This window comes from Thermobia domestica, chromosome 8 (genome assembly GCF_964235325.1).
Source record: "Thermobia domestica chromosome 8, izTheDome1.hap1.1, whole genome shotgun sequence".
Taxonomy (NCBI): domain Eukaryota; kingdom Metazoa; phylum Arthropoda; class Insecta; order Zygentoma; family Lepismatidae; genus Thermobia; species Thermobia domestica.
Window position 1 is genome coordinate 77128252 of NC_137461.1, and position 144179 is coordinate 77272430.

At 36.5% G+C, this 144179-nt stretch overlaps 1 protein-coding gene across 1 annotated transcript; it reads left to right on the forward strand.

Annotated features, from left to right (window-relative positions):
* Nucleotides 1-10871: 10871 nt before the first annotated feature.
* On the forward strand, nt 10872-75167 carry LOC145692181 (methyl farnesoate epoxidase-like; the record flags this gene model as incomplete). The annotated part of the gene is made up of 6 exons (XM_081767478.1): nt 10872-11318; nt 15698-15800; nt 18906-19089; nt 19337-19451; nt 71203-71341; nt 74986-75167. Coding segments are annotated over 6 exons (1170 nt in total), but the record flags the coding sequence as incomplete, so codon positions are not given.
* Nucleotides 75168-144179: the final 69012 nt, after the last annotated feature.

The window sequence follows — 144179 nt, forward strand, 5'->3', positions numbered from 1 at the left end:
TCAATTCTCCCGCCCTTCAAAATCTGATATGGACATTGCCTCCTATGGTGCTCAATATAAATTACATGTATTTTTGCAGTACTGCTTTTCACGTCCATTTAGACAGCTCTACCACCATTCAAGACTCAATCGGAAATGCTCTCAATCGTTTGTACGTCGTTTGTACAGAAATGCGCAGGCGAACTTTTCGTTTGTACACAATTAGGGGCGCCGCCAGAACGAAAACAAGGTGGGGGCGGTCAAAATGGTAGCCACCATAAACATGTCAAATTCAACCACAAAACGTCGCAATCGTTGTACATCGTTTGTACAGAAATGTGCAGGCAAAATTTTCGTTTGTACACAGTTAGGGGCGCCGCCAGAATAAAAAAGGCGGGGCTGTCCAAATGGTAGCCCCCACTATGTAAAATTCAATCATAAATCGTCGCAATCGTTTCTACATCGTTTGTTCAGAAATGTGCAGGCAAAAGTTTCGTTCGTACACATTTAGGGGCGCTGCCAGGGCGAAAAGAATGTGGGGGACTGTCTAAATTGTAGAAACATTAAAAAAAATGTGTCACATACTATGGAGTACTTTTCTAACAAGACTTTGTACACACTATTTTGTCGATTGGTATGTTCACACTATCGTGTGATTCACTACATTGATGGAATTAAATGTTTTTTTTGTTTTTATAGACCTATTTATACTTACAATCATTATTGCTGAGTTAGTTTATTAAACTCGGCTCTTATTATTAAACTTATTCATTATTTCTTACGTGAGCTGAATCCTTATAGGAAAAATGAATTTTTCTTTCTAACTTGCGCAGAAACCGTTATTTTCATCTCGTACAGGAAATTGATAAGTGGAAGATATAACAAATTTACAAAGTAGGCTGTTAAAGGGTAAATAATAACGCAGTATATTCTATTATTTGGACACTTTCATTAAAATTATTTTGCAGAAACTATAGAATGCACGGTGAAGTATTTTAGTGCATTCAGCATTCTGATTTACGAATAGGGTTGCTAACTGGCCGGTATTTGACCGGCCTGGCTGGGAATATTGCTGTGTTTTTGATTAAGGCCGGTGACCGGTACAAACTTCTTATTAGCCCCCTTCTGACCGGTATTTTGGAATCTGCAATCCAGAATATAACATTGAACATCGAAATTTTTCAACAGCGCCTTTACAAACACAAATTTCCGTTGCATTATACATTATCGATATTTGTTTTAAATCTATTCCAGATTTTTTATTTATTTCACATAAGAAATTTGATAACACTTAGATTTTATTGTAAAAGAATTTTATACATTTATTAAGAGGAGCAAATGGCTTTTTAAAGCAATTTCCTTTGTTTGAAATGTAAGTTTATAGAGTAAATTTCATTTTATGAATCAACAATTATTACGTAAAGATTAATATCCAGTATTATTAATCTGTTTCGATAATTTTAAAGAAGTGGCAATTGCTGGTAAATGCAATAACGATTAATACTGTCTTCAATTTCTCATTTATACAGAGCATTTTGAGGGTGTGCCGGTAATTTTCTGTTCCTGAGTTGGCAACATATTTACACGATTTTGTTTCAACTCTGCTACGTAGTGGCTCCGTACTGACACTCCGCATGCAAAAGTGTGTAAGGCTACCATACGTCCCGGTTTCTTAAAATTTGTCCCGGTGTGCAGAAATTTTCCTTCTTCTCCTGTTTTCTCTATTAATTACATATCAAAAGTTCTGAAAAGTCAGTAAAATCGACTTTTACCTTTTGCTTTCGATTCCGACAACACTATATCAACAATTTCATTCTAATCTTTATTATTATTCCAATCGCTGCTACCCCGGTTATAACATGCAATGTTAAAATCCTTCTAACTGGCACTCTTATCACAAAAAGTAAGAATGTATACCCCGAGGTGGCTACAAATTCTTGTGACGTTGCAGACCATTACCAAAAACACATTTTTTTCTGCTTCAGAAAAACAATTATGCAAAATTGCTTTCTTTTAGTTCGCATTTTAGGTTAACAAAAATAAATCAGTCCATTGAAATTTGGAAACAACTTCGAAAATCTGAATTTTTTCTTTATAGACATGTAGAGCATGTGAGGTGGTATGTGTAATAATATTGAAAATATAATTTTTGCGTAAATATTGTATGTTCACTGATTGCGTTTATATTGTATAACAGCTTCTAGCTTCTATAGTAATTTTTAGCACTGTTGATTAAGTATTGACTATATTAATACATTATTTTAAGTTCTGTAATTAGTGCGATGCTGTAGTAAAATTCGAAAGATAAAATTAATACAAAATGCAATATTTACTACTAATTTGTAAGATGTCCCGTTTTTTCCGTTTTCAAAAAATATGGTAGCCTTAAAGTATGCTAAACCATACAAAATAAATTGTACTTTAAATTGTACCCCTCTGATAGTGCTCTCAAATAGGTCGGGTTACGGGTCGGGTCACTCGGGTCGAGTTGTCACATTCTTCACTTATTTTGAAGTACTATAAGGAGCTTTGTTGATAGTTGTGACTAATTGTAGCTGAAATGGTAATAAAATGTTAATTTAACCCTATGTTAACTAATTTGCATGGTAATTGTAATTAATATTACGACTGACGTTTTTCCTTTCTGCGTTTTTGTGTCAAGTTAAATGTCACATTAAGCGAAATTGAACTGATATATCTAGTTTACGTTCCACGTTTTGCACCAACGCTAAGAGAGACAGTGATGATGAGAAATAATTGAAGTGGTTGAATGAAGAAAAGTGGGAGGAAATGGGAGAACACCGAGAAAACCCATGCACACGGTGTTTGTCCACCAGAAAACTTACTTGTTACCAGATGGAATCAATACCCATGGACCTTCGGGTCAAACATCTGCCTTTGAGCTGGAAACATTAATATTATTATTATTATTATTATTATTATTATTATTATTATTATTATTATTATTATTATTATTATTATTATTATTAATTTAAGAGTGACCAATTGTCAAAATCATTCGGTACGATTTTTATTTTCCTTTGTGCTCGCTTCTTATTCTCGTTATTATTAATATGGCTTTTTCGCACTTATTCAAAATACGTTTTAATGTTCTTACTCGAACACTAATAACTCTAGCCACTTACGTAACGGTACCTGCTTTCATTGCTTGTTTTCTAACTATTAGCCTCTCTCTTCAGAAAATAATTTTGAAAAGAAGTTCAGTTTTGGCTGTGATTCTTCTTACCCTACATGTGATGAAAAAGGAAGAAAATCAGTAAACAATACAAATTAAAACAGCCAAAAGCTATACAGAACGCTACACACTCCATGAAAAAACGCTGTTTAGTTCGGACACTTTTGTGACCTTGAAGACCCTCCTATCTTTCTACAAAAAAAAGAAAAGAAAAGAAAAGAAAAAAAAGAAAAAACATCCCTGGAGGGAGGATATATAAGGACCATTTTGTTTTACCAAAGAAATGACAACACTTACTGGATGAGTAAAAAAAAAGTTGACAGATCTGTAGAATACCGTGATTAAATATATTCTGCACCGTCCTAGGTTTATGCACCAAAACCAACGAAGACGGGATGATAATGAATGTAGTAATTGAATGAAGAATGGTACGAAACGGTAGAGCCTCAAGGACACCTATTTACACGGTGCTTGTCCATCACAACTTTGCGTGACCTGGGATTAGAGCACATACCCCATGCACCAGAGGTGAGCTCATAACATTAAACAATCCCTATTTAAAATATACATCGTGTCATATGATGGAATTTTAACTTAATTTAAATTGATATACGATAATCATGCCTTAAAAAGTAATAGGCAGGGCCCGGATCTTGTTGACAAGTTAACTTTTTTCTCTTATATAAAGGACAAGGCAAATAAAAACTTTATTCATCATCTCTAGCCCTGCACGTACACACTGGGGTCTATGGGACCCCAAGGCATATTCATTTTAATACTATAACAATTCTATTTATTTTTGCAGTTTGGGCTACCAATGTAAATTAAGTTTGTAACACTGTCTATGCGGAGTAATAGCAGTCTAGCGAATTTAATGAGACTCATTTGTTGGAATTAGACGTTATTTTCGCTCTTGCGTTGATTGGGGTCTAGCATACCCCAGTGTGTACTTTAAGTGATTTAAAAAAAACATTTTGATAAAATGGATTTGGAATCTATACGACATGCATTATTGGAGAGTGAAGATGATATGGAAGGTATCCTACTTACAACAAAGCATCACAAAGTTTAGTTACATAATTGTCAGAAAGGTGATAACATTTACTGCTGTTGGGGTCCCACAGACCCCAGTATGTATTTTAAAGGAATAATTATTTTATAAATTTGCCTCATTTTTATCAAAATAATACAGTAACTACAAGAATGGCATTAGAGATATTATTTTCAGTAAAATGTTGGAGCATTTTTGATAGATATTGTGTAAAAATATATGAGTTCATTAAATAAAAAGAAACTCCATAATTTAGAGAAATATGATTGGGGTCCTACAAACCCCAGTATTTACTTCGTGAGTAAAAAATAAGTGTGTACGTGCAGGGTTCTAAAAATGTATCTTTTTAGGGTCAACATTTGGTCACTTTTTGCCGTTTTGAACTTTTAAATATTTTTTAAATATTTTAAGGTAACTTCTAGGTCACTTATGGTCTTTTTATTCTTTTTTTTTTCTATATAAAGAAATCTTAAAATGATCACTCTTTACGGATTTGAAAAAAACAAGAAGTTAAATAATTTCTTTTCCTACTTCCTGACTATTGGGGTGGAAAAACTGCATTAATAACAAGCTAATGAACACTAAGCTGTAGCTGGTTGACGAGGGGTTGAATGTGGTAGGTGGTGAAACAGATGGTTTTGGGTTGTTGACCACAAATGATCTAATCAGGTGGATAAATAAAAATAAATTTGAAGGTGTTCAAACATTTTAAAGTTTTTTTTTATCTATTATTCTCGTGTATATAGTCTACACTTGCGAACTTTTATTCTTTAAGTGTACTTCCTAGTTTCAACTGGGGAGTGAATTGACACTTCCTGTACGTACAATACCGTACAATGGACTGATCATTGAACACAACATTTGATCAATGGGCTGCAACTAACTGACACAAAACTTTTGAAAATGAGTGAGAAATGATAATTAAAATCCAATAGATATTCAAAAAAATGTCTATGTTTAACGAAGTAAAATTTTAAAAACGCAAGTTTTAAGATCAATTATTGTGAATTTTAGGGTCATTTTACAGGAATTTTAGTGTCATTCTACAGGTCACCTTTTAGAAAAGTTTAGGTCAACAAGATCCGGGCCCTGGTAATAGGTAACCATATACTCACCTAGTACATTTCAACATTTAGTTAAAGCAAATAAATGGTAAATACTAGGACAAATGAATATAAGTGATCAGATCGTTTTAAGTGAATACGAGAAAAGTAAGCCTGGGGATGGATTCAAAGCCTATTTATAATTTCTCTCCAGTAATGCGAGACATTGCCAAATTCTATTTTACAACTGGGGGCTTCAAGGTCATAGATCATGCTATTCCTTCTGCACTGTAGCAAGTTTTTTGTTACTTTTATTGGCGGTGAATTATATTTGTTTCATGTGCAACCAAACAGGTTGATCAATCGAACGCACATAATTTCCAAACATGTTTGTAATCAGAGTTAATCAGAGTCAATGCTACCTTGCGATATTCTTTCGACCAGCCGTTCTTTCCTTTGTAGGCAATGCTGGATTTGTTTATTTATTTATTCCATTATTTAGTTTCTTAATTATTCCCTCAGTCGACTATATAACTCCAGTTGTAGAAGGCGTATAGTTTAAATTTACGAATAAATATATGAGATATTTGTGTGCAATAGGTTAACCCATTTGGTGTCATAATTTTTCTAATGCATATTTTTGATTGAGTGCTACATAGGTTTTCTCTTACATAGGACACATATACGAAAGAAAAATAAATTTTGATTATATGTACCGCGGTACGCCCGGTACAGCCTGTGCTATATATAGGACATTGGTCTTTTGGGTTGACGATTCTAAAAAATAAACACAATTATATCTAATTTTTACTAAATTTTATTAAACAACGTTTACAAGATTACATACCCGTTCAATGTGTTTTAGCACCTTTACACAGCACTGTTACACTAATGATGATAATTATCAAAGCACAGAAGTGCAAACAAGCCAACCTGGCATTTCTGACGTGATGTTATCGGCTTTTTTGGACATCCTTGACATCTTTGCCTTCCTTTCTCATTTCGTATTAGGGTATGTTTGCTAGCATCTGAACACTTTCTGTACAGTCCCTGTGACCCAGGACGAAGTCTTGTCGATGTAGACTGTGAGAGCAATGCCATTGTAACACTTCTGTGAAATTCTAGAAGATCCAAATTACCTAAGTCCAAGATCTGATAAAATTTTCATCCAGCAAATAAAGCAGTTTCAACAACTAAAGCAGTTTCAACAACATTCGTAAATAAGTGCCAATACCACTTCTTGCCCTTGATCTTGATTGGTATAAGCTCATCAATTTGTCACATAAATCTACGCCATTCTTGAATTTGTTATATGAAGCAATACATGAAAGCAGTTTGATGTTTTCTTTAAGCCCTTTGTTGTTTCTTGTTACTGTTTCCACACAATCAACGGATTCAAAATTCGTTACAACAGTCACAGCCTTCTTATCATTCCATTTAACCATACTGACTTCTGAGTTACGATGAAACCTTGTGTCCACAAATCCTCTTTCCTTTTTTGTTGGTTCTTTTAACGACATCAGACTACATTTTCCGGTTCTATTTTCCCTGACTGTTCCAGTCATGAAAATGTTTCTTTCTCTCAGATTGGAAGAAAGATTGTATGACGAAAAGAAGTTGTCCATATTTACCGAATGACATTCTTAGTTTTTCACAACGGACAGCAAAGTTTCCACAACCAAATCGTATAATCTGGTATCCCCTTGAGATTCAGGTTGGTAGGGAATTATATGGAGTGGTTACCATTTTGCGTGGCTAACATCCATAATTTGTTCCTAAATGTCACCGGTTTACCTTTCATACACATTTTCAAACTATTTCTACCATAATATCATACTATTTTCTCATCTATAGTTAATTCATGGACAACTACCCCAAATTCTTGAATAGCTTCATTTATTAGATTATACAAGGGTCTGACTTTGAAGTAACTGACAGATTTATCTATAACGTTGTTATTGTTGAAGTGAATGAACTTTTTTAATTGTCTGAATTTGTTGCGTGACATAGTTTGCATAATTGCTGGAAAATTGCAGTCAGCTGATATATCTCAATACATCGACTGACTGGAAAAAAAAATGTAATCACTATACAACAAAATTCCTAAAATTTGCCTGATTTCACTTTCACATACGGAAAAGTCTGTATTATGTTGAGCAGCATATCGGTTTGTCTCAGTGACGGTGTGTGCAATAATCTTTCCAATGAGAAGTCCGAATATCTGAATTGGCGTTTGGTTTGTTAATCCTGTTTCAAAATTTCCGTAAATAAAGGGAAAATCCGTTTCAATGTTATGTGTACAGAGAGTTTCGTTGCTATATTACCCGGAAATTGAAATTCCATGAAACCAGTAGGCTAAATGGCCGATGTCCTATATATAGGACACTAACGAAACAAGATATTTTTATCACATTATATTATTTTCTGAGTTTGAACAAGTAATGTATCAAAAAGAATTATATTTTAAGAATATAAAATAAATGCTTACCTTCTAATTCTCGGTCTTTTCCATTTTCTGTTTCGAAGACAAAAGCAACGTTCATCAACAATCAAAATTCCAGATACTTAACGATACCAGATTTCCCTCCAAAATGTACCAATCTTCCGCACGCGACGAACAAAGAAAGCATGTACTAGTCCGAGTATGCGCAGAAACGAACAACATTCGGTTGATTAATCAGTGTTGCAAACCGATGTATTTTGTCACTGTCCTATATATAGGACATTGGCGCCAAATGGGTTAATATAATGGTTGTAATTAAAATGCATTTATTAATTAACTATATATGATTATATGTGATAATATAGAATTAACGTTATAAAATAGAACTATCTAAGATTAGTGGAAAATAGATTAAATAAAAACAAATATTTGATTCACAGTACGATTGAAAAAGAAAAGCACAGTAATTTGAGAAAGGTAAATTTTGATAAACTCTAATATAAGATCGAGTTAGGACATGAATGTTTAGTACAAAACAAAAAAAGAAAGAAAGAAATAAAGAAGAGGAATGTAATAAAGCAAAAAATTGATTTTCAGCTGCATGATATCGATATAAAACAAATTAGATTTTGTGGGATATTAAAAAGAATAAGTGTCACTCAATAAATGTACGCATATCAAAATCTACTGTCAGAATCACTGGGCTCATACAGTACTCTTTTTTGATATATATTTCGCTAACATGTACGAATCGCTGCCACAACCAGTTTGACGCTTTCTTATCATAATAGAACCAGATGAAGAAACGCTCCTGTCTAAACTCTCACAGTCAAAACTGAGCGGAGAATCACTTTGTATGAAAACGGTTCGTGAACGTTTTCTAGAATAACATCGGAAACTCAGCACCGCTCCCAGAACCGGTTCGACTTTTTCCCTAACATCTCAGAACCAGTTCTTCATTTTCTTGTTTTCCCAGAACCGGTCCCAGAATAGCTAAACTCTGCTCTTAACATCTCAGAACCGGCACAGAAACAAGTTCGTCATAAATATAGAATGGTTTCTAAATAACTGTGACAAACCAGAACTAGTTCAGGAACCGGTCCGTAGCGTTTACACAAGAATCGGCTCATTTCTTGTTTCTGAAAAATACTGACAAGTAAACCTTACGTTTGGGTGAATCGAGTTGCTGACTGAGACACATATGAGAAAGTAGTACTAAATGTGGTCAGTATTTCAGTGAAGTTGTAGGTGCGAAGCTCCAGGGGTTTAGGAGATACAGCTACCAGAACATCACATAGAAGTACATAATAGTCTTCATACAGTTGGAGGTAAAAGCCCTGTAAGACCTCTTCTAACGACAAAAGGTGAATAACAAATATATGGGTACATATTAGGACTAGGGGGAAGTCGTATACCTGACGGCGGCCATCTTGAAATCCGCCATTTTGAATTAAGGTTAAGTTTTTAAAATAGGAATAGGGTCATGTGATACATGATTTAAGGCGCAAATTTAATCAGATGAACAATGGTGATGTTAATTTTGATTTACGCGCAAATGATAAAAAGTTACAGGGAAATTAAATATTGTAGCAGAATATGTATTAGTCCTTTACCCCACCTTGTAAATTTTGTGTTAATGATAATAATTAAATAAAAAGCAGGTGGATAAATATTAGGTCTATGGTAAGAGTTGCCTTGATGACGGCCATGTTGAAATCCGCCATTTTGAATCAGACAAAAGTTTTAAACAAAACGCATAACAGTGGCACCTTATTAATAGCAAATTTTACCATAAATCCAACGGTATAACTATTTTTGCTTTATCATTAACCAGCATTTGTTATCGCATAAACAAGTTGCTAATTGAAGGAAAAATTATCAAAGTGGAATTGAGTCATAATTGAACTTGGGTGTTTCTTCCAGAAAAGTCCTCAATTAGTACAATCAATATGTAGTTCAGAAAAGAGTGCATGACTTGCACAAACATTGTAACGCCACCATTGTATTTCTTATTAACTTCTAGCCCGAAGTCATCTATGCATTACTCTATTCCCATTTAATTTTGTGGTGGTTAATGAAAAAGCAAAAATTGTTATACTGTTGGATTTATGGTAAAATTTGCTATTAATAAGATGTCACTGTTACGCGTTTTGTTTAAAACTTTTGTCTGATTCAAAATGGCGGATTTCAACATGGCCGTCATCAAGGCAACTCTTACCATAGACCTAATATTTATCCACCTGCTTTTTATTTAATTATTATCATTAACACAAAATTTACAATGTGGGGTAAAGGACTAGTACATATTCTGCAACAATATTTAATTTTCCTGTAACTTTTTACCAATTGCGCGTAAATCAAAATTAACGTAACCATTGTTCATCTGATTAAATTTGCGCCTTAAATCATGTATCACATGACCCTATTCCTATTTTAAAAACTTAACCTTAATTCAAAATGGTGGATTTCAAGATGGCCGCCGTCAGATATACGACTTCCCCCCTAGTCCTAATATGTACCCATATATTTGTTATTCACCTTTTGTCGTTAGAAGAGGTCTTACAGGGCTTTTACCTCCAACTGTATGAAGACTATTATGTACTTCTATGTGATGTTCTGGTAGCTGTATCTCCTAAACCCCTGGAGCTTCGCACCTACAACTTCACTGAAATACTGACCACATTTAGTACTACTTTCTCATATGTGTCTCAGTCAGCAACTCGATTCACCCAAACGTAAGGTTTACTTGTGAGAGATGTTCACTGATGGAGACTATTATGAAGCAGAACTTTTTGAGTAATAATTATCTTCAGTTTTGGTAAAAACTAAACCAGATATAACATTTGGTATGAGTTTCTTCACTGTTTTTTAATATATTAGGATAAAACGACGGGTATTTTTTGGTGTAGGTAGAACACCACAGTTAAAAATTATTAAGACACGTTATATAACTATTGATTTTTAATTACTACACCGAAGCTAATTATTTTAAATTGAAACATAGATACTGACACTATTAAAGATTTAATAACAATGAAAACTATAATGTGCATAAGTTATATTTACTTCTTTGGCAACAATTTCGTACGTGGATATCAGTAATCGAAACGCCATTAGAAAATTAATTTTATCTCTATTGCAATTCAAAATTGATCTTTCATTGCACAATACTGTGTATTTATTTCAGGTTTGCTGTTTCGAAGTGGACAAATATGGTTGGAACATAGACGATTAAGCTTAAAAATATTACGAACACTAGGATTTGGAAAGGATACAACCGAATCTGTCGTTGCTGACGAAGGATCACGTTTAATAAGAGTGTTACAAGAGAGAAGTTTGGAATATGGATCCAAAGGAGTTGCAATTGATCATATATTCCATGCACCTGTTATCAATTGTTTATGGAAATTTATTGCAGGACATACTTTCAGTTACCGTGATCCAGTGTTACTTGAAATGATACATCTACTCGAAGAATCTGAATCAGTGTCAATGAAATCAGGACTAATACTAAATGCATTTCCATTGCTTCGATATATTCTTCCAGGATATACAAGTTATACCAGCCAAATTCATATCAAGACATTCTTTGGTGACTATATCAAGGTAAAGTTAAATAATTTAAATAGTTTTTGACATAAACAAAAAACGCCTTTCGTTATATCTATAAACTAAATGCAGATTTATTAAATTCTGCAATAAATTATGGACATGCCTTGGATTTAGTTATACAAATCTGCGTAAAAATACCATGTCTAGTAACCATTTCAGAATTCTTATGGATTTATTTGCGATACATTATGTACAGCACAGCAATTGAATGATCCATAATAGCAGTTTCTCTTCAAGAGAGAAGGGAATGTTGAACCACCTCTCTCATACACCACCATACCAGAGAATACATTTCGTGTGGGTGATGTGGTAGATTTTTGGAACCATTGTGCGTATTGATCATAGTCATGACCGTTTAAGGGTGTCATGGCCGATTCATCGAGAAAAAATAAATAATCATATTGGTAATTCGATAGAGTTAATTTTCCTCGTAAATTGTTCTAATGAGAGAATTGCACACGACCCTTGCTACCTGGTATCAACTTGTTCGACATCCACTAATCCAATTTCTTTCACTTCACAGATTTCGTGGAGCTACAGAAGGAGAGACTTATTGTCTTCGCATTTAGCCTGCAACCACGAACATTTTGGCAAGGGTCTACTTCCACGGTATTTCTAAGGAGATGATCAGACCAGTGGTGTCTTGTGACATAAATTGTTGGTAGTTCACAGCCGTTAAAAACTTTCGATTCTAGAATTCTTTCAGTATCCTAAATAAAAAAAATAAAAATCAATGAAACTACACATATATATTTTTTCTCTGTTGAGAGTATAATTAATCACTAAGACTATTCTGAACTACGGCACTCCTTTAAATGCTTTTATACTCTTTAATATGGTAAAAACAACTTTCAGTTTCTGAAGTCATAGGATTACTAAACATGATTTTCATTAATTTTGTTGTATACGATTTTCTTTCTACAGACTACCAATTTCACGACAATATACTAAATGGAATCTCCATTAGATTGCATGCTGTTTTTGAACTGTTAACAGTATACACGAGACATGCAATGTGTTAAAATAGTTCCTGAAGCACATTTAATTACGAACGCTTTGTCCATGTACTTATGTATTGATGTCTCAAGACACGTAATCACGGTTTATTTTGTATTTACATTCTCTGCCTGATATTAAACTATATAAGACGAGATTTACAGTTTAAAAGGGATATTACTGTAATGTGTTTGATGTTCTCCCACCTAGAATTGAACCCTGGGCCAGTCCACCAAAGACATACACTAGCCACTAAACAAATGAGAACAGAACATTTCATGAAATCAACCAAACCTCGGAAAACACCAGAGCTACTGGAGTCTTCGGTCACCTAATGGACGAATACAGCATATTCAAACACCCCCAAAATCTGATGCAATCAATCAAAAGTGAGCGTATGTGAGTTATTTTTCTACAATATTATTATGAGTCTTAATAGCCATCCGAACGAATCGCGATAGAATATTTGACGTACTTTCCAGGAGCGCATCTATAAAATTTTGTCGGATTAGTCCAAAGTTTGCGAGCGGGGTCCAATACTATAAAACACTACATCCTTGTACGATTGATCCAAAGTAATCCTACACACGAGAAACGATATCTAATCGTCAATTTCCGCCATCAAAGAGAAAATATAGAATTAGATTTTTAAAGAAAAGAAATAGTACATATGAAATGTAACATTATAGATCTTTATGCTACATCAGTCATTTCTATACTAAACAATTATAGTTTTATTATGAAAGGGTATAAAGGATAAATGTATTTCGAGCTAAGAAGTTTTAAGGGAAGATCCGAACCAAATAGATTCTCCGTATGAGTACGTCCCTGGTGCTAAAACTAGTAATTTGCAGTATAAAATTAATTATAATGTGTTTCTTCCAGTTCTCATACTTCCTTACTTTTTGAATCAAATGTTCCTAATATATTACACAATTCAGGGACACTGACAATTATCTTCATACAAGACGAGAGAAAAGCAAAACAAATATGTTTTCATTTCATAATCTACGTATCTGCCATTTATTGCTTTAATTAAACTTTGATCTTTTCCCAGCGGGAGCTCATGTGGTTCGGATTCCACGATAATCAGTAGGCCCACGTCTCATGTAGCATCGCTACTGAACGGGAAGCTAAATTAAAATCAACTCAACTCAAATTTTGAACTTTCCACACAGTTTAGTTTTCACCTCTAGCTGATAGTTAACTTTGGTCGGTTATGTTCTAACTTTATTGTAAACTTTCACAATCCGTCAGTGCACGCTCAAGGTAATGATAAGATTTTTCTTACAAGAATGCTTCCGTATCCAACATGCCTTAGATTCACAAGTATTGAGAAAGTATTTTAGAAAACCCTAACACTACAAACCTATCGAAAAGAGTACACGAGAATATACGGAATTTATCTAGTTACTTTTTTATAGTTCAGCATATATTTACTTAACTGAAAGACGGAGGAGTAATGGAGGCATAAGGATGAATATAAGCTATAGTTTTGAAAATGGTGGAGCTCATACCTACTAAAAATTCTAGCAGTATATAGCTGATGGAAATTATGGAAAAGAAATAGTAAATACTATTAAAAATATTTATAAATCAAACAGCATACCACCACACAACACGTTATACTGAGACAATAGTGTTTCTGCTCATAACGTGCAATCTCAGAAGTACGTTCCGCCCCCTCCAAAGAAAGAAAAAAAAAATTCGCGTTCTTAGAAGTGGTACAGCTAAACTTACTTTTCTGCAAATACCAATACTTGTCTTTTTTCTATATTGCCTGTGTTTAAGATGAATGTTGAAATAGAAATGTCAGTTCTGAAATGCAGTACATTTTGATAAGCTATTCTCCTGCCTTGCAAACATTTAGTTTATTTAGGCAAGAAAACTGTTACCCAAAGAAAAATCAGAGACTATACGTAATTAAAAACAAGTTTGAAAATCAATTAAAATTTAATTTTATTCTGCGTTAACATAAGAATCTCCTGGTAGGAGCTCTAAACCTCACATCCCCTCGACACGACCTCGGAAAGCCGTAATTTTGTTCATTTCATTAGTTTATGTTCATTAGAAAAAATTGAGATAAAAATAATGATAGATACCTGATTAAAAGAAAACGTTATATATTACTATATTCTTCTATTTAAATTGTAGAAGTACATTCTTTAATTCTGTTTAAAGCGCCACATTACTGAAAATTAGTCAACAATAGCTGTCAACGCTCCTCGTGCTAATCTTGATTTGAACGTCAGGAGACCGCAGTTCCTCCCTTCAGCTACCTGCCCTTCCCTTCCGTACTACACGTAGAGCAGTCTATCACGCTAGCTGCTTTGTTGTGAACGTGGTGTGATGATGAAATGCATATACGTAAGGAGTAAAGCAGCCTGAGAGTAGAAGCGAAAATATAATATAATAATATTCAAAGTATTGTTAAATATCTTAAGGAGCAACATAAGCGCACGATATTTGGTAGTTCACTTGCTCTTGCGGACTTCACAAGGTGACGCCACTGGATCAGACCATACCGTTGGTCGGTGGACGCTAGGCTTATTTCTTTAATATTCTGTCAGCTGAACAACACTTTTCTAACCAACAGAGTATACTGCGTTCATCCAGAGCTAATGGTCTATTTACTCTGGTGTTACTTTTCGGAGTTGGATGTGGTACAAATCAACTATGACTTCTGATTTCAATCTTGCTCAATAAAGAATATAAGAATCTTGTTTTAAAGTTAATCGTTATACACTATTACTTGTAGCGAATAGCGAGAAACGATTTTCTGCACTCGATTAAATTTCTTAAAGATATACAATATTGCGTTTCCTCTCTAATCTCTGTACAAAAACTAGAAGTGTTTTATATATGGTACTACTTCCAGTTTCAATAACTACTAATAAATATCATATCGTAAAGAACAAAAATCCTTCGGGTGTTGTACACGTAACACTGCCTTTCTTCTTCTTCTTCTTCTTCTTATTATTATTATTATTGGGGGCCGCGGTGGCTCAGTGGTAGAGCGTTCACCTCTGGTGCTTGGAGTCCCGAGTTCGATCCCAGCCCCCGCCAAGTGAACTTTGTGGTGGACAAACACCGTGTGCGTGGGTTTTCTCGGGGTTCTCCCGTTTCCTCCCACTTTCTTCATTCCACCATTTCACTCATTTCTCATTATCACCGTCTCCTTTAGGCTAACCGGCATAACTGTGGGACGTAAAACTCAAAGATTTCATTTCTTCTTCTTCTTCTTCTTCTTCTTCTTCTTCTTATTATTATTATTATTATTATTATTATTATTATTATTATTATTATTATATCAGTATCGAATGTCTACATAACATGTTTTATTGTAACAAAAGCAATGTCTTAAATTTCTATTGCAGAATATGTTTGAAGATCACAAACGAACCTACAACAATGATAACTTGCGAGATATGATGGACTATTTTCTACAAGAAATGGAACAGAAGAATTCAATCCTAACAGGTGTGTCTGCAGTTGTGGTTACCGTTTATATGGGTGATGATAATATCAGATAAAATCAAGAAAATTTTTTTTCTATTAAAACTGGGTTGTTTAGCTTCACAATTACACATAGTAATTAATGCACACTTTCACCATAAATATAGTTTCATGAATATCAAGATAAATTCCAACAATTTGCTGGTCCGCTTAAGCAACAAAAGTCGACATTAAAAAAGAATTGTGCTTAGTTGTGAAGTTCAATCTCCGCAACGGGTATCCTTTTCATTCTCGATGGTGGATTAAGCATTTAATTTTAATAAAGAGAGTGTAATGCTTCTTCATGACTTATATATCTCCCTTCTACTATCAGACAATCTGTTAAGAGAGCAGACATGTAGGTGTTGACCTTATTGCTGGTGTTCCTCAAACTATGTCAAATGACGGTTTTGCTGTATGCATTAGTGTAATGTTACACTGGGTGACTGTGACAATATTAAGGAACAAATGAATTCGCCTGGTAACCTTAAATGTCAACTTAAAACTAGAAATATTTTGTACTTTAAATGTACAGGGGCAATGAAATTGCATGAAATTCAACCAGGCTAGTGCAGAGCCACTACTACGATTAACACAAGGAACTACAAGGTCCAGGAAGATATGTCTCTTTGAGTTTCTGGACGGATAATATTTCTTATTTCTGTGAATAACTTTTCGCAACAGTCTTTAAATGTCTCAGAATACATTGTAGTTCATCAAATTAATATATGCCAACATGTCTCAACAAAAACGATCGATTTCCACATTTTATAATGTGAAGTGAGCTGAACTCGCTCACAAACAGATAAGTAGTTCACTATGTTTGTTTACAATAAAAGTGTTACTTTCAGTTTTCAAAAATTAAAGTAAGGAAGTAGGCATTTATTGAATCTAAGGAAACATTTTATATTATGGCACTGCTAGGGCATATGATATCAGTAATATAACATTTTGTAAAAGATGAAAACAACGCTTTATATATATATATATATATATATATATATATATATATATATATATATATACAGGGTGTCTCAAAAGTCCTCTGACGTAGAGTAACTGATATTATTAGAAAAAATCAAAAGAAATCTTTGCGTTTTACGACCTGCGGATATGCCGGTTAGGCTAAATGACACGGTGTTGATGAGAAATGAATAAAATGGTGGAATGAAGAAAGTAATAGGAAACGGACGATCCCCGAAGAACCCCACGCACGCGGTGTTTGTCCACCAAAAAAATCACTTGGTCCTAGAAAAACACGTTTAAAAGTGCAAGGTATTGAAGTAAAGCAAATTGCTGTAGTCTCTCATAGAATCGCACGACGGACCTTATAAAATAATGCAAAGACTTTAGATTTAAAACATCATATTTATAGAAGATTTCTCCTCTTACATTTTGTAGTAACTCTAATAACACGGGGCTGCGGTGGCTCGGTGGTAGAGCGTTCACTCTGCGAAGTGGGTACCAGAGACCTATGCACCAGGAGTGAACGCTCTGCCACCGAGCCACCGCGGACCCATGTTATTAGAGTTACTACAAAATGTAAGAGGAGAAATCTTCTCCAAATATGATGTTTTAAATCTAAAGTCATTGCATTATTTTATATCGGACGAGTCTTTTGGATTTACACTCAATGTTAAATGTAAATGCAACGTTGTTATTTGCCTGCACCCAACATAAGTAAATCGAGTTACTCTCTTTTACACTAACCCATTTCAAAGATACCCCCATTCAGCATACTCTTACAAACTTTATCCACCTCCCGCTCAATCTTCCCCTCCTCCAAACCCTCCATTAATGGTAATGTTGTATTTTCATTTAACATTGGGAGTATAAAGAGTGCACAATCCAAATAGCTCTTCTGATTTAAAAAAAAAAATCATTCACTTTAGATTGAGAACATCATATTTGGGGACTGTGTCCCCTCTTACATTTTGTTGTAGCTCTGTTAATTACAGTTACTCTATGGTAGGGGAATTTTGAGACACCCTATATATGTAATTCTTACAACTTAATTGGTTAGTACTTCTGCTATTTATTATTAGTCCTAAAACTGTCTGCGGCATTTGTTCACACGTTGAATAATAATAACATAACCCTCGTTGTTCAATAAAATAAGGTGTTTTTACACGGAATCATTTTAACCTTATTGTAGTATATTCCATCCGCTTGATCTATGTTGAAATCTCCTTTTCCATCATCGATTTTGTTCAATAAAATGGCCCAGTCGGTGAAAAATTGTACGACATCTTAACTGTTATTGAAGGAAGCTTTTTTGAACAACTCATCCAGTTCAGCTCTCTGGTCCATCCATATTTTTTATACACAGTTACGTGTAGGTGCATGGCGTTTCGTAATGTTTCGTTATAATAGACCAAAGGCGCAAAGATTAATGAGTGATGCATCTTCCGATTTGACAATAATTTGTCTACATGGGATAGCCTTATTTACGATGATGACACAAAGTCTCTTACCATTCGGTAGGCAGTACCCATATATAAGTTTGGATGTCACCTCCTGTTGCGCGATGTGCTTTGTGTTAGAGCACAGCCTTTGGATTTGTGCGTATTTTTTAGACCTAATTTCTGTCTGATGATCCAGTCAATTTTTCGTGACCTTTAAACATGTGCAGTTATTTCACAATATGGATATGTGTTTCCATTGTTTACATAATTCCGTAATTTTGCAATGACGTCTCTAGAACACTTACGAGGTAACCTATCCAAGTGTAACTCTGACTTCGAGTCGATACTATGGCCGTTGTATATCTTGTCCCAAAAGAACATAACACGAAAAGGGATACAGCCTCAATCACAACCATTGCGAAGATATAAGCGTAAAAACTTAGAAATTGAGCTCCGGTAAAAATTGTTACTGTGCATCGCTGCCAAAAACAGATGCATTTAGTAGTCATGATGATGGAGAATATCCTTAATCTTTCCTAGCTTGTAGATAAAAGTCTGTTTCACGTGAGGAGAACACAATGCTGCTGGCGGTGTCTAAAATAACTTATCACAAGGATTAAACTACCTTTTGTAAGAAGTTTTAGGCTTAATAAACCATAATTTTATATTATATTTCCATTCACAGATTTAACTTCCAATGATATAATAATGGATGTATTGTTTGCCGGCCTGGACACTGCAAGCAATACATTAAGCTTTATAGTATTATACCTGGTGTTGCATCCAGATGTTCAGAAAAAGATCCAAAAGGAAATAGAGGAAGTTATAGGAATGGACAATTCACCATCCTTCGTCAATCATATGAAAAGGCAAGAAACAAATCTTTATTATCAATTGACCATCATTCACCAGTCATATGAAAATACAAGAAATACAAAATGTTACTTTTCTGTAATTATGTAATTCTAACATATGGTTGGCAAGCTATATTTACACTTTCTTTCCCCCAGGTTAGCTATAATTTTGAACATATATTGTAACACAGTCTTTATTTGACTATTGGAAAATACTTCGTTTTAATGTTGAGTAGTATATAATTGTCTCTTTCTTTTTCAGGATGCCTTATACAGTTGCTTTCATATTTGAGGTCCAAAGGATAATGCCCGTTTTACCGTTTGTTCCTAGAATGGCACTTGAGGACTTTCACCTTTCGGATTACAAAATATCTAAGGTGGGAAAGTGAACAGTTATATTTGTTTTGATAAAAGTATATGCACTAACTTGATGTTTAGCCATTTAGAATCTAGATCAATACATTCACAAATATGTGTGGTACACATGACCCAATTAGAAAGAAACTCGCATCTTAGAACGCGTTTGTAGAGTGCATGCTGATTCTAGTTTGGACGAGTTTATAGGTTCCGATATACTAAACACAAGTGGAAGTCTCCAGATGTTAACATCTTTGGGAGAACATGGCCTACCAGTAGGGGGTAACGCACACTTATTTGCTTTCACTGCCTATAAAGATTGGAATTTGCTACTTCAATTTTTTAAGAAGATTCTAAAGTAACCTCACAACACCGAGGAAATGAATGAATCGGAACACTGCCTGATGTGTACTAGAGGTCATTCATCTTCCTTCTTACCAGACTACGTTGATATTACCAAAAGCATTATTCCTGAGCGACTAGGGTGTTGGCAAATCCCAACTTTCTCTATACTATAAAAGATAAGTTGGAACTCCCTTCTGACTATGTGAATAACGTATGCGCCTCTGGTGCGGGACATTCGTGGTCGATTTCTAGTGGGAGGCCATGCGGTTTGGGTCACACATTGAATTATAAGTCTTGATTCCATATTTCCTCACAGTTGAAAGGGACTGTAAACATAAATCGAATGAAAGGTTATATTCTATAGAGGGTATTACGATAATAGAAAGATCATAGGACAGAAGGAAGTATGCAAATTCCTTGTATGTAGATCACAAGCTTTGTCTGCAATTTCAGATACGTCTTTTGTAGAATTATGTGACTTCCTGCGTGATGCATATAATAGAGTGAAAGAAATCAACAGAATTGCCGATCGAATGTTTACTGAGATCCAAAAGTTGACAAGGTTTCCAATGTCTCGTTACTGATAGAACCTCAATCATCAGTGCAAGTAATCATTAAATAATCCACTTGTTTAATATTAGGGCGAACAGGTAAACGATCGTGCGTTCGACTTGTATTGTTATCTATGCCATATGCATGTTCCCACGGGTGTTAGACGAAAAGTGTCGTGAATGAAAGGTGATGACTTTTAGCATTAAAAGCAGGGGTGGATAACTTAACGTAACTGTAACGTAACGAAAATAGCTCTCTGTAACAAAATTGTTGGTTATTTAATGTAGGTAGGTACAAGATGTAACACTAATTTTTGTTACGACGCCGTAACGTTATTCGAGCATGTGACGTTATTATACCGTAACTAATTGAAGGAACAAATCTGTTTCGGATATTCCTTGTCACGCTTGGTGGGAGAAAATCGACAACTGGTACCAACAGAATGAGACTCTTTCCTCTGCGGGTATCTAATGGAACGAATATGAGCAAATCAGAAGCTTTTTTGTTACAAATGTTTTTTGCCACACGAATAACACAGATCAACAGACAGGTTTGGTAAAGGTATTGTGTTCATCAGTTACAGAGCTTATCAGATCTTTGGAGAGTACCTCGGACATGGTATCAATTGTATTGTGCTTCAGAGGGTGACACTGAATTGCGTACTTTAGCTGGTGAAGCAAAACGAAATTTCAGTTTCATATGTTGCTATTGCAAATCTAAAGTAGAGAAAAGGAGAAAGAAAAACTTGATCGATTTCTGAGAATATCATATTAGAAAATCAGTCGAATACAAGAAAAAAGACAGGTGGAACGGTTAGCAGGGTCAGGGGGAAGCACAGAGTGAGAAAAAAGTAGCAAAGGGGAGGGAAAATAGACAATGTCTTTCATTCTTCATCTTGCTTTGTTTTCATAACGCTCTTTGCTGTCCACAACAAGAGTAGGATTACTTGATGTAAGAACTGTTCCATGAATGGTAGGCGAAAGCCTGTGAAAATCATATTATTATTATTATTAAAACAAAGCCCACAAAATAGCTAGAAAATTGCGTGATGCATGTCTACGTCATCGGCTATCAGTCTGCATTATTTTTTGGGATATTTCACCGTTGTTTGCTGATTCTTAATCCAGGCAAATTCCCAATTTGTTCACTACATTGAGTCAAACTATATTATTATTATTATTATTATTATTATTATTATTATTATTATTATTATTATTATTATTATTATTATTATTATTATTATTTCTAGCGAGCGCAGCCTAGTGGTTAGAGTTCTTCCTTCTCAAAAGGAAGATCCTGGGTGCAAAGCTTGCGGCCTGCTACCCTAACCGGTTTTACCGTTTCTTCGCTGTTCCACAAAATGAATGTCGGGATGTTATCTTTAAGCATAAATCCTGCCTAATTTTATCCTTTCCTTTTTCCATTATTTATTTTAAAATATTCTGATGTACATTGGCCTTAGAGGCTGCATTTGAAATATTGTTACATAAATACATGAATATTTAGAGCACGCCAGGCACGAGCCCAGATTTTTTATTGTTTTTGTTTCGAGGGATTCTAAGATTTTTGCAGATCTAATACGTATGTGTAGTATTTAACCTGTGTTATTCAACACCCGAAAAGACAACAAGTAATTGTTAATTAGTGCCTACTATTAAAAATGATAGTGCTAGATGATATTATTTTTTAGGCTGTATCAATTATTTCGATGACAAACGAGGTTATATTAATAAAGTTCACAAATGTCAGTCCAGTTAGGAAGTTGTGGGAAGGAATCGGAAACCGGCCGATCCCCACGTAGTCCTGGTTTCAATTCCCAGTAGGAGCTAAAGTACTTTTCCGGTCTTGACTCAGTATCTTGAGACGATGGAAAAGTTTACGGTAGACTACAGGAGCCCGGTTACGTGCTATGTGCCTTCCATTTACTTACAGAAATAATGCTGTTGTTTGAGGTGGCAATTCATCAAATATAAAAGGGTGAAGGGAGTTGGTAAAAACAATCTCAAGTTGAAAGTTTACACATGTAAGCCTACGTGGAAAACAATATTTCAATATACAGTATGTAAAATATTTATATGAAAAACCTTGGTGTATATTTTCGGGTCGCGGACATAAGCTCACCTATGTTAATGCAAAAGCGGACAAAAGCTTCCCGGACATAAGCTCACCACCAATAATATAATTGTATTATAAGAAAAGTAATACAATAAAGAATGCAATAATGATAACTAATTACTTTTATAGGTTAACTAATTTAATTGCAAAGTAAAATAAACCTGAATAAAATAAATAAGCAACAGAAAAGTCACAAACGAAAATATGACAGAAACGAAAACTAGACTCTGAATATTAAAATATAAACTGAAAACAAATCTGGACAAACAAAAGAATACTACTTCCTTTCAGTGAAGAAAGCGATCCAACTCCCTCCACTGTGCTGATACGTTCGTGAAGGAAATTTTTCAGCACAGAAATATCGGTAAACAAAATTTTGGTGAAAGGATATATCCTTGTTATTTTTTTCACACTGGCTGAAAGTATCTCAGATATATCTCATTTTGCTTTAGAAAAACGTATGCTGGGTATGATGACTCATTACAATGTAGACTTTGACTAGTAGTAGGCCTAAGTCAGTAGAAAATAGCCCGGATATTTAAATCTCGGCTTTGACTACTAGTAGCCCTAGTTCCTCAATAGAAACTAGGCAATATGACTAATGTCATATAGGAGCTATCAGACATCAGAATAAAATATTAAGAATGTTACAGAGTTCAAATCTTCAGGCTGTCATCATACTTGCAGACCAATACTCATCTAACCAATCTCTTTCTTATTTACTAAAAACAAAACAACTTATGAACCAAAAAAGGAAAAAAAGCTTAAAGTTAAAAAATAAGAAAGAGTTTATTTGAGTGTTGGTCTGCAAGCACGAAAGCAGCACAAAGGCCGAACAGGAATGAATCCAGAAGTTAGCCTGGTGGAAAATACCCCAGAAGTTCAGAATTCCCCCCAAATATCATGTACCAATTTTATATTATCTAGGTTTTAGTTATATGTATTTTACACCGTATGAAGCAAAAATGTAAAATGTAAAATTTCTGTGTTACTCTATTTACAGTACAGTAGAATCTTAACAGATAGAGAGCCAATTTTTAGCCGCTATTATTATACTAGGGTATCTCCGAGATTTTACTTTGTGCCCGTTGTTTTTAGAAAAATAAAATTCTATATTATTATCTAAGGTTGCTAAACATATCGATTTATACAGAACACTCACTTCTTGCGATAGTATTCTTGATCTGGGCGAGTTAACATGTTAAATGTGCGGTAAGAAAGATTTGGGATACTTGGTCCAATATTCGATTCGAGACGAAACAGAGACTGGGTTGGTATTGTCTCGAATTATAAATTTATCTCTGTCTCGTCTCGATACATCGAGTCTGTCTTATATCGAGACAGTATCGTTCGCCTCAGTATAGGTGCCATCTTTGCTTTGAAGAAAGGTGTGTCACGACTCATGTTTATTAGAAAGTTTGCCTCCTTTGCTATAATGGTGGGGTGCTGATTGCCAACATCAAGGTGCTGATTGCCCCGATGGCATGCTGAATGCCACGAGCCTGAGAGAAAGTTGCTAGACGTAACATTACTGGAAGCCAAGAAGCATGAAAGAAACGTGATTAACCCTAGGATCGTGTTGTTCAGACTAACTCCTAAAAAAGGTAAAGATGTGTCTGTATGTACACTCATGCCCAAAATTGTTGTCGCATGACTATAAATATGTTGTTCTAGTAATAAAATTTGATAACGAATTCGCCCGGTATTTCTTATAATGTTAGTATGTGTATAATCGGCAAAGACAAGTATGTGGTAAATTTCATGTCAAAAGAGCAGTATATAAGAACAATGAAAAGGAAAGAAAATTCTCTTGTCCATTTAGTTACATTTTATTTTGCTCATTATGATTTTCGTATTTCTAATTCTTTTGCTATGAAATCTACCACAAATATACATTTCGTGATTATAAACATAGTATCAGTATTAAAAGTACTCTGTAAAATCATTATCAAATTGTATTCTTACAAGAAGACAATTATAGATATGCGACAATAATTGTGGATATGAGTGTACTTTCTGTTTTGTTAGGGAGCGGTGCGTACAAAATTGGTACGATTTATGTGTTGTCACTTGAACTCACTATGTCAGCATGAACTCTGTACAGCTGCGCAAATTGTTTCGAACAGCTCTGGAAAGTTCCATCAAAAAAGCACTGCTGGCTGTCCCTCACACAGGAAGTTCAGGAGAAAGCACTCGCCTGCAGAGAAACTAAGCATGCCATTTGAAGCCGTAATTCATGCTGATTACAACAAGCTAATAAAATTCCTGTACGATTGAGAACAGTTCGAGATAATCAACTTGAAAGTTTATATGAGAAAATGAAGAAATGCGCATTTATACGCGTTAAGTACAGCATAGTTAGTAACGAATATTGACATACGAATTGAAAGCTATCGAAAGTAACAGAAAAAAGTGTTTCGCAATTACTAACAGGTTTGTTAAATACAATTAGTCATTACATTGTTCACAATAATCTTTAGTTAGAGATGAAAATTGATCAGTGTTGTTCTATGTTCTGTTTTATGAAGAAATGACGCAGGCAAAAGACTCCCTTGCATTATGAACATTTTATATGTGCAATTGCATTGCATCCGTCAAGGGAACAGTTCGGAGAACCAAAGCAAAAAGCAAATTCGACAAGTGATATAAAAGTTATAGGCCTGTAATTTGTTCGTAACCTGCCTTGTAGAATGAAAACTGAAACAATCCAATGTATCACGTTGATCGGAAGTGAATTGTATGGACACAAACTTTATTTGATTGTTTCGTTGGTACATTATAACGTCCTAATGAAGAAGTTTCATACTATGTACAAATCTCCTGCCATAATCTTTGATTGATCGGAATCAAAACACATCAAGTGGTTGCACAAATCGTTTGCAATTCTTTGGTATCTTCTCAACCATTAACGTCTTTGCCATCCATCATGCAACTTGTAGTGGATAATTTGTCTGTGAATGAACCCCAGTGTCAAGTAATAGCAAGTTCAAACCATGAGGCTTCGCCATGAGAGAGAATACTTAACGCGTTGAAACGCGCATCCACTCATTTTCTCATATGAACTTCCAAGCCGAATATCTCGAACAGTTCTCAACGTACAGGAGTTTTATCACCTGTTGTAATCAGCATGAATTGATCCTTTAAATGACATGCTTATTTCTCTGCAGACGAGTTTTTTCTCCCGACCTTCCCTTGTCAGACCATCATATCCATTAAATAATACAATAAAACAATTAATATAAAAATGAAATGTGCAAATTGTACATACGAATATAACAGAAAAGACAATCCCTTTATAAACATCCAAGTGTATGTTGTTCCACTTAGTGAGCAACTTTGTAACTTATAGAATGCCACATAGATTTGCTGTGATGATTACTAACTTAATCCCTAATTAATCCTTATTAAATTAATTATTTGGTCTAGGAATTAATTCGTGCGGGTGGACAAGAGATGGCGCAACGAACGGAGCGTCCCACAGTTCCATGTATCCACACATGTGTTGCAAACCCCTGTCATCGCGTATCGTTCGTAGTATAGGGCAGTGGATTAAAGCGTCAACAACACCAGTTTGTAGTTAAGTGAACATGGCGCAATTTGTGCCTGATAAAGTGTTTTTGCGGGGTGTCCTGCTGCATTACTTTAACATGCAGAAAAGTGCGACTGAAAGTCATCGTATTTTGGTGGAAGTGTATAGCGGCCATGCTCTAGCTGAGCGAACGTGTCAGAAGTGGTTTGCACGGTTTAGAAGTGGTGATTTCGGCTTGGCAGACCAAGAGCGAGCTGGACAGTCAAAAAAATTTCAAGACGAAGAATTGACAGCATTGCTCGAGCAGGATTCGTGTCAAACGCAGGAACAACTTGCAGCAGTATTAGGCGTTGATCAAACAACAGTCTCCAAACGCTTGAAAGCCATGGGAATGATTCAAAAGATGTCACATTGGGTTCCACATGAATTAAAAGACAGAGACGTTGAAAGACGACAAACCATTTGCGAATTGCTGCTTCAACGACAGAGCAGAAAGGGGTTTCTGCATCGAATTATTACGGGTGATGAGAAGTGGATCCATTACGAGAACCCTAAACGAAAAAAGGAATGGGTGAAACCAGGTGAACCAGGTCCATCACAACCAAAACGAGATATTCACTGTGCAAAGGTTATGCTGTGCATATGGTGGGATATGAAAGGTGTGGTGTACTATGAGCTGCTGCAACCGGGCGAAACTATGAATGGAGAACGTTATCGACGACAATTAATGCGTTTGAAGCAAGCTCTGGCCAGAACACGACCAGAATGGGAGAAGAGACATGATAAACTTATTGTTCAACATGATAACGCTCGCCCACATGTCGCAAAACCGGTCAAAACCTATTTAGAAAATGTCGGATGGGAAGTTTTACCCCACCCGCCGTATTCACCAGACGTTGCTCCTTCGGACTACTACTTGTTCAATTGCATGAACAACGATTTGATTGGACAGCGGTTTACTTCTTCAGAAGATATCGAAACATGGGTCTCTGACTGGATCGCTTCCAAGGATGAGGACTTCTTTCGCCACGGAATCCGTACATTGCCTGACAGATGGGCGAAAGTGGTGGCTAGCGATGGACAATACTTTTCTTAAGGTATTTATGTATTTTGTGTTTGTACTACAGCTTCAATGTGTGCGTACCAACCGCACGAATTAATTCCTAGACCAAATAATAATCATAAATTTAGTATGAGGGATAAATTTCTCTCTTTTCAAATACAGTTTCCCCTAGGCTCGTGGCTGTCAGCACCTTGATATTTGCAATCAGCGCTATTCGTGCAATCAGCACCAATAATTGGCTGTGGCAGTCAGCACCCGTGGCAATCAGCACCTATGCGCTATAATGAACTACATTCCATACTTGTGTATTTTTCTTCCGCAGGCTGTATATAATTGCTGAGTGTATGGCTACCAACAGTATATAGTTATGAAGATGACAGCGCCGTAAGTGGAAAGTTTTCCTGGAAGGGCAAGAACTAATATTTGGGTCCGCAGTATTTAAAATCTCAATAAAGATTTGTATTACTTCTAGAAGCACCAGTTGGTGTTTAGTGGAAGTAGAGTACAAATTACATTTATTTTGTACTTCATTTTAGTATTTTTTAGATAATGTTGGGCTAGCAGCAGTATTTTAAATTATTTTCAATTCTTTTAGAAATGGCATAGTGGGTCCAGATAAAATAATTGAAAATATTCTCTACAAAGGGCTGGAGGGCCTTTAAGCAGAACGAGAATGAATTGAAAAAGGCTTGAGACGGGGAGGGAAATCCTTGCCTGTGAGCAGCACATCTGTTCGCAAAGATCAAATTGGAGCCGACAACCTTCAATGTTACCAAAAATGTTCGTTACTCTTGATCTAAAATTAAAATGAAATTGAAACAATCATCCAACTTCTATTGCTTTTCTGTGTACATATGGACTTTTTAGTTGTTGAGTACCATATTTCATTAGATATTCATGAAGTCAAATTTACATGTTATCTTATGACTATGAGGACTGAAAAACCAGTTGTAACAGGTATAAGATCCCCGATATTTATTAGCCGATGTCAACTCACGTAGCCATAAATCCAGCTTCTTCTGCTTGTTGATTGCTGAAGCCATAAACGAAAGTGTGATGATCTGCATCAAATTCGTGTACATTTTAGGAACATTTTCCCGAAGGTCTGCTTTCACAGTTATCCTAAGGAACTCATTAGAACATGCTGTTGGTCGGTGGACAAAGGGTTTATTTTCCAATGTTTTCAAACGCAGGAAAGTTTACAAACCAATGACGTATGGCACGTTCATTCACCTGTCTTGGACCAAATGCACTGTCTGTATTTCACTGGTGGATATAAAGAATGTTCCAACTTCAGCTCTTGAAGAAAATACCAGTCGCATTTGTGCGTTTTCCATGACGCGCCTTCACGATTCTGTTCAATGACAAGGGACTATAGTGGCTCAGTGATGGAGCATTCATCCCTGGTTCTTGTGGTCTTTAGTTCAATTCAAGCTCGCTTTTGTGAACAAGTCTCGTGTGCGTGAATTCTTCCGTTTCTTTCCACTTTCTTGCCTTTGAACGATCCACAGTGATAATGTCTCCTCGACACAGAAAGATATGATGGATCACCTCCACCATAAAACATTAACATATCAGCACCTTCTGCGGGTGAATGGTGGTATTGGAAATCATGTTCCTGAAGTGATCACGATCCAACTACTGCCCTGCCGTTTCCGATTGTTGTCTGAAGTCCTGATTGTTTATAATTGCAGATCTATTTTCCACAATCTAATGAAGGAAAATATGTCGGTTATTCCATAAACTCATGGAATGGCATACCTATTAAGGGCGATATTAGCCGATGTCAACTCATGTAGCCATTAATCCAAGTTTTTCTACTTGCTGATTGTGTGGAACATCGAACAATAGTGTCATGATTTGTATCAAATTCGTTTACAATTTTAGGAATACTTTTCCGAAGATCTGCTTTCACAGTCATCCTAAGGAGCTCATCAGAACATGCTGTTGGTCGATGGACGCGGGGCTTATTTTTCAATGTTTTCACTGGCACGAAAGTTTACAAACCAATTCCATATAGTGTGTTCATTCAACACTTCTGGAGCAAATGCAGTTTGTATTTCGCGGCTAGATATGAAGAATATTTTAACTTGAACTCTTGCCAATCGCATTTATGCGTTCTCCATGATGTATTTTCACACGATCCTGTTCAACGACAAAGGACCGCGTGGCTCAGTGATAGAGCATGCACTTTTGGGCGTGGGCGTGGGCGAAGGCAACATGAAGTTATACTAGAATGACAACTCATTTTCAGAGAATCTGAAAACTGTATCGGACATCTTGATCATCGCTCCCTAGCAGTTTGCAAATTTTGAATTTTAAGTATTTTCTGATAGTCGACGTAGTTACAATTGCTTGTTTCATTATTTACGTTATGTTGAGAAAGCTCTTGTAGAATAGGCTCCTTTGTTGCTAATCGCCTATTTCAGCGTTCTTTATAACTCGCACACAGTGACACACCAACGGGGTCCTACGTGTCTAGATCCCCCTCAAAATATCCTAACTCTACATATATGTGTATACTTCCTCAATAAAACCATATTCGTTCAACATGGAAATCATTCATGTAGCATGAACATTTGATCTTAAACATTCATCTGTACCCTTTCTCTTATAAGAAGCCGCGGTGGATCAGTGGCAGAGCGTTAACTTCTTGTTATGGTGTCCCTCGTTCGACCTCCGCTCATGCCAAGTGAACTTTGTGGTGGACAAAAACCGTGTACGTGGGTTTTCTCGAGGTTCTCCCGTTTCCTCCCACTTTCTTCATTTCACCATCTCATTCATTTCTCACCATTATCACCGTCTCCTTTAGCCTAGCGGGCATAATCGGGGGAGGTAAAACTGAAAGATTTCATTTTGCATTTTCCTTTATTATTATTATTATTATTATTATTATTATTATTATTATTATTATTATTATTATTATTATTATTATTATTATTATTGTTATTATTATTATTATTTGTTTGCTTGTTTGTTCGATAGAAGTGTTCACCGAGCTACACTGACACCCTTCCGGTGTAGCACCGAGGCTACAGGAGATATAGACCGACACTATAAGGTAGAATCTAAACCATCGTAATGCGTTCAACCTCTTCCACCGAAAACTGTCCCGGGACCCCGTCCATCAAAGGAGCGGGCTCTAGGTTTTTAGATCAGCAGGAAGAGCATTGGCGTTACTAAAGATGAACTACTCCCAACTAGCAACTGCTCATTACTCCAAAGGAGGAGAAATACTATTATTATTACAAATTGATTATTATTATTTAATTATTATTACTATAATAATAATAATAATAATAATAATAATAATAATAATAATAATAATAATAATAATAATAATAATAATAATAATAATAATAATGTCCAGGTGTTATAAAGGTTAGTGGTAGCCCAAGCCATCGAACCAGTATACGCCACTGTTATATACTAGTTTTCCTAATTCATAATCCTTTGTTCAGACGCGCTACTCCGTTTGACTTAGTCAAGCTTAAGCAGTGGTGAATGGGCAGAGTGGTAAATAATATGTGCTATACTGGTAAATCATTTGTAAAACTAGTTTACGTATGACCTCGAGTTTGATTTATTTCATTTTTTAAAAGAAAATACAGGCCAGGGCTACTCATCAAAGTAAAAAAGAAAGAAATATCATAATACAAGTACGTTTCTGTAGTGCAATATTTTCACAATTAATATTGAAACTGCCAAAGGTAGTAGATTTCTACCACTTCCGATGTTAGTAGAGAGATTAGAATACAGACGAAATGTATATTTTTGGGACGCTTAATTGATCGCAGAAAACAGCTTCTTGTTATCTATTACAGCTTTTATTCTATAACTATCAACGAAAACACAGGAAGTTTCTGATTTTCTACCACTTCCGGTTTGAATAGAAACTTAAGACAGATGATTACAGCTATTTTTAGAATGCTGAATAGAATGCAGAAAACCGCATCTCACTGTTACCATTTCTGTTCTATGGATATGACTATTTAAACAGGATGTGGTTCATTCTTAGGACTTCCGGTTTCAATTGAAGATCAGCAGTTGCGTAGCGAGAAACTCATCAAGGGGGCGCTCACACACAAGCATTTGACTTTCAGAAATCTTATAGCTATCATTATTTTTAGCTTTCTAGTATTATCCTAAAATTCTGCATTAACAAGAAAAATGGACCTTTCTACTGCAACCCTAACTACAACAAAGTAGAAAATGTTGGATTGGCATTTTCATTTCTTTTTTTTTTTTCTATTTTGCGTGAATACCCATTACAATCAAGATAAGTTATAATGTTAAGGATCTAATTCACTTGCCTGATGTTGAACTAAAATCCATCGTAGTTTTTGTGATTAATCTATGCATGGAAAAATAAACGTCGAATGTTCTCCTAGATTTGTCATTTCTCTTGTCATTCTTAAATTTCTATTTGTCCTGCCTAAAATGAAAAGTCTTCATTTTTCACGACTGAGATCAGTCAGTGGTTAGGTTTGGTTAGATGAACTCGATCTTATATCTGAAGTGCTAAAACAACATGATACACTAGAACATTTATTACTAATTGCCGATATTGCACATTTATCGCAATATTGTAGGGATAACTTAATTGTTAAAATCTATAGCCAATTCAAATGTAATTTTGTACTTACCAATGTGACTCATATATTCACGAATGAGTTGAGTTGATTTTGAGTTTAAGCAGCGAGTGTATATGAGACGGGGTCTACTGATTAACGTGGAATCCGAACCACATGAGCTCCCGCCGGGAATAGAACCCGGGTCTCTCACGCCAAAGGCGAGTACGCTAACCTCTTAGCTACGAATGAGCTCATATTCACGAATGTATTAATAATTTTGATGATAATGCATAGTTTGACGAACTCTCCTCTGAACCGTCATTAGGCTTCTTCACATTTTTACACATTTTAACACCACTTTATAACCTGTATATGCCTTAGGCGGGTTCGTTTAATATTCAAGTTAAATGCTTCTTGTGTTCCTAAAGAAAAACAAATATTGGAAATATATTTAGAAGAATTCTAGTGAACCGAGGCGCAGTCTTAAAAAAATGAAAATACTGTTCAAGCTCCGTGATGTTCTTTGACGCAAATTCGATTATTTTGATTCACCCGTGACGCAACTGAACCGATGCCACACGTCTCAACCATTCCTTGTATGCACAACTTATATTATATTCAAAATCAGTCTCGACACTTTTATTTTCACTTGAAACATCAAATAAACAAGGTCTTTCCAAGGTCATCATCAAATCATTAACGCGTTCTAGGGTGTGGCTGCACCATTTCAAAGTTTGTTGAAAATGATCTCTCTACTGAAGTGGTACCGATTGAAAGAAGCCGTTTTTTGCCAGACCTCAAAAAATAGTAAACATAATGGGGCCTATGCAGAGAAGTCCTGACTCGTGACTAGAGTTCGACTAATATATGCTTCCTGCAATAGCCAGGCCTTTAATACGACTCTAATTATACGTCAAAACGACTCCGCATAAGGCGGAGTGTATTATTATCTTCAGACGAAAGTTTCAATAAGAAATCCGTTGAAGAAAGTTCTTTCTTCAATAGTTTGAGAGTTCTATATTCAAATTGGAATTCTTCGTACAAAAAAAAAAAATGAAATACGTGAAAAATTTCCTGTTCAGGCTTGGATGAAAAGAAGTTTGGAGGGGTGTTACATTAAGTTTAGAGGGTGAAACCCCCCATTGGGGAGTCTGGCGGAATCCCTGGTGAGAACCAACATGTAGGCTACTGTATCAACTAATGCCTGCGATATTTTAATTTCAGAACCGTAATTTAGCAAAGAAGCCTTTGTTTGTTTGCTGAATAAAACACAAAAACTGCTTTCCATGATAATTATTTTATTTACTTTTTAATATCAGTTCTACAAGTAAGCCAACCGTCGACTATGGGACTTTCTCGCAAGTTAACTTAGAAGCATTTAAACAATACAATGAACGTTAAAAACAAAAGGGAGAAAATGAGACAAAATAAATTGTATATTACCACATTGACCTGCTGTAACCAAGAGAAGCCAAAACATTCACATGAGAAGAAAATAGTCTTCTGAATTGGTAGCAATTTTTGACAATTTTCTTTCTCTGGCAGATTTTTTTACAAATAATAAGATAAAAATATGTTTAAAACAAGTCTTAAAAATACATGTGTTTAAAACAAATGTTTAAAACGTAGCCTATATAAAATTTGATTTAAATAAAACCAATTGTTTAAAGCAACACCAGATTCGTATTTCTAGCTGACATGGTGACCTGGCACTCCGGATTTTTTAACCCCCCCCCCATATATATATATATATATATATATATATATATATATATATATATATGGCATGATTAAGGGGGTGTAAAGGTTCACGTGCACCCCCTTCCTTGTAAATATACACTACCTATAGTGAGAAGCTAGGAGTGAAAATAGCAACACTTTCTGAAAATTTATGCTGTCATGTTTCGATTTGGGCTTACATCAAAGGGAAGTTTTTGCAAGATCGATATTTGAGTTAATTTTCTAAAGGTTCAACAAAAGGATTCACAGAGAACAGACACTTAGCATTTCGAGGGCATTTCCTCATTCACACCACAGGTGCCTAAAGGAATTTAAAAAATACCAATTCAATTCAAATGTACTGGTAGTTATTGGTGCACCCTCTCAGAAAATCCATGGATCCACCCCATATATATATATATATATATATATATACAGAGGGTTGATTAATTCATGTGTCAATTTCATTTGTTCACTGTACAAAAGTATTATGAGGTAAACCTGTGCAATTTGGTGTAACTTTAGACGAAGGACATAAGTTTTGTTTCGCCATAGAAGCATGCCACTTGTCCAATAGATTGAAGAGATATAGGGTCAAAGGTCAAATTTTGATTTTTTCCTTATGGGATTGCAATGGTAAATTCTGAAAGAGCCTCAAAAATCGTAAATCGAAGTGATAACAAAGAAAAAGCTGTATGGTATGATTCTATGTTGCAACCCGACCAAATATGCTTCAACCAAGTGTCATGGTCAGAGGTTACTGTCAGATCAAGGTCACAGGTCACCTTGAGAACCCATTTGACATGATGACGTACGGACATTGCGTTGTTTTCAGTGTATTCAAATGGGTTCTCCAGATGGTCAGATCAAGGTTACAACCCAGAACCCATTGAGAAAATGTTGCGATAAAACCATTCACTTGCTTGTGTACGTAATCCTTTTCCCTGGCAATATTCCTTGTACAAATTCTACATACGTCTTATGTTTAATCTTGATTCAAGATATTCGCGTGAAGATTGCTTTCTAACATAATGAGGTCCCATTCTTGGAAAACTGGTAACGTGTTCCTTCACTCTTTCTTTTTCAGTTTCATCAGTTGCGTTCCATGACTTATGTTTGCCACATTGATCTGTGAAACCGGTGATGTCCATGTCATTTCGCATGCTCACTGAATTGCGGAAAAACTTATCTGAACAAGCAAGTCTTACAATAAAGAACGCTTTACATACTCTAATTCGATTATTGTCTACAATCAAAAAATACTGTAATGACTGCGTACGATTTCCTCTATTTCCAGGTCTCTTTCTAGTCTCATTCTGTAACACCATCGATGATATAAAGTCACGACGTCTAACATCAGATGCGAAATCTTGCCAGAACATTCTGCATAAGTCACTCTGTTTTTCACGGGTTAATTTTTCTGAACTTATTTGTTTGTTTACAAAGAATGAAACGAGATTCTCTCGCAGAAACAAGTTTTCAGAAACACTCACATACGAAAATCCTCGCTTACTCTTTCTGACATTCTTCTTCCACATCTGAGGATTTGCCTTTCGTTTTCTTGGTTTTTTTGTCCTTTTGTTTCTCTGATGATTTATTAGTTTCTTCTTCTTATCCAGAGGCATATTCTGGAATAATTTTGCTACTCATTAACTAATTGGAAGACTAATCAAGCTCTTCAGATTTCTTGAATGACTCACCTTCATATGAAAATAAAACAGAAAAACGTTTAAGGTAACGGAATCTATAAAATGTCCAGCAGTTCATTTTTCAATATTTTGCTTTCTTCTTCTCAGTTGAAGATAGCTCAATAACTATTCCTCTCCGTCTGGACCCGTATTTGAGGTATGTACATGCAAATCTCAACCTTAGAGCTTCTTAAGTTTCCAAGCAATAGTTATTGCATATTTGGAAGTACAATGGAACAAATCCCATTTCCACCTCAAAAGTCACTACAAATTTAAGCAAACCTAATTTCAACTAACACGGGCAACTTCTAGAACTCAAAATGCAGTTGCTTTCGGAGAAAGATCTGTTACTCACTCGTAAATTTTTGATTTCAGGTAACTAAGTTTCTTAGTGACTGTTGATGCGCAAATTGTGAGTTGCACCCTTGAATTTCAGAACATGCAAGAACTCTTAATTTGCAGCTTTGTGAAGAAGTTTCATGGGTTGCAATTTGCATCAAGTTATCTGAGACACAGGGTCCAGTTTTCCATCTGACATTTTCATTATTATTTGAAAGCAATATCTAATAATTTTTCTAGATTGTGATCATTTGTCCCAGAAACAATGCCAACGTCCCCGATTTGATTTCTCACCAATTTCAATAGTAAATTAGTAGCCGTGGCTAGGCTTCATTCAATAAGGTTGATGCCGATTCTGTGGAAATTCTTTCCTTTATTGATTCTGTTAAATATTCAGTACAATGAGAATGTCAACAAGTTAAACTCTGTCATTTTTATATAGAGCTAACGTAAGCCCGACGATTCCTATTGCTACTTCCCTGATAAATATGATAACATTTGAATATATCGTGGATTCTCGATTAAATAAGAGACCAATTTCTCCAACAATGTAAATAACGATTACGTAAAGCTTTCTTTAGAAAAAGAACAGGGAAAAAATTTGCAATAATTGGTAACATTTATTTCAATTTTCAAGTTATGCGTATATACACGTATATCATTCTATATATATTTCAGAAAACAATTGTCACAGAAAATGCCAAAATAATGTACTCACTTTCCCGTGGATGAGTAGCTAAGCTCGTCGCCTTGTAATCAAGGGGTACCGGATTCAATTCCCGGTGGTTTCGATCCCATGGTAAACTGTACCTCCCCTTAGAACATAATTATTATCCCATGCAAGACAATGGCAAACCGCCTTGGATTTATCCTGCCCACAGACTTTTGGGTCAAAGACCTTAGGGCGGAACAAACATGAGCATCATCATTTTAGATCGGACATAAAAATCGATAATATATCCTTGTTTGTAACTGCTTCATGTGAAACAGAAGTTAAACAATATTTTTAAAACTTTACTTACCAGTTAATACATAATTTGGATCCTTAACATAATCGTCAGATTCTTCCAAAATCTCATTTATATCAACTTCTGTTAAGTTTGGTTTGTCTGATAGAGACATTATTTTTTGTCGTGTTTGCTCCTGGACGATCAAAAACACACTGCACAAATGCAACTGTACTCTTAACTATCAGTACTACTATATAACTATATTTTCTTAACAATGAAAACAACATTACAAAGCATTGTTGAGTGTTGGAAATTAATTTAGCTCCCTTTTGCACACAATACTTTGAAGAATAATTATTTTATACTGTGAGCCAAAAAGGCTTAAGTGATATGTGCCTCTCTGGCACACAACCAAATGCTAATAACTCAGTTATATCTTTATATCATTTTCGAATAACGTTCCAACGATAGAGATTTTTATTAAGGCGTCTTGGCACAAGAAAATTCAATCCATTATACATGTCCTCATTGCATTAACTCAAAATATGAAAATTCGCAGGTTACGCCCTTTTGGTGCTCATATATATACTGCTTGTGTGTGGGTCTCTTGAGATGAGTTTCTCACTACGCCGCTGATATGTATTTGATTTATAAACAAAAATTACTTGCAAGCAAATGAAATGTCCTTCCTGCTTCCCTGGTGGCCAGTGTATGTATAACTTTGGTGTATGTAGTCCAGGGTTCGATCCTTGGTGGGAAGTGAGTTCGAGCTTCAATGACATTAGTCTGTGCAAGTCTGTTGTAAAATAGACATATCTTGTGACTACCAGCAGTGAGCTCCATCATGGCTAAGCGTTTAGCGTACGCGCCTTTGGTCTGGGAGACCCGGGTTCGCTTCCCGGCGTATGCAAATGTGGTTCGGATTCCACGTTAATCAGAAGGTTTCGTCTCATAACGCCTCGCTGCCGAAAGGGACGTTAAACTCCAAATCAACTCAACTACCGGCAGTGTCATCACAAGAAATAAAAGTCTTATCAATAGGCTTATATTAAAAACTTCACTCTTTGATCATTTTCTTTTTCCTCTTTTTAAATTCAGAACAATCAAAATAATGCTATTCTCAAAGGACATTTGCCCGGGGCCTAAGATGTTTAGTGAATCTTAATTATGAGGGAAAAGAAAGCAAACTGAAAAACTTGGAATTTATTTACTAGAATAATGAAGATTCTTTTCAAACCCACCTTAGACTCCGTGTCGCCAAGGATGTTGAAACGTTACTCAAGCGTAACTCCAAGACTATCAGAATTAAAGAAGAAGAAATGCAGGTACAAAATGTAACCGAGAAAGAAAAGAAAAGCATAGAAATGGTACTCATCATAACGAAAATATGTCTACTTACACAAAAATGTTCTGCAGAATTTCAACACGTTTCATATCGCTAAAATCAAAAGGAACCTTGGGTTCGAGAGAAAACTGGTATTTATTGGAACCAGTTTTATCTTAACAATCTCAAGCAGGTACGACATAGGTGGGTATTTCGAGTAACGCTAATCCCTTGGTGACTGAACTACAGTACCAAAATGCAGAATGTTCCAGTGAGTAATGTTATTCAGAATGTACAATTTTAAAAGCTACACTGAATTATAAAGTTATTAACTAGGTGCAGAAATTGGTTACTAAATAGTAACCGTAAAAGATAACGAATAGTAAATATTGCACATTTCGTTAAGTTATCCATCCTTGATTAAAAGTTGCTTTTGATTCAACTACTGCGACTATCGTACAGTGCCTTGGGTAAATTGTAGTAGATCAATAAATTTGTCAACAACTTCCAGTTCGTCTCAACTGACATTCTGATTTAGAGTAACTCAACATTAAAGGGGTGCCCATCTTTTTCGTCTGCAGTCATCATCCTGAAAAATGTCACTAACATCTCAAACATTTGTGATATCTTTGATTTAGCAGTACCAAATCTTCCTTCAGGATAACCCTAATTTCAGAAAACGTGCTGTACACGGTACTAGCTTTCTACTCTATGTTGCTGCTACTCGGGCCAGAATTCTTTCGTGTACGTGTCGCACATGACAAGATAATACCTATCGCTAGACAAGCTCCACAATGAGCATAGTGAAATATGACGGAGTAACTTGTCTTTCAGGAAGTCATTACCAGAAAAATATAACAGATTTTGAGAATTTGGTACTTTCTTAACATGGAAATTACGTCCAAAATAGATTGTCATTGAAGCACCTATCTGTAGAAATATTGTATATTTAACCGCTTGAAGGACGGAAAATGGCACTAACTTATCACCATAAATATTATGACCACTTATATGTAATTTACCATGTCCACGTTCGACTCGCAGGACAGGAGCAATGAGATTTGGCATGAAAGCAGTGAGGCGTTAGTACGTACATGTAGACATTACACCCTAAATCTGTAACATATTACTTAACTTCTGTAAATTCCGCGATTATTTTGGATCTCTAATTTAGTGACATTCTTCTCGAAAGTGTAAAATTGGGTTAATATCTAGTGAGTTTATGATTCATTGCAATTCACCAATGTGCTCCTTATAAAACCCCAAAGCAATATTGGTTCTGTGAAGATGAGCATTATCCTACTGGAAGCTGCTATATACGGGTGGAAACATGGGCGACATGACATCGAAGCAATGAAAGTGTAAATAAAAGTTGAAGTTAAATTACTAATAAACTCTCAAGCCTTGTGCATATGCATTCAGAAATATACGTCTCGGTGGACTACCTTCTCGTGGTGTTAAATCCAACTCGCCCACCTCCTCCTCCCTTTGTTCTCTAAAGCAATTTGTGTGACGTAATATATTATTTCCATTTAGACGCATAAAGCAGGAACAATGTTTACAAGGTTTATAACTCTAAAACCGCCTCTTCATTCCCTTGTTCGGAAATGCCTTTTGAGAGCCTGAATAGAAAAATTCCCAGAAAAATTTTCCGGAGCTTCGTAAATGCTTCTACTTTTATCCTTTCTCTTGATGAAAGATTGGATACAACACCGAACAAGAAAGATGCTCCTTGTGAGATCTATAGAAATTGTCAATCAAGGCAGTACGTCTTGTGTTTTCCAAAGTCTGTAATACGGGTGGAGAGCTCTAAAAACTACTGGCATAAGTGAGCGTTATTGAATTTTTAATTCCGTTTTCCCAGTAACTGCAAGCGAATGTTTCGCGGGCGTCATTTGGCAGCACAGGAGAGTGTAATTCCCCATCCGTTGAGTGTGATAAATACTTATTATTTGAACAAATGTATAGTAAAGCACTGGTACGAAAAGTGAAACTCATATCGGCTGAGAATCCCCCTACCCGAACAGAATGTAAAATGATGATGCTTTTAGCAAACACCTATAGAGTTACGATAGCACATTGCTAGAGTGCTCGCATTTGGTTTCAGGAGTAGAAGGTTTGTTCCCAACCCATGTGCGTTCATAGTGGACGACATTGAGAGAGAGAGAGAGAGAGATGCTAAAAATGGAGACAAAGTACAATGATTTACATATACAAGTTCTCAGAACTCTCCTATAAACTTACTGCAAAAAAATCACACAGCATTGATATTATGACAAAAATTGTAATTTTCTGAAACAAAAGAAGAATAGTTTCCGAATTGCGAGGGTCACATCATACATGTATCGAACTAAGGTCGAATATTTTTTATAGAGAACGGGATGATTACGAAGGTAGAGAGAGATCTTAAGATATCTGGAATTCAGTATTTTAAAAAAAATAAGCTTCGAAGAGACGGGTTTCGAACTATCAACCTCTTAGCTATCAAACCATGGCTTAATCCATTCAACAACGGAGAATTCCATGCAGTTGTACCTTTCCTTTAGCTACGTTGAGAAAGTACTGGAATGGAATGTTCCAAAAGTTGACTCTGCGGGTGTGGATTCGACTTGAACGTAGATCTCTTAAAGATGTGTTACAGGGTACATAATTAACTTTCTCTTTTCAGGAACACTTTTTAGGGCACTAAAATTTTCGACAAAACTGTGTTAATTGTGTTATATTTGATTGAACCGTCGGGATAAGTACCCTCAAATACTCAGAGATAAATCACCTTTTGCGGAGCTCTGGTATTGAATGGAATATATCGCTTTGTTCATATTAGATTTTGAAAAGAAGAATTTAAATTAATGAAATGGAAATGCTCATATGAACGTCACTTGAATGCAAATATATAGCTTTAATATATAGTGAGTTTACGTTTTTATGTGTTGGATGAATGACTAATGCAGTGATACCTAAGTAGTGATACCTCGATGGTTCTAGGTTCGAGTCCTCACCGTTCTTATTGCTTGCATATTTTAGCTACACTTATACTGTGCATTTCAGAAGTTGTACTTTTAGGTAACTGCAGTCGTAGCTAGTTTAAGCCGAAATGATTTTTAAATATGAGATTTGTTATTACATAATTTTCTTTAAATTTCAATGTTTCAACTTTGATATTAAATCTTATAACTTTAACTTAACCCATTTCCGGTCGTGTTTTGGTTAAAAAAATCATACATACCCAGCAGAGACCGTACGTTATTTTCTACTGGAATGGGAGGAAACCCCGCTTTGTTAAGTAATGTCATATTAAGACCTTCGGTTCAAACAATTAAATACATCTATCATTTTATTTTGATATGAAAATGGCGCATTACCAAGGTTATGAGCAGTTGAGTTGCTTTCATTGAATGCATAGACACGAGTTATAGTGAGACATGCGCGAGATATCTCATGAACCCTGCAACAGTATGGACGTGATTGAGGAAATAAGATGAAATAAGAGGTGCAAAACTTAAAAGGAAAACTGTGCGACAAAGAATTTCCTTTGCCGAAGACAAAGTTATTTGCAGAGGTTCACTGACCAACCGTGAGCAGTCTATCATGTCTGGGCGACAGCAAGGGAAAGAAACGAATTTCCTAAACAATATTACGACTGTCCCACGCAAACTCAAATCCTTTCTTTTGGGGCCGTACAGAATAGCTGTCAAAGAATGGCTAACGGAGGACCAGATAGCGTTTGCACAGGTAAATTTTTCACGTGTGTGGGACGAAGCCATTTTTAGAGTCGAATTTTTTTTAGTGCAAAATTCAGGCCAAAGTGTTTATACCTTTGTGAAAAATTATATCTCAGAATGCGTTTCACGCTCAGAACGAATGGGATAATTGAAATGCCACTACTGGGGATGAATATGCAAGGCTGCCAACTCCGGTGGAATCTACAGGATTCCTGGTTGTCTAAACACACACAAGTATGTAAAGTTTTTGGGGATAGGAAGATTACATATTGAGTTCTACAAGCACTGTGAATTTCACTGCACTCAAGCCTATGAAACAGGGAAGTAAATCGTGTCAAATTTAGGGTTCGTACCTTCTCCGATCTTCAGACTGGCTTGATACAAGGTATACCTCTCGGAAGATAATACCGAGACCATGTGTCTTATTTCCATTGAGTGTCATTGCTATGTATAAAATAAGTGGAAGTGAATGATAGGAATTCATACATTGTGCACTATATCTCAAAAGAAAGGAATGTTTCCAGAAGAAAGTGATCATTGCACTTGCCTAACTCGTGGTATTGAAAGATACGAAATGATTGATGTGTTAGCTGAGCAGAACTACAAGATTTCCCTTACCCCCAGTGCAGCTCAAGCAGTTGAGGTAATTACTATGTATGATGCAACGTGTAATACATAAGGATGTAAATACGTTCAATTGTCGATTTCCTCATTCTCTGACAGGAATGGTTCATAGTTACCGGCCAACAGCCTAGATTCGTCTTCTTGTGAATAAAATAAATCACCCAAGAATCCAGACATCTTCGGATGTGGTGCAATTGCTTTGCCCATTCTTGAGTACCAAAGAATAAGTATGACATGGGCAAAACATCGAACTGTCCATGCTCCATTTGCACTTTGAAAAAATATCCTTTAATGCAATGGTGTCGTTCCCGAGCAATATTTTATAAAACGAAAGTGTAGTACTTCAAGCGATTACTGTGCCTGGAGTGGATATATTCACTTACAAGGCAAGGTATTTGCCTGATATGAAGCCTATCTGAGCAAAGAAGATATTACGTCCCCTAAATTTGACCAGATTTATTTCCCTGTTCCACAGGCTCGAGGGGGATGAAATTCATAGTGCTTGTAGAGCTCAATATGTAGTCTCACTCCCATAAAACCTCAACTGAGCTCGTTCCCTCTTTTGGGTAATATAAACAATATATATATATTAAAAAACATGCGAGCCTTATGAACATTTCCTTTGTATTGTTGATCCATTTTTTGCCGTGTTCCTATGAGTTATGGCCATCATTGTTTATAGGTGATGATCTTACGCCACTACCTCTTCCCACACCAAGTTGTATGCGCGCAATGGAAACGAGAAAATTGATCACTTTTGGAAAAAGCTCTTTTCGGATGAGTAATCTCGAATCCATTCAGCCGAAACCGTAGTCCATACTGTAGCTACCATTCTTCCGTCCAATGCCACAGGTGATAATACAGATGACGACGAAGACAATTGCGAAGACACTGAGAAGTGGACGTTGTCGTTGTGGATGGAAAACTCTCATTGAGGTGTACAGTTGTTGACATTGTGTGTGCTGGTAATCAGTGCTGGTATCAAACTAGTCTTTTCAAATATTGTGTGCATAGTATCTGCTAACATTCCTGACAATTCTGTTTAAATAGAAGCGTATCTTTCGAGGAAACCTTCACGACTTGTTTAATAGCATCACGAACACCATATCCCAAGTTAACATTTTTCGCCCTAATCAAGTACTCCGAATCTGTTACATTAATGTTAGCAATATATGTAACTTTAACCAGTACATTGTGTTTAACGTATCTATTCCTTATAGATGCCATTATGTTTGAGAATTGTGAAAACAAGAAAGAAACCATGGGATGTTCGGTCTGAAATGCCTTCAAAAATGCTTCAACTTCAAGGCAAACAATTTTAAAACCATAATTTTAGACCAATCATTTCATCTTCAAGAATACTTTTCATAGTTTCGTAGCTTGAAGATTTTGGTTCTTTTTTCTCTCTCTTAGCTACGTCAACATACTTAATTAACTGATTAGGTTTTATAGCCGTTTCAAATCATTACTTACATTATGTAGAGCACACGTTCAAAATTCGAATATAACTGGCCAATCATCTATATATTTCCTTTAAGTCCCCGCAGAAACATAACATTTGGTACATCCACCGAGCGTGCAAAAGACGCCCCAAGTCAAATGACTGAAAGTTTTCTTGGAACGCGACTAATAAATCTGTTACTGTAGAATGACCTAAGAACGATGATCCAAAGTGCTTACTAAGAAACTCCTTTCCCTTGTTACTCTGAAACCTAATTATGAAGTACATTTGTTCTATTTGGTTTGATTTATTAAAGTTTGTACCAAATGAAATACTAATCCAATCACTATTAGCTGCAACTATTATTATTTGTTTCAAGAAATTCGGTGCTATACCAAGGGCGATACAATAAGTCATTTTTCCCTCCAAATTGGGATCTCCTTGGATATGTAACGGTCAAGAAATATAATGGGGAAAACGTTCGATATTCGGCCAGCTGCAGAAAGCACTAATGAACATGAAATAACTGCAAGTATCATAATATTTCGGCCTTCGTTGATTTTTCCTTTGTAAGATATATTTCCATTCCAAGGCTTGTAGTATTTGTAAACAGTCCAGAAACTGAAGCATTACACGTTAAGTCCTGCGAATTGTCATTACAAATTGAAGCACGTATCACTTTATTTTCTTGACATACTGACTTCGTTCTCTCTTTGTGAAGCATAAATATCTCAAAACCGTATGATTTTGCACAACCCACAATGACCATATGTTTTCTGCTTTTCATATGGCTATCTTGAACTTGTTTCCTATGTAGCTGAGAGAATCTGTTTTTTTTTTGTTTTTTTTTTTTTTGTTTTACAAATTTAAGAATAAAATGAAATTTCATCAGGCTTGGAAGACAGAAGCAAGGAAAGTAACTCAGTTTCCAAGGCATTGAGAATTGAACGAAGATAACTTACACTTCGAGGATGCCATAAAGTGAGTTTCGTTAACGTGTGAAAACAAACTTAAAAATACGCAATTATAGTATCCAAAATTATAAACGTGTCGTTTCGGATCTCAACATATCACAGACCAACCGTATCAGTCTCGAAATTGGGATCCTACCAACTCTGCTTGACTGTCAATGGAAACAAAGAACAGCCAACTAAGAAAGAAACAAGATCCTGTTCTCGAAACATGCAACGCAGAAAGAGAGAAAAAAGAAAGAACACAATTCTAGTTTTAAAGAAGAAGAAGAGAACTTTGTTAATTAAAATAATGTTAATTTCAATCAAATGCTTCTGTATATTCAGCTTCCCACAATGTTCCAAAATGAAATTCAGATGTTTAGATAAATAACCGTAGAAGGATACACTGTATAGTGTAGATTCATTATCTAACAAACTTAATGTTCATTTATCACAGAAATCAGTTATCACAACATATACCGGGAATATAGAAAAATATGGATATCTGGTAAAAAAAAAATAGCCATTTCAAACACAATTTGCGTCTGAATGGTAATTCTCACAGTGACCACCGGCACATCCTGTAAGGTATTAAACCTTGCCAAACGAACAGATGGGTCAGTTATACTTCAGCGATCGGTCCGTGCAGGTTATCGTGAATCTTGTCTGAGCTGACAGAGTTCCAAAGAGAGCAAATTATGGATGCGCGTATGATGGGAGCTTCCATAATGAAACGTTTGGAACAGATCCCACTGTCGAATATCATGTCTGCCTACGACTATACCGGATAATTGCATGAACGAAGCATCAGAATGGACACAAGTGTATGTTGCGTGACAGAGACAGACGCACAATGAGTAGTATTGTGACCAAGCAGAAGATTACCACGGAATCAAAAGTTACAGATGAGCTGATTACAGTGCTTACCAACTCTGTTAGCATCAGAATGGTCAAACAGAACTCCACAAGCAGTTTAATTCTGGAAGATCTGCGTTTTCCAACCACTCGTTACTGTTGACAGTGCTGTTGTGGGGAGGCAGTGGTGCAACGCTCAGAAAAACTTGACAATGAAGCAGTAGAAGACTTTTCGGTAGGAAGAATCTTCCTTTATATTGCTTCCAATTGAAGACTTTGGGGTAAAAACACGCCAAGTCCATAAAGTAAAAGTGTAAAGGAGGAAGTTTCACAAGGGTTTCTCTTCATCTGATTGTCTTCAAACTTGACACCTATATATTGGACCAAAAATAAATCGACATGTATTGTTTGTTTCTTCCGGAAAATAAGATGGTCCCCTTGTTTAAAATATCTACTTTAAAGAAACGAAACTCTGGCGTTGCAAAGATGATTTCAAAGTAGGAAATAAGGGTTTTGTCGTTTCTTCGAGAAAAGGGTTGCTGTGGTAATGCCCACTTAACACACCGCATAATCCTTATTGAAATTGGATTTCAGTGGAATTTCTTAAAACCGTGATCTTTTGTAGATATAGTGTTAGTAAGAAAAAGTTTCAATGGGCACAATGACAAATCACTGACCAGTTGGGCACTACAGGGCCAATTTTGAAAACAGCCGAAACTAGTGATATTCTGAATTTCGGTAAAAATAATGACTGCAACCGTGATATGGTGTAGATATTGTGATCCTGGGGTAAGGTCTTAATGGGAATAACCACCAATCACTGTCCGTTTGGAAACTATAGGTCTATTTTTAAGAAAAACAGGTTACGTTATTTTCAATTCGGTGGAATTACTTGAAACCGTGATATGTTGTAAATATTGTAATCCTGAAAACAAGCCTCAATTGGTGCAGACACAATTCAATGGCCGTTTGGCCACTAGAGGGCCTCTTTTGAAAACAAAAAGATTTCGGTGGAATTATTGGAGAATATGAAATATTGTAGATATTATGATCGTGAGAAAAGGTGTCACGATGCACAGCTACCAATCGCTGGCCATTTGAACTACGGGGTGAATATTTTTTAAACAACAGAAGGTAAGGATAATATCGAATTTTGGTAGAATTTTATGAAACCCTGAAAAGTCCTATCCCATAACGGGGAAACGTAATGGGGAGGGTACCGGTCAATATCATTTAAGCATAGACAACATTCAGATGTTCATCTTCCGGGACAAATGAAAACCCTGGAATGTACTAGACAATTTCTCTCAAGTTTTAATACCTACAATATATATCACAGTTTCATTAATCTAAACCAAATCCAGAATACCGTTACCTTCAGCTCTCTTTTAAATGGCCCTGTAGTGGACAATTGGGCAAAGTGGATGCTATGGTTGTGCAAATTCGGACGTTTTCTCTGGATCACAATATGCACAACATATCACGGTTACAAGCAACTACACCGAAATCCATAAAACGTCACCTTCTGTCTCTTTAAGTGGCACTGTAGTGGGAAATTGTCAGTGATTTTTGGTTGTGCCCATTGAGACTTTTTCTCAAGACCACAATACCTACAACATATCAAGGTTTCAGTAGATTTTTACCGAAATTCAGAATATCACTATCTTCAAAAAAGTGGAACTGCACTAGCCAAATGATAAGTGATTGGTGGCTGTGCCCATTCTTCTTCTTCTCAGGATCATAATATCTACAACATATCACGGTTTCTGTCATTGTTTTTACCGAAATTCAGAATATCATTATCTTCGGCTGCTTTCAAAAAAGTGGCTCTGTAGTAGCCAAACAGTCAGGGAATTGCGGTGTTGCCCATCGAGATCTTTTCTCAGGAACTCAATATCTACCACATATCAAGGTTTTAAGCAGTTCCAGCAAAATCCAATTTCTGTAAGAATTATGTGCAGTCCTTTGTCATTTCGAAAGGGGCATAGCCCCTGCAACCCTTGTCTCGCAAAAACGACAAAACCGTATTTCCTACTTTGAAGTCATCTTTCATCGCCAGAGTTTTGTTTCATTAAAGTTGCCCTCTTAAACAAGGGGACCAATTTTTGAAAAGGGGCCCTTTGTCTTTTTAAGTTATTTTCCAGAAGAAGCAAAAATACATGTCGATTTATTTTTAGTCTCGTACATAAGTGCCAAGTTTGAAGAAAATCGGATGGAGAGAAACTCTTGTGTAATTATATCCTTTACACTTTACACTTAACGGGGTTTGCCCCAAAGTCTTCAATTAGTCGTCGAGGTCATGTGGGGAGACCGTCAGCACAAGCTTACGATACCAAGGTTATGACATGACCGTGGTTCAGTAATGATTTGGGCAGTCAAATTCTGGTTTTCGTCCGGACCGGTCACCACCATGCATGGACATGTTACTGCCAAGGATTGCATAGCCATTTAAGTGCCCAGCTGCACCTCATACTGCAAACTTTGTTCCCAGATGGTAAAGTGTGTTTCAAGACGATAGAACAGCAGATCAAACAGTTCATATCGTCCAGGACTGGCTTGGTAAGGAGAAAATGAAGTGCAACACCTACCATAGCCACCACAGTCGGTAACCCTAAAGTCATTGAGCTTTGTGGTCATTTCTGGAAATCAAGGTGAGAGCCCGCTATCCACCCCCGTCTACCGACCGGTGTCTTTAACTACTTGCAACTGCTTTGGCAGAAAAATGGTATACCATTCATTTGACAACCATACGCGACCTGTATTAATACATTTCCCGTCGACTGCAGACCAGTCTGTGTGCCAAAGTTGGTCCTGCTCGCTACTAATAAAGGTTATCTGTAATTTGTAAAGTGTTTCCATCCCTTCCCCACCTCCCGATGTATATATTTTTTCTTTCTTTTCATATAAGGAATCACCTAACAAAGTTTGTCTGTTGAGTTACTTACCATAATGTAGATACATATATATATATATATGTATCGGTTGGTTCCAAAATTGACAAATTGAAAGAGGGGTCAAGTGGTATATCGTTTGAAAGCTCTTGTAAAAAGAAAGAAGCTACAACAAGTCCCGATTCTCTACGATCACCCTATGCAACATGGCTGCGAGTCAAAATGTCATCAAAAGTTGCATTGAAAAAAATATGGCAATCCCTTTAAATCTAAAACGGGCAGCCAGACGAAAAAGCAAGAAGAAACAAGTGTCTCGTTCTTTCAAAAGTACAAAATATTACGGTAACCAGTCCCAGATATCCATCCAATGTCCACCTCCAAATTAGCAGTTGTTTGGTTGTGCTGGTGGGAAGACCCTTAACATTTTGAACAGCTATATTTCCTTGCTAACATACGTTTTCCGGTTACAATAATACAGAGAGTGTTCAGTCCTCTTTCGTGACACAACTGAAAAGTGTTGTCTTGTCTCGTCTCGTAGTCAACACTGGTAACATACGCAATATGGAAATTGAAGCGTTATCGTGGGCAGGTAAGCATATTATATTGAAACGTCTAACGATGTTTTAAGAATTAATTTACCATCGCATAACGTACAAAGGATATATCATATTTACCTTGGAGACGGCTACTGTCCGTTATGTAACAGATGTACACTTCACACAGCACGTTTTACATCACGTTTTACGGAAATATCGTCCATGTACAGCAAGACAACGGCACAGACGGCGATAAGAATTATAGCTCTCATCTTCAAGTTCTGCCTCTCCCAAGCTTCGAAATGTGGTCATTATACGTTGCCTCATATCTTCTGGTATAGTTGGTATATTCGTGTAAACAAGCTCTTTGAGTCGACCCCAGAAATAATAGGCCATGCGCGTAAGGTCTGGAGAGCGAGGAAGAAAAGGAGTATTGGACCCTCTTCCTAACCAACGGTGCGGAAATAAAGTATTTAATGCACCTCTGCATATACAAGCAGCACGTGCTGGACAACCATCCAATTGCATCCACATATTACGCCGCATATGAAGTGGGATGTTTTCCAGCAGTTGCGATAGATGTTCTGTCAAGAATTGATGGAACAGGGCCGACGTTAAATTTACATAAATAAACCAGGGTCCAATTACATGTGTTCCAATAATAACACCGCACACATTGATGCTCCAACGTCTTTGTCGGTGGATGTGTAGTGTCCAGTGCGGATTCTCCGCAGCCCAATAATGCGCATTGTGTAGGTTGACATGACCATCACTTGTAAATATTGCTTCGTCTGTCTACATCACGTACATACTGAAAACGTTGGGTTTGTCCTCAATTTCTGACGGGCCGAATTACAAAACTGGAGGCGCTTATTACGCTCGGCATCTGTTAGCATCTGGCAGAAGGAGGCATGATACGGGTGGCGTTTATGCTTCCACAGTATACGCAGTACACTTGTTTGACTAATTTCCCTATCTCGGGCAATATCTCTTGACGATGCACTAGGACCTACTTCGACAGCACCCAGAACATCAATAATGACATCGTTGTCATCTACAATCGGAGCATGTTTGTAACCGCCATATTGAAAAGGTATGCGCCCTGTTTGTTTCAGTCTACTTGTTAACCGTCGAAGTACATTATGGGAAATTGATTGTCGCTGTGGGAACTTTGCGTTATAAATTCAGGCTGCAGCTCTATAGTTTTCTCTACATTCCTCTAACACCATTAACATGTGAAATTCCTCCCCGTTCATATATGACATTGTTCGAATACAATGCTAGCTTTAGCCGACACTGCGCTAACACACGATATTAGGGTAGTACGTGCCACCTTCTACAATGAAATGGAAGCCTTCTGACACACACGCACACACACACAGAGAGAGCTATATTCGTAACGTGTATTACTTTTGTACAGCACAAGTACTTCACTACAATTCGTACTAACGAACCTTCGCCAAAGCCTGCTCAACTTACTGTGGAACAAACTGTGTTGCAGCATACCTCACGCTCGTTCCTTTTAATTCAAGGTTGTCTGCGACTGTTTTCCTCGAAAGGCGTATGTTTTGTACAACAAACACAAACCAGCAAACAACACAATCCAGTTGCAATAATCGTTATCAAAAATGTGTATGTTTATTCATTTCGGTATTTCATTTGACGTTATTCGTTTTACGACATTAATGCCTCATGAATTTGACTTTTACACGACGCATAGGGAAGAAAAGGACAGGTAAGGACAGGGCTGCAACCTTGCGTCAATCCCATTATTCGCCTGTTGTTACTGAGTAACACTGAGATTAAGATACGTATACAGACGAAGCAGGCTGTGACATCATTCAAACCTAGGTCGGGAATTAGGGGAAAATGCATTTTCGAACGGAAATAACACAATAACGCGGAGAGGATCGCAACGTGACACTCGGCGATTGGTATGATTTATGCGTCATTGGATATCACACGGCAAGTCCAGAATACATATCTATTTATAAAGGCGTTTTGGGTTCTGGGTTGAATGCGGGCAAATTCACATATCCATGCTGTCTTTCCTATTCGCATTACCACAAAGTATGAATCTTAGCATAAATCTTATGAAAATATGTTGTCTACACACAAGAAGAGCCGTAACTCAATTGAAGGCTTTGGGGCAAAAACCCGTCGCTTCCAAAAAGTGAACGTGAAAGCGATAAAGCTTTACAAGAGTTTCTCTTCATCCCATTTTCTTCAAACTTGACATATTCTTCAAACAATTACTCGACCAAAGTAATTGGACATGTATTTTTGTTACCTTTGGAAAATAGGTTAGGGGAGAATATGTTTAAAGAGAGTCCTTTGATTGAAAGGGCACAATTAAAAAGAAGAAAACTCTTCAGATGTAAATATGATTTCAATGTAGTAAATACGTGTTTTGTCGTTTCTGCGAGAAAAGGGTTGCAAGAGGCAATAGTCGCCATCGAAATGACGAATTTGCCGATATTACTGCAAGCGTCCACAAAGTAACTCCGGATATATATATATATATATATATATATATATATTTACATCAGCTAATGCTTCTGGCAACAAATACTATTCGAAGCTTTCTTGCACCCACTGGAAAACGTGAAGTATATTAATATTTATTTGCATATATTGTTATTGTAGACTGTTCCCATAATGCCCACCGACTTCGATTTTACAAAATTTGAGAAATAAATTTCACTTTTTATTTAGTGGTCAATTTGAAGGCATTTTGTTATACTACCATTAAGAAACCCATATACATCATATTACTAATCAATCATTATGGAACAATCTCATGTGTGACACGCAGCAGTGGTACCAATCTTTGAAAGTTTCATATACAACTTTTTTCTTTTTTCTTTTTTAACTGATTTTGTGAGTAATGGTGCATTCAGTATAAAGGTACAACAAGATATTCTCTTTCTCTCTCTCTGTCCCTGTGTGTGTGTGTGTGTGTGTGTGTGTGTGTGTGTGTGTGTGTGTATGTGTGTGTTTCTAGTTTCCGGCGTAAGCGTGTGGATACTACCAGGTATACTTTCGTGTGTACAAATGCTAGTGTGTGTGTGTGTGGCGCGTGTATATGAACTATTAATTGGGATCGCGTAGTGGAACTTATCAATATTAGTACGTACATACAAACGGCTGTTACTTCACACGATAACTTTGGACGTATGCGAATTTTTAAATTCTGCTTTTTGCAATAAATAAGTAGAGTGATTCCTCTCGAGGGAGTTCCCCTAAATGGTAGCCCCTACCATGTCCAATTAAATCACAAATTTCCGCAATCGTTTCTACATTGTTTGTACAGAAATGTACAGGACAAATTTTCGTTTGTACACTATTAGGGACGCCGCCAGAACGAAAACAAATTGGGGCTGTTTAACTGGTACCCCCCCCCACCAACATGTTCTATTCAATCACTAATTATCGCAATCGTTTGTACTTCGTTTGTACAGAAATGTGCACCCGAAATTTTCGTTTGTACATAATTAAGGGCGCCGCCAGAACAGAAAAAATGGGGGCTGTCTAAGTTGTAGCCCCCCCCAAAACCAATTCAATCACAAGTTGTCGCATTCGTTTGTGCATCGTTTGTACAGAAATGTGCAGGCGAAATGTTTGTTTGAACAAACTTAGGGGCGTCGCCAGAACGAAAACAAAGTGGGGAGCTGTCTGAGTGGTAGCTCCCCCCCACGATGTCCAATTGAATCACAAAGTATCGCAATCGTTTGTACATTGTTTGTACAGAAATGTGCCCGCCAAATTTTCGTTTGTACACTATTAGGGGCGACGCCAGAACGAAAACAAATTGGGGGCTGTCTAGCTGGTAGCCCCCCACCAACATGTCCTATTCAATCACAAATTATAGCAATCGTTTGTACTTCGTTTGTACAGAAACGTGCAGGCGAAATTTTTGTTTGTACACAATTAGGGGCGCCGCCAGAACAGAAAAAAATGGGGACTGTCTAAGTGGTAGCCCCCCCCCCCCCACCATGTCCAATTGAATCACAAATTGTCGCAATTGTTTGTACTTCATTTGTACAGAAATGTGCAAACGAAATGTATGTTCGCACGCAATTAGGGGCGCCGCCAGAACGAAAAAAATTGGGGGCTGTCTAAGTGGTAGCCCCCGACCATGTCCTATTCAATCACAAATTGTCGCAATCGTTTGTAGTTCGTTTGTACAGAAATGTGCACGCGAAATTTTCGTTTGTACATAATTAAGGGCGCCGCCAGAACGAAAACAAAGTGGGGTTGTCTAAGTGGTAGCCCCCCCCCCATCATGTCCAATTGAATCACAAATTGTCACAATCGTTTGTACTTCGTTTGTACAGAAATGTGCAGGCAAAATGTATGTTCGTACACAATTAGGGGCGCCGCTAGAACGAAAACAAAGTGGGGGACTGTCTAACTGGTAGCCCCCCACCAACATGTTCTATTCTATCACAAATTATCGCAATCGTTTCTACTTCGTGTGTACAGAAATGTGCAGGCAAAAGTTTCGTTTGTACACAATTAGGGGCGCCGACAGAACAGAAAAAGGGGGCTGTCTAAGTGGTAGCCCCCCCCACCATGTCCAATTCAATCGCAAATTATCGCAATCGTTTGTACTTCGTTTGTACAGAAACGGGCAGGCGAAATGTTTGTTTGTTCACAATTAGGGGCGCCGCCAGAACGAAAACTAAGTGGGGTGCTTTCTAAGTAATACCTCCCCACCATGTCCAATTGAATCACAAATTGTCGGAATCGTTTGTACTTCGTTTGTACAGAAACGAGCAGGCGAAATGTTTGTTTGTACACAATTAGGGGCGCCGCCAGAACGAAAACTAAGTGGGGCTGTCTAAGTGGTAGCCCCCGACCATGTCCAATTCAATCACAAATTGTCGCAGTCGTTTGTACGTCGTTTTTACAGAAATGTTCAGGCAAAATTTTCCTTTGTACACAATTAGGGGCGCCGCCAGAACGAAAACAAACTGGGGGCTCTCTAAGTGGTAGCTTCCCACCAACATGTCCAATTGAATCACAAATTTTCGTAATCGTTTGTACATCGTTTGTACAGAAATATGCATGCGTAATTTTCGTTTGTACACAATTAATGGCGCCGCCAGAACGAAAACAAAGTGGGACTGTCTAAATGGTAGCCCCCACCATATCCAATTCAATCACAAATTATATCAATCGCTTGTACATCATTTCCACAGAAATGTGCAGGCGAAATTTTCGTTTGTACTCTATTAGGGGCGCCGCCAGAACGAAAACAATGTGAGGGTTTGTATAAATGGTAGAAGCATTAAAAAAATGTGTCATATTTATGGAGTATTTTTCTAACAGGACTTTGTTCACACTATTGTGTGGTTTGGTTTGTTCACACTATCGTGTGATTCACTATATTGATCTTATCCTAACAATGATGGAATTAAATGTTTTTCTTTTTATATTTATATTTATACTTACAATCATTATTGCTGAGTTAGTTTTTCACTCCTCGGCTCTTATTATTAAACTTATTCATTATTTCTTACGTGAACTGAATCCTTATGAGAAAAATGTATTTTTTTCTTTCTATCTTGCGCAGAAACCGTTATTCTCATCTCGTACAGGAAATTGATAAGTGGAAGATATAACAAATCCACAAAGTAGACTGTTAAAGGGAATATTATAACACAGTATTTTGTTTTATATGATCATCTGCATTAAACTCATTTTGCAGAAACTATAGAATGCACGTTGAAGTATTTTGGTGCATTCAGCATTCTGATTTACGAGTAGAGTTGCTAACTGGCCGGTATTTGCTGTAATTTTGATTAAGGCCGGTGACCGGTACAAACTTCCTATTAGACCCCTTCTGACCGGTATTTTGGAATCTGCAATCCAGAATATAACATTGAACATCGAAATTTTTCAACAGTGATTTTACAAACACAAATTTCCGTTGTATTATACATTATCGATATTTTTTTAACGTATGGCAGTTTTTTTTATTTATTTAACATAACAAATTTGATAACACTTATATTTTATTGTAAAAGAATTTTATTCATTTATTGAGAGTAGAAAATGACTTTTTAAAGCAATTTCCTTTGTTTGAAGTGAAGTTTATAGAATAAATTTCATTTTATGAATCAACTATTGTTACATAAAGATTAATATCCAGTATTATTCATCTGTTTCGATAATTTTAAACAAGTGGCAATTGCTGGTAAATACAATAACGATCAATACAGTCTTCAGTTTCTCATTTGTACAGAGAATTTTGAGGGTGTGCCGGTAATTTTGTTTTCCTGAGTTGGCAACCTATTTACGAGGTTTTGTTTCAACTCTGCTACGTAGTGGCTCCGTACTGACACTCCGCATGCAAATAAGTATGTAAGGCTACCATACGCCCCGGTTTCTTAAAATTTGTCCCGGTGTGCAGAAATTTTCCTTCTTGTCCTGTTTTTTTTCTTTATTATTATTATTAATTACATATCAAAATTTCTGAAAAGATAATAAAATCGACTTATTCCTTTTGCTTTCAATTCCGACAATACTATAGGAACAATTTCATTCTAATCTTTATTATTATTGCAATCGCTGCTTCCCCGGATATAACATGCAATGTTTAAATCCTCCTAAGTAGCACTCTTATCACTAAAAGTAAGAATGTATACCCCGAGGTGGCAACAAATTCTTGTGACGTTGCAGACCAGCCCCGAAAACACATTTTTTTTCTGCTTCAGAAAAACAATTATGCAAAATGCTTTCTTTTAGTTCGCATTTTAGGTTAACAAAAATAAATCAGCCTATTGAAATTTTGAAACAACTTCATAAATCTGGATATTTTTCTTTATAGACATGTAGAGCATATAAAGGTGGTATGCGTAATAATATTGAAAATATAATTTTTGCCTAAATATTGTATGTTCACTGATTGCATTTATATTGTACAACAGCTTCTAGCTTCTATAATAATGTTTAGCACTGTTGATTAAGTATGGACAGTGGCGTATTTACGATTTTGTTTCGGGAGGGGCTTTGCTAACTTCCGGGGGTGCTTTGCCTGAAAATATGAAAATTCTGCAAGATATTTCATGTACTTTACTATACTAAGTAAGATTTCGGTGGGGGGCTTGAGCCCGGAAGCCCTCCCCCTAAATACGCCACTGAGTATGGACTATATTAATACATTATTTTAAGTTGTATAACTAGTGCGATACTGTAGTAAAATTCGAAAGATAAAATTAATACAAAATGCAATATTTATTACTAATTTGTAAGATGTCCCGTTTTTTTCTGTTTTCAAAGAGTATGGTAGCCTTAAAGTATGCTAAACCATACAAAATAAATTGTACTGTAAATAGTACCCCTCTGATAGTGCTCTCAAACGGGTCGGGTTACGGGTCGGGTTGTCGGGTCGGGTCAGTCGGGTTAGCTCGTGTCGGGTCACTCGGGTCGGGTCGTCACATTCTTCACTTATTTTCTATACGGAATACTATAAAGAGCTTTGTTGTGGAATTCAATTCGAAGTTGGTGAATGAATGATAAATGTGACTAATTGAAGGTGAAATAGTAATAAAATTTTAATTTTACCCTATATTAACTAATTGGTATTGTAATTGTAATTAATATTACTACTGACTTTTTTCCTTTCTGCGTTTCTATGTCAAGTTAAATGTCACATTAAGTGAAAATGAAAGGAAATATCTAGTTAACGTCCCACGTTATGCACCAACGCTAAGAGAGACAGTGATGATGAGAAATAATTGAAGTGGTTGAATGAAGAAAGTGGGAGGAAATGGGAGAACACCGAGAAAACCCATGCACATGGGGTTTGTCCACCAGAAAACTTACTTGGTACGAGCTGGAATCAATACCCATGGACCTTCGGATCAAACATCTGCCTTTGGGCAGGACACATTATTATTATTATTATTATTATTATTATTATTATTATTATTATTATTATTATTATTATTATTATTATTATTAATATTATTATTATTATTATTATTATTATTATTATTATTATTATTATTATTATTATTATTATAACTTTAAGAGTGCCCAAGAAAGTTCCGCCGCCTTTTCACCAACACCTTCGAACATTGGTATGTAACCTAAGACGTACCTGGAATATCAAAAATCGTCTCCATCAGCTTCGACGACCTTCTGAAAACGTTCTGGAAGGCCATGGATTCCATCGCAGTCGAACTTGGTGGGACGTGAAGTGAAGAAGATATCAAGTGCATATTGAACCTCTACTAGCTGTTTGAATTGGCGTTCTCTAAGGTGATTGTCCAAGGAATGGAACAGGTGGTAATCGGACGGTACAATGTCCGTGGAGTATGGCGGATCCAATAGTGTTTTCCATCCAAGGCGTAGAATGATGTACTGGGTCATTTTAGCCACGTGGGGCTTAGCGTTGCCTTGTAACAAGAGGACCCCTTTGCGATTCAGAACTGCTGGATCCAGACAGTACACAGTGACAGTACACAGTTGCATTGATGATCTGACCAGCTGGTAGCAGTTCCCGATGGACGATACCTCGAGCAGTCCACAAAATGCACAGGAGAACCTTATTCTGGCGTGGTGCTGGCTTGGGCTGTTTTTGAACCGGTTCATGGGATGCTAACCAACAATGACGGCGCCGTGGAGCTTCGTACAGGACCCACTTCCCATCACATGTCAACACCCTGTTCAGAAATTGCTCCTTCCTCAGACGAGACACCAAAGAAACACAGGTGTCTGCTCGCGTTGCTTTCTGGCTCCAAGTCAAATCATGTAGGACCTATCAACACAACTTGCAGTGCTTCCCAAGTTGATGGTGGTGGTGCAGAATGGTTTCTCCACTTACACTGAAAGGTAGTACCAGTTCCTCACATGTCTGTCTTCGCCTCAATTGCTGCCCGAAGATCTTTATTTTGAACATCTGTTTGTCTTCCGGCACGTGGTGCGTCTTCGAGTGTTTCGTCACCGTCCTTAAACCGTCATACCACTGCACTCTCCGCGTAGTCACGACACCCTCACCAAAGGCCTGTCATATCTTCCGCTCCGCGGAGCAGCAATTTGAACTCGTACAGCAAACAAGCCCTTATGACGCTCTGTGAAGGCCCCATGTTCACTCAGTCCTTACGCACGTTCACGGTGCATCTGAACAGCCACAACCAAGTAGTATGTTGGATATACTCACTAGTGTTGCTCACGAGACCTGGTTTGGGGCATTCTCGTTTCGCAAATGTGTCGTGAAGGTAGTCTCGTCTGGAAAAGTGCATATGTTTCTATTGAAAGAGCTCTGTCTCATCTCGTACCCTTTCATGAAAATTCTGTCTCGTCTCGTCTCGTCCAACAACTGACCTTCACCTTATATCCATTCGCATTCAACTCATGGTGTGAGGGCCAATTGAACACAGACCTCCACAAAGAGACAGAACTTTCTTGATCACCTTCAGATTATTATTATTATTATTGCTGGAGTAGTGATTTGACTTTCTCCGCAATAAAATACTTGCTAATTTTATATAACGTTGCAAATATCTTCTAGATAAATTAATCAAGAAAAAATAAAAGGTAATTCCCTACAGAATGATATTTCAGTGCAATTAGTTCCTTATGATTCTATCAGACAGCAACGCTGTTTTTAAATAGAAAAATCGGAATGTTAACGTGATGAAATTGTTGTTTGTTACACAGCAAAAAATATTAAAAGAAGTTCTATATACATTCCTTACTAGAAAATAATGTTGTCTTCAGAACTTTTATTCTTTTAGCCTTCAGAACTTGTCTTCAGAACTCAGTCAAATTTTATTTTGACTTTTGAACTTGATTGCCTAAATTTTAACCTTGGAAATTTGGATGTGGAGTAAAATAAAGAAGGTTAGCAGGGTAGAGAGGAAAACGAATAAGGAAATGCTGAAAAAATGCAAGAAACGAGAGCAATATTAGACGATATAAGGAAGTGAAAAATGGACGGATCACAAGTTTTGATCTTGCTAAGGGATTGCATTCTGAGGGATGTAGTAAAGGGGGTGATATCAGGAGAGCGAGAGTGTGTAAGAAGGTTGGAATTGATAGATTGTAATAAGGAGGGTGGTACTTTATGTTGGGTTGCGAGGCAGATATTAGCGGGAAATCGCAAAAATGGAAGCTTCTTACCTAATTCACGGAAACTGGCCTGTTTATTAATGGGAGAACACTGAGGAGGAGGAGGAGGATAATTATACTACAAGTAAAAAAAGCCGAAACAATGGTTTATGCATAAGAATTGGTCAGCATTTTTTTTCTGGTGGCAGTTTTGTAAAGTTCTAGCTCTCTCAAACTGGTTAGATTGTAAGTTCAAGTCACTCGGGTCGGTTGTCGGGTTAACTCACCTCGGGTTGGTTCACTCGGGTCACTTTGGGTCGGGCCAATCGGGTCAGCTCGGGTCGGGTTGTCGGGTCGGGTCAGTCAATTTGGGTCACGGGTGGGGTCGGGTCGGTCTTCAACACATATAATTTCCACGAAAATTACAATATACCACGGTTTATACCTCATTGGACTTCCAATAAAACGTTTTCAATGATGTGTACACCATGTCACCATTTTTGTATGAGGGAATGTCTAGAGGGATTTTGTTGGAATTTGATGGAGTGTAGATTCCTGTGTGTGTGTGTGTGTGTGTATGTATGTATGTATGTATGTATGTGTGTGATACCTTACAGGAAACAAGATGTCGAGGAAGTGTGTAAATAAACCGGACAATTTCTGTTATGTATGTGGGGAGCTGATATTTAAATCACAACGTCGATGTTTTACTCCACTTGTGAGGAAGTGTTATCAGTTATATTTTGGTTGCTGTGTAGGAGACCAGGATAAGAACTGGGTTCCTCACTACATTTGTTGTACTTGCGTGAAACGTCTGACTGGGTGGGCAAATGGTGGACGAAACATGTACTTCGCAGTACCGATGATCTGGAGGGAACCAAAAGATCATTCTTCAGACTGCTACTTTTGTATGACACAGATAAAAGAAATAAGCAGTAAATCTAACCACACAGTACAGTACCCTAATTTGCATCAGCAATTAGGCCAGTTCCACACAGTGCAGAATTACCTGTACCGGTACCTCCTCCTCATCTTACGGTAAATGAGGATTACGTACTTGAGGCAACTATTGAAGTTCCAAATGAAGATGATGATCCTACTTATGTAGGAAGCACATCTACATTGGATTCCCATCTGATAACTCCGGGTGAACTAAATGACCTCATACGGGATTTAAAACTCTCCAATACACAGACAGAACTTCTTGATTCTAAACTTAAGGCTGGAACTAGTTTTAAGGCTGTCCTTTTGCACAATAGCAACAAATTTCCTTCAGTGCCTTTGGCTTATGCAACTAATATGAAGGAAACCTATGAAAAGTATGAGATAGTGTTAGAAAAAATTCAGTATGAGAAATACAAGTGGACCGTTTGCTGTGATTTACATGTCATTTCTTTGTTAATGGGTTTGCAGCTTGGTTATACGAAATATTGTTGTTTCCTCTGCGAATGGGACAGCAGGAACAAAGCGGAACATTACATCAAGAAGGAATGGCCAACGCATGTATTAACTCCTGGACAGAAGAATGCTGTTTATTCCTCACTGGTGAGCCCTGATTAGATAATTCTACCTCCTCTTCACATAAAGTTGGGGCTCTTCAAAAACTTTGTTAGGGCAATGGACAAAAGTAATGCAGGATCTTGTTACCTCAAGGAAAAAATTCCTCGGGTTAGTGACGCTAGGGATTTTTGTAGACTCTCAAATAAGATGTTTGATTCGTGACCAAAAATTTGAGGATCTCTTAACTCTGGTTGAGAAAGCAGCTTGGTGTTCATTTAAATGTTTAACAGAGATTTTTTTAGGAAACAAGAAAGCCCCAAATTACCGTGAAATTGTGAGTGATTTCCGGCAATCATTCAATGAAATGGGTTGCAACATGTCCCTTAAAGTTCACTTTCTAGACTCCCACCTGCATTTCTTTCCTGAAAAGCTTGGTGCTGTTAGTGATGAGTATGGGGAACATTTTCATCAGGACATTTCCTCCATGGAGAAGAGGTACCAGTGACAGTGTAGTTCAAAAATGCTAGCTGATTACTGTTGGACACTTAAGAGATGTTCCAGAAACCAAACACAGAAGAAAGTTGACAACTGAAACATATTAGTTGAGGTAAGTAAGTGTCCATTTATTAAGAAGATAGCACTCACTTCTTTTGTATTATTTATTAAGTAGATATAAAATGGTGACACGGTGTATACATCATTGAAAATATGTTTTATTTCAAATCCAATAAGATATAAACCGTGCTTATATTGTAATTTTCGTGGAAGTTATATGTGATTTTATCTGCACTAATGAATATTGTAAAATGAACAGTACACATAGCATATTTTTTATATAAATATGTTTATTTCTCTAGATAGAATAATGCTATTCTTATGAAACTTAGAGGGCTTACTAAGTATAAATCAGGCTAACATACAATATAATTTGTGCGTTTATATACCAAAGGTATCCAAGCTACAAGTATGAAAATGGTTTTAAAAAAAGAAAAAAAGAAAAAGAACAGAAATTTGAGGGGAAATTTTCCGAAAACACCTCTGTCACGGGAAAACTGAGGGTGATGGAGAAAAACTGATTGCAGATTCGAATTCTACGTGAAAAGTTCTATTAGAATCAGGCATTTTCTTCCGTGTGCCAGAGAAAAATAATTTTTTTTTCAACTAGTGCAATAGGAACCATTTTCAAACTCATCAACCGTTATCCAAACCGGTTAATGTTGATCGCAGATATTAAAAATACTCACATCCGTATATTATTTAATACAAACGAAAATTTTACCTGCACATTTCTGCACAAACGATGTATAAACGATCGCGACAATTTGTGGTTCAATCGAACACAACTGGTGGGGCTAGCACTTAGACATCTCCCCCTTTTTTTCGTTCTGTGCACGCATCTGATAGCTTAGAAAAAAATTTCGCCTGCGCATTACTGCTCAAACGATGTGCAAACAATTGAGATGATTTTCTTTTGAATGGGACGTAGGGGGTGCTACCAATTAGGTAGCTTATACTTTGTTATCGTTTTGGCGCGCCCGCAATTGTGTACAAACGAAAATTTCGCCTGCAAATTTCTGTACAAAACCGTAACAAACAAGTGCGTCAGTTTGTGGTTGAATTCGACATGGTGGGAGGCCTATCAATTAGAGAGCCCATAGTTTGTTATCGTTTTGGCGGGGCCACATTTATGTGCAAACGAAAATTTCAGCTGCACATTTATGTACAAAGGCGTACAAACAAGTGCGACAGTTTGTGGTTGAATTGAACACGGTGGGAGGGCTAACATTTAGACAGCCCCCACTTTGTTTTCGTTCTGGCGGCGCCCCTAATTGTGTACAAACGAAAATCTCGCCTGCACATTTCTTTATAACTATATTCAAACGATTGCGACAATTTGTGATTCAATTGCACATGGTGGGAGGGCTACCATTTAGACAGACCCCCCCCCTTTGTTTTCGTTCTGAGGTCGCCCCTAATTGTGTACAAACGAAAATTTTGCCTGCATATTTCTGTACAAACGATTTACAAACGATTGCGACAATTTGTGACTGAATTGGACATGGTAGGGGGCTATCACTTAAACAGCCCCCACTTTGTTTTCGTTCTGGCGGCGCCCTTAATTATGTACAAACAATAATTTAGCCTGCACATTTCTGTACAAACGATATAGAAACGATTGTGACAATTTGTGATTGAATTGGACATGGTGGGGGGCTACCACTTAGACAGCCCCCCCTTTGTTTTCGTTCTGAGCTCGCCCCTAATTGTATACAAACGAACATTTTGCCTGCATATTTCTGTACAAACGATGTACAAACGATTGCGACAATTTGTGATTGAATTGAACATGGTGATTGGGCTATCACTTAGAAAGCCCCCCACTTTGTTTTCCCGCTGGCGGAGCCCCTAATAGTGTACAAACGAAAATGTGGCCTGCACATTTCTGTACAAACAATGTACAAACGATTGCGATACTTTGTGATTCAATTGGACATCGTGTGGGGAGCTACCACTCAGACAGCTCCCCACTTTGTTTTCGTTCTGGCGGCGCCCCTAAGTTTGTTCAAACAAACATTTTGCCTCCACATTTCTGCACAAACGATGCACAAACGAATGCGACAACTTGTGATTGAATTGGACATGGTGGGGGGCTACCACTTAGACAGCCCCCATTTTTTTCTGTTCTGGCGGCGCCCTTAATTATGTACAAACGAAAATTTCGCGTGCACATTTCTGTACAAACGAAGTACAAACTATTGCGACAATTTGTGATTGAATAGGACATGGTCGGGGGCTACCACTTAGACAGCCCCCATTTTTTCTGTTCTGGCGGCGCCCTTAATTATGTACAAACAATAATTTAGCCTGCACATTTCTGTACAAACGATATAGAAACGATTGTGACAATTTGTGATTGAATTGGACATGGTGGGGGGCTACCACTTAGACAGCCCCCCCTTTGTTTTCGTTCTGAGCTCGCCCCTAATTGTATACAAACGAACATTTTGCCTGCATATTTCTGTACAAACGATGTACAAACGATTGCGACAATTTGTGATTGAATTGAACATGGTGATTGGGCTATCACTTAGAAAGCCCCCCACTTTGTTTTCCCGCTGGCGGAGCCCCTAATAGTGTACAAACGAAAATGTGGCCTGCACATTTCTGTACAAACAATGTACAAACGATTGCGATACTTTGTGATTCAATTGGACATCGTGTGGGGAGCTACCACTCAGACAGCTCCCCACTTTGTTTTCGTTCTGGCGGCGCCCCTAAGTTTGTTCAAACAAACATTTTGCCTCCACATTTCTGCACAAACGATGCACAAACGAATGCGACAACTTGTGATTGAATTGGACATGGTGGGGGGCTACCACTTAGACAGCCCCCATTTTTTTCTGTTCTGGCGGCGCCCTTAATTATGTACAAACGAAAATTTCGCGTGCACATTTCTGTACAAACGAAGTACAAACTATTGCGACAATTTGTGATTGAATAGGACATGGTCGGGGGCTACCACTTAGACAGCCCCCATTTTTTCTGTTCTGGCGGCGCCCTTAATTATGTACAAACAATAATTTAGCCTGCACATTTCTGTACAAACGATATAGAAACGATTGTGACAATTTGTGATTGAATTGGACATGGTGGAGGCTACCACTTAGACAGCCCCCCCTTTGTTTTCGTTCTGAGCTCGCCCCTAATTGTATACAAACGAAAATTTTGCCTGTATATTTCTGTACAAACGATGTACAAACGATTGTGACAATTTGTGATCGAATTGAACATGGTGATTGGGCTATCACTTAGAAAGCCCCCCACTTTGTTTTCGCGCTGGCGGCGCCCCTAATTGTGTACAAACGAAAATTTCGCCTGCACATTTCTGTACAAACGATATAGAAACGATTGTGACAATTTGTGATTGAATTGGACATGGTGGGGGGCTACCACTTAGACAGCCCCCCCTTTGTTTTCGTTCTGAGCTCGCCCCTAATTGTATACAAACGAAAATTTTGCCTGCATATTTCTGTACAAACGATTTACAAACGATTGCGACAATTTGTAATTGAATTGAACATGGTGATTGGGCTATCACTTAGAAAGCCCCCCACTTTGTTTTCGCCCTGGCGGCGCCCCTAATTGAGTGCGAACATACATTTCGCCTGCACATTTCTGTACAAACGAAGTACAAACTATTGCGACAATTTGTGATTGAATAGGACATGGTCGGGGGCTACCACTTAGACAGCCCCCATTTTTTCTGTTCTGGCGGCGCCCTTAATTATGTACAAACAATAATTTAGCCTGCACATTTCTGTACAAACGATATAGAAACGATTGTGACAATTTGTGATTGAATTGGACATGGTGGGGGGCTACCACTTAGACAGCCCCCCCTTTGTTTTCGTTCTGAGCTCGCCCCTAATTGTATACAAACGAAAATTTTGCCTGCATATTTCTGTACAAACGATGTACAAACGATTGCGACAATTTGTGATTGAATTGAACATGGTGATTGGGCTATCACTTAGAAAGCCCCCCACTCTGTTTTCGCGCTGGCGGCGCCCCTAATAGTGTACAAACGAAAATGTGGCCTGCACATTTCTGTACAAACAATGTACAAACGATTGCGATACTTTGTGATTCAATTGGACATCGTGTGGGGAGCTACCACTCAGACAGCTCCCCACTTTGTTTTCGTTCTGGCGGCGCCCCTAAGTTTGTTCAAACAAAGATTTCGCCTGCACATTTCTGTACAAACGATGCACAAACGATTGCGACAATTTGTGATTTAACTGGACATGGTGGGAGGGGCTACCATTTGGACAGCCCCCACTTTGGTTTCGTTCTGACGGCGCCCCTGATTGTGTACAAACGAAAATTTCGCCTTCACATTTCTGTAGAAACGATGTACAAATGATTGCGACAATTTGTGCTTGAATAGGACTTGTTGGTGGGGGGCTACCATTTAGACAGCCCCCACTTTGTTTTCGTTCTGACGGCGCCCCTAATTGTGTACAAACGAAAATTTCGCCTTCACATTTCTGTAGAAACGATGTACAAATGATTGCGACAATTTGTGCTTGAATAGGGCATGTTGTTGGGGGGCTACCATTTAGACAGCCCCCACTTTGTTTTCGTTCTGACGGCGCCCTTAATTGTGTACAAACGAAAATTTCGCCTGCACATTTGTGTGCAAACGATTGAGACCATTTCCGATTGAGTCTGATAAGGGGGGGGGGGCTGTCTAAATAGACGTCTCCTTTTCACCTCTACTGTAATTAAATTCTTCCTCGAGAAAATCTGTAATCAACACTGTCAGTAGCTACGTCCTCGAGTAATATACCTTAACAAGTACAGCTTTATTTTCGTATATTTTTCAACAGTTAACCAATTTAAAACTATCGCAAACAAGAATATGTAGTCAACTTCTTAAATACTTCGCTCGCCGAAACCCGTTCAGCGCGTGCAACAAGCAAAAACAACATGTTTGGCGTCTCACAAATGGAAAAGGGGGAAAAAAGAGAAGGAAAAGCAGCACGGCAGTGCCTTATCGCAGTCAGAGCTGACAACATAGTTTCGGTCGTCACTAACGCGAATAGACCTACTAGCGGTGTACAAGAGTTATACAGTTACAATATACGTCGTGCCACATTAGCGCTACAGGCGGAATGTGCACGAACTACAAATGAATATGTTCCCTTACAAGCATCAGTCACTGTTGCACCCTCTTTACATTCTACACATCCTTTTTTCTCCCACTTTTTGACCTTGACAAGCAGAAGTACCAGGCTTTCCGAGTTCACAACCATAAACTGTTTGTGTACAGAGTACGTTTTCAGTTCTTCGAATGACTGTGCGCGCGAAGAACAAGGGTGATGATCGGGCTACCGTATACGGAAGTCAGTAACACCCGGTTGCAATAATAAATGTAAAATACAAATATAGAGCCTTGACAATGCCGTGAGGATGAATATATATATAAATATATATATATATATATATATATATATGTTTTGGAAACCGTTTCTTAGATGGACAAATCGGCTACCACGGATCCCATTACGTTTGTGGGCATACATTTTAAAATAAAATTTTTGGCCTCAGGGTCCCAGATGTCGTTCAAGGCAAAATTTGCAAATGGTAAAAGGGATTTGAGATTTGCTAAACAAGAAACACGAAGTACATGAGTTATGTTCTGCTAAAAAACACGGTAAGAAGGAATAGCGCAAAATCCCGTGTTTACAAATGCCCAGTAATAACAAACCGGAAACATTTCTGTCAATGCAAAGACAACCGGAAAGGTTCCCAATGTTCCACTAATTTGTAGCTAAAACATACATTTACAAGTCGGAACACAACTTAATCAAGGGCAAAAAGCATTCCGCTAAGTAGCAAACTCATCACATTTGTAGCCCAGGAGTTAGCTGGAATGAATTTAATACGGATTATTTGATGAAATGTATTGAACGGACAGTGAACATGAAACGTTAGGGTATGTGTGTTCCTGGTATAAGTTTAGAAGGAAAAAATGATAACGCAAGCACATCGAAAGGTTGTAGCAAAACTACGAGTTAAAGTGAGATAGCCAACAACTCGAATAATAGAAAGGGTAAAAAACGAGCAAGCAAGGAAAAAGAAATATTATGAAGTCCAAGAGGGCGAGAGGCGAAGAGCAAGTAAATTGATAAAGCAAGTATGTCCCGAAGAAAACTATTGGACCAGACTGCAAATGTAAATGGAGGAGAAACAAAGTAATTTGCAAAAAAAAAAAAAAAAAAAAAAAAACACTACTAAAACAATTCTACGATATAAGCATGCCCCATTTGAAACATTAGGGAAACATTATAGTTCCCCATGTTCACATCTGTTTTGTGCTCATAACAATATTATCAGGAAAGGTCAGGTCTACATCAAAGCTTTCTGTAATCAACATACAGTTGAGTGACTGTATCACGTTTCTATCCATGCATATTTGGATTTCCTTGGGACGTTGTTTGTGTCTTCTGCTTCCTCCCTGATTTCACTTTTTGATTAACATCGGTTTATTCAGCGAGCTATTTAATTTTACTGCATTGAATATCGATTGCGTCATTACATAACATAAAAAAGCCTCATGTGTTCCAAATCTTCGTTTGTCCTCATTTTCGGTCACCTGTACTTAGGCACATATGGCTGGTTTCCCTAGCTCCGATCTTTATTAAATGTGGTGTCCATTTTATTGAATTGCTGTAATATTTAAGGTACCTTAATCTAATTTTGCCTTTAGACGTTCCATAGTTTTGACGTGTTTATGTATTTTGAATTTTTTATGTAGTCCTACCTTCTCTTTGATAGATATTACATGACTAGTAATTTAGGGATTTTTTTTTCATTCAAAGGAGGCATTCATCACTTATCTATAATCCTTTTCTCGTACACACAAAGAGGAAATGTTAAGTGACTTTAGGTTGTTTCTACGTTACACCACTAATGAAGCGATGAAATACTTTCCTGTTTTGACATCTGTATCATTGTTTCAGATCTATAGGACTGGCCATATACTTTTCGATCAAGTTTTGTTTTAAATGCTGACCCGCCATTCTATTACACAGGAGTAAACAGTCCAGACTTTTCCAGCTTTTTCACTTTATGTCAACTTTTAAATCATATTCAACTTTCCAATTTTGCTATTTGAAAATTATGAGTAGGACCCCTGAGACTCCGGGACATATTTTTTCCCTTAATACGTTATATATTTTTTAAACGATGAAATACGTGTTTTCCTGTTTCAAATCCACCTCACCATTTCACATTTATGAAGGTGGTCTGAGACTTTTCAATGCAAATTGTGTTTTCATTTTGAGCAGCCGCCATTTTACACAGGACTATCGTAGAGAGTCGAGAATTATTCCATCTTCTTCTATTTAAGAACAGTTTTCATTCGATATGCTAGTCGACCATCCTTGACATTTGCAAATTTTGTATTGGACACCACGTGGGACACTGGGGTAAAAAATATTATTTCAAAACGTGTGTCCACAATCATAATGGGACCAATGGTCACCGATAAGTCCATCCACCAAACGACTTCCGGAAAAATGATTAGGGGTCACACTTTATGGACAGCTGGACTAATCTCAGGAAATTTGTCATTTCGAAGGGGCTATTGGCCATTGCAACCCTTTTCTCGCAGAAAGTTTGAAACATGTATTTCCTACTTGGAAGCCATCTTTGCATCGGCAGAGTTTCCTTTGTTTAATGTGGCCCTTTTAATCAAGAGGGGTCTCTTTTTGAAAAGGGGCACGTTGCCCCTTAACCTATTTTCCGAAAGAAACGGAAAAATACCTGTCGATTTATTTTCAGTCTAGTGTATATGTGCCAAGTTTGAAGAAAATCGGATAATGAGAAACCTTCTTTGTACTTTCAGTTTTTGGACTTAACGTGCCTTTACCCCAAAGTCTTAAATTTGTAAAACAATCAGTTCTAAATTTACAACTATTTCACCCTTGGAGATATTAATCATTAATCATTTTATTCCATTACTATCCCACAACGACGGGTGATTGCCTGCATTACAATGACAGACATTGCGAATTTAATATGTCATAACGAATGTTTTCTGTATAATATATACTCCAAGTAATATTTTCACTTAATTCTACGATTACCTAAATCGTTGCAAACTAATAAGCGCGAAAGTATAACCCCAAAACAACTTGAATTCTTATAGTTAAATAACTGCTCCCTTGATCCTTATTAATTTTTAGTACCATCCACTAACTGTCACTTCTAAACTTATCGAACTTATACTTTTCCTCAATTCACACTTTAAACCACATAATGCACACAATTCGGTCTAAAAACGCAACACATGCCATCGAATAAGCTTCAGTTCCTTAAAGATGTAAATCCCAATACTTTTAAACCACTTTTTTCTAGGTTCAGTTCGGTGTCACAGACTATTCACCATGTAATGTATAGTCGAAACTCTCGATATCACGTTCAACTATACAAACTAGGCGACTTACCTCCCTAATTTGTTCAATAGAGGTAAATAAGAAACATGCTATAAGGTATACTTCTGAACCATTAACACTATGAATTAAAAAAGAAAGAATTACGAAAAAAGTGAAATAGCCTTGATACAAAGGAGAGACTCATTCCTTTTTCTATTCTCCAAACTTGAGTACTTTCGCGATGCTCCTACCTATAAAATAAAATCCTATGATAGTTGAGCTAGTAGATGCTCCATTCACAACGAACATAAACCTAAAGTAGGCTAGTACAAATTATCTTCGTACATAGCAGTTCTCGGAACATTTGTTTCGCAGGTTCCATCAGATAAGCAAATTATGAAATTGACGCGTACTGCATGTAACTGACACATACCGCAACCACGAGGACAGACGCCTAGTACGCGTGAACCTAACAGACCGTACTACCATAACAAGATGGATGGAGCAGAAACTAGGGGCGAGTTTACGGCGTCCAGTGTCCCGATGAATAGTGCTTCGTCGTTTGGCGGAAGAGGGACTATTCTCGCCGTCCATTCCTGCGGAATCCATTGCGGGTTCAACATAGGCGTGTGCGTCAGATATGGTGCAAAAACATCATGCATGGACTGAGAAATGGAATGCCATACCCTTCTCCGATGAATTCCGCTTCTTTCCCCAGCACCATGATGGACGTGTACGTGTCTGGCGGTATCATGGCTCTGTTCTTCACCACACCTGCATCATGCATTGTCAAACAGGCCTTTCACTTGGCACCTTGGTACGGGGTTCCGTCGTCTTAAGTGTTCGTTCGATTCTCGTACTCATTCCACTGACATTGAACAGACAACAGTACATCACACAATTGCTCCACCCCTGTTACTGACCATTAATCTTGAACTACATAACTTCTCATTCCAACATAGTAGCGCGCGGCCCCATGTTAGAATTAATGTGCTCGTATTCCTGGAAGCTAACCACGTGGCACACTTTGGTGGCCTCGACATTCGCGCAATCTCTTGTGAATTCAGCATGTCTGGTCAATGGTGGGTCACCGACTGGCTCAACACAGGTTTCCTCCACCTCATGCTCAGGAGTTCTGACGCCAAGTGTAAGCCACTTGGGTCGCCATATCTCATGCAGACATCAAAGTACTCATTCTCTCCATTCCTCGTCTGTGATATCTGTACACACTACTAGCTCATGGAGGTTATGCTAACCTCCTAGCTTCTGGAGGTTACATGCCACATCATCGACCTGTAACCATAACCGTTTTCTGCTCTTATTATTACGTATCTATTTGCCAAAATTCGCATTTCTGCCTCATCTCCTTCTTGCTGTTATAATTTTAATGGCGAAGAGCTTAATTGACGGCTTGGTCAAACCTCTTAACCTAAAATAATGAAATTAGGAAAGTGCATATGACATTTAAACCAGGGTACCACCAAGGAAGAATTTTTGGAAATTCCACTACTAAGAAAGGAAACTTGACATTTGAATTTAAATTCACAACGTCTGCAGGTTTATTAGCTGCGGGGCTCTAGGCTAGTTGGCTGGGGATAATAATCATTATAATTAACTATTCATATCTGAGTATTCTGGAAGGTAAGAGATATAAAACTTGGTATTTGAATTGGAAATCGGTATGGTTGCATGTTTTCTGGCGCGAAGTCGTAGGACTAGCAAATACAAGGTCTGGGGGTCAAGCCTCCGCTAGTCGAATACTAATATAATATACAAAAGCAAACATTAGTAATTTTTTTATTTTCCCACAACTTTCTTCCCTGACTTTTCCAGGAGTTTAGAAATTCCCTCACTTTTCCAGGATTTCCAGGTGACAAGAATCCTAAATGTGACGTAATTCCTCTACCTTTCTGATCAGAGATTGTATTTTAGTTGGCCAAATATGAACACCGTTTTTTCCACGTTTTACACTATTACTAGACTCTAGATTTCAAATTAACTTCGTTAGCATTAGTTGAATTTCATTGTCAAATATAATTTATTTCAGGGAACAACTATATTTCTTAACATGAACTTAGCAAGCAGGGACAGAGAAACGTGGGAAGATGCAGATGAATTTCGACCAGAACGATTTATCGAAGATGGAGAAATTGTTAATACTGAGCAAATTTATCCATATGGAGGAGGTAATACGAGTATAACATACCTTTGGTAGTTAATTATCATTCTATAAAAACTAACTTACAAACTCTTCTACGATCTTTAGCTAGTATTGATATTTCAGTAATGTAATTCAGTAATGTGATGATTACATTTCAGTACAACATATTATTATATATTAGAAGCTGTAATATCATACTTTTATTAGCACGAGAATCCCGCTGCTTATGTCTGAATCGTCTAAAATATTTTATTAACTAGAAGAGTTGTTTCCTCCATTACTATTATCAATTCTTACTTCCATCATTACTATTATTGTATTATTTATTTCCATCAGAGATTAACTTTTGACGGTATTTTTTTATTTATTTTTTATTACTAATACACAGAGAGTACACAAATGTCAAGCCCCCATACAAACTCTTCCTTCCTTTTTATTTAGGCTATGTGCGGATATTTTCTCTTTCATTTTATTACCCTTGGTGGAAATCCGCACTCTCGGTGTGTTCTTGTTATTATTGTAATGATATATATATATATATATATATATATATATATATATATATATATATATATATATAAATTAGATACGAAGCACTGTAGTTGATTTGCAAACTGCTAACAATATTTTAATTTTTTTCAACTCCAGTTCTTATAGGAACTCGTATCACTGTGAAATTCACATTAAAGTACTTGTAAATGCAACACACAAGCAGTAAGCTCACGTAACCTACTCCACAAACCTGGTTTATCCATCTAATTATTCTACGAACCTAATATATCTTACTAAACTAACCTAACCTACCCTAGTAAGATAATCTATACTACTAACCTAGCTTAAAGTACTGAGCAAACTTAACCTAGTATACTAACGTATCTTCATATGTATGTATGTAAGGAATAATGTGGGTGTTCTCTTTTGCAACCCTTGGTTTAGCTGCACCCTTTACAGTATTGCATCACTTCGATCATGGTAAATTCGACTAAGGAATATTTCTTTCTTTCCATCTCCCTTGGATGCCCTAAGCACGTGCTTATTTTGATTGAATAGTTAATCCATTCCTGAGGTTACGTTAGTATACTAGCTTACGTTTTTCACTTCCGAGGTAATTGTGACGTTGTAGAACGCTCAGTAAGTGCAGCATGGAAGAAAAACGACAGTAGTGATGCTAAATGATAAGAAAGACTAATTATTTTCCTGTGGGAGTCGTGGCATTGATTACTAATGCTATTAATAGTCCGTAATCAGTTACGTTTTTTTTTTGGCCTAACGCTCCCCTTATATTTCTTCGATATCCTACAAAAACGAAGTTAAATTTTAATCTTTTCTATGCTCATAAACTGTAAGTTCTCCCCAAAATTACGGGAAAAGATTAGTATGAAATCTTGCCTCCGGAGACAATTGCGGCGCTCTTGAGTGTCAAGTAGGGTAAGTGTGATATGGAAGATAAATTATATTATTGATGTTGAATGAAAGAAAGGTCGCCATGAAAGAAATGCCGTCAGCAAGAGATCGTAACAGTGTAAAATAAGAAGAAGTTCAAAATGTTGCTACTGCTGTCATAGAGAAATCCGTGAGTAACAATGGCTTGCTAAATGCGAAGGCAATGTAGAAACATCTCGACATGCCCTATTCAACTTTGTTGAAAATTCTTCGCAAGGTACTGCAGTAGTATCTTTACAACATAACAATAAAACATCAATTGCGTTCCTCAGTTCCGATGCTCGTATGGCATTTGCATTGACATTTCATGCACAAATGGAAGTGGACAATGTTTGGCCGTGGATCTATCTATGTAGTGATGAGGCCCACTTCTACCTTCGCAGTGATATGCTACAACATTTTCTGTTTTACAGTTGGAGCAATGCAGGTGTTCCGAGTCGACAATTTTCATGCAGAACGGAGCGATGCCACCCTTGGCTTGTAACGTATAGTACATTCTTCACGAACTTCACAAAATATCGAATTCTTAGCCGTTGCTTTATGTTTCTATGACCTACCTGATCACCCGACTTTTGTTTATGGGGTAACTAAACACAGTCTAGTGTATCAGAGATACGTTCAAACTCTAAACATTTTACGTCAGAACATTATTTAGCATGTCCAAGCTGTTACTACCGAACAACTGTGTTCTGGAATTGACCATGTAGTAGATCGAATTCTCTTCATGGAACATCATCCGGTTCATGACCATCTTCACATTGAACAGCATCCCATACCTCATTGTGCAGATGCAGAGTATGCTGTTTGCATTGTGCTTTGTCATTATTTGCTGAGTACAGTGCTTCCTTCCCAATCCTGGCTTTTATCTTCCTTTTTGCTAGCATTTCTCCAATTATCCCGCCAGGAAACCACGGAAAGTAATGGAACAACATTTTGGGAGGCGTTTCTCCACAAGCGACTTTGATTTCTTACAAATTCTGGAATTGGGAGGGGGAAATCGCCGCATATAAGCATAAGAAAGACTAACGTTTACTTCGTTTGTTTTTATGATATCCCGTAACTTAAGCACAAAATCCCCCTTACGTCCGCCACTGCCCACGATATATTAATAGCGCAATAATTCCACAAGACCCACAGGACGGGTAATTACCGCCTTTTGTATCATTTAGCATCACTACTGTCGTTTCGCTTCCACGCTGCACTTTCTTAGCATTGTAAAGCGCCACAATTACCTGTGGTGGCGAATATTGGAACTAATTTTCTTTTCTATACAAATCGTTTCTTCATGTTTCCAAATATGTTCCTATCAAGATTTGTTCCATTCTGTCAAGTGGTTACGTCTCCAGAGTTCTCTGAACAGCGATACTTATTTTATGATAATCTGGTGCAATAATACAAAAAAAGAAATTAATAGAAAGTCACGTGATTTTCAGTTCAGTTATGGCATTAAGTTACAATTAGAAAGTACGCTAATTCAATATTGAAGCAGAACTACAACATCAAGCCACAGTAGAGAAATAATGTTGAGAAATGGAACTTGTTGGTCTTACGTTGAATCTATAGCAAATAGTGTTTCACGTCACATCTTACATTTACTTCTATATAGAAATCAATATTAAAACTGAAAGTTCTGCTATTACTAACTACTTTCGCTTTCAGTAGGAGTATAACATTGGGACAAAAGATTTCCTTCTGATATAGAATCCATAAAGAAGAAAATAATTTGTTCTTTGTTATTATCGTTCCTGCTTTATGAGAACAATGTTAAATCTCAATTAACAGTAGATTTCTAACTTTTCCAGTTGCAATAGAGTTGTAAAATCGGACGTTTAAAATTTTCTTGTGGTACTCAATTGCTACGAAAAAATCGCAGTCTATTCCTTATTTGAGACTTTCAGCTGCAAGTTGTAGTGTCTCATAGATGTGGAGGTCATGAAAACTATCCAGCGCCACTTGGAACCATACTAATGTTGAAAGTCCTGTATGTACAGAGGCAGCTTCATTTCTCCAAAACACCAATACTACATTCTGAAATTAGCCCACCATCATGGACACTTTAACTCCACTTCTTCAGAGCGTTAAAGAACTGATTATAAGTTGGTTTGAAGCTTGTGTTTGTTACTAGATGTTCATATTTCGAACATTTTTTTTCTTAACAAGAATTTAAAATCAATCTTGACAGGAATTATTTAATCAAATGTTTAAAATGTATTCATTCTATTTTAGGTAGGAGAAGATGTTTGGGTGAAAATCTGGCAAAAATGATTCTCTTTATATTTACAACAACGATGCTGCAGAAATTTAACTTCAGTGTTCCACTGAATCAGCCTCCACCATCAACTGAACCTATAGATGGGTTTTCAGTGAAACCAAAACCATTTCATGTTATCATTGAAGAAAAATGTTAAATACCATAAAAGCAAAGTAAAATTCTTATGCTGTACAAGTCATATTTTTACACCAAAATGTACTGATTTTATCAATAAAGAAATTGTTAATTATGCATTAAACTTGCAATCATGTTGAAAATTTACAAACAGTATAAGCGTATTTTACTATGGTGCTTTACGGAAAGGGATTACAGATTAACCAATGCGTTACTAAGAATCACTACAAACATATTTCTGGAAGCTGCTATCGATTGTTCGAATTAGTTTCCTTGATACGAACAATACGGTACACACGACCTGGAATCTTATGGTTCTTTAACAGATATAAAAGTTGCGCAGCTATGAGATGTACTGTCTAGGCGATAAGTTCCACTGCTCTTGCTATTGTTCTTTTAGACGGTAGGCCCTTACATTGCACTATTTACAACATATCAGAGGGTATTTTAATATCTATGATACCCATTAATGGAGGGGAAACAACAGCGAGGTTACTTTGTTTTATTACGAGGATTCCAACATTGATTCGTTTCTTTTGCACATGGAAACGGTGTTTACTTGTTAGACCACAGCTGTAACTGATGTAAGAAGAAATTTTGGTAGCCAAATGACCACTCTTGCAGGCGACAAATATTCTCAGTGCAAATACACACACAACACTCTTAAAATATTTGCAATCACTTCTCTTCCTCTTTGTTCACTCTTCTACCTAGCGAATCAATTCGTTATCATAAACCTTAAAAGATCTGCTATACTGGAATTGGGGAGTGCGGGCAAGTTTTGAGTTTTACTAAAAAATTAAACATGTTACCTGAATTAACGCTGACAGTCGTTCAGCATATTTGCCTCGAAGTTGAAGATGCTTATGATGCCGGTACTAGAAAAAATGATTTTAGTTGGACCTGAAGCCACTAGTTCACAATTGTTGGCATTTCCCCATAGGCATAAAATTTTGTTCCTTTGGAAAGCTTCTTTCTTTTAACTTGGAAAGAAGTAGAAGTCACTTGGTGCTAGGCACAATGCATAAGGAGAATATTACTCCAATTTACACTTCAGATGAGTTAGATTCCGCATTGGAATGGCTAGTTAGGCCACGATTACATTGCTTATTTTTATTTTTAAGAAACACATCCTTCACCAACTTTGAAATAATACACGTGATATCACTTGTGATTTCAACTTTTCACATCATTTTCCACTCTTAATTACTAACATAATTACAGGAAAAGATGGACCGTATATCACCATCATTTCTTGCAAATTCCCTTTTGAATTTCGCGTGTGTTAAATCTAAGTTGTTAACTTCCTGAATGAAATGGTGCAATCTCAAAAATTAAGAGAGTTCAGATAAGGAATGAAGATGGAACCGTCCCCAAAAGCTGAAGATAACATATTTGAAGTTTGATTTAAAACTCATAGAGTATAATGATACAGACAGAAGCAGACCAGACGTTTATTCTAGAACTTATCTACTACTGTTCTGAAATAAGTCAGAAGAACACAAGTACCAACGTAACATACATAGTTAGGACTTATTCTTCCATACTAAGCTATGTGGAACCTATAAAAGAGCTAAGCCTATCTAAAAAAATATAGTAGTACAATCTGCTCCACTCCTTTCTTTAAAACTTTATTATCTCTATTTGTTTAAGTTGCTTCCTTTTGTAGACATTTTAATATTCGTGTTAAAAATTATAAATAACTTTGAATTATAAATAATAAAAAAATTATAAAGAACTTTGAATTTCTTTGAGCTAATAATATTACAATCATTAAAGGGTATTTATTTCGTTAAACAGCTCCAGTGTGTCAACGCGGTTATAATGTTTTATTTGAAATAAGCGGAAGTTCTACTCTCTTTTGGTATGCTGCTGGTGAAATTTAGTGTGACCGAATGTATACGACTGAAAGAGGTGGAAACAATGGTCATGTTATTGAAAGAACATTATAGCAGCAACAGCAGCAGAAAATGGGTGTGTACCAGTGGTTTCTAACTGGAGATAATTTTGAATGATAAAATGGAGGACAATACAGAACACATCAGACCCGTTTACTGTTTGAGTTCAATGAAAACAGCAGTATAATCTTAATCTAACGCTGCATTAGTCAAGTGTGTAGTGAGACTGCAATTGACCAAGTCACATTTCGTCACTGTTTTCAAATTTCAGGGAATAGGACACAAGCTGTACAGGTCAATCAAGGCTTGGACACCCATCAGTGTTTTCCAAGGAAGATCTCTACCAAACCATAACAATCAGTTCAAATTAAACTGTAAAAAAGATAGCGGAAGTCTTTCTGGTACATAGGAAGGCAGCAGAAAAATAACTTGTGCCGCAGGGCTCCACCACAAAATTCAACCATCATCTGAGAACAAAACGAGAGGGGCGAGTCACGACATGTATTTCCTTGCTTTCTCGGCACACAATATTAACCCCTTTTAAAACGGATTGTCACCAATGTTATAGGAACATGGTTTTATTGCAGATCCTTGAGCTAAGCAGGATTATGTGTCGCGTGTCAGAACTGCATCCATGGACAACCAAATAAGAACGTCATCAAAAGATGATATTGAATGTGTGGTGGAATGTTCAAGGCAATACTACACACTAGAGGCTGCTGAAAGTATCGTAGCCGAACCCAGATGAAATACACATGAAATGACAAAATGTTAGTTATTTTACGTACTTCCTCCGCAGTTCAATGCATTTCCTGACACTATGCTCCAAATTTAACAATTGTTGAAGCTGTTCCTCTCACCATTGTTCCGTATCATTAAGCAACTTTTTGTCAGATTCAAAATGACATCCTTTCAAATGTTGTTTGAGGTTGCGGAATAGGTAATAGTCTGAAGGACCTAGATTTGTAGAACAAGGATTCTAATCTAGAAATTAAAACCCTAGATTATGCACTGTCAGTTCTGTTTGTACTGCTTGATGGCCAGGAAATTGTATTACAGAAAATACATTCCTTTTATCTATTATCAACATAGTTGTATTTCCAACTTTTCTCCTGTTCTGTGAGTAATGGAGAGTAATCTTCCGCATCATATATATATATATATATATATATATATATATATATATATATATATATATATACAATGGTGTTTACTTGTAAAGGCCACAGCTGTAACTGATGTAAGAAAGAAGAAATTTTGGTAGCCAAAGTACCACTCTCGCAGGCGACAAATATCCTCAGTGCAAATACACACACAACACTCTTAAAATATTTGCAATCACCTATCTTCCTATTTGTTCATTCTTCTACCTAGCGAATCAATTCGTTATCATAAACCAGAAAAGATCTGCTATACTGGAATTGGGGAGTGCGGGCAAGTTTTGAGTTTTACTAAAAAATTAAACATGTTACCTCAATTAAAGCTGACAGTCGTTCAGCATATTCGCCTCGAAGTTGAAGAATTTCCCAGCAGACTTGTATCTCTTGAACTTCTAGAAGCAAAGAGACCCTGCGTGCTACTACTCCAATAAAAATTGTTTCCATTCAGCACCATAGTGGTACAATCATGTTTAACCCGTGGTTACTATACGTGACAGAAAATGTCGCCCTTACAGTCAAAATGAGAGGTGACTTCCCTTGATACGTCACATTTCAAAGCTTTTGATCTGCTAAGAGATTTTTGGGAATACTTTAAACCAAGAGCTTGCGCATGTTCAAGACATTATGAACTATGCTACGGACGCTTTCCAGAGGAATGACCACATTTTCTGCAACTCGGTTTGCTGAGATTCTGTAATTTTCAAGAATAATATTACGAATTTTATCTACGATTTAGGGGACAATTTGTTTTCTTCTCCCTTCATGTGGAGCATGATCAGTTTAGAAATCGCCATGTTTAAACCATACCAGTCACTCCTTCACCCTGATTAAGACGGAGTATTTTGTAGTGTTTCACTGATTTGCTCATGATTTTTCTTTGCTGATTTTCCTTGGTGAAAAAAAATTGTTGACATCTCAGATCTCAATGTTCACGAAATTCGCGATTTTCAAACGGGTGACAGGAAGAGACTACACACTTCTTTTAACTTTTGATAGATCTTCTCTTGTTTTGAGACATAAACAGGGCAGAAAACAAATTGTTCAGCTACCTGAAATGGAACAAATATCATCGCCATCTTCGTGTGTAATCCCATTGATATTTATGGAAAAATATTCTATTTAAAAATGATCAAGTTTTATTATGATTTGATTTTACTGATTACTTGAAATCTAACTCAAAAGTTTAATTCTTGTAATGTTTAATTTAAATATTTCTAAACTTAATTTAATTAGAAAATTTTAAACTTATACATCACAAAAATTAAATTTTGAAAGCACAGATTCATTTCAATAAATTTGAAGAAGAAATTAATTAAATCAAGTTATCAAAAATCCAGTCTATTTCACGGGAAAATACTGAAGTAAGAGTCTTTATGCGTCTAATGATACATGACTTACTAGAGTTCGTTTTCAGCACTTCCCACAAAAAGTGGAAATTTCTCGTTATTATGATTTGATTTTACTGATTACTTGAAATCTAACTCAAAAGTTTAATACTTGTAACGTTTAATTTAATATTTGTAAACTTAATTTAATTAGAAAATTTTAAACTTATGCATCACAAAAATTGAATTTTGAAAGCACAGATTCATTTCAATAAATTTGAAGAAGAAATTAATTAAATCAAGTTATCAAAAATCCAGTCTATTTCACGGGAAAATACTGAAGTAAGAGTCGTTATGCGTCTAATGATACATGACTTACTAGAGTTCGTTTTCAGCACTTCCCACAAAAAAGTGGAAATTTCTCGTTATATTAATAACTTTATAATAGTGTTATTTATTCCGAGTATGGTACTTTAAAATATAAATGTAGGGAATCAAATAAAAGCGAATTCTGTATGCTTGTGATAATTATAATGAACATACATACGAAGGAAAGATCTAGAAATGGAGGCTTCCTATGAAAGGAATCAAAGTACAAGGTTATCACAACTTTGCTTAAGATTGTTGTAGAGTTGATAATTTTCTTGGTTTTGTACATTTGTCTATATGTCTATCACTTTTATTAGACACTTTATCGTTCTCGTTTTTGCAGTAACTGTCCAAAAGACAAATGCCCATTTGCACTTGCGTCCCAGAACCAAGATTCTTCAAATTTAACAAACTGTTTGTTTCTGGTTTGTTGCTCGCAAGAAATTTGCTTCCATTCCCGACTAGTTTAATTTGTGCACAACTACATGTGCATAGATATCTGCCCTAACAACGCACTATTCTAGATATAAAAATCCATTTCTATCAAGATTTATAATTAATTCACACCATATACTATTATTTATTGGAGCATCTGCAACATCTTGCTTACAGGAAAAACATTTTATTTTTTTTAACACAGCACTTGCACATTAACACTACAGGCATTTCATAGTTTGCAATCGAGATGTCATCTGCAGCCACCGTTACCTCCAAATAAACGTTTCAGTTTTACATCCCACGGTTATTCCGGCTAGGCTAAAGGAGACGGTGATGATGAGAGGTGAATGAAATGGTGGAATGAAGAAAGCGGGAGAAAACGGGAACCCCAAGAAAACCCACGCACACGGTGCTTGAAAACCACAAAGTTTACTTGGCTTGAGCTGGGATCTAACCAGGAACCCCACGCACTAGAGATGAACTCTTTACCGCTGAGCCACCGCGGCCCTGTGTTATCTCCAATGAAGTGTCGATATCCTTACAAATTTGAAATCTGTTAACCTCGGTGCTTAGTGGCATGTTAAGCAGTTATCCATTTTTCTCAACAAAATGAGATACTTCCTACACTAACTAATCCTTTGGAAAATGTCGTTCACAATCCTAAAAGAATAAAAACGTATAAATATTTTTATTTTATTATCTTACATATATAGCCAATACAACAATTACAACAAGAACAATTGGAACGAATTCAAAAAGGGTGTATATTAGGGGTATCATCTACTATTAGCGTGGATTTAGTCAGGATATCTAGCCACCGGATTCGAACCCGAAACCTGCCGATCGCAAAGTAAGAATGCTAACCATTACCCAATGCTATATTTGTAGTGTCCTTTAGTTATTCTCGAAACATAGTTATTCTCGACTTTTGAAAAATAATGTTCAGAGAATATACCGAAATTGTAGAACAGGAAGGCGGAATGCTTAGGTTAGAAATACTTTCATTTTGTTCCCTTACTTTCCCTTACTTTCTATTCCTTATGTCCTATGTGTTTTCTTTCGCTTGGTCTTCTTTCTTTTCTTGTTAGTATGAATTGTGAAGGGAAACGATGCATTTCTTACTCTCTTACACTACCTAAATATAATAAGTCATTTCTTCTGATGCCATTACGTAGACCTGTATTCGTTCCAATAGATTTCAAATCAATCCTGTCGATACTAAAATCTAGGTTAATGTCCATTAATTTTGGGCAATCTTCTCACGCACATAAGCATTAAGTTTATACAATTTTTAAAAAGTAGTCGTGTATTTAGAAAGTTATCTTTGCAGCATAAACACATTTTAAATTTCAAAATTTAGTTGCTTTCCGAATTACATATTAAGTATGTATTCTAAGTATTACACTCATGTAAGGAATCTTATTTTAAAAGAATTAACGAAATTAATTCTCGTTCCGATTGCACGCATGTACTAAGCTTCGTCCATATTTAAATGATAATTTCGTATCCACGCGATTTCTCGCCCCAACACTAGATTTTGCATTTGTAAAGAAATGCTACACGGTATTTATAATTATCAAGATTTATAGTTAATTCACACCATATATTATTATTTATTGGAGCACCTGACACTGCATCCATTGGAGCATCTGCAACATCTTGCTTACTTGAAAAACATTTCAGTTTTTTTAACACAGCACTTGCACATTATCCTACGTATAACACTACAGGCATTTCATAGTTTGAACCTGAGATGTCATCTGCAGCCACCGTTACCTCCAAATAAACCTTTCAGTTTTACGTCCCACGCTTATGCCGGCTAGGCTAAAGGAGACGGTGATGATGAGAGATGAATAAATGGTGGAATGAAGAAAGCGGGAGAAAACGGGAACCCCAAGAAAACCCACGCACACGGTGCTTGAAAAACACAAAGTTTACCTGGCTTGAGCTGGGTTCTAACCAGGAACCCCATGCACTAGAGATGAACTCTTTACCGCTGAGCCACCGCGGCCCTGTGTTATCTCCAAAGAAGTGCCGATATCCTTACAAATTTGAAATCTCTTAACCTCGGTGTTTAGTGGCATGTTAAGCAGTTATCCACTTTTCTCAACAAAATGAGATACTTCCTACACTAACTAATCCTTTGGAAAATGCCGTTCACAATCCTAAAAGAATAAAATCGTATAAATATTGACAACCTCCTCAGTTCGGGCCTTGAAATGGGGACGCAAACGTTGAACTGAGGAGATCATCTACCACTCACCATCTAGAATGAGTGGGTACGTTACTGTTTTCTATGCGAGAGGTTAATGCTTTAAGCATGTTTCTTACGGGGATTAAATTAAAATCACAACTCATAAGTTCAATGGATAATTAACAGTTATATTTCTGATTCTAATGTGTTGCTGTGTAAATGTCGTGGTTAAGATCGGCTATCTAGAAACTTTGCCGGAAGAGCAACGCATACCAAGCATAGAGCATTTGAACACTGAATTCGAAGTCACACATACCTTGATTGATGTCTTCTGTGGATGGTCTCTGATGGTGCTCTCCTGGGTTGATTACTAGGTGTCGATATCGCCAAGTTGATATCGTAGTTGACAGGTGTCTCTCTGGTTAAGACAAGATACACATTGTTAATGGCTTCTCTATCCAATGTCCTAGTTTAACTAACGTTGGAAGTTAGTTCGTTGAAAATCGGCGCATTGAGACTCCAGTCTCAACTTCGTAATTCAATTAGTACTTTCAATTCACATTCAAAAGACTTCGTTGTATTCGCGCTTCTCCGTCTAACGACTCGGTACTTGTCCTTGAATCGTCTCGGTACTTCTCCATCAATAGGCTCCTTACTTCTCCCTCTAGAGATCTCCTGTCGTCTGGTTTTGTTTGAGAATTCTCTCCAGGGATTCGGTGTGTAACCACAATATTTCATGTCACGACCCCCCCATTACGAAATCCTGGCTAAACGAACTATTATGTATTGCCAGTAAAATAGTTTAGAACGATCCATTATGATAACAACAGTGTTACGTCACGGACCCCCTATTACGAAATCCTGGCTACAGGCCTGCGTCACTCAATATTTTTGACTCAGTGTGAAAGCTTTGTAATCTAGAAGGAGGTGTTTGTATACGCAACATATGGCGTAACAGCACCTTCCTCCGAAGAACTGCTCTTAAACTCTCCATCAAAACGCATATGTCTGTCGGAATAGGGAATAGTCCTTTTAATTTTAAATAGTTAATCGACCCGAAAGAACTTGGAAATGTCAAACAATTTCTACGATTGCATATTATAACAATCTACCTTAAGTTGATTCAACTAAGGTATGCATCTATCTGGAATGATGATCACCGAATTCGATAAATAAAGTAATTTATAATTATTATTGTATGTGAGAAAACTTGGTATAGATCCAGTTTTCTCATACAATAATTTCAACTATGAATCATTTAAACTTGAACAGAAGTTTTATTGATAATGCCTTGTTATTTTTTTTAAATCTGGTAAATATTACTAACAAACAAATTGAAAAAAAAAATATTTGATAAAACTGCAAGCAATGCCGCAGAACTCCTAAAATAATATTAACATTAAATTTTGATTCTAAATACACTGTACGTAAAAATTAATTTTCTTTGCCTGAAACGAATTTTCATTAAATTGAAAGCTAACTATCAATATATGGTATTAGAATTTACAAATTTGTTGTTAATTGTTTACAGTGTCACTTCCAATCGCATTAAATTTCCTACAGTGTAAACCCTTAACCCCCGATGTGGAGTTCCATGGACTCCGCGAGTAATGTAATACCCATATATATCATTTCGTTTTCTATGGAGCTCCACGCCCTTCTTAGTACCTTCTAGTCAGTTGAGTTTGTACGCCGTTCTGCGGCAGCCGTGCTGAAAATGGAATTAAGTGCTTTTAGAGAGTTCGCGCGGAGTCTGTGGGACTCCATGTGGAGGTTTATGTATCATTTCTGTGCGATACCTGATTAACTGTTTCGAGACCATGAGGTTGATTTAAATTTTAATATCTATCGAAAATGAATTGTTTGGTTACTATCCACTTTGAAAATGTATCTCTCCCGTTCAAAGTTAAGGCTTGTTCAAAGGAAAGTCACAGGAATGTGAGTAGGGATTTTTAGTATTGAGCCATGTTGTTAGAGATTTGTCTCAAGTAATGTTTTCGGATGTGGATGTTCAACGAGTCGTCAGTCAAAGTGAGCATGAAAGAAAGTCGGAGATATCAGAAAATGACAGTGACAGTTCATTTGATAAAGTTAAATGTGCTACTGGTGATTTTTGTTACGGACGAAACAGACAATGAGTGGAGTGCAAAAACATTGGTGATGTTTGTGCCCTGCATTTGTATAAACTATTTTGTTTGTTAAAGGTTGTGCGGTGGTTTCAGAGTATTCCGATATCCTTTTCTAACAACAGCAACAACACTAACAACAACAAAAAACAGCATTTCGTGTTAATAAGTAAAATCTGTAGCTATGAAAACTGCGACCAAAGTGTCATGGTCATAATGTTAAACTTGTTTATGTATTGTTTACCCTTTAATTTTAATCTCAATTATACAGTAATACATTATAATATGCATAAGGCGTTACAAAATAAGCAAAAGGAATGAAATTTCAAAAAAGTATTTTTCGTCCATAAATATATAGAATACATTTCGGAGTTCAGGGGACTCTACGTCGAGATTTACATGAAAAAGTCTGACGTCGTGGGTTAAAGCACTTCCATCACTTGTCTTTCCCATTAATCTTCTTGCATCCTTTCCACAAAAGTATATTTTGAAAAAAATGAACACATCACAGAATTAAATTTACTTTAAGAAATGCTAGGTCTGCATTAATATTATCGAACTGACGTTAGATCAGAAGAGCGAATTTCTAGGAAGGTGACCGCAGTTATCAGACTACAACATCGAAAAGCAAATTGAAAATTGTGTTCGCTGTATAGGTGGACGTGAATAATTCCATAAACAGCTATTGTGTTATATAGTCTAGGCATCGGGGCTTACAAATTGACTTTTAAAGTCAAAATCATGTAACAATTTGGTATCCGATATTTTTGAATATATAATCATCACTGATCACAATAATGTTGGATGCCAGATAAAAACACCTCAGGGATGGGAAGGGGGAGGACGAAAGCCGAAATTATAACCATTTCTATTATTCACTATATCTCCGTAAAGATGTTAACTAAAGCATCCAAACCTTTTTCATGTTCTTTCCCTAACCATTTTCTACAATTTAATTGTACTACAAGTTTGAGCTAAATAGAATGGTTTTCTTGCTATTTTCATTTTTGCTTAGTATTGGTTCCACGTGACCCTAATTTTTAAATCAGAGATTCTTCACAAGATCGAATTTGGAAAATCTTTCTTGTACAAGTTTTTCGTTATTTTACAGTCTTTCAAAGAATGTGTACTTATATTAATGTAAGACTAATAGTGCCTGATTTATAAGCAACTTTATTCTGTTCTGTGTGAAACTGATCACTTCTATTCCCGAAAGTTACCTTCCCATAAACGGTTGATATTAGTAGCTCATAGCGATTAATATACGTATGTAAACTTATCTACCTTTAAGTCTATAATTATGATGATAAATCGGTCTGTAATATAATTTAAAATATCCATATTTAATATAAATAGAGAGTCTTTTCGGAAAATAACTCTTGGCAAAAAATAAAAATTTCCCTGAAGAATGAAAAGGGCTTTCTCTTGCACCTTATATGGATTCCTAATTGTTTTGGTCTTTTTACAAAGTATTCCTTGGATTATTTTATATCCTTCAATCTCTTTCCTAGCTCTTATATCTTTTATAATATTAACTAACTCTTGATCTTTGAGTTGATATTCTTCTATGGAAACATTAGCGTAAGGCATATTCCATATGTTAATTAAGCAATAATTATTAACCTGTTCCGCATGGGATGGCTCGGTTTCGATTTCTTCAAAATTGTTTTGACCATATAATCTAGATATGAAATCGGCTGAAATATTCATATTTGAAACTATAGGTTTTACTTCAAAATTAAAGGCAAAGAGTCTATACAACAGCGATCCATAGCGCTCAACCCTCTTTATATTTCTCAAAGCACATACTAAACCAGAATGATCCATCCTAAGTTCGAAAGAATTATGTAGGTAGGTACTGAAACGCTCCATTCTCTCAATTGCAGCTAACATTTCCAATAAATATATAGGTTTATTAAAGTCGTGTTTCTTTAAACGCCGACTGTAAAATGCAACGGGAACTAAGTTATTATTCTCATCGGACTGTTGTAGTACCCCGCCTAAACTCTTAAGAGAGCTGTCTGTATTTAGTATATTTTTTTACTTAAATCCGGATGTTTCATCATAACAAGGTTGGCAAATAATTCTTTTACATTATCTAGAGCTTTCTGCTGTTCCGCTCCCTTTACAAATTCTCCTGAAGCCCCACGCAAACGTTCAATTGGTTCCTGGACTTCATTGAATTGCGGTACAAACTTAGCATAATATTGTAAGAAACAACGCAAAGATATTAAACCTTTTTTGCTTTTGGTGCAGGTAGCTTTCTTATAACCTCTAACCTTGAGGGATCCAAATACATTTTCCCATTCTCTATTATATAACTTAAGTATGAAATCTTACTGGAAAAGAAAGTACATTTCTTAGTTGACAAAGTTAATCCCTTTTCTTCAGGTAATTTTAAAACTTTTTCCAATAGCTATTTATGGGAATTAAAATCTGGATTTTTACATATGAGGTAATTCATGTACCATTGAACACCTTCATCTTTCAGTGGATATAACCACTCTGTCAAGATTTTAGACAAAACATGGCTACCTGCAGCCAAACCAAAAGGTAAGACCTTAAATTCATACAATTCCCTATGCGTAAGAAAGGCAGTAAAGTGTCTACTTTCTTTTCTTAAAGGAATTGTTAAATAAGTCTTTAAAATATCCAAATGACTAAACACTTTTCCATCTGATAATTCAGCCAATATATCTTCCATTCTTGGAGTGAACTGTGTATTTAAATACAAATGACGATTAAGATCCGAATAATTAACAATTAACCTCTTGGATCCGTCATTATTGTTCACCAGGAAGCATGGAAAAGCATAATCGCTATTACTAGACTAAATTAAATCTGCCTTCAACATTTCATCCAAAATTTTATCCATTTCACGTTGTGAACTCCGAGATAATGGATAAGCTTTGTTACGTATAGGAGTGTAGCCGTTAAGCTGTATTATATACTAAAAATCTTTTATATTTCCAAACTGTTATGCAAAAACATTACCTTATTTATTATAAATCTCATCAACGTACCCTTGTAAGTCCGGGTTGGCCTCAAGTACATCTGGATCCACCCTCAACGGACAAGACAATTGCTCCTTATGGGTATTAGAACTGCTTTCAATATAGGGTTCAACTATGAAGTTCATTAATTCCCACTATGAAAACAGGTTCTAAGTCATTCACTAAGAAAAACTTCATTCGATAAACATGGTAATTGAACATAATTGGAATGATCACACACTGATCTAACGTTAACTTTTGTTTATCAACCCCAATTCCTATAAATTTTTCATTAATTATCTTAATTGGGTATTTTAACTGCTTATTCCAATTAATAAACCTTTGCTTGTTAATTAGTGATGCGGTAGAACATGTGTACAATCCACCTCTTATATTTTGTCCCAACACGAAAGCATTCACTAATGCTACAGTCAAAGTTCCACTGGAATTGGCATTTTCATTTTCTATTTTATTTTTATTATCACTATCTTTAGTTTCAGAATACGTAAATCTTCTGTCTGCTATCTCTCCTTGTTGATAATCACGACAAAATATATTTTCATTTCTCCTAAATTGCTGTTTTTTACTTTTATAGCTGTTCCCTCCAGAACTACCACTGAAACCAAAATCTCCGCGGTGTTGATCACGCGTATTACTATCTTTCACTTTCGCATTAACTGGTATTGCTTTTGGGACCACTTCTTGTTGTTCTAATGGTACTCTCTTACGTCCATGACTTCTACCTCCCCCATGGGATTGAACCCCGGACCCCTTCATAAGAGTCAACACTTCATCATTACTATCACTTTTTTGTTTCTCGGACCACCTCAACCTTGACCGATTAAATGCAAAATGTCTTTCACTATTTGTAAAGCTCCGGGTTTGATCTTCCGTCCCCTCGTCTGAGTAGTACACTCTAACCGGTCACTAAGATCTGCAAAGCGTTCGTCCGAGTTTAAATTCATATTCATTTTCACTAACTGTTTAATAACAAGATATTGTTTATGAGCCCTACAGTTAGCAACACGATACTGTCCGCCACAGAAATAGCACTCAGTTTTGTTTTTCCGGGTTTCACTCGTATTGGAAGAATTTCTCACCAGTGCATTATACGATTCTAAGTTTTGCTGATGTTTCTCATACTCCATAATGTCAAACATAAGACATTCCATGGACACTGGGTACCGGTACATATAAATATCAAACCTAATTTGCGGCTGCATCCCATCCATTATTAGACTAATTAACACACTTGAATAATTGCCATTTACAGTACCATGACATATTTCATATGCATCGCATATATTGATTACAAAACCTAGTATATTTTCTCTCGGTTTCTGTATAACTCTTACATAGCGATTTAGGAGCTCTCGCTTACCTAGAGGTGTAACTAATTTATTATACAGATAATTAGATATGAACTTCCAGTCATATGACATTTCATACAAAGAAAGCAACTCCTTAATCAACCTCCCTTGTGCTTTACTTAACGCAGCAACCAAAACAGACTCGACTGGAAAAATTTTCAATTTCATTATTTTATGAACTGCTAACAGAAATTGAAATAAATTAAGATCATTTGGTCCATCGGTACTGGGTATAGAGAGAATTTTCTTATTAAATAAGTTATCTGTAATACTACTATTTAATTTATCAGCCCTAATATGGAAAGGCATAAAACTATTTATTAACCCTTTCACAGAGGAAGTCGACTTTTGTCGGCAGAATCAAATTTCCTTAACATGCGAATGTCGACTATAGTCGACATGTTAAAATTTGATTGTCCGTATCTTGGCTTTGTCGAGAGTAGTCGCCAAACTTGTACCGTTCATTTTTGTTTGTGTTCTATTGTTTTCGATAAACAATAGAAATCACACAGAAAACCTTTGGCGACTACCATCGACAAACCCAAGATACAGACAAATTTTAACACGTCGACTATAATCGACAATCGACATTAGGGAAATTTTGTTCCGTCGCCTTCCATAGTGAAAGGGTTAAGGGATTTCCACCAGTATTTAAATGGGTAGCTTCATATAAATTGTCAACTACAAAAGGATTCTTACTTTCATTTTCTTCATTTTCTTTCCTATCAGCTGTAACCAACAGGTCAATAAACGGATTGGTATCATGACTTCCACTTCTCTCACTTTCTACAGACAAAAGCTGTTGTGAGCTATCACGCGACATACGTACCAATTGCAGCTAGTTTGCTTGTTGTGCCACTAGCGTTCGAACACAAATCACGTGTCTCACAGTTTTCATCGACTGACGTGGAATGCCTTGACCTTAACTCACTTTCTAAATCTAAATGAAAGATCCCATCGCAGCCTAGCATTGGGAGGAATGACAACCCCTTCATCTCCATTTTCAAAACCATTTAATACTAACCACGGCTGATTTCTTTCCCCCATATTTTCTAAGAAAATTACAAGGCTACAGAAAATTATTATTCTTAAACCAAACTAATGTCTGCTATGACTCTTCTTTAGGATAAGTGAAAGACTCTTTAGATTCATTGACCTTAAATTTTAAATTTGCTATTTTCCTTAATAAATATATATACAGGGCGTTCACAAAAGTTTTACAAACATGACACAGCCTACTAATATACTTTCCACCTAATTCAGCGCTTAACATACTATCCCCTCTATTTTAACTCCTAATTCTCTACCTATAGAAGAATTTGCCGATTCGGAACGAAATGTTTGTAACGTGCCTTGTTGGCCGCCGTTCTGGGCCGCTGGATTTAAGATCCAGGACAACTATATTAAGAATTTAAGGGGTTAGAGTTGTTGAATATATATATATAAATACTGGTATTTTATCCAATGAAATAATACTGGTATTTTATCACAGTCCTAGACCTGAAGATTTTTGGAGCAAAATTTAAGCACAAAATTCATATATATCAATACTGCTCTTACAAAGTACCCTAGTCATATTGATTCTAATAGGTTATTAAATAGCAGGTTCTTTTATAACGGAAAATCAGCAATAAGTTTTCAATTTTATTTGAAAAAAATATCAATTATCAAAAAGTGTATCAAAAATACAGAATAAATATTGAAACAATTTATTAATATTAACAGTTATGAAATATCTTTGAGTATATTCTAGTTTTATACAAGTCAACAAGTGTTCAAGTACCTGGCACTGTCTGACACTACTTAATTATTTCAATATTATTATAAATCGTTGATAACCTATTACTTTTTGAATGCCTCCTTTAATTCATATAGATTTTAGAACAATTTAATATATCTCAATACGTGATATAATTTGAATATATTACTGTTATTTAAATGAAAACGTATAACACTCACCTCTTAGACAATGACACAATTATGCCCGTTAAATACCAGCCAGGAGAGTATTTCACGATATTGCCTCTGAATTTCCAGAAAACTATTACACACCAATATATGTATATATATAATATTATATAACACTGGATTAACTTCATGAGAACTTTTACACATTCAACTAATTCACCTATTAGATCACTTGAACTATATGAACAATAACTGTTTTACGATTACTTTAAATATAAGATATAGAACCAGTATAAATTCGATGTTCCCAATTCTACATTTCGTTCCGAATGGCCGCTTAGGTTACCAGCAGCTCATTCGAAACTCAGTAGTACCAAAGTTTTCCTCTAGATGCGCTGCATATGCCGAGTGTTCGGAAGTTTAACATAACCTCTAGGATAACATGATTTCTCTCTTTTTTTTATAACCAAAAATAAAATGTGATAAACTATCACACGCAACAATATTATACAAGATTTTTGCCGGCATATCTGCCACGAATAAATCTTACTTTAAATGCTTCGGTTTCAAACGGGCCTTACTAACAATTGTACAAGGCACAATAATTTCTTAAATTGCTTCTAACTCTTAAATTGTTGTTTATTCTAGCCTTAAAAATGTTCATTGTCTGTAGATATAATTTGTTATTATTGACCCAAACCATTTATTATTGACCAAGAAATATTTGTTTGCATAGCTCCAACTAGTCAGTATGTCTGGACAAGTACGGTATTCAAGTGCTGTTCTAGATCCTACAAAAATGATAAATTTTAAGTACTGCTACGTATACTCAGAAAAAGTAATAGTAGATTGTGTATAGTCGTAGAAGAAAAGAAGGAGTACAGATGTAGTGTAAGATCAAATCTTTAGTAGCTCAATCGTTTCCCTGCTGAAGAAAGTGTAGTTTTATTCACAAAGTGTACCAATGTATGTTGAGCTGGAAAGTTTAAAGAGGTCCGGATCTGCCCCTAGAATAGCATTTTTGTAACTGTTTCGGAATGTAAAAATATCATATACGGAAAGTGTCTCATCGAGTTTTGACGGCTCAGTATCCCTTCCCGCTGGCTTAGTGCCTAGCACATGTGCCTTTGGTGCACGGGGTTCCGGGTTCGGTTCCCGGTGGGAGAGAATTTGGGATTTTAACTGCCCTCAATGTTTTTGTTCGTGTCCCTGTCGAGTTTAGTAGTCCCAAACAATTGAGAAAAGAAAGTAAAAAAGGGCAAGAAGATTTGAAAAAAGAGAGCCGCGTTAGACCAATGCAAGAGTTTTTACATCTGATGCGTGGGATCCCTGCTTTGATTCCAGCTCGCACGAAGTAAACTTTGTGGTGAACAAACGTTTTGAGAGTGGGATTTCTCGTTTTAAAATAATGGTGTACGGGGTCCAGGGGGAGCCCTTATATCGTTTAAAACTGTCCTCAATGTTTCTGTGCTCCTGTTACTGTCGTGTCCAGCAGCCCTGATAAGTGGAAAGTTAAGAAAGAAAACGTACAATACTTACCTCGGGGTCCCTGGCTCGATCCCAGCTCGAGCCATGTGAATTTTGTGGTGCACACACCATGTGCATGGGTTTTCTCGTTCTAAAATATTGGTGTACAGGTTTCCGCGTTCAATTCAAGGTGGGAGAGTCCTTGTGATTTTAATTGTCCTCGATGTTTCTATGGTCGTGTCCCTCTCGTTTCCAGTGGTACTGATAAGTGGGGCGTTAAGAAAGAAAGAAAAGTCAGGAAGTATTTTTAAGGTAGAGTGCTCACCTAGAGGACCCTGGTCCGATCCCAGCCCGCGTCAAGTGAATTTTGTGGTACACAAACACGGTGTGCGTAGGTTTTCTCGTTTTAAAATAATGATGTACGTGGTTCCGGGTTCGATTCTTGATGGCAGAGTCCTTCTAGTTCTAACTCTCTTCGATGTTACTGTGTTTGTGCCACTGTCGTATCTAGTAGTCCTGATAAGTGGAAAGATAAGAAGGGAAAAATCACTCTTTTAAAAAGTGGTAGAGCACTCACCTCGGGGTCCCTAGTTCGATACCAGCTCGCACCGGGGATACGTTGTGATAGATACACTCTGTGCGTGGGTTTTCTTGTTTTAAAATACCGTTTTATGCCCGGTGGGAGATTTTAAGTGTGCTCGATGTTGCTGAGTTCATGTCACGGTTGTGGCGTCCCTGTATTTGAACGAATCCATCACATTACAGATTTTGTGCCCTTGTCACAGAAAGCTATGAATTGAACCCAATACCATTGCATATTTAGGCCTCGAAACCAAAATGTCTGGTTCACGTTATATCCGTATAAAAATGTTCCGAAGTAAATAATTGGTTTACATATTTACATTCGTAATACCATACTATAGTGACCTACTAAATACAAATTGTTACTTTAAAGAATCAATGTTCACCTTTTGTTCCTTTTAAAGGGTGTAACCGTTGGTTTGAGTTTACAATGACCCAGAAGTGTTTTTTGGTCGAATTTTTACGAGATGATGACACAGGAAATGAAATATCAGTTGTCCCAGCCAGCTGAATTCCTTCTGATGAAACTGCATGCTGGTTACCACCTCGCAGTAGAAAATGTGAAGTTCGAAAGCTTATAAAAATGTGTGAGGGTCCTGACAAAGAAACCTGGAGTTTTTTCACCAATATACGCATTATGCCCAGAAATATTGGTAAGCTGTCTTTAATACCTAGTTTTTCATTTTTTTTTAAATTTTGTAACTTCTATTTGGATTGTTCCTGTGCAATTCCAAAATATCTTAGTTCTGTGACTCGTACTTCATTGTCTTAAGAGTGAAACATGTAATTGAATGACGTCGCACGGTGACTCAGAAGCCGTCATCGCTGGTCTTGTGGCCAAATATGTGCCTTTTGTGCACGGTGTTCCGAGTTCGATTTCCCATGGAAAAGGCCTTTGTGCTTTTGACTGTCCTCGATGTTTCTGTGTTTATGTGCCTGTAATGTCCAGTAGTCCAAGTAACTTGACGATAGAAGTTAAACGTCAGAAAGTCTTTTAAAAAATGGATAGTGCGTGCTAGGGGTCCCAGTTGGAGAACCTATGTGAGTTTTCTGCCTTCGTGTCCTTATGGGTAAAATAATGTAGGCAATAATAAAATGGTATAGGTTAACATGTTAAATAAGTAATCAATTAAACCTGAGTAATTAGGATGTTTAAAAGAGTGAGAATGCTCACCTCTCGGGACGTAAAGTAAGATTTTCTTTTCAAATTTTTGGCTGAATGAAAAATCCTATTTCTCCCCAGAGGTCTTCAGAAACACAATATTACCTCAAGAGTAATTTATACACTAGGCTAAAAAAAACTCACATTTCGTTGAAATACGGTTATTAGGTATGAAAAAAATCTGTGAAGAGAGACGAAATTTTGTAAAATAAATAATGCCCAGAAATAACACTATCATGTCAAAAAACATCTTATTCTCACCTTACCTGAAATGTAATAGGACATGTCGAATTATGGAGAGAACTCTCTTGTCACCTGTGTCTGTGGTCAATTTTTAGAATTATTCCAATTTTATGCATCCATGACAAGTTTCTGGAATCATTCGAAACTTTGGTTCATAATTGAACCTCTGATTGGAAAACGGGAATAAGTACATTTTTTTTTTGCGATTTTAACCTGAGATAGCGGATTTGTTCCTTTAAGATAGTTACATCACTGAGTAGAAAATAGGAATGTTTGGGCAACTCTATATGACCAATGTAGAAGTCAAAATCTCTCGCTGATTAGAAAAAGGGAATAACTACGTTTCTTATTCCCTTCTTCCAGTCACTACAGGACACCACTACAACTGTGAGACTGTGTGTAAGTATCCAAAAACCAGAGTCCTGTGCTGTCGTTACGATACTGTGCCTTCTTTTCGCATTGCACAACCTATAAAGAACTTTTTGCCACAATCAGTTACAGATTTACATGTTTTCTTTGACACAAGCGGTGGTCAAAATTGCAATCGTTCAATGACATGAATGCTTTTCAGCCTGATCACGTCATAACGGTTCAGCACTATACAGCAATATTTGCCTGTCAGAGGTCACAGTTTTTACCATGTGACCGAAATTTTGGTGTAATCAAACCAGAACTCAAACGGCACAATCGTATTTATTTACCAACACAGTATAGCCACAGGATTGCGAATGCAAGAAATACTAATACATATAATTAACATGCCATTCTTCTCTCGGGGCCCCTTAATGGTGTCATTAATGATGGCTCTGCTATTCTCGGTTGTCAAGTACACACAACATATTGCAATACAGGTACATCCATGGACTCCACAGGGAACGGTATTGTCTTTCTATAAGAAGTAAATGAAGAGAGTATTAAATTAGTATTAAATTTCCGGGTGTAAGAAAATATTTTCTCAATTTAATGTTGCTGCCGTTTCTTTATATTTTTGCGTTTACAACTTCTGCTGTAAACATATATATTATGTTCAGGGAGTAATCTGTACACTCTCAACACCCCTTGTTACCAGGGAGTAATCTCTACCCAGTGTTACCGACTAAGCTAGGGCAGCCCCAACTTATCCAAATAGTAACGGTATATTTTACTTTCACAGCACAGACTGTAACGGTCCATGTTTCGTCTGGTATGAGGCCCACGAAAATGGAATCGTCACAAGCAGGAATGAAAAAATTGGAAGAAAAATAATAATGTATATTCTGATAATTTATTTAATGGTAATGTTAGGGTCACTATGAATCACTATTCAATGTCATATTTGGTTCAATTTGTTGGTTAAAAGGTAATTTAAAAAAAAAATGAAAAAAGTATAGAAAAACGATGGAACAGTAATTTTTATCTCAGGTGAGTTGGAAAGTCTGCTGGAGAAATGAAAAAGCTATCGCGAAGGTGGCGGGGTTAATGCTTCGCCGAAGCAACAAGCCAACCAAGGATTCTTACCTTGCTGACTTGCTGCTCATTTTCCAAACGGAGAGGTTTTACTATCGAGGAGGATATTGGTCTTCGTTTCGTTTCGTTGTGTAGTTACTTAGCACAAAATTGGAGCGACGTGGACCGACAAAATCTTTTGGTTGTTTGCCAGTGTGCTGAAAAAGACAGTTGTCAGTGAGACATGAAATGTTATATTTTGTCTTCGTGCTACTCATAATAGATGTTTTTAGTGGTTTGTCAAACAGGAATTTTTATTATCTTTTCTGTGAGGCAGCCAGTTACAAAAAATTGTAGCAGGAATGAGAGCCCACCTTAAAGGTGAGAAAATAGAGGTTGAAATTGCTTACACAGTTCGTAGTTTGTGCAATATTTCTTTTCTGTGATACGATTTTGTGGCCCGTGAAGACAGTGAAGTGAAGGCTCTGTTGTGCTGTGTGAGCGCCCATTTTGATCACTTAGATTCTGATTAATTTTGGCCTTCTGGTTGTTTGGTTTTAAGATACCAAATAAATATCATTTGTTGCAGTATTATTTTTGCTTTTGAAACGAAGGCGCAAAAGGGATTGATCAAAGAATTGCTAAAACATAAGTACTGGCAGTGACCAACCAAACATATTTTGTCTTATGTCCAAAAAGGGTTCAGACGTAAATTCAATTACCGGACAAGGAGCAGACACAAAATCTGAAGGTAAATTGCGAGTTCGAAACCACAAGAGGTGAGTGTGATTTTTGGCTTTTTCATTAAGTGGTATGTGTGTCACGTTTAGATTGATGTATATCCGGTTGTGATTTGGAGTCTCAAACTTGGTTGAATTGTATTTACAATTTCCGTTTCAATTGGAATTCGCGTGTTATTAAGACTCTCCCTATTTAAATGCAAATTTGAGAGTTGAGTAATCTAAGCTCAAAAAGTCACGAAATTTGAATTAACCATAGAATTCCTCCAATATTTCCAAACCTTACAGCGTCTTTAACTGCTTGCAGTGTTATTTAACGTATTTATATTTTTTTGACCGTAATTGATAGAAAATTTACAGAATTATTTTTCATTTCCTCCAGCATTCGAATTCCACTACTGAAGAGTTTAGAGAATGAATCTAGTAAACTAATGATTTGAGGTTAATGATGAAATCGATTATGAAATGTATAAACGCATTTTGAGTAATTTTTGTTTTCAATTTCTCTAACATTCGAATTCCACTATTCGGAATTATAAAGATTGAAAGAGGCAATTTAATATTTTCTTAAAATTTATTATGAATGCGAATGATAGATGTATAAGCGAATCTTGAGAAAGAAATGCTTGTGAAATGTTCCCTGGTAGATTAGTGATTCCAGATTTATATACAGTGTGTTCGAAAAGCAAGGTGTCAAAAATTGAAGCGCGCTTAAAAAGTTTGGCTAAATGACTTTTATGATTACTTTGCTTTGTGGAGATTTACATCGTTGCTAAATTCAGATTAATATTATTCCTGGATTTGACTTTAATGATTTTGAAAACAAATCAAGAAAACTTTATTCGAGAAGAAAAAACAAACATAACATTTAAAGATGATTGGAATTTCTTATGTTGTTTGTTAATATTTCTGAATTAATTTCTATTTCAAATCTGGAGTAATTTAATTATATTTTTTTAAATTTTTTATAACATACTCTGACTATATTTATCATAGTTGTTGTTGCGTTGTGTTACTTGTGTATTTACACTATTCTAACGTAATATTGCAAATACACAACCGCAATTTCGTTATACCAAATAAATTGATATTAAAATTGAATTTTTGGTTTCCGTTATTTGTTATATTTATAGACATTTTTCCTCTGTGTATATATTTTTCTTGTGTATTGGAAATATTGGAATGAATTCATTCTACTTCGCAAGTGAGATCCTGGCTTGACCGATCCTGGCTTCTGCTATAAGTCCCTTCTACCAGGTGTTAGTTCGTTGGACTCGGATTAACAACTATTATTATTATTATTATTATTATTATTATTATTATTATTATTATTATTATTATTATTATTATTATTATTATTATTATTCAGTTTGATAATAATAGCTCTTGGTCTGGGGTCGATCTCATGATACTAGGTGGAAAGGGACGGTTACAAGACCTTTAAGACAGTGTTCGTAAAAGATTTTAACCAAAAATAATTCAATCAAATATCGAGACTTCCCTGAAAACAAATAAGCTAACACGTCCTGCCATTGATATGCACCTACATAAATTTTGGAAAGTCGGTCCCGTTATCGTGAATACAGAGATAGTATCAAATAAATCAGCCTTAGTGCGACTTCTTTGCATATTCTTTCTCCTACTATAGCTATATTAAAAATATAAAACAGAGGACAAACTTTGCCCTCTCCTGCAAAAAATCCCGTGGATGTTTCTTTTTTTAAGTGAAGTTAGGTAAACCGAATACATAATAATGCGTAGTGATTAGGTGGCTGCTTATGAAGGTTTGTCCTCTAACTCGATATAATCCAATGGAGAATGTGTTATCCATATTCCATCAGCTCCTTAAGGTTTGTTATAGTCTCAACACCAAGTGGGCCCAAACCATTAGGACCACCATATATAACACTCAAGGAACAAACCCTAGTAAGATTACAGGAAGTTAATGGTGCATCGCATCAATGGAGTGTTAGGGATTTAAATTATAAAGATAAAAACCAAGAGGATGAAATGAAATATGGAATAGAAATAATACACAGGATTGAAACATGAAGAAGTGCTAGTGAATAAGTGACAGTGTTAGTAAATAAGTGTTAGGATTAGTGGCTACAGGTGAATAACCAAGTGAATTAAATGAGAAAAAAAGTGTTAGTTTTAGTGACTATAGGTGAATAACCACGTGGATGAAGTGATTAACTAAATAAGGTGAAACAACAAATAGGAAAAGAAACGGAGAGAAACCTAATAATCATACAGAGTGGAAAACTAAGGAGAAAGAAAAAAAGATGACCGTAGGTAAAACCACTTAAACACACGTAGAATAACAAAATACAAAACGCACATAATACAACACAGTACATAGTAACACCCTAAAAATAAAGTCAAGACAAAATGTTTCAATGTGTTGTTGTTTTTTCGTTTAGTTTGTTTTTCTGTTTTTGTTTTGTTTGTGTGTTTGTTGTCAATCCAATGTGTGTGGTCGTCCAAGACCCTTCCCTTCCCTTTCCTTCTTCCTCTCCCTTTTCATTTGCTTAAGAAATAAAATATAAGAAAACAAAATAAACATTCGCAATGATGATACCTCACTGTTTTGGATGCTCAAGACACCGGCACCGGAGAGTTAGGCGGCTCAGCGGATGTAGAAAAAAAGTCTCAACACCTTTCATTTTGTCGGCTGTCGATAATGATTTCAAGCTATTATACCCTTTCGTGGGATACGGACAAAATATCGCGGCCGAAACATCGCCGACCAAAACCTCGCGTGGCCAAAACCTCGCAGGACAAAATCTCGGTGGGCCAAAACCTCACTGCCCAAAACTTCGCGTGGCCAAACCCTCGCTGCCCAAAACCTCGCGGGACAAAATCTCGCCGGGCTAAAACCTCGCCGCCCAAAACATCGCGGGACAAAATCTCGCCGGGCCAAAACCTCGCGTGGGCACTTCCTCGCCGCCCAAAATATGGGGTGGGCGAAACCTCGCGAACCAAAATTTCGCTTGGCCAAAACCTTGCGGGATACGTCTCTTGAAAACGGCTTTTATTTGTAAAAGAATACATAATAATCGCTTTTGGCTGTTGGAATGGTCTGCCCAACCAGCTTAATAAAAATTCAGTGTAGTGTAACAATATCTGCTGGTTTTCTTATAAGTAAAAAGATAAAAGGAAGGTAGAGCTTGGTGTGGTTTTATCCTGACGACATTTCTTCCCAGGCGACACTACGTCTCGCTTAATTTAGACCAGGCGAGATTCTGTGTCACGAGATCATTACAACGAGGTTTTGGTCAGGCGAGATTTTGGGTATGGCGATATTTTGGGGAACCAGGTTTTGGAAGACGAGGTTTTGGCCCGGCGAGATTTTGCCCGGCGAGGTTTTGGCCAGGCGAGGTTTCGGCCCGGCGAGATTTTGGGCTGCGAGGTTTTGGGAGGCGAGGTTTTGGCCTGGCTTGGTTTTGGCCAGGCGAGATTTTGTCCCGCGAGGTTTTGGGCGGCGAGGTTTTGGCCAGGCGAGGTTTCGGCCCGGCGAGATTTTGGGCTGCGAGGTTTTGGGAGGCGAAGTTTTGGCCTGTCTTGGTTTTGGCCAGGCGAGATTTTGTCCAGCGAGGTTTTGGGCGGCGAGGTTTTGGCCAGGCGAGGTTTCGGCCCGGCGAGATTTTGGCCCGCGATGTTTTGGTCCGCGAGGTTCTGGCCCTGAGGTTTTGTACCCAAACTCCTTTCGTAAGTAGCTACCTACGATGTTCTCCTTAACGTACATTAGGTATTCCTATTTTGAATTATTTTCAAAAAGATGCCACTGTTAAGAAAGCTTTGGCCAAAGAATTCATATGGTTTTGCATTTCATTATGTCTTACAAATGTAAACATTTCATAAGAAATTATGCACACGTGTTACATTTTATTCATTCATGTTAACAAAGTGCAAGTAGGGATTATTACATTAAACATAAGTTGCAACACAACTTTCGAAGATCAATTTGTGTAAGGCCAAATTGACAAAGAAACTATGGCGTGTATATACAGTTATAAAGGCAACGAAGAAAGTTCTGTAGCCTTTTGTGAAGGTCTGTGTTCAATTGGCCCTCACACCGTGCCTTGTTTGCGAATGCTGATAAGGCGAAGGTCAGTTGTTGGTGTGGGTATATCAAACATAGTAGTTAATTGTGGCACTTCAGTTACACCGCGAACGTGCGTAAGGACATAGTGAACATGGAACCTCCACAGAGCGTCAGAAGGGCGTGCATGCTCTACGAGTTCAAACTGGCGTCAAACGCCACTGCCGCAAAGCGGAAGATACGCCAGGCCTTAGGTGAGGGTACATGTACAAAACGAAGATCTTCAGGTAACAATTGAGGCGAACAGTGGTCACACATGTGAGGAAGTGGGACTACAATTCAGTGTGAATCAAAAATCCATTCAGCAACACCTCCATTAACATGGGAAGTACTACAAGTTCGGTCGATGTGTCCCACATGATTTGACACCGGGCCATAAGGGAACGCGAGCTAACACCTGTGTTTCTTTGCTGTCTCGTCTGTGGGGGGCGCGGTGGCTCAGTGGCAGAGCGTTCACCTCCGGTACTTGTGGTCCCTGATTCGATCCCAGCTCGCGCCGTGTGGACTTTTTGGTGGACAAACACCGTGCTCGTGGGTTTTCTCGGGGTTCTCCCGTTTCCTCCCACTTTTTTATTCCACCATTTCACTCATTTCTCATTATCACCGTCTCCTTTAGCCTAACCGGCATTAACGTGGGACGTTAAACTTAAAGATTTCATTTCATTTTTGCTGTCTCGTCTGAGAAAGGAACCTTTTCTGGACAGGATGTTGACATGTGATGAGAAGTGTGTCATGTACGAAACTCCACGGCGTCGTCATCATTAGTTAGCATCTCATGAACTGGTTCTAAAACTGTCGAAACCAGCACTGTACCAGAAGAAAGTCCTCCTATGTGTCTAATGGACTCCTAACGTCATCGTGCATCAGCTGGTCATAGTATACTGTCAGCAGTTGAGGATTATGAAAAAAAAAACTCAAAACTCTGGAACCAGCACTTCTCAATCGCAAAGAGATCTTCCTGTTATAAGACAAGGCTAAGCTACAAGTGGTTAGGATGGCCCGCGATACAATTCTACGCCTTGGATGGGAAACACTATTGTATCCGCTATACTCCCCGGACATTACACGGTACGATTATCACCTGTTTCATTCTTTGTTCAATCATTTTCGATGACGATAGTTCAAATCCCTAGTGGAGGCGCCAAATACAGTTGATACTTTCTTCGCTTCACGGTCCACCAATTTCTATCGCAATGGAATCCCTGGCCTTTTGAGAATGTTGTAAGAAGATCGTCGATGCTGATGGGAACTGTTTTTGATCTTCCAGGTACTTCTTACGTGACATATCGATGTTCAAAAGTGGTGGGTGAAAAAGTGACAAAACTTTTGTTACCTTTATATTATGACGCATTTAAGACGCCTTTCTCTTATATTTTCCACAATATAAAAATTGTTGGTAGCTGTTGCTAAACTTTTAAAATACGTTTAAAATACAATTATTGTGTATGAATTTTCACCCGCAAAGTGAGGTAAGGTAAAAATTTGCTTTCTGATACACTGTAGTATATAATAGATTAGTATCAAATTCTATAGTCCTATACAAATTTACTATATTTAATATATTTAGTGGTGTAGCAAGGATTTTATTTCGGGATTGCTCCTTGGTCCTTCTTCTGAAAGTTTTCGACAATGGAGATACCAAAAACAATTTTAAGGTTTCTTTTAACAACTTAAAATTTTCGAGGGTCTGGAGCTCTGTGTTTGGTAATATGGGAACTGAAAACGTAATTTTAGGTTTTATTTTAAGAAATGTACAAAACTTTATAGGCCATTTAAACAAGTACTAATATGACTATGTTCTTTTCCGATATGATATCCTAATATCGCTAGTTGTAGATTGATACATACAGGGGAGTTACAAAAAAATCAAGAAACACTTCATACAGGACACGTAAGTTTGGCCCTCCACTGTACAACACCCGTTGCGGTTGTGAATCGTGTTTTGTTTTCAATGTGTCATGTGGACCTTTCTTTTCCGTAAGTAACCAGTTCACCTGTGAGTGTCGTGGTGTGAAAGTGGTGCCGTAAAATGGGAGACCTGACAGACTTCCAATGAGGCATGTTCGTTGGTGCCCGTCTGGTTGGAGGTTCAGTGGCAACAGTGGCGAAGATTGTGGGGGTATCGAATGGCACTGTGTCCAATGTCACGAGGGCATACACAATTCATGGGCAAACGACGTCTGCAAAGCACAAGAGTGGTCGAGAAACAATCCTGTGAGGTAGGGACCGGAGGGCATTAAAACGGATTGTAGCAGCTAAAAACAAGACCACTGGAATGCAAATTACGTCTGAACTCAATTCCGGCCTACAGAACCCGGTTTCATCAAAAACAGTGCGACGGGAACTTATAAAATGAAACTTCATAGCAGGGCCGCTATCGCGAAACCCCTGGTCACAGCAGTAAATGCGAAGAGGCGTACCCAGTGGTGCAAGGGTCACAAGGTGTGGACTCATGAGCAGTGGAAACACCTAATGTGCTCCAATGAATCGACCTTCACCTTGTTTCCAACAACCGGTCGTGTATACGTATGGAGAACACCGTCGCAGACCTATGATAGAGACTGTCTGCTTCCAACTGTAAAGCATAGGGATGTTTTTTTTACAGTATGGTCAGTGATGTCATAGTTTTCTGCAGGTACCATCATAGCTCTGCACGGAATGACGAATACTAAGGCGTATGAGGCCATTTGTGGAGACCAGGTTCTACCCATGGCCCAAATATTGTTCCCTGATGGTGATGGCATCTACTAAGATAACTTGGCACCCTGTCACGCAGCAGAAACCTGGAAATCATGGTTTGAGGAGCATGACCAGAAGCTATCATACCTCCCCCGTGTCCCACAATCACCAGATCTGAACATCATTGAGCCATTGTGGTCTGAGTTACAAAGGCGTGTTCGGTCTCATTATCCTCCACCAGCATACCTTAAGGAACTAGAGCATGTTTTGGAGGAACAATGATACACAATTCCCCACACCACGATTCAGGAGCTGTATGCGTCCATTCTACGTCGGATCCAAGCTCTTTTAGACGCAAGAGGAGGCCCCACTCCATACTAGGTATGATTTTCACACTTTTTCAAATTTATTTTGAAATATTATATAAATTTATTTTGTTCTAACCCCTGTATATATAATCTTATATTGAAATGTACCTTATATATGTTAAGTCTATTCACTTTCATGTATTATTTAAGCTCATATTTTGATTGTCATCCATTCTGAGCTGCAAAGTCTTTATTAAAATTTTGAAATTAAATGAAAATATTTTTTTTTGACGTCTCAGGATTCTGTTCTTAGGACATGAATGATCAACGAAAGGGGTGATTATGAAATTAAATTTTGTGTGCTTTCCCATCGGAAATCAAGATCAAGACTATGTGAACCACAAACGCACGCGACAACCACTAGACCAGCAGGTAGAACGCAATATATATATATATATATGTATAGGTTTTGCAGAGCTTGCTGTAAGTTAGTTGTGAACTTAGGGCCTCGCAAAATGTTCCCAATCGCTCCCGCACCACCTAAGTCCGGCTCTGCCCCCCACTTTTGTTCTTGCTTTGTGAACAAAATTGTAACATTCTTCTGAAATATAGAATCTAGTGTCGGATGAAAAAAAGTGAGATGTCGAGATGCCATTGAAGGTGCCATTCTACACCTGTCATCTTATCATCTTCATGTGAAATCTTAACTATATATAAAACTACATGAACTGACAAAATGAAGGGGTACTAGCGGTTGACGTGTATAGTTGAAATTTGTCATGATTGTAGCTTTTCGGGACTAACCGACAGAAAAATTATCAAAAGTGAATATTTTTAAGTTTTAGGGGGTCTAAAGGTGGCATGAGGGAATTTTCCATGTTATTTAAATGGGCGGTGTTTGGACATATATTCTCATATTATAAGTACGTGGAATTGGAATAAAAACTTGAAATTCGGTATGCTCGTACGTTTTTGTTATCCTTACCTAACTAAATAACTGAAACTACAATTTTTTCGATTTAAAGTAGTTTTATGGGAAACTGAAAAATCTTCTTCATGTTATTTATACAATACACATTTCACCCCCCAAAATTGTTGGGCACTTCCTGTAAAGTTACAATGGTTACATTTGACATGATTGTAGCTTTTCGAGACTAACCCACAGGAAAATTGCCAAAAGTGAATATTTTTAACTTTTAAAAGTGAAGTGGGTGTAAAGGGGCGATGAAGAAATTTCCTGTGCCATTTAAATGGGCAATTTTTTGGACCTATGGTCTGATATTTTAGGTACTTGCAATCGGAATAAAAACTTAACACTACAGTACTCGCATGAAATTGTTGAAACATGAGTGCTCGCGCGGATTACTATTATAGTCCATTTGATAAATACATATATCTTAGTGGTTATCCAATCTGTATTTTTTAATTATTTTTGTGGGTTTTACAAGCAATAAAGAACACAATTCAGTGCCAGCATTTTGTTTTTTAATGCACGAAAAGAATTAGAAGGCAAAACTTTAGAATGCGTATGTAATGTACTATATTTTTGTAAATGTTCGTTTATTTTCTTACTATTTGATTAAAAATTGAAATAAAAGAGGAAATTTGCATTTAAAGGGTTAAAAACGTTTATGAAAAATAAAAAGACGTTGTTAAATGGTTTGCAAATTTAAATTTTACACTTGAAAACAAGGTCAAATGTAGGCAAAATTTTAAGTGTTTGAGTGATAAGAGTCAGTGCAAAGAATGTGCTTGTAGTCAGAGCAGATCCACTTACTGCACCTGAAACATCTTTTTTTTTGAGTACTCTTGTTTCTTCATCTTCCACAAAGAGTTTCGTAAAGTTCCATAGCTATAGATTGCAGGAAGTCTCTACGGTTGATCATAGCATCATTGTTATTTGGTTTGAAAACAATGAGAGTGTTTACTCCAGTAACGTTTAACACGTGGAAGTAGGGAGTGAGTGGCCATCTCTGAGAATTCCTTGCTGTATAATACTGCCGACACAATTTGTCCAATATGGCAACTCCAAACGTAGTGTTGTTCTATCTTAATAACTATGCAGTGCAGGTATGATGTTATGACGCTGTGTTCGCATATTTCTTGGGTGCACTAGATCAATATACCATCTGGTAATTCTGTCCTTTCCGATGTAAAATTCTCCGTGAAACCTGTGTTCCTGGAAAACACCGTTCCTTAATTCATCCTCTATTTCTTCCAAATCGTCACTATCACTTTCTTCAGAGTCACTACTCGACAACATTTTCCTCTATTTCATCTTAGTCTTCTATACTCAAAACACTTTCGTCGTCACTTTCAGTTTCTGTTAGCCACTGTCCTATCTGTTTTTTTTCTGACATTTTAAACTAACATATATCACATTTATTTGAGCGAATAATGTGAAATAATACATTCAAAACGAGAACAGTTATAACGTTAGCCAGAAAACAAACTATCACGTCAGTACTCGCACGGATTACAATAGTAGTCCATGTGAAAATAACAATCCGTATAACATCAGTGCGTTGACTTTGGGTGCTATCAATCGACTAATGGTGTTCTAGGAATGAGGGAAGAAGGTAGACGACCGCTCAAGGTCACAAGGTCAGATACCAGAAAACTGAAACCCTGTGGACTACAATAGTAATCCGCGCGAGCACTTCGATATGCTTGTACGTTTTCGTTACCTTTACCTAATTGAATAAGTAAAAATAAAAATTTTCAACTTTAGAATGGTTTTATGGGGAACTGAAACATCTGTCCTGTGTTATGATACTTACATGGGGCATAATCTATACCCCAAAATGTTTAGGCACCTCCTGTAGAGCTACAATGATGAAATTTGGTATGATTGTACTCTTTCTATACTAAGTCGGACGGAAATTGCCAAAGTTAATATTTTTATTTTTTAAGGGGTCTAAACGGGCTTGGAAAAATCCCATGTTATTTAAATACTGTAGGCGTTTTCCTGGGGTACAACATTTTATATTTTAGATAGTTTAAAGAGGAAAAGAAACTCGGTAGAATTATGGGTTTAGGAGTGCAAGGCCGTAGGCTGAGCAAAAGCAGAGGTCTGGTGGCGGAGCCCCAGCTAGCCCAAAACTAGTTATACTATATATTGAGTGATTAACTTTATTAATGTTAATCCTTTGTGTACGTTCCGGGAAAAAATAATAGTTTGTTTTGTGCAATTCCTCCCATTAATAAACATGCACAAATGAGAATTGTAGAAATATTTCGCATACTTTTGGTTACATCTCTATGCTTCATTGACATTTTAAAAAGGATTGCATTTCTATAGGTAAGCTATGATAATAGTAAGAATGTTTAAGAATGTAGATCGTAGGTTGCAAATCTATTTATAGTGTAATAAACGTCCTGTTAGGTTTTATAGTCAATATATTATGATGTGGGACTGCAACTCTGGAGTAGTATTTAATATACTAAGACCTAAAAGGGTCTCTTTTATTTGCGGCTTTGAAGGCCATGACCTACATTCTTACATTCTTATGCAACACAGTAGTCCTAAATCTGTATCAATGTTGTCTGTAAGCGGAGAAAATAGCTTTCGAGTAAATTAATCACACAGCAACAAGGAAAAATAAAGAAACATCCTTTTCACATTTAGATTCCAACTTCTAACATAAACAAATTATTTTTGTCCCTGACATTTTCGTGAGAAATCTGGATTAGAATATTGTACAACACGTAACTCTCTTAGTGGTTGTGTGTTCATGGGATGGATTTCAAAACGTTAATGCATTTAATTGCTGAGAAATGCTTCACATTTTAAAAATTTTTCTTTGTAAATATATTTAAGTGTCCGTAAGGGGATGAGCACTTCACTTTATTAACGACAGTGTTTACATTACATTGAGGTAAGGATAACTTACATATTCACATTTCAATATTTTAAATTTTCTAATTTTATTTAAAAATAAATAAAGCCAATACAATGTTAAGTTGTAACTTTATTCTTTTTTAGTTACGTTATTAGATTACTCGAAATTTTGATTAAACGGTTATTCCCAAATAAATAACATTTTGCATAATTGAATACTAGATCCAAGATTGTACTATAAATTATTCAAACGTTTTCACGAAGATTTGATCATACTTTGTTCATTCGATACTTTGTTCAATTAACAACGTGCTTATAGAATACACAAGATTTCGTGTCCAATGATCGAATAAAGGTGTAACCTCGAAAGATTGCGGAAAAAATATTGAAGTTTTAATGTAAACTGTGCTTTTCTGTTAGCCCTCCTTCTCTGCTCTACCGACATCCAATTGAGCAACTATTCTTACAAAATCATAGAACCAGTCTTATTCTGCTGTTGATGGTACGTAAGCACACAGCACAATTAAAGCAATCTTTTCACAACTATAAATGATACTTCTCGGTAGATCCATGCACAGTTGAGTGTTGACCGCTTTAAGGTAACAAATTATAGTGTTCAAAAGAATCTTCATTAAAATTACCAAGTAATCATATAGTTATTGTTTATTTGCTAGATTGGAGTTTTGGTTCCCTTTCAGTATCACGACTGTACTTGATTTGGACCGTTTATGGTTTCGTTTAAAATATTATTTTTTCGCCCTCCATGTCGGTAGCTAAGACTAACTCGTTAGATATTTATCGGTTGACAGAACATTCCAGCTAAGGTTTTCTTCGAAATAGAAGGACGTAATAGTTTCGTGTATGACGTATGGGAAATGCGTATTTTTCCATAAAAACGAAATACGTATCAATATTTAGAGTATTGTTTATGTCTTTAAATACTATAAATATGGCTTCAAACAAAACACTGCAATTTTACTTGTATATTTTGCAAATCGTGTTTTGTGAATTTTGTACTCCTTATTGAGAAATATTTTACAAAGACATATTATGTTCAAATTTTTTTCTTCCTTCTGCTATAGTAGGAAAGTTACAAATTCCTTTTGTTTTGCAATCATTATCGTTGCATACGTATCTAGGCTTCAGAACACTCACGATTGTTAGGTTTATTTAATATTGAACGGTGCCAATGAAGATTTGCTCCATTTATGAAGTGTTAGGCATAACAACCATTACTTGATTTACCATATATATTTATGTAAAATATAATGTAAAGTCGCAGCATAATATACATAAAAACTTACGTAATCTTGTTACTTTATAATTATTATATTTTATAAGTAAAAACCATATAGAAATATAAACGAATACATATATAAATTATGACAATTACTTCACAAATAAGATCTTCTCATTGTAGCCATAGATATAACCACAGCGTGTTGTTACACTTCTTTCTCAAATCTTCACCAGCATAGACAATACATTTACTTACGAAACATTTTGATGAACCAGTCACACAGAATACTGCTTATGATCCGCATATACCTAAAATCCACTAAGGATACTTCTCTAGGATCCACACACGATACTATCAAATCCACTAAGTATACTTCTCTAGGATCCACACAGGATACCATAAAATCCACTAAGGATATGAATCTTGTTAGGTTCATTTAAAATTAAACATGGCCAATGAAGATTTGCTCCATTTATGAAGTGTTAGGCATAACAACCATTACTTGATTAACCATGTAAATTTGTGAAAAATACAATGTACAGTCGAAGAATAATATATATAAAAACTTACGTATTCTAGTTACATTATAATTATTATATTTTATAAGTAAAAACAATATAGAAATATAAACGAAAACATATATAAATTATGACAATTACTTCACAAATAATATCTTCTCATTGTAGCCATAAATATAACCACAGCGTGTTGTTACACTTCTTTCTCAAATCTTCACCAGCATAGACAATACATTTACTTACGAAACATTTTGATGAACCATCTATTTATTGCATTTCATCCTAACAACGATCATTTCTAACTTTGACTTTAAATTCTCTGGATTTCCAACTTTTACTATGTGTGATTATAATTTCATTTTCTATCTGCGATCTTTCTAGCTAGGAGTTTGGTGACTAAATGTAACAAACTTAGAAACTAACGAATAATGTTATGTTAACTTGAAAGCCAAATTCAGTTTATAATACTTGATATAATTTATCTTGATGGCTGATTCTATTCAATATGATATATCACTTAATTCTGGGACGTGAGGTTGCTGGTTAGATTCCAGATTGGGTCAAGTGCGTTTTATGATAAGCAAGTACTATGTATAGTCTTTTTCGGTGTGTCCCGTCTCCCTTCAACTTCTTTATCCCACTACATTATTCACTAACATTAACACCGTCTCCCTTAGTCTCGATGCGTAACATTAATGTAAAAAGTAAGTGATAAACTGTTGAAACCTTTTAACGTCAAAACACAAATGAGAGCTTAATACTTAAAATTGAATATTTCCATCTCCAGAGTTTTCGCGAAATAGACCTTAAACGGTGTTTCAATATTTTGTATGGACTTTTCAACGATTGCTAATTTTACAGTACGAGCAAATGGATGAGTTGGCTATATTTCTTTCCTATGGACACAACTAACAATATATTGTAATTCTATCAGAAACATTCCCGCTTTTATAAACTCTATCACGTAATCCGACAGAGTTCGTCCTCTATATTTAGAAAACCTTAAAAATTAATTTAGCAGAAAACTGGAATGTTTTTCTTTGAAAATAAATTCCTCTAATCTATAACCATGTAGTTTATGTTTTTGCAGTGCCATAGGATATTATGCTATCCACTATAGTGTGAATTCATCATTGTGGGTTATATAGAAATAAAATCTAGTCATCAAACTATTTCCTGTGTGTTCTGAGTTGTATGAGTAACTGGAGAGTACATAATGAATATTACGAAACATGCCATTATATATTGAAGACGGAAAATAAGGCTTTACAAATACTAACACGTTGTATTGTTTTAAGTTTTGGAGGAATCTTAGAGTCGTAAATTTCAATTTATTGTTCACGAATATTTCTCCGAAGGGATTACATATTATGAACTTTTCAATAGAAATAAAGGTTTACTATAGATTTTAATGTAACTTGAGGGTTCTTCTGGATAATAATCAACTACCCGGGAAGCAAAACGTGATTTTCATCCAGTATTCTTATATTTTCCTGTGATATAAATTAACATAGAATTTTAGAATTATGACATTCTCGACTACAAACTTATTTGTTGAATAAAATAAGGTTACAACAACACGAATTTCACATATTTCGCTTATAATTAGTTTCTTCGTTACTAGTAACGTCTATTAACTGTTTAGTAAAACAAATGGTCAACGAAATATTTGGCGACAAGTGAGTTAAATTTTCTCTAAATATAATTTTGTGCTCTGCAAAAAGTTACAGTGCCACAGAACTCTGAAATACATTAGTATTGGAATCAAAATCATTTACATGTTGTCTGCCTATACATACTATCTATGTATATTGTTCTGTCTGTTGTAAGCAGCCAAGATTTAACACTCTCTGCCTGACAGCGAAAGAGTGTGCTTTTAGTTTTAAATTGCATTTAGTTTTCTGCGTAGTCCCATTTTAGATTAATAAACTTTGTCCAACGTTTCTTTAGTAAGTAGATTTTATGTCCAAAATTTGAGTCTGAAAGATGTCGAAAATACTCATCTAGAAATCCCATAACGTTCCCGTTAACTCAAACTATTTTCCAGCCCAAAACGTTTTTAGTTGTGGATATAGTTGGAAGTTAAAATGTGCCAAATCTAGTGAATGCGGTGAGTGTTTCAAACTAGTTTAGTCATACATAAAAGCTTTGTCATTGCCAAACGAACTTCATTATAAAATATAATTTGTCTTCCCTTGTAGTCCAAGCCTCTTATCTACGTTTCATTCTATTAGTGTAGAAGAGATGCGTAATATTTACCATATATTGCTTAAGCAAACAAGAATGAAAATCAGAATAGTTGCTTTTGCATATCAGAAACAAGCGGATAATTTTCTGTCAGATGAAATCGACTTTATCTTTTTGGAGCGCGATAACCAGCTTCTACTCACTACTTTGACTGCTGTTTTTGTGATGTGTATTGAAGCAACCTTGTTTCGTACGCAGCAAGAAATGGCCGCATAAAATCAGATGGAATCACTTCAGGACAGTATGAATATTGCTAAGATACTATACTCACTCAACACTCAACAAATGTGGTATCCGTCTTTCAAAACGCTTTCTAATATTTAATTTCTCATGTTTAATGTGCCCTAATGTAACTGCGATACGCCTATGGTATCTATTGTTTTATACATCCTTAATTGCGATTGTACAAAACCATAAGGTGCACTTTCTAGATCTTTATATCGTTGGTGCAGTTTTGGAACTTCTTCCACGTGGTTCATCTTCGAGAGAAATATATCCACATATTTAATTCAGCCTCTTGCTACCTAACGTCTGAAAATGGAGAAGATTTTACCAAATTGTATGAATTTTTGTTGGCTATAAAACGTCCAAAATGAAGACTTTTATGACAGCTCGATATTTCAGTTAATCCATTGAAAGGAAATATCCATAACAGTCTACTTCCAAAAGCTGAATATATACAAGTAAACCTGTTCAGCATATCAAGTTGATGCTTCGCTACATTATCAAAAAACTTGTACAAACAAAAAAAAAAATGAAAATAAAATTGAAGTGAACGTCTTATGTGTGCATTGCTGAGAACTTTTGACTTTGCTCACGTAGTTGTCACGGTAATTACTTGTAAGTGCTTTGGAGTGTATTAGATTACTATTTCTTGTAAATAGGGTATCAAAAAATGGCGTCCGTAAAGAGCAATCTGGGACACTTAAATGCCTTTACACTGTTTGTGCTTAATATTATATTTCGAACAAGCTTTTTAATAATAATAATAATAATAATAATAATAATAATAATAATAATAATAATAATAATAATAATACTGTCAGGATTTCATTGTTTTTCTCAAATGCATATTGTTGATTTTTTGGGTGTCCGAAGTGCGCCCAAGAGCATTTTCTTCTTCTACGCAGCATACTTTAGTGGAAGTTTCATACTCTGGACACAAGGACTTACAAATGTGTTATTTGGTCTAGGAATTAATTCGTGCGGTTGGTACGCACACATTGAAGCTGTAGTACAAACACAAAATACATAAATACCGTAAGAAAAATATTGTCCATCGCTAGCCACCACTTTCGCCCATCTGTCAGGCAATGTACGGATTCCGTGGCGAAAGAAGTCCTCATCCTTGGAAGCGATCCAGTCAGAGACCCATGTTTCGATATCTTCTGAAGAAGTAAACCGCTGTCCAATCAAATCGTTGTTCATGCAATCGAACAAGTAGTAGTCCGAAGGAGCAACGTCTGGTGAATACGGCGGGTGGGGTAAAACTTCCCATCTGACATTTTCTAAATAGGTTTTGACCGGTTTTGCGACATGTGGGCGAGCGTTATCATGTTGAACAATAAGTTTATCATGTCTGTTCTCCCATTCTGGTCGTGTTCTGGCCAGAGCGTGCTTCAAACGCATTAATTGTCGTCGATAACGTTCTCCATTCATAGTTTCACCCGGTTGCAGCAGCTCATAGTACACCACACCTTTCATATCCCACCATATGCACAGCATAACCTTTGCACAGTGAATATCTCGTTTTGGTTGTGATGGACCTGTTTCACCTTGTTTCACCCAGGCCTTTTTTCGTTTAGGGTTCTCGTAATGGGAACACTTCTCATCATCCGTAATAATTCGATGCAGAAACCCCTTTCTGCTCTGTCGTTGAAGCAGCAATTCGCAAATGGTTTGTCGTCTTTCAACGTCTCTGTCTTTCAATTCATGTGGAACCCAATGTGACATCTTTTGAATCATTCCCATGGCTTTCAAGCGTTTGGAGACTGTTGTTTGATCAACGCCTAATGCTGCTGCAAGTTGTTCCTGCGTTTGACACGAATCCTGCTCGAGCAATGCTGTCAATTCTTCGTCTTGAAATTTTTTTGGCTGTCCAGCTCGCTCTTGGTCTGCCAAGCCGAAATCACCACTTCTAAACCGTGCAAACCACTTCTGACACGTTCGCTCAGCCAGAACATGGTCACCATACACTTCCACCAAAATACGATGACTTTCAGTCGCACTTTTCTGCATGTTAAAGTAATGCAGCAGGACACCCCGCAAAAACACTTTATCAGGCACAAATTGCGCCATGTTCACTTAACTACAAACTGGTGTTGTTGACGCTTTAATCCACTGCCCTATACTACGAACGATACGCGATGACAGGGGTTTGCAACACATGTGTGGATACAGGGAACTGTGGGACGCTCCGTTCGTTGCGCCATCTCTTGTCCACCCGCACGAATTAATTCCTAGACCAAATACAATTCCATAACATGAAATATTGTGTTAATGATAGGAATCAATTGATACGACAGTATAATTGCGTACAATGGCCAGAAATATTCATTTCGTATTTTGGTGTATCTTGTTGACATAACAGTTTAGAAAATTTATGTTGCCTTTATAACTAAATACCAGCATTGGAGAGTAACAAATTTAATACAGAGAAGATATTAATTCGATCCGTTGACACAATCGTTTCTATCTTACATATGGATTATTCTCTTGGAGGTGCAATAGAGGAGTCAGAAGCAGTTCCTATTTCGAAGTATGATAGTCCACTTGTTGTCCAAAGTGTTAAGATCTCACATTCGTACCTGGTTGGATTTTTAATATACATATAGCAAAACAAGCACTTTAAAAGCTACTTGTCATCAACATCACTATTGTTCATTATTGGCATATCACTTGTCCCAACTCTCAAGCTCTCATGCTGTAGGATCTTCTGCTAATCTCTTTGTTTTCACTTATGATTATTCTGGTTTGATAACATCCATCAACTGTAGTTTTCATCGCACCTTAATCCCCTCTGTTCGTAACACTTCCACATAATACTGTTACTTTTCAGCCAATGTCCCAATATTATATTTTTCCTATCAATTAGATCTAAAATTGTTCTTTTCTCCACCACAATTTCTAACACTTCTCATTTACTTTCCACAGCCAGCTAATGCTTTCTGTTTTATCCACACCTACAAATCGAAATCTTTCCGTTGTTTCATTGCTTTAGTGTAATGATCATGTTTCAACTCTATGCCGTACAACATTCCACACGAGACAATTTATGAGGCTTTTTAAAAACTCTTTTTCCAAGAACCCACAAAACAAACTTTTCTTCCTTTCAAATGATTCGTTCTTGATATTTACCTTTGCTTTCTCACTTTCACATTTAATATCATGAATAATAATACTATATATGTATAGAAACTTACTACTTGTTTTATTTCCTCCTTCTATATTAGCATTGCTGCAATTCTTTGCTTCTTTTTTCTTGGGTAATGCAATCATTGTAACATCACGAAAGTAATTTTACAATTCTCAACTCAAATTGGTCTTGCTAATAAGTAAAGTCAGTACCGTCAATGCACTGCTTCTAATGCCTGGACCAAACCAGCTCATATATTAGGGGGCGCTTTGGCTCAGTGGTAGAGCGTCCATCTCCGGTGCTTGGGGTCCCTGGTTCGATCCCAGCTCGCGCCGTCTGGATTTTGTGGTGGACAAATACCGTGCTCGGGGTTCTCCCGTTTCCTCCCACTTTCTTCATTCCGCCATTTCACTCATCTCTCATAAAAACCGTCTCTTTTAGCCTAACCGGCATAACCGTGGGATAGAAAACTTAATGAATTCATTTTCATTTTTCAGCTTATATATCGTCGTGCTCAGTGGTCTTCCTTCTTCGCATGTCCTTGATTGCTTGTACTACTTTACTTTTCAATACACAGGATTCTTTTTCTTCATCATCTACCTCTTCTTCTCCTTCCATCGCAATACTTTGGGGAGTTCTTCCGATCGCATTGATCTTTTATGTATTCCCCCCAAACTCTAACAATTCTTTGATGATCATTGACTCATGACATTTTTAATTCGAAACGTGCGCATGCATTTGTTTACTTTCTTCCTAATTATTGTGCTTTTTGATACATCAGATCATATCTACCATGTCATTGAAGTTCTATTATTTCTTCACATACCTGTTCTATGTAGTTTTGTTTGGCTTTGCCCGTCTCTCTTCTTGATTCATTATTCACCCTTCTGTATTATCTGATGCCCACTGTTTTCCCTCTTCTGTGTTCCTCCATGTTCTTAAGCATCGCTTCAGTTGTTCACGATTTTCTTGGTGTTCTTTCCATCTTGGCAATGTTCTTGCGGAATATGTCAAATAGAATCTGTTTAAATTTTTCCCCTACTATTTTCTACATTGTCTACCATATCGCCAATTACACAGAATTTTTCTTCAATCTCTTCTTTTGCTATACTTCTTAGTCTACCTGTCTACACTTCTTAGTCTATGCTTTTATTGATTATTCTTAACCAGATTTTCATTTCCGCCAGTAGTAGGTTCTGATCCGAATCAATATCCGCTCCCTTTAGTGTCTTCACGTCTCGTATACTATTCCCGAAACGTTGCTTTTCAAGAATGTAATCGATTTGGTACTATTTTTTATCTCTCTGACTCTTCAATGTGTACAGCTTGGTTTCATATTTCTCAAGTCACGTGTTCGACAACAGCATATCATATTGCCTATAGAAATCGATAAGTATTTGGCCCCGTTCGTTACTTCTACCTAGTTCAAATGATCCAGCAATTTATTTGCGGCTCCTTCGCCCACTATGCTGTTCAAGTATCCGATTACAATGCCATTGGCCTTACCACTTTCATCTTAGTGCAATATGCTGGAAACTATATTATACAATTCTTCCACTCCATTGTCATGATAATCGGATGTTGGTATATGCATTGAATTATCACAATATCCATTAGTTTGCACTCAGTTTTACAAATATCAAACCGTCACAGCAACGTTCGAATTTCGTTACACTTCTTGCTACTTCTTTATCCTTTTGCTACCATGACTCCATTCTTGGCCATCACGTCACCCGAATAGACTGTTTTGTACCTTCCCCATACTGCCTCACATTTTCCTGATCATCTCACCTCACTTAAGCCAACTATGTTCACTTTATATCGGAGTCCATTTAAACTTTTAAATTTTCAAGTTTACTCTCATGTCGTACAATCCATACGTTCCAGGTTCCCATGCTGAAGTGCAAATCATTATTATTATTATTGTTTCCATTGATGATCCTTCGTGGTGTAGTCCTCACCCGGAGATCCAAAAGGGGGAATATTGTACCTCCGGAATGCTATTTAGTATATATAATAATAAGATACATATCAAATCGAAATAATAATAATACCATTGCATGCTTTTTACGCATGCCATGATATGTATCACTAACTTGCTTTAATATCGGTCCTTTCAAATATATAAACTACGTATAATTCGTATTCTATATTCTCATTTAAAACCAAATATTAGAAAAATACAATATTATTATGTTTTGTGGGCAACTGAGGACACGTCTGTACTCGAATCAAAATACGAAGGTAATCAGATGGAAGTATTTGCTATAATTAAGTTTGAGAACATCAGCAGATATTCCATTGAAATACATTGTTCTATTGCCTATAATTTACTGTGGCTCTGTGTGCTATAACATTTAACATTCTACTGAAGAAACCTTGTTTGAAGAATTTTATCAAAACTATAATTTTAAGATCATTGAGATGAAACAAAATACACCTTTATTCGTCAAGATTTTCAATATGCTAAAATAACATTTTCAATGCAGATTAAAATATTGCACAGTGTTCAGAAATACAGTCATTTTATTCTTTGGGAAGAATTGCTAATTCAAGACATAATTACAGTTCTCTGAGCAACATGAATAAGTGCTTCAAAACCAAGAGCTTTCAAAGGTTTCGGTATTCCTATATTGCAATCTCCTGTTGTTTCAATTAAAAGTTTTCTTTGCTGCCCGGTTCTTAAAGCATTCCTAGAATGCTAATTGGGCCTTGAAAAATCGCAATTCTTAAAGTAAATCCTCTTTTTTTCTCTTTACTACATTCAGTATCTTTCTCATTTCGAAATTGGTACGTAACTAATTATTTTCGATTTAATTTTCCACAATCTTTACTATTGTTCTCGTAGTGAAATAAATAATTTTCAAGAAACTAGATTTTATAGTGTTGTTCCCTCAAATGTCGCAATATTTTTCATAACTTTCCCAGACTCGCTATTACATTTTAAAACTGACACACTTAGCCCCCCAGAAAGTATCTTGTTTCAGAATAAACGAGAAAATAAGGATTGTTTGTTATTCTCCTTTGGCAAGTGAGTATTATGTTACACCCTAGTAGTATGGCTGACATTTGACTCAATTTTGTTACGAATTTTCAATCTTCCCGAGAACCCACGTTTTACGAAGGACTCGATTTTCCAGTTTCACACGATATCCAGCGTCACGCGTGTCCTCCAGCTATGGAAAATTGAGTACCCCATAGAATTCGTTCTTTTTAATACTTCTTTTTAAAACCTTATTTATTATAGGAGAAATTACATACGACAATGGACTCATATTCTAATAAAAATATACAGAGACTACGAACACATATTACATATGACTATGTCATATTTTCGCAATCCCGTACAGAGTTAATAAAATAGTATGTACTATTCTTCAACAGCTATATAACATAGCAAAGCTGATTGACACCTTTCTAACCTTTATGTAACATAGCAAAAATTGCACAAGAAAGGTTACTAACATAAAAAATATGGGCACACAGCAGAGAACAGTGGGAGTGTCCTCAATCTCTTTATTCAACCCCAATTTAACATACTGGAGATTATATAAGGTTATGTTAATACAAAGATTAAAGGATACGAACTCATTATCCAACACAGTAAATTTTAAACCACTATTTAGCATTAATTGTGAGTAGTAGAAAAATGATCGATCTGTGCCAAAAGAGCCCAAAAGAGGCCATATTAGACCAATACAGCTCCCACGTGATACGAAATACTGGATAGTCCAGAGGGACGCGGTGACCCAGTGGTAGAGCGTTCACTTCAGTGCTTGGGGTCCCTGGTTTGAACCCAGCTTGTACCGTGTGGACCTTGTAGTGGATAAAAACCGTGCTTTTGGATTTTCTCGAAGTTTTCTTGTTTCCTCCCACTTTCTTGATTTCACCATTTCATTCATTTCTCATCTTCACCGTCTCCATTAGAATAACCGGCATAAGCATGGGACGTAAAACTTAAATATTTCTTTTCATTTTTCGATAGTCCTGTGTCACACGATCTGTAATGACCTATGTACCATCCAACTTTAAAAACTGAATCCCCGAACACTCGTTATCTTTTAGATCAATTTAGCGGTTACTCGTTCCCTTTTATGAGCACTTTTTTGGGTTGTGCTCGTTCTCTTTTACGATCACTTTTTCCAACCCCTATTTTAACATAAAAATTATTTAAGACACGAAGACATAGCAGAGCTAATAAGTGAGTATGGCACATTTTTAACCCTTATATAACATAGAAAAACTACTAACATAATAGGGGTGTACTCGTTCAATTTTATCAACTTTGGACTTTATCGTCCCGGTTGGTATTCTGTCAGCCTATAACTAAATGTAAGACTTAATTCGCCAAATTCACGTCCATTATAAATATAACCATGAGTCTTACGTAATGACGGGAGAAGCCATTAAATGTATTTAGCAATGCAACTTGTTTAGGTTTTCTTCTATGAACTTTGAGTGTTACTACACCCGAAGAATCACTACAATGTGTTGCTTATTTAAACAGATGCAAAACTTTAAAATGGTCCTTTCTCTGGGTGGCACAAAAATTTTAAAAAAAAGTTTACAATCTAGCATCTGTACTAAAAAGGACACTCAAATGTATTCTTCGTTTATTTGAGTAGTACAAAATGGTATAAAATGCTGAGTTAATTAAAATTGTCCCTTTTTGGGCTGACACCAAAGTAGGCCACTCAAATTTATTTCCTCGTTTGTTTGAATAACATAAAATTGTATAAAATTCTGAGCTAATTAAAATGAACATTCTTCGCTTTTTGTTGTTACAAAATTAAATAGCCCACTGAAATTTATTCATTCGTTTATTTTAGTAGTACAAAAGATAGAAAATTCTGAGTTAGCTAAATGGTTCTTCTTTGCTTTTCTCTGATTGTGAAAAACTAAATAGACCACCCAAATTATCCTCAGTTTATTTAAATAGCACAAAAATGTACAGAAGTTCTGAGGTAGTAAAATGACATTTCTCGTTGGTACGAAAAGTAGGATATCTAAATTTATTTCGTTTCCTTGAGTAGTAATAAATGATATATAATACTCAGCTAGTTAAAATGGTACTTCTTCGCCTTTTTAGCTTAAATCAAAACTAAATAGGCCACAAAAAGTAATTCCTTCGTCTATTTGGATCCTCCAGAAATATATGACATGCTGTGTTAGATAAAATTGTATTTTTTTTGTTTGCCACAAAAAGAGGCCACTCAAATGTATTCCTTCGTTTATTTGAATACCCCAAAATGGTAAAAAAAATCTGAGCTAGTTATTATGGCCCTTCGCTTTTTTGTAGTTGGTACAAATTGAATAGGTTATTTAAATTTCTTCCTTCGTTTATTTAAATAGTTCAAGATGCAATACAATATTCAGCTAGCTAAATTAGACGTTCACTTTTTTCTTGTTGGTATAAACAGTAGAACAAATACATTTGTTTTTTTTTTCGTTTATTGGAGTAGCAAAAAAGGTTCATAAATTCTGAACAAGTTAAAATAGTCCTCTTTGCCTTTTCTGATTAGTACAAATGTATTCCTTTGTTGATTTAAATAGTACAAAATGATCCTTCTTCGTTTTTTCTGGTTGTTACAAAATTAAATAGACCACTCAAATTTATTCCTTCGTTAACTTTAATAGGACAAAATGATACAAAATCCTGAGTTAGTTGAAATGGTTTTTCTTCGCATTTTATGTTAGTACAAATTTATTCTTTCGTTTACTTGAATAGCATAAAAAGGTACGGGAATTCTGAGCTAGTTAAAATAGTCGTTCATTCTTTCTCCTTGATACAAATTAAATAAACCTCTCAAATTTATTGAAGTATTACAAGATTATATAAAATTCTCAGCTAGTTAAATGGACCCTAATTTCTTCTAATTGGCACAAAAAATAGGCAACTTAAATTTATCCCATCGTTTGTTTAAATAGTAAAAACGGTGTAAAATTCTAAGCGAGTTAAAATGACCGTCTTCACTTTTTCGTTGGTATAAAAAGTAAAACACCCAAATTTAATATTTCGTATATTGCAGTAGTACAAAAATATATACATTCTGGGTTAGTTAAAATGGGTCTTTTTCGTTTCTCCTGGTTAATTCAACTTTATTTTTTTGTCTATTTGAACAGCCCGAAAACGGAAAGCACCGAACTAGTTAAAGTGGCGTTTCTTCGCGCTTTTCTCGTTAATACAAAAGTAAATAATTCACTCAAATTTATTGTTTCTTTTATTTCAGTAGTACAAATGTACATAAATTGTGAGCTAGTTAAAATTGTCTTTCTTTGCTTTTTCTGGTTAGTAAAAATGTATTCCTTTGTTTATTTAAATAGTAGAAAATGATATAAGATACTCAGCTTGTTAAAATGGCGTTTATTAGCTTTTTCTGATTAGTACCAAAGTAAATAAGCCACTAAAATTTATTCCTTCTTAACTTATTTCTGCATGGTGCAAAATTGAATAGGTCACACAAAAATTGTCAGTCGCCCCGTTTACAATTTTCAGGGCTTTAATATTTGACCTTTCTCCGCGATGGTCAGTACTTTTGGAACATGTAGTAGTTGATACCAATTGCTAACGTGGGAACATCAACTCAATATGTGGCTCTGTTTACAAATAATTCGTAAATTATTATATTCGTAAATTATATGTGGCTTTGTTTAAATATTTATCCTTTGACCTCGATGAACAGTACTTTTGGAACGTGTAGTAGTTAATGACCTATAACTAAATTATGAATCGTCACCTCAATATGTGGCTCCGTTTACAAGTTATTCGGTTTTAAATATTTTACCTTTGACCTCGCTGGTCAGTACTTTTGGGACATGTAGTACTTGATGAACTGTTACTAAATGTGGAATGTGCGTACGCTTATGAGTTATTTTGGGTTTAAATATTTGACCTTTGATCTTAATGATCAGTACTTTTGGCCATGTAGTACTTGATGAATGTTTTTTGTCGTTTCTGTTATGTCACATAGTGATTTATAAAAGGGAAAAGTACATTCTTGTTACTGTTTCGTTCTCTGCTGTATTAAATAGGAACTGGATTATAAGTTCATAGACTTTGTTAAATAGTGGTTAAAAATAGGCCCTACCCTTTTATCAGTTTTGCTCTAAAAAGAAATAGGCCATACTCTTATCAGATCTGCTTGTAGCCTTTCTTGTGTAATCTCTGCTATGTTACATAGGGGTATTGCGTTCGTAGTCTCTGCTATGTTAAAACAAAGTACTAGTAAAAGAGAAGGAATATATCCCCATTTTTCTCTGCTATGTGTTCACAGTCTTATGTACTCTACGCTATGTTACATAGGGTTCGATAAAAGGGAACTAGTGCATCCCTATTACGTTAGTAGTATTTCCTATGTTAAACAAGATTCTAAAAAAAGTTGCTGTACTCTTTTATTAGCTCTGCTTTATTAAAATTTGGGCTAGAAAAGGGAGCGAATTCACCGTTTAACTATGTTACATAAGAGTTAAAAGAAGGTGATCAGCTCTACTATGTTACATAGGGGTGTGCTATATTAAATATGAGTTGTAATTTGTGCTATCATAATTATGTGTTGAAAAAGAGAACGAGTACACCCCTACTAAAAACAGAGTCAAACAATACAGAAACTAGTATTACTAGATGCCTATATTTACGTGATGTTGGAATGAGTCTGATGAAACCAGACTTATTAAAGTGTATTCCAAGATACATACATTAAAGGAGCTGGGCAAATTACTATAATTGAAAACACTTGTGAATCGACAATTCTACAGGATGTACAAATACGAGTTGTTTGACCGCGGAAGAAAAACATAAAAAAATCATTTTGCAGCAAGTGCTAGAAAATATGTGTTCGTCCCAAATGGTATATGTACCTGCAGAAAAGTTCCTAAGTATGTAGTCAGTTTGTCTGTTTTGTCAGTTTATATACTTGTTCCCAAGTATATAAGTCAGCCTGTTGAGTATATCAGTCAGTAAGTAGTGATTGACTCATTTTATTTCTAACATTTATATACTAGTAATTTGGGGTTTATTTCTCAAAATTGATTGTTCCTGACCAGTATAATTATACTAAGAGATATATTGAAATTAAGAAATATCTGACAAGTATATTAATCAAAATGATTATTATATTAATACTAATACTACTACCATCGCTACTACTACAACTGCACTACTAGTAATACAATTAATTATAATGTTATTAACAAACCTTACATTAGATTTAGAAGTTTAATATTCTACGGTAAAATTACCTTGAAATTAACTGAAAAGTAGAAATATTCTTTAAAAAATTCTGACTTTAAAATTAATGGTAAACAATTTGTTTAAAAGATTTATCAAGTATAGATTTTTAGAGATATTTTCTTACAGATCTTATATATCATGTAAATTCAAAAAAAATATCTAATTTTTGTTGTTCGAATGCAATAAAAATTATACTTCCCACTTATGTTACCGCTATGAGTTAAATAATGAAAATATATAAAAATGCTACATATGTACATTTTCATTTTTAGAATTAAAGTTATTAGAATTTTGAGCTTTGTTAATCCTTCGTTCGAAAGAAGAGGTTACAAGGATTGCCCTAGTAATAGATCTAACCAAAATTGCCATTAGTAACTGAGAGGAACAAAATACTTAATGGGAGTATGTTCTACCCTCACGCACCTACTTACATTACAAAATTTGAGGCTTATACTTTATTGTTAATCAAATATTAATTATGAAAGATAAACGAAATCACCTATGTAAGGTTTGAGGAAATCGCAAAACAGCCCGTAAGAATTATTTTTTCGTCGACGTTCTCAGGAGAAATGAGTTATACCGTATTTTCACGTTATTAATGAAATCTTTGAGAAATATAAACAAAATCTTCAGGGTTGTTTTCCAGAATATCGGCCAAAAGAACTTACCCCTCACTATATTCTTCTCGATTTTTCCAGAGAAATAAGTATTTGCGCTGTATTAGATAATTAATGATATATTGAATTATGAAGTATAAACAAAATGGAAAGAGACGCCATTTCAGATAATTAATTTTTTTGTTTACACCCTTCAGAAAACAACCCAAATTTTCAGGAATAGGAAGAAAATTCGAAAATATCCTCTAAGAATAATATGGAAACTTTAAATTTCACATTTGTTTCAAAGATGTTGAACGTTATACTCATTACGAGAGTGTCCATCACGACGAACAGACGGATAGAAGCCAAAAAAATCAGTTTTGCTGTATCTATAGGCGTGCACTTAACCTTTATAGTTTTATAGACTAAAGGAGATGAATGGTTAAAGCAAACGAAGGATGATGGATGTATCAGAGAAATAAGTACGTTTGAGGAAAAGGAAATACCCGAGGAAACGTACGGGCATGGTACAATCTACAACATACTTCCTTGGCCGGGATCAAACCACGAACCTCATACACCAGAGGTGGGTGCTCTACTACTGACAAGCAAGATCCACAACGAGGCACACTCAGATCCGACTCAAACTTCGCCGAGAGGACACATAATGGAAAAGAAGAAAAAAATGCCAAATTGGAGCTGCCCAATGCCAGAAACACCGGAGTAATGCTGCCCAACATAACGCACCACGCGACAATATGATCTATGGTAAACGTCGCAAGATACCCGTTTATGTCGAAAACGGAAAGGGCGAGAAGCACCGGGATGATACCTGATATTTAATACAAACTTTTGGCGGCCATCTTGAAAGCCACGATCTTGGATATAGCGTAAGGTATTGAAATGAGAAGTGGGATGTGTGATATATCAATGTAAGGTAAAATGCAAAATGAAAATCAATGATATAATCGCGGAAAACATATGTGTAATGGTGAGGACGTGATGAAGTGTAGAAGAAAAAATGAAATTGTTTAGTTTTAGCCCGCGGTTATGCCGACCAGGCTAAAGGAGACGGTGATTATGAGAAATGAATGAAATGTTGGAATGATGAAAGTGTAGAACATTCGGGTAAAACAAACGTGTAAGCGAAGGACAGAAGACGCCACGGCATTGGGTAACATGCCAGGACAAAGATACGCGACAAGTAAACGTAACAGTGTCTCTTCATGGAAGTGTCTCCACATTGGTGCATTATGTCTTTCAAGGATATTGGGATCCGGCTTGGTACAGTAAATACCACAGTTGCACCCGCGATACGAGCGTTACGATACGAGCGAGCGATACGAGCGTACTACAAAGGGCTATCTATTGTGAAACAGCATCAAGGCAGCTCGATCGAGAGAGTAGGTAATATAATATTGGATTGGTTACCAAAAGCAGGACCTACCTGGGATCGAAACTCACTCCTGGGCAAAGTTTTGTACTTATTCACTGTTCCTGCTGTTTCGTGAGATCAAAGGACATTTCGGCCTACGTTTGTTTAAACGACAGTATTCGAAACAAAGTATGCATGGGTGATGAGGCCCAGCCATGTTCTAGCTTACATTTCTTTACGAATGTTTATTTTCTTTTGCGTAATGTGCTACACTGTTTTCCGACGGGAGACGCGGTGACTCTGTGGTAGAGCATCCACTTCTGGTGCTTGGGGTCCCTGGTTCGATCCCAGCTCGTGCCGTGTGGACGTTGTGGTGGACAAATACCGTGCTCGTGGGTTTCCTCCGGGTTCTCCCGTTTCTTCCCACTTTCTTCATTCCACCATTTCACTCATCTCTCATCATCACTGTTTCTTTTAGCCTAACCGGCATAACCGTGGGACGTAAAGCTCAAAGATTTCATTTCATTTTTATTTTTCGACGGTCCCAAACAGAATCACAATATCAGTGAAAGGCAGCACTGCGGAGTCAAGTTCCATGAGTTGTTGCAATCTCCCACGAGAGGGCTAATTTACCACACAGTGAGACCACTCGCATTGTGTTTACGGGTTTCACTGAAACAGATGGAACGAAGTGAGCGTGAGAACAGGTGCTAGCCCGTGAGAAGTGATAGTGTGTTTGTGGCATGCGCAAGTCAAAACGCGCAATATTCTGTATAGTGAATGTGTCCGCACTATTGTTCATCTAAAAACGCCAGTGTAGACCTGCAATATGAACCCTCTCAATGTGGTGTTAGTTATGCAAAGGGAGCTTTCAAGACAAGGGTACGTTCAATCGACAGAACCGACAGTGGCGGAAGGAAAAGCAGCTGAACACATGCTGGAGTTTTTGAACAACTACGATGTAACAGAAGTAAATGTGGATGAGACTCTCGACTTTGATGAATACGAACCCGGTCCGGCCCAAACTGGTGAAGAGAATGCCGCGGATAGTGGTGACAGCACACTGCCTTGGAGTGATTCTTCGCCCGAACCACAGGAAACACCATTCTCGTCCGACAGTGACTATGAGCCGAATGGAAACGAAGGTAATACAAAATATTATACGCTAGAGGACAAAGTTAACATGTTGCACTACTGGCTTCACGTAAAAGGCAAAGGACGTCAAACATTCGCACATCGTTCATATCGCTCGATGAAACACAGATTCCGCAACTGTCCCTTGGTGAGAACACTGTTTAAATGGAAAGAACAACGCGACAAAGGCTTATTGAAAACAAAACGGAAGTGTATCGCGAAATCACAAAACATGTGCTGCAACAATTTATAGCTGCGCGACGTGATAACCGCATTGTCCATAACAGTGATCTTAAATTATGGGCATAGGAGCAGGCTCTGAAGTGTAGTCTCCGAAAGTTCAATGCTAGTCACGGATGGATTGGGGCTCTCAAACAACAAAACAAATTCGTGAGCCGTAAAATCACGTTATATGTCACAATGAAGTATGTACGCGACAAGGAGGATATTGATTTGTTTATTGCTGGGTGACCTGACGAAACCAAGACCGTCATGGAGGGGTTTGAGAATGCAAATACATGGATTGCTGATGAATCCGGTTTTGCGAAAGAGTTCACAAGTGGGCGCACATTAGCTAGAAGAGGATCATCGCACATTCAGGGCTGTGTCCACTCTGTGCATGCAACGACGCATACTTACACTGTGGTGCCGTCGTTGTCGAAAGCAGGGGTGCTGGCGGATAAACTCTTTGTCATTCTCCAGGAACCCGTAGCTTTAAGTACTAGAGTTCAGGACAATATGTTCGCTGCACCAAATTTAGTGGTATTTTGGACGCCTTCTGGTAAAATGAAAAGGGAAGTGTATTTGGTTTTCATCAAAGAATGCGTAATATCACAAGTAGCAGCAGATGCACCCAAAACAGAAAGCCTTCTGTTGCTAGATTCATATGGACTTCACAAGGACAGAGACACATTTGCAAGGCTACTTCATGAATGTGGTTTCACCGCCGTTCATATTCGCATTAATATTATACCTGAAAAAACTACTTCGCAGTGCCAACCATTGGATCTGTATTACTTCCGTTTGTATAAACACATGGTACAACGGATTTTGATGGCATTGTTTGACCATACCAACGTGAACCTTCACCAGCGAGACACCGTCGTTAAGCAGCATTTACTGGTACACAACCAATTTTGTTGTCCAGGATTTCATATGACACATCAATGCGGGTGGAAACTAGCTGGATTAGCAGAGGACGTTGCTTTCCAGTACAACACAACTGACTTTTGTTTCAATCTACGAGAGCGTAAATGTTGTAAAGACGAATGCCCAGAACTTTCTGTGATCAAATGTGCTTGGTGTTTGCGGGAGCTCTGTGTCACCCATTTCTATACTCACTACCACTACTGCCGAGATTTTCAACAATAGGTACAATCTTATATATATGTATCTATGTATATATATCTGTGTTTGTATGTAGCATTCCAACTCAATTGTATATGTTTCTCTCTATGTGTGTGCGTGTGTGTTTCTTTGTCGCATCATCCATGTGTTCTGGGTTCCTTTGGCCATTCCTGTTTCATCGCGTTAAGAACATTAACAACATAACTTCAGCAGTTTTTCCATACTCTGATCGCATGAATTCCTCTTCACGTTAATACCATGCTCGATACGTTATTAGAGTTTGGGCATTGGTTTCAGTTTCTAATTCTACCCGACATCGATCTTTCACAATACATCCTTCACGTTTCAATACCTTACGATATATTCACGATAACGGCTTTCAAGATGGCTGCCAAGTCTGTGTTATAATATATCAGGTATTTTGGTATCATCTCAGTGCTTCTTGTCCTTTCCGATTTCGACCTAAACGGGTATCTTCCGACGTTTACCTTATATCATATTACCGAATGGTGCGTTATGTTGGGGAGCATAACTCCGGTATTTCTGGTATTGGGCAGCTCCAATTTGGCATTTTTTTCTTTTCCATTATGTGTCCTCTGAGCGAAGTTTGAGTTGGATCTAAGTGTGCCTCGTTGTGAACCTCGCTTGTGAGGTAATGTTCCCCAAAATTTCGAATTCGATTTTTTCCCAATCACCATTCTTTATGGTAACCTCTTCTTTAGTCACTTGAAAAGTAAAATAAATAAATAATAAAAAGAAATGGTTGATTGCTTAAAAACAACTCAAGTTTAAGATTCGGTGCAGATATGTTGAAGACTATGGTCTCTAGGCGAATGTACAAGATGAATTGATTAACTGGCATCGAAATAAGACTGGCAACATTTAGGGGTCATGTAATATCTAAATGAGTTTGAATTTTGAATTCGATTTATTTTTAACATCCCATACTATCTCTCCTACGACTATGAGCTCATGTGGTTCGGATTCCACGTTAATCAGTAGGTCCACGTCTCATATAGCCTCGCTGCTGAACGGGACGTAAAACTCAAAATCAATCAATCAATCTCCTACGACTATTCGAAAGTAAATATGGGGCCGCGGTGGCTCAGTGGTAGAGCGTTCACTTCTGGTGCATAGGGTCCCGGGTTCAAACCCTGCTCCTGCCAAATGAACTTTGTGGTAGACAAACACCGTGTGCGTGGGTTTTTTCGGGAATCTCCCGTTTCCTCCCACTTTCTTCATTCCACCATTCCATTCATTTCTCATAATCATCGTCTCCTTTAGCCTAACCGGCATAACCGTGAGAGGTAAAACTAAAAGATTTCATTTCATTCTCGAAATTAAATATGGAAATATGTCAGAAGTTTAAATAAAATATTTCTATTAGGTATTTTCCGATACCTTTTCCTGTCTGATACTACAGTATCATAGCGAACCCTCTATGTTATGTGTTTTAAGTTACAGAAATGTATTTGTACCACTTTTACAATTCTACTACTTAGGTTCTTTCTTCCGTATCTCCTCTGAACGTTTAACTGAATTCTATATGCATTTTGAATTTGAATTTACAGTTTAGGCATTGTTTTTCAACCTACGCTGGATAAATGTTCTTCTAATCTGTTGGAAATGGATATACCGAATGGAAATATACTATGAATATTAAGACTAACCAGAAATAAGGAAAGGAAGACAATTTGTTCATGTGACATACGAACATTATGTTAGTTTCAAAATAAATCACATGGTAAGCCTTATATATCACATGGTAACCCTAGTGCAAACTTAAGGTTGCTAATGTTGAATTAATGAGATAATTTGTAAATCTGGCTGTATTTAATATTATGATGTAATTAAGAAGGGACAGATTGTGAAATAGAATAGGTCCGAATTAGAAGTACGGGAACAGACAAATTACAATGTAAGGGGGTAATCATCTTTCTATGCATCATCAGGTGTGAATACTTAATAAAATAATATCTTTTAGTTCTGGTATTCTGGTAGATTCGGGGAAAATAAAAATTACTCGACTTATCCTAAAATAATGTAAAGTAGTTGGAACAATTTCGATCTTGATTTTAAAGAATACTTCATAACCTAGAAACCGGTTCTGGAAACTAAGCGCCATAATAATAATCTAAATCTAATTTTGTTTTTTGACCTTCTTGTTTTAGTCGTAAATTAGAAAGTCCGGTCGCCATGATTAACTGTTACGCAGAATGTTTTGCGCCTTAGTTACAACCATTAGATATTAACATATAATCTAAGAACATTTTCTCAATAGAAATATTAAAACACTACTTTCTACTTATATATATATATATATTCGTACTACAGATGTAATGTAGTACATATAGCGACTACAGTTGTATTGCACAATTGAAGAAATGACTATTTGTAATCGTATCAAAACAGTAAATTTTGGATTTGTTTGTACGTTTAATCATACTAGGAAGAAGAAAGGAAGTCAGTGTACGTGTATAACAGGTAAAATCACGGCTTCTCTTTTTCTTGGGCTCCTTGGATATTCGAGGAATTTCGAAATACAAAGCAGCTATCCCGTATTATATCAAATCTACATAGCAATTTCTGACTTAAAATGTTTATATGCAATTCGCGTATTGGGAAGAGAGCAGCATTTGTTACGATAGTTATGCTAGCATTGTTTACCCATTTTCTAGGACAGTTTTCCTGTCAGACACTTATGTCGGGCATGCGCATTGAAAAAATAACACCTGCGAGGCTAGGATTCACGGCGCATAGGTTTGGTTATGTTGTGCTGTGTTTTGTTTTTTGTGTATCGTGTGTGGTTTTCTGGTGTGATATATATATACAGTACAGTGTTGTTGGTAGCCTGGAAATTCAACTTAAATAACGTAATGTATGGGAAAGCACTATGTTAATTTGTAAACTGTGTTCGATAACAAAACTTTAGTTGGCTATCATTGCAATCAATGCATATCCCTCGGAAGTTCAACGATGAAAAGACAAGAAGCTTGTGGATGTATCACATAAAGTTCTTCAACTAATTAGATGTAGCCAATTACGAAAGGTTGTGAAGCTACAATTACAATGAAAATGTGGAAACATTTAGAAATTAACTTTTTAAGAAAAGTGCTTCGTGCTTTACTTATTACAGCATTTAGATATATTGGAATTTTTCATGTCACGCAAATAAAGAATACTTACTAGTTTTTCTGGATAAGTGGATTTTTATATTTCAAAAAAAAATATTTCTGTAATGTTGCTTGCACGTGGGGGTAAAAAATACCCCCATTAAGTATTTTGTTCCTCTCAGTCATTAATGGCAATTTTGATTAGGTCTTTTACAAGGGCTATCCTTATAACCTTTTCTTTCGACCGAAGGATTAAAAAAGCTCCAAATTCTAACAACGTCTAATCTAACAAATAGCATTTTTATATATTTTCGTTGTTTAACTCATAGCGGTGAGATAAATGGGACTTATTTTTTTTATTGGATTTCAACAAAAAATGTTAGATATTTTTTGAATGTACTTATACAGATAAGATAAATAAGGAAAATCTCTAAAAATATGTTTTGAAAATGCTTTTAAAACAGATTGTTTAACATTAATTTTGAAGGCAGAATATACAATTTTCCTAAATTTTTTAAATTTTAGTTTAATTTCAATGTAATTTTACCGTAGAATCTTAAAATTCTAAATATAATGCAAGTTTTCTAAGTAGATTATAATTAGTAGTTTATTGGTAGTAGTATAGTAGTAGTAGTAGTATACTAGTAGTAGTAGTTATTGCAGTAGTAGCAATAGTAGCGGTAGTAATAGTACCAGTAGTGGTATTTCTAAGAAATACACTAAGAAATATACTTGTTAAATATTTCGTAATTTCAATACATTTCTTAGTATAGTTATACTGATCCGGAACAATCAATTTTGAGAAATGAACCCAAAAATACTAATATACAAATGTTAGAAATAAAATAAGTTACTATTTAAGTAATTGTTTTACAAACTACCTAATATACTCAGGAGCTTTCTCTTCACATTTTCAGGCACATATACCATGTGAGACAAACATATATGTTTCCACTTACTGCAATATGATTTCATTTTCATGTCCTTCTTCCGCGGACAAGCAACATGTATTTGTGTTGGTGGTAAATCCTTTAGAATTGCCGATTCACATGGGTTTTCTTTCTTTACCAATTTCTGTAGTTCTTTCCCGTAGGCAACTTGGAATACATCTTAATAATTGTAGGTTCATCAGACTCATTCCAACGTCAAGTAAATATAGGCTTATAATAATATCAGTTTCTGAATTGTTTGACTGGAGTGGAACTAAATAGGATTCTGAACTGTTTGCGGAGGTTTCATCAGTCTGGTTTGTTTCATCTCTATCAACCATAATGTTAACACTTTATATTTTTACACCGCGTTCATCACCACTTAGACCGTGTCATGTTCCGATTCACTTTCATGATCATTATCATTAGGGGACTCCTCAACTAAAATCTCATTCACGTCTCAGATTCCAGCTTTATCATTGTCCAGAGCATCATGAAGTAGTCTTTGAATTCGAGGTTGATCTTTTTCATATGACATTTCTCTATAAAAATTCACACGCACTAACAAAAACAAGAATAGCAAACAATAAACAACAATTCATAGATTACTATTGAAAAAGGCAACTATAGCAGATAAAATGTCCCCTTCTACCTCAAAAGCTCCAAAAGCTATCTGTACAAGAGAAACATAAGTAGGTGTATGGGGGGTAATTATTCAGCCCCTGCCAGTTTAGTTCCCTATCACAGTTCAATTTCTTGTCCGACAAGGACGAATTTCAACTTAATAAAACATAATAGTAAGGGCAGCACCCGATAGCATTCTTGGTTATTCAATGTAGGGGCCCCATTCCGAATAGTGTTAGTGCGAATGAGTCACGGATGCTTTGGCCCGGGATTGCGTCACGTATTGAAATTTTGCCTGTGCCATGGATTTTGTAATGGATTGGATCACTCAGGGTAGATAACATAACATTGATTCACATGAGAAGAAAAGGGTATAAGACGTAGTTTCCTTTGATGAGTATAACATTGTGAATTTCGGAACTTTTTTTTTTTGTTGGATTAGTTGGATTAGTTTTAACTTATCCTATTATCTTTGATGAGACATTCTAGTTATATAATTGGGTAAAATGGTTCACTTTTTAAATTTGGGAGTCATATCGTTCGCTTTGATGAGTATCAATGATTGATTTTGGGGCCTTATTACGTAATATAATTATATGGAGGCGTGCTTAAGATCATTCCCTTAAATTTGATATGTAATATATGTACTTCGTGATCCATTTCGTTCCTCAAAATATACCTCAGGGATGAACATGGATACCTTAAAAGAGTATTGTTCACCCTTAACAATTTTATGTTAATGTAGAACCTCGTGATTTATATCGTTCTCCTTGAATAATTATAGACACTGCAATCATTCAGAGTTCAATTCTTGGTGCTAGTTTCCAAAAATGTTAAATTTAACATCCCCCTCGAAGCTACTCGAAACGGTGTTGATGAGAAATGGTGAAATGAAAAAACATCATAAATTTACTTGTCTGAGGATTAAAGCAGAAACCTCACACATGAGAGGTAAGTGCTCCATCATGAAACCACCGTACTCTATTCAGAAGTTTTAGTTTGTTCATTACTACGTTATAGACATTGCAATCGTCCGAGTTCCGTTCTTGGTACTAGTTTTATGAAATTTCGAATTTAACATCTCCTCGAGGCTAAGCGAAACGATAATAATTAGAAATGTTGGAATGAGAAAACATCATATACTCACTTGGCTGAAGATTGAAGCAGGGACCTCACACATCGGAGACAAGCGCTGAACCACCATACTAAATCTGGTGCTAGCAGTTTTCAGAATAGGTTTATGTTTCATATAGAAAAGAAGGTATGTGTTGTCATCTTTTTTTCTTTTTACTACGACTTTGACCTTGAAGGAAATCTTGCTCGCACATAATGCAGTGCTAAGCATTGGTATTGAAACTTATAAACATAACCTTAGTTGGTTATGTATTAAAGTTAGTTGGTTGAAACGTTAGTTGGTTGCATTAAGATATGAATCAGACCTTTAGGAATCTTGCTTCTACTCTAGTTGGGTTCGCTGTAACAACAATGAATCGCTAACAATGGTCGCGCGATTCTCAGTGTTGCGAACACTATAAGAATGATCGATTCATTTAGTCGGAGCAGTTTCGTGACTAAAACTGAATTTTGTTTCTTACACAAATTTTTCAGAAACAGAATTTAGTTTTGTACACAAAATATTTCTGAAAGAATTTTCTTTCGTACACAAAACTTTCGTTAAGAATGTTCTGAAAAAGAATTTTGTTTAGTACATTTTTTTTTCTGGAACGGAATTTTGTTTTGTACACAAAACTTCTTTTCTGAAAGAGAACTTTATTTCGGCCACGAAAAAAGTTCTGAAACAAAACTTTAATATCGATTATTTCTCGCAAATCAACAATTTCAGAAATTTTATTTTACCGGTAAATTGATTCAGAAAAAGATATTGAAATGGCGGTACAGAAAAAGAATATTATTTTAGGATGTGTAATAAAATACATGGTTTCTATTTTCTTCATGTTTCTGTACATTTATTTTTAGCATATGAAATCAAATACAGATTTTTTTCTCCATGTTTGTATACATTTATTTTTCTTCAAGGAAGGGCGTGACTGTGACCGGGTACAAATTCTGTAAAAAGAAAATAATACATATGAATATACGTGGTAATTTTTATTTTGTTTCCTGAAAAAACAAGGAAACAAGTTATTGACATCTAATCTTACTTGATCAAGAGAGAGAGAGAGAGAGATGAGAAAGAAATGAAAATTTGCCGATTTTTCGTACCTGAATCCCTTTTCTCAACTGCTTTCTGCAAGGTGGAAGGGTGATGTCACCTCAGTATATCTCCGCTGGAGCATCAGAAGGAACTCGTGAATCGCTGAAGCATGTCTCGTGTCAAGGTTGGCTCTTTGCCTGTCTTTGGGAGGTGATGTTGGTGGGATTGAGGAAAAAATGGCTATTGTTCTGTTTTGCCTTTTTTATACACATAGGGTAATGTCTAGTACGTATCAGGTAGTGAACGTGTACTTCTTTTCTTCAGGTTTCGTGACAAGATGATGACCCTGGGTTCTCTAAATTTTGTGTGTCGTGCTAATGGAGATTTTTTCACTGGACTGATTGACCATCATTTGCTTCAAACTATTGAAATTTAACTTTTGGCTTGTTGTACAATTGAGTGTGAATTCCTGAATTTTGCATACATAATTGGTTGATTTCGTTTCGGGGTCGTAAATTTCTAAAGCATGCCGTTTTGGTCCACCAGACTCAAATGTTTTAATGTATGATTTTGGACCAATTGACTCCAGTTCGTTTTACATTGAACCAAAAAATACTTTTGGTTCTATTGTGAGCTTGATGGTCGCTGCGTAAATATGACAGAATCTGCATCGAAATATAGTACTCCTTCTGGCAGCAGTTCTTAATAATTGTAGAGTTCCAGACGAGCTTGACACGTCTAAAATGCTCCAAGGACAACATAAGCATTGCCATTTTGTACTGGAACGTCTTCTTCATACTGCCAATTATGATATTAGAACGAATCATTCATAGGTAAAATTTGATTGACTTGTATATTTGGACCAGTAAGTTTTGAGACAGTTCTTTGAGGTCGTTAATGATGGTCGTTTAGGTGAAATTGTCCCTTATGGTGAGACGTCCCCAGAAGTCAATTAATCAAAGTTATGAAAGACTACGACGTGCTGAATTTGTCACTATATTTGCTACATCCCAAGTTATGCCTTCACGTTGTTGTACCATTTGAATGTACTGCAGCTTTCCTTCTTCGTTGACGCAATTGGCCGGCCATCCTCAAGCCTCCACCTTGAATTTCAAAGATGTGTTGATGTATTCGCTGAATAATCCGCCGGTTTTGGCTTCTGGATCATATATGGTGATGTCGTAATCCCAAATTTCATAGATTCCAATTACTTGATACATAAGTTCGATGGCATTGAATTTCACAGGACACCCACGTTCCTGTTAAAGTTCATTCACTGTTGGAATACATACATTCAGAATCTTGATTTAGTGCTGTGGCACAAGCAGCACAAAGTGAGAACAACGATTTCTTATTTTAGCGAGATTTTAGCATTGGATAAAAGGCAAGATTTTTAACTTGAATAAACCGTTCACACCTTGAATGGCAGGCATTACTGGATCTCTCTGTAGATAAATTAGTAGGTGCCCTACAGGATACCGTCCACATTTCTTGATATAAGGATGCAAAGAAACGATATCCAAATATTGAATTTCTTTGCCTTCATTTTCATGTGCGATGTGATACAATTTAATGGCATTAACACGGCCAACATAGAAGCTGTCTCGTGGATTTAAAGGTGTCTTATTTGTGTAAGGATGTGTGCTTAAAGACGAGGCCAATGAATGATGGATTGGAGTTTAACACTTGACGAAATTCACATTCCCACATTTCATGTACTTTATATCCCATGGATCGTAATAATTTCATTTCACGCTGTGTTCTCTCGTAGCGATAATTCATAGTATCTAACGGAATTTTCATAAATGGGCTGATTACGGCCTTTAGGGGCACAGAGAGGGCAGATATGGAATCTACATCCTTGGAATTAATAAACATGTTCCTCTTCATTGTCGGAATGTTTGTAGTAGGCATCCGTATTAAAACCATCAACAAAAACTTCTTTTACTCTTGCTGCATGTAGAATTGGATGTCCCTCTTTTCGTCCATGTAGGCAAGCTACAGCAAAGCAATTCGTGACTGATTGTTTCTGTGTTGGTATCCTCGCGCAGGAAGAATGCTAATTTTAATAAAATTCGTCGAAATATTAAATTACACGCACTCGCCAAAGTGATAGCCTCCAAAAAGGGTGGGTGTGGGTTTCTTGTTCAAGTTGTCATGAAAGATATACAAGCCATTCGAAGTACGTTGACACCTTGGACACAATCTTTCACCAGGTCTTCTTGAAAAATAAATGTATCGTTCAGGTGTTCGTTATACCACATCATGAATTTCTCTCGTTTATCCACTTTAATTTCATCTGCACCCTAATAATGAATGACCCGTAATTTTCCCACATTCGCCTGATTTGCAGCTGTAGTAAAAAGTGTGGAAAATATCCTTTATCCCGGTAAATGAAATACATTGGATAATTTACTTAAACCATTAGCATGAAATTTAAGGAGTCAATAAACGATAAGTGATTCACTTCCATACTTAAAATCTTCGGCCCGTTCAAGATCAAAGTCGGTTTCAATTCATGTTCTTCCACTAAATATTTAAGAATACAATGTGCATCATATTCCTTCGAATTTTGTACCAAAGGTACAATAAGCTTGATGTTGGGTCGTGGTTGACGTAAATATGCAAGAAAGGCATTGATGGGATCATTTTCAAAAATATGTTACCGCTGTCCAAAAACTTCACTTGGATGATGTATTTATTCATCTTGAACACAGTTGTAACACGTGTTGGCCTACCAGTAAATTGGGCTTATGAATGAACGTTTCTATATCAAAAAAGTATCCTGTGTGGCTCCGATATTATAAAATACAACCGTAGCCTTCTTGGCATGTAATACTGATAGAACTCCAGGTTTTAGTGAGTCGTATCAGGCAACATGTAACATTGGTGAGAAGACGAAACGTGTTTATGAAACACATTACAAAAATAGTCTGTACAATCATGTTGTCTTTCTCCTGTACGAACAAAGTATTAAATACGTAGACAATGGAAACACTGTTTCACCATCTTGCATATTGGCTGTCCTTATGATATGGTACAGTCATGTTTCATCGTAAAATTCCCTATTACATTCTGGACACTGCTTCTCCATATTGATCTTACTAAATGGAGGTTCCTGCAAAGATTTTCACACATGTCCGAAGAGTTCTTGACATGTTTATTAAGATGATCATATTTTTTTGCGGCATGCTACACAGTAGTAGTTAATAGAAAAAAAAGGAACATTAATGATGTGATGATGTCATAAGAAGAATTAATGCACATTAAATTGTTTGGATTTTTTTCTTCGCTACCAGGCTACATACAGAATATTCTCTCCGAAAAAGCTAGTGTATGCGGTAAGTTTATAACCGGTCAAGTAACGTTGCAATTGTCGTAACTTCCACGGATGTCCCATTGTCTAAATTCACAGAGGATCTGGACAAAAGTTCATGTACGTCATTGATAACGACACACTTCTTCTGGTCCTGATTTTGTCTGTACAGCTCCTTGTTCGTATCCTTATATTACTTTAGACAAATAGCAATCACAATCGCATAAACCAAACATTCTTTGTCTGTGTGTTTTACACGTAAAATGCCATTCTTGCGTTTTAGTAACTACTCGTTTAATAAAAGGCATTGACGCATTCTTCCAAATCCAGGGACACATCCACATTATGAAAATGTACAATGAAGGGGTTCGTTCATGAAAAAGCTATCGTTACTTTATAAGACGTGGCACAGGGAAGCGCATAAAGTCTCCAAGATTAAATAAACTTACACGCCTAAAAGATAAATAAAACGACTTGTTTCCTCATCATGAGATAAAATCAATAATAAAACCATTTTAGATTCGTCAAAATTTTCCATTAAATAATACTCCATATGTTGAAATGAGGTCGGAACCAACTCAATAATGTCGGTGTCGCTGGTCGGAGTATTTATTTGAATTTCCAGCATTCGTCCTTCGAGATTAAAACGACGATAAAGTCTATTGATTCCTTGCAAGACAGTATACCCAGACCTAGCCATATTCAAACAGGAAAAGGTAAGATAAAAGAGAAAGGAAAAGGCAAAGAAAACAAATATCTAACACAAGAAAAGAAAAACAAGCACGAATTAAAATTGAATTCCCAGATCAAAGATCACTTGCACGTTTATCAAAGACATAGAGGAAGAGAAAACGATATCAAATGACTGGACGATTAATCCTCAAAGAAGAAAAGAATTATCATATCGCAAATAGTTCTACTGTTAAAAAACAGTTTATTGTCATCATATTGGAAATCAAACCCGGGACAAACATCAACACATAACTGACATACAATTCTGTACTGATAAAAGAATGAATTAAATTGTTTCTAACTGTGCTGAGAGAATCATTGTAGTAAGCATTTTACCCTTCAAACTGAACATTGAAACGAATGACAAACATGAAACGGAAACAAATCTTATGCGCCTCGTTTTAAGTTAAGCGCTAAGCGCTTAGCGTACGTGCTTCTAACAAGGAAGACTCGTGTTCGATTTACGGCGAGAGATCAGGCCCCATATTAAAATATAGGTCCACGTCCTGCTATTTCTTGGAAACAAATTGGCAAACCAATTCAAGTGTAGTATTTGAAAAGTGGTAACTTTAAGAAACTGAGATTCCTCGAAGGTGAGTGGTTAGCGTTACGCACCTCTGGCTTGGGTTCAACCCTGGTGTGCGTTTAGATTCCACATTAAGCTGGAGGGATGCTAAACCGAAATCTCGAGCTTAGAGAACACGACACTTTTGATGTGTGAGCTCTCTGATTCAATCCCCAGTTTATGATGAAAAACATCTTGCCACTGTTTCATCCAAGAGCCGTAGCTAGAAATTGCGGCGCCCGGGGCAAAGTTGAATTCGGCGCCCCCTACACCCCCCACACCAATCTTTTCCTTTTTTAATATAAGAGAAGCAGCTTTTGTTTTTATGATATGTTGATTTTTTATCAAAGTGCATGGACAGACCATTGCAGAAGTCAAAAGCGATTGTTATGTATTATTTTACAAGTAAGAGGAGTTTTCAAGAGGCATTGTTTGAACATTTTGTTAAACATGACAAAACTACCTTCGCTTCTTATACAGATTCACTTGGAAATCAGTTATGGAAATTTACAGTATAACTATTTCTAAGATTTCATACTATTGATAAGAAATGAAATTTCAATACGTTAGAAACTATGTTCTTTTAAAATGTTCAAATTGAGTGACAGCATTAATTTCTTTGATGTAACTACCATCATGTATTCGAAGTATTTCTTTGAGTATTTGCACTAGCTCTACCTTTTGTGTCATCGAATTCAATTGTTGTTCTAGGTGTCGAATCGTATCACCCATACTAGACATTGAAGACGTTGAAGGCGCGAACGCTTGTTCTGATCTATCATCAGAATTATTACCACTATCGCGAACATTCAATTGATAGGTTCATATACTTTTTGTTCCGCATTACCATATACTAAATATGGATTACAAAGGTGAGACTGACGTACTAAAATTTCCAACTAGCCTCGAGTTTCGAAAATCACGTGAGTTTGGGGATAAAATATGTAACATGTATATATTAATTTCTATTAACTTCTACAGGGTGACCGCGTGACTATGTTACAAAATTTAAGGGATTATTCCTGACACGGAAACAAGAAAAAAAGCTCAAATAAACTTTTGTCCAACGTACATAATTTCGGAGCTACAAGGTGCCGAAAGCGTGGGAAAATGACATTCAAAGCTCTATAGCTCGACTATGGTGAATGATAGAGCTACTGCGGCATGGTCACGTCAAAGACACCAAAGTTGCTGTATTCAAAAATGCTTAGGTCGAGATCGTGCAATTCGTGCACAAGGGATTCCCCAAAGGAGCGTAGAGATTCTAGGATAATCTGTCAAGAAAGATGGGTCGAAAAGGATACTGATGAATAGCTGTCCCAACTGCTAGCAATAATGCGTCTGTACTAAGTCGATGTCTCGCACAAGCACAAAATGGCGAACAGTGTTATATGTGCCATGTGTGGTTGCTTAACGCGCACTAAATAATAGTGGGAAAATATGAAAGAAAAATGTGAATAAATTGGTACAAATGGTAAATACATGATAGTACACTGTTCTGTTCATTGTACAGCGGGGACACTTCTAAATGGTACAGCCATATGGAGATTTACCATTTGGAAGTGTCCCCCGCTGTACGTATAGACGCGTTTAATAAAGGGAATAATCATGAAACGTACTAAAATGTTGTACAAACATCAAACTAACATTGTTTTCTTCCATGTAGTTGTGTCATTGAAAGCAAGTAAAACTAAGGGGGAAAACCGGGGGATATGGGTGCTTTCTTCCAGGCAGAAATCTTATTTTATTTGATGATACGATCCGAGGATACTCTTAACGAGAGGGGGATTTTTCCGCCATCCCATGTTAATGTGACCACTGCCAGAGAACAACATTAAAATATCCGTTCCTTATCATTAGCCCTAATGTGCGTTACCCGAACATTGAAAAAGAACAAGGAAAAACAATTTATCAGGACGTTTGTTTTAGTCGCTGCTTCCGATGTTTTGCAGGATTGATTCCGAGATTTTGTCTAGAATGCTTAACATGTCGTCATATTGTTATCGTTTAAAAGATATTTTGTTTTCACAGACGGTGTTATCACCTGAAGTACGGCATAGTTTGCAGGTTCGATCACAAGCATTTGCTCTTCCTTCTGTCGTAGAAAACAATCGAAGGTAAGGAAAGTATAAGACAACCCTACTAGAAGGCGCTGTGGAAGGTGGAAATCATTCTTCATGTGGTTTGTTTGTAGTGTACGAGTTCCTTAGTGCAGTTTGTGCTTTGCTTGTTCGAATGTGAGATCAAATTTAGTATTCGATAGCAGAACTTGCGGACATGATATTTTTATAGGGTCAAGCAAATGGCAACAGTCGAGAAGCTGATAGGTTATATCGACTGCAGTATCCACAAAGAAGACATCCAGCTCATACTATGTTTGCCAGACTTTTTCAACGCTTACGAGACACGGGGAATTTACAACCTCAATACTACGACCAAGGAAGACGAAGAACCACAAGGACTCCGGACTTTGAAGAGCAAGTGCTTGATCGTTTCGCCCAAGACCCAACAGTAAGTACACCGAAAGTAGCACGTGAAAGGGGAGTAGCACAAGATACTGTTTGGAAACTAGTACATGAGCAACAGTTACACCCCTATCATCCGCAGAGGGTTCAGGCCTTACGTCCAACTGACTTTCAACCTCGCGTTCGGTTTTGTGAGTGGTTTCTCCAACGCTCTATAATTGATCCGCAGTTTGCTTCCTACGTGCTTTTCACCGACGAAGCTTGTTTTACGAAAGACGGGATATTTAATAGTCACAATAGTCATGTATGGGCAGACGAAAATCCTTATGCAATTGTGGAAAGGGGCCACCAAGACCGATTCGCCATAAATATGTGGGCGGGTATTATCAGTGATCAGATAATAGGTCCATATTTACTACCACTACGATTAACTGCACCAGTATACGAGATTCCTGCGAGACATACTTCCAGAGTTATTAGAGGATGTCCCTCTCTGTGTTCTTCAACGGATGTGGTTTCAACATGATGGCGCCCCAGCCCACTTTTCAGCTAGTGCTCGAGAGTATTTGAATAAAACGTTTCGTGACAGATGGATTGGAAGAGGCGGTCCTTGTAATTGGCCTGCACGCTCCCCAGATTTGATTCCATTTGTGGGTTCATGTCAAACACTTGTCTATGAAACGCCTATAGACAACGCAGAAGAACTATTAGCACGAATACTCACTGCCTGTAATACTATAAGAACAGCTCCTGGGTTGTTACAGCGGATGCATCAGAACTTACTGCGACGCTGTAACGCCTGTGTTGAAGTAGAGGGACGCCATGCCCATCATCTATTGTAAGATAATTGGGAGATTTGTCTCGTTTACAGGTCATTGATGATGTTCTTGGCTGCATTCAATCCTGCTGTAAAATGTTGATGGAAGACATTATTCCCATTCTTGTGACTTGTTTTTAGGAAACAACATCATTTGCATTATGGTTGTTTCGCTCAGTTTTGTTTATTTGTTTTCAATGACAACAATACATGGAAGAAAGACTTTAATAGTGTGATTCTTTTACATTTTAGTACGTTTCATGACTATTACCTTTCATTAAAAGCGTCTGTTCAATGATAGGACAGCATAATATCATGTATTTACCATTTGTACCAATTTATTCACATTTTCTTTTCATGTTTCCCACTCTTATTTAGTGCGCGTTATGCAACCACACATGGCACGTATAAAACTGTTCGCCATTTTGTGCTTGTGCGAGATATCGACTTAGTACAGACGCATTATTGCTAACAGTTGGGACAGCTATTCATCCGTATCCTTTTCGACCCATCTTTCTTGATAGATTATCTGGGAATCCCTACGCTCCTTTGGGGAATCCCTTGTGCACGAATTGCACGATCTCGACGTAAGCATTTTTGAATACAGCAACTTTGGTGTCTTTGACGTGACCATGCCGCATTAGCTCTATCATTCACCATAGTCGAGCTATAGAGCTTTGAATGTCATTTTCCCACGCTTTCGGCACCTTGTAGCTCCGAAATTATGTACGTTGGACAAGAGTTTATTTGAACTTTTTTTCTTGTTTCCGTGTCAGGAATCATCCCTTAAATTTTGTAACATAGTCACGCGGTCACCCTGTATATTAACTTCTATATATATAATATTAACTTCCTCAACTACTCTGGAAGCTAGTTACGTATTTGTCATAGGTTCGACAAAATAGGATTATTGAAGTGCCTTAGACGTTGTTTACTCCCTGAATGTTCAATAATAACTCACAGGATAAACTAGATTTAACTTATGTATTTTCAAATTATTTTTAACATTTACCTTACATTTTCGCAAAACTACTCCCTTTTAACCCCTTTTTGATTAATTTTTCTTTAGCAAAAAAAAAAAAAATAGTATTCGAAATCATGATATGGGAGCTTGAAAAATAAATTAAAACTTTCACTTGTTTTTTCACTTAATTCCGACGAGAAGTAACTAAGTGCCATATAAGACACATAACTCACAAAGAACATGCCAGATGAGACCAAAATCTCTTATTCATACACGTCAATATCTCACATAGCAGACAAAACAATCATTTGATGCCTTTGATAAATCACAAAAAACTAAAATTAAAAAAGGGTATGTCACATATATGGCACGGCATGCAGTAAGGGGTTAAATTGAATAAAAATCCATTCATAATGGTCTCCTTACGTATTATATCTTAACTGTCAACATAAATCTGTCTGGCCACAAAACTTAACGACGTAAATGTGCAGGTTTGACCATAAAAGGAAACAATATCTTCGTACTCAACCATTGTCCGAGACAACGTTTACATATTCATATAAATTATCATTACAACGTGATTATCTTAGGAAAATAAATACAAAAATCTAATAGGATGAAGCAAGATTTAAAACGCAATACTACTTTGTATAGGTATTTCTTCCCTAAAACGAAAAAGTATATTTGATGAAGACTCGAACAGCGAACTGCTGACTGCTAAATAAGAACCGTAACCTTTACGCCAAATAGTCACCTGTTGCACTTCTGCAAAATTTTGAACATTTAAGTGATTTTTATATTTCTATTGTGTGGATCTTAATATATAATAGCTTTTATGTTTTCCTTACATTATACGCTAATTGTTTTACCTGTTGAGTTAACTACATTTGGAAACACATTAATTTTACTTTATCAAGATTACAGTTTTAAAAGTCTTTATATGTTCAATTAAGTGATTAAATGAAGATAATTTCTG